Raw genomic sequence first — 144,179 nt, 5'->3', positions numbered from 1 at the left:
TGTAGAAAAGTACCGACCTCAAACCGAAACTAGCGCCTTTTTGTTCGACGTGATGGGTGGGAATGCGAGAGTGCAGTCGCTGCCATCGTTTAAACGTTGGTTGCTGCAACGTGGGACTTACATTTGCGATGACTTCCACTTAAGCAACTCGGCAATCAGAGATATCTACAGACGGCGTGAGTTTCCGAAACCAGTTGACTACAAAACAGCATACGCTTGAGGAAATTGATGGCACTGTACGCGCAAGAGCTTGCTTCGTTTTAAGCATAATATTATGAGTGAATTACTGAAAGGATACGGCTTAAATCTAGTTCTTTGGAACAGCTAGCAATACGTTTCGTAAGACTTTTTATTTCCCTGGCATTGAGAACGAGAGCTTTCTCCAAACAAAATATGACGGGGCGAGATAGCTGCCGTTCAAATATGACGTTGCTTGAGTCTCGGGCAACGTCTCCATGTTTAGCCTTCCCGGACGCTGAGTGAATCCGTCGCAGGTTTTTGCTGTGGGAGCTTTGTCGAAAAATGTTGCACTTTTCACCCATACACAAATGATGCTAGATCTCGCGGCCCCTGTGGTTGTCCTGGGCCTTTCATTACACACTGGTAGGTTTCAGCGCCTGTACGGCTACAAAACGACTCAAATTTCGCAAATAAAAGACGGGCCGTCGATTCCTTTCTTCGTGAAATATCAGAGGCTTACAATTCAAGCTCGCGTTTGAGTTTCTGGCCCGCGGGACACGATTTCGAGCAGAAAACCACCTTTTTCTTTCAGTTCCGCTGTGCGAATGCCTCATCGTAGCAGACGAACTCTCGTCGTCTGCTCTCGCTCCTCGCCTGGGCGAGGCATGACGGGATTGTCGGCGCTAGAGAGCCCAAAGACGACGTACAGCGAGCGGCGTGAACGCTCGCCTCCCCGCGCTATCTCGTGCACTCGTGCACCGCCTAGGGATCGCGGGGGATTTTTCGTCAAAAGTTGCGAAGTTGAGCGCGCGCAGGAAGGAGGAAACCTTGCGGCGTTCTTTTGGTCACTCCCCCCGCTACGTCAAAAAGCGAAGAATGTTTTGCTCCACGAGTTTAGCTACCCAGGTGGCATGGTGCCTATATCCTATACCTTCAGCGTTAATCATGCCCACGTGCTGGAGTTGACAAAGTAGAGACCGCGTGCTGAGCTCCGGGCATTGCTAGAGTTCAGCTATCCTCATCACCGCAGTGGTTGGACACGAGCCACTACCCGAGTGTCCGCCGAGGCATTCATTGTTACGAGCTGAAGTCGAGTGCTCACGCAGTTCTCGTGCCCAATCCATGCATGAGCGGCGCTCGAGTGTCGTTGGTCAAGTGGTTTCAATTCCACAATCACGTCATCCAGCTTTGCAAAGGCAAGACTGAAAGAAGTAGTGCCGTTTTATCTTCGCAATTTCACAATTTCCCCACGACAAAGAAGTTTCTGAATCAGTGGCGGTCTGTGCGAGCATACTTGTGCCAGACTGGGACCAGTACGAACCGGCAAGGTCAGGAACGTTCCAACCCGACAACGTTTCGTGACCCATTCAAAGGGGCCGTGGAATGATTTTAATGTTCAAGGAATCTGGTGCGTGTCACTTTCGCTTAACTTTCGGTTAGTAAAACAAAAACAAAAAAAAAGGAAAGAAAGAAAGCACGTTTTGAGTTTTCTAAATGTCGCGAGTGTGCGGAGAAATCGCGAAGAGAAAAGGGGACTATTTTCCATACTGCAGCCGCTTGTGCCGGCCGAGAAAACTACGCGCGTGACGTGAACTGGTTGAAAGTGTATTGAGTTAGCAAGCTCAGTAAGTGTCTGCTCGATTTGAGGCTAATTTTTTCAAATGTTGTCGTGAAAACGTGAAGAGACGCGTCAAAAGCCTGATAGTCTTGATTTTCTTTACGCAAAGTTCTATGGCGTCATCTACCCGAAGCCAAGAAAAGCGCTCTCCCATATCCATCGACACGAAACTGGGTGTCTTCGTGGGTGCCCCCCTTGAGTCGGTTTTTCGGCCGCAAACCGGAAAACGGTGCGTATTTGAGCGGCGCATCAAACTTAAATCTGTTTCGCTTTTTTTTTTAACTAAAACTAAGGCGCCAATCAAAAATCGTTTACGGATCTTTATTGTGCAACGCCTCTTCGCTACTAGGGATGAGTGGTGAGGGGCCTTTTGTGACCCCTTTGCAATATTAAAGGACCCATGAAACGAATTTTGGGCTGGAGTAAATCAATTTATATTGGGATTTTACTAATAGCACATCGTTCAGTGGGCCAAAAGAACAAAGGTAGAAAGTCAGAAGCCTGACTTTCGCTACAAATATTTGCAAAACATAGCGGACTATTTCGTACCTCCTTCCCTTCGTAAACTCTCCGCCTTTTCACTGTGATACATCCGCGGACCCCGCAGCGCGTCACCGGGCTACTAGCCACCATAACCGGGCCCCCGCAGCGCGTCACCAGGGCCCAAGCGCACGTCACACGACACCGGACCTCACTTCATCCCTTTACCCCTAAGCTGACATTGCGGTGGAAGCTACGCGCTTGCCGGACCAATCAGCCGCCTCCCTTTCATCACCTGACCTCATTCTCTGCGGGTCGGTATGCGCGAGAGGGCGTGATCACGTGGAAAATGTGTGGCTGGCCCAACGAGCACGTAGCTTCCACAGCACTGTCAGCTTCGGGGTGAACGGGGTGGGGAAAGCAACTAGTCGGAATTTTGAGCGACGGGCTAATCTTCTAGGGGGACAATGGCTGTGTCCGGGCTACACAAGCGAGATTCCGAGCAAGAGGGGACTCCCTTCTTTTCGACTTCTTGAACTGTTTGGTACAATGCGCGATTTATGAGTTGAGGAGGAAAGCTAAACAGAAAAAAGTTGAAAAAGCGTTTCATGACTCCTTTAAAGGCCGGCGTACACTTCGCGCTTTCTACTTTTGCCCCCCTCCCCCTTTCCCCATATCCTCTCCACTTCTACCCTCGCCCCAACTTGGCTCCCCTCGCAGCTTAGGAGAGTGGAGCGCTAAGAGGATTATCTTCCCTGCAGAAAACCGAGGTTGTACGTCGGCCTTTAAGCGGCAGTTCTCGAGTACTTGTAGCTCTCGACATACAATGGATCTCTCGACTCGTGTCTGCCGAGTTAAGTGATCCAACGCGTAAAGATTCATTATTGGACCTTCTGACTCGTTGGACCTTTTGACTGGTTGGACCTCTTGACTCGTCGTGGATCTTTTGACTCGTTGGATCTCTTGGCTCGTTGGATCTCTTGACCCACATTGGATCTTTTGACTCGGGTCTGGCGAGTCAAAAGATCCAACGAGTCAAGAGATCCATTATTGGACCTTTTGACACGTTGGATCTTTTGACTCGTTGGATCTCTTGACCAGAAGCGGGGCCGGGGCGCTTCTGGTCAAGAGATCCAACGAGTCAAAAGATCCAACGAGTCAAAAGGTCCAATAATGGATCTTATGACTCGTTGGATCTTTTGACTCGCCAGACCAGAGTCAAAAGATCCAATCTGGGTCAAGAGATCCAACGAGCCAAGAGATCCAACGAGTCAAAAGATCCACGAAGAGTCAAGAGGTCCAACGAGTCAAAAGGTCCAACGAGTCAGAAGGTCCAATAGTGAATCTTTTCACGCGTTGGATCTCTTGACTCGGCAGACACGAGTCAAAGGATCCATTGTGGGTCGAGAGCTACAATTACTCGAGAACTGCCGCTTCATGTTGCAAAGGGTCGCAAAAAGCCCCTCAACACTTATCCCCTAGTAGCGCGGAGGCGTTGCACAATAAAGATCTATAAACGATTTTTGACTTGGCGCCTTAGTTTTTGGTTAAAAAAAAAAAAAAAAAAAGCGAAACAGATTTAAGTTTGATGCGTCGCTCAACCACGCACCGTTTTCCGGTTTGCGGCCTAAAAAACCGACTCAAGGGAGGCACCCGCGGAGACATCCAGTTTCCTGTCGGTGGCTATATGGGCATTGGGGAGGGAGCGTTTTTCTTCGCTTCGGGTACATGGTGCCACTAAAACTTTGCGTAAAAAATTTTAATACTATCAGGCTTTTGACGCGTCTGTTCACGTTTTCACGACAACATGTGAAGAAATTAGCCTCAAATCGAACTGACACTTCCCTACCTGCTACTTTCAACCAGTTCACGTCACGCGCGTAGTTTTCTCGACCGGCACAAGCGGCTGCAGGACGGAAAATAGCCCCCTTCCCTCTTCGCGATTTCTCCGCACACTCGCGACATTTAGAAAACTCAACGCGTGCTATCTTTCTTTTTCCTTTTTTTTTTTTACTAAGCGAAAGTTAAGCGAAAGTGACACGCGCCAGATTCTTCGAACATTAAAATCCTTACACGGCCCCTTTAAAGGGGTCGTGAAGCGTTATCGGGTTGGAACGTTCATGACCTTGCCGGTTCGTACTGGTCCCCAGCCTGGCACAAGTATGCTCGCACAGACCGCCACTGATTCAGAAACTTCTTTGTCGCGGGGAACTACTTCTTTCAGTCTTGCCTTTGCAAAGCTAGATGACGTGATTGTGAAATCGAAACCACTTGACTGACGACACTCGAGCGCGGCTCATGCATGGATCAGACAAGAGAACTACATGAGCACTTGACTTCAGCTCGTAACAATCAATGCCTCGGCGGACACTCGGGTTGTGGCTCGTGTCCAACCACTGCGCTGATGAGAATAGCTGAACTCTAACAATGCCTGGAGCTCAGCACGCGTTCTCTACTTTGTCAAACCCAGCACGCTTGTAAGATTAACGTTGAAGGTATAGGATAGGCCCCATGCCACGTGGCCGCTTGTTTTTCTGGCTCCGATTTGAGGGGATAAATGATGCTCATATTTCTCGAATTTTATTTGGGACTGCCGCATTTGCTAGAAAGAACAACTAAGGCAAGTTTATTCAGTTATTAACGTTAGGGAGCGATTCTAAGTAGTATTTAGCGAAAGTAGAAAAATTGTTAGATTTTTCTACTTCGAAGAGCAACACCTCTTCGAAGTGCCCTTAGATGGCCACTTTGAAGAGAGCAACTCCCGATAATTCACCGGTTCTTTTCGTGCAGGTAAGATATCGAACTTGGCCCATGGGAAGGCGGTATAACAAAAAAAAAATTAAATAATAATAATAATAATATATATATATATATATATATGAACGAATATGTGCAGATGAATGAACCGTACTTAATTTAATGAATCAAAGAATCGAAGTTTCCAGGAACCCGCCGAAAGCCAAAAATTGGCGGAGCCAGGATTTGAACTCTGGGCCTCCCAATGTCCGGTCGGGTGTGCTAACCACTACACCACTCCACCTTGGCTTTCTGGCGTTTCCTACCTGTCTTATTAATGCACAAGAAACGAAATGTATCCAATCGGAGGTGTTCTGGAAACACACGCCGCCGCGTGGAACGCGGTACGACGCTTAGTGTCACGTGGTACGTGCTCGTTTGTGCTCCAGAAATCCTCCCACTGTTTGTCTCGCCCCGTGTACATGTAGTATTCTTTGTTTATGAGCTTTTAGAGACACGGTATCATCATCATCTGCGAGAATCAAGAGCCACGTTATTGAATATACAACACGGGCACTTCACGTCATCGTACGTGGTCTCCGAGGAGGATATGAACGAATATGTGCAGATGAATGAACCGTACTTAATTTAATGAATCAAAGAATCGAAGTTTCCAGGAACCCGCCGAAAGCCAAAAATTGGCGGAGCCAGGATTTGAACTCTGGGCCTCCCAATGTCCGGTCGGGTGTGCTAACCACTACAACACTCCACCTTGGCTTTCTGGCGTTTCCTACCTGTCTTATTAATGCACAAGAAACGAAATGTATCCAATCGGAGGTGTTCTGGAAACACACGCCGCCGCGTGGAACGCGGTACGACGCTTAGTGTCACGTGGTACGTGCTCGTTTGTGCTCCAGAAATCCTCCCACTGTTTGTCTCGCCCCGTGTACATGTAGTATTCTTTGTTTATGAGCTTTTAGAGACACGGTATCATCATCATCTGCGAGAATCAAGAGCCACGTTATTGAATATACAACACGGGCACTTCACGTCATCGTACGTGGTCTCCGAGGAGGATATGAACGAATATGTGCAGATGAATGAACCGTACTTAATTTAATGAATCAAAGAATCGAAGTTTCCAGGAACCCGCCGAAAGCCAAAAATTGGCGGAGCCAGGATTTGAACTCTGGGCCTCCCAATGTCCGGTCGGGTGTGCTAACCACTACACCACTCCATATATATATATATTATATATATATTAATATATATATAATATATATATATATATATTAATATATATATTAATATATATATATATATATATATATATATATATATTTTTTTTTTAAGGCGGGTTGATAGTATGGTGAACTTTTCTCTTCTATTAAACTTTCAGGTTCGATATAAGATATATCGAAATTTAAGTTAGCATTTGATAAGCGGTTGCAGTAATGGATCATGGGATGCAAGGTTCCAAATATGTCGAGAAAATATGGAAGGTACTATGCTGTTTTTTCCTCGGCATTATTACGTGCGAATAAAATAATTCAGTTTGCACGTACAAAATTGACTAGGTGCCGTATATGAAAAGGAGAAGTAATATATGATTTACGTGCTTATGCAAACCAAAAAAATAAAATAATACATATACACGTACTATCGCGATACATCGAAAGACGAATAAAAGTGTACATTTCTTTTGATCAATGCTGCTCAACTTGGACACGAGCCAGTGAAGCGTGTTCATGCATAGCAAGACAAGGGGTACTTGAATTCTTCTATTTTAAAATGCCTCAAACGCAAAGCTGTTCAAGGCGTCGCGCGGAGCGAGATCTCCCATGACGCTCTCGGCTTCTAGCATAGGCTGCGGTGAATCCTTAGGTGAAACGGAGTATAGCCTGGAGTCTTCAGGTGCACCACGCAGTAGTGGTTATACGAACGCACGCCGATGCTGGTTCTTCGTACAGCGTGAAGCCAGTCAGCAGTCATGCTGCACTGGCTGGCAAGATGCTGCGACCATGGGCGTCCACAGAACTTTTTTCCAGGGGGGGGGCGGGGGGGGGGGGGGGCACCCGTGCACATAAAGGGCCGGGGAAAGGGGGGGGGGGGGGGTTAAGGGAAAAGAACTTGCCAAAGATGCGCGATTTCCGGTGTAAACTTCAAGGATAAAAAAAAAATATTAGAAACGGCAAGGTAAACTGCCAAGCTTAAAAAAGAGACTGGATTTTGTTATTGAACAAAGCGTTAAGTTTAATTATTCAACAGTAAGAAAGCACACAACAAACAGAGGGACAAAAACAGACATGTACAAGCTTTCAGTGAAAGCTTGTACATGTCTGTTTTTGTCCCTCTGTTTGTTGTGTGCTTTCTTACTGTTACATCTGTCCCAACACGCTCGTCAAAGTCTTAATTATTCAAATTGCAGAAAAATTATTAAAAATACTCTGTGAACGTGAGTTCGCGGCTCACGCGAACTGATGACCAGCACACAACACAAAATGTTCACCAACATGCGACTGTAGTTAGTCTTCCTTGAATAACAGCTGCAGACGCCTTGGATTTTTCTGGGCAAATTGCGTGATTACACGGGTGATAAAGTCGTCCTTGTGTTTCATTACACGCTCCCGGTGTACGCTCATCATACAAAGGCCGTCCAGCCTATCGTTCCTCATAGTTGAACGTAGCCACGTCTTCACTCTCCTTAGTGTACTGAACGAGCGTTCGACAGTGCAGGTGGTAACTGGTAAGGCAAGTGCCACCTCGATGGCGTTTGCGACAGCGGGGAAGAACGTCTTTGCCTGAAGCAGAAGTTCGGGATAAGATATTTCTGAGCAGTCCTCAGTTCTGTTGAGCCACATCTCATACCAGGAGATGCCCTCTTCCTTGAAGTTTTCGATGCCGTAAAAGCCTTGGAGTTCATCGGCGAGAAGAGCAAACTCAACGCGACTCAAGTGCTTCATTCTTGCTGGATGCAGCTGGAGAAGTCTGTAGCTCTTCTTGTTGCTTTCAGAAAAGCGGCGAGCCAAAGAAGCATTGAGAGAGTCCAATTACGGCACATATATTGCCACGCGGTAATACTCTTCCGGCAACTGTATCCCGTAGTTGTCTCGGTGGGCCTGCCGTGAGGCTTGTCTGGGTACAGATATCAACACGCTTAGATGATTGGCCGCTTGACTTGCTGTCTTCATGATATCCGAGAACTGCTCTTCAGCGTTGGTCCGGTGGCCGCGAAAAATATTCTGCAGCTCAGTGATATGGTTGTGTACAGAATGGAAATTCATGGATACACTCTGCAAAATGTTCGTAACGGGTTCCAGCCGTGCGCTGTACTTCGCGACAATGTGCAAACAGACGATGAAAGATGAGCTCGTTGTTGCGCAGTGGAGGATATGAGCGCGTTCCCTTGTTGCAGCATTCGAGCTTGATTCCATTGATGCCAGGTCCTGGAGCGCTTCGACTATGGCCACGTAATGCTCAGAGAAGATCCGAATTGACTTGTATTTTGCAGACCACCTTGTTTCACACAGCATCGGAATGTTGGGCACCAATTTCCTTCGGAGCACGCTCTCACGGAAGAAGTTTTGGTTTGTTTGATGACCCCAATCATGTTTCAAATTTCAGAGACCTCGTTCAGATCGTTGATCACGAGATTGAGTTTGTGGCTTGCGCAGTGGAAGAATAGTGCCTTAGGAAGCTCTTTCTGTATTATTCTGTTTACTCCAGCTTCTTTTCCAGCCATTGTAGAGCATCCATCGCATCCCTGTCCAACGAGGTTGGACAGAATCAGCCCGGCATCCTTCAAAAACTTCAAGATTGTAGCGGCGATGCAAGCGGAGTTCAGTTGTTCCAGCTCTAAAAATCCCATAAACTGCTCCCGAACGAATGCCTCGGTTCCCGCCTTGTCAATAAAGCGAATCCCTATAGACAGCTGTTCTGTTCCTCCAATGTCCGCCGTTTCGTTCGCAAGGACGGAGAAAGCCAACGCTGTGTTAGCTTCGGACACAATTTGCTCTCTCAGGATGTCGCCACAGATTGTGATGATCTCGTTCTGGATCCGGACAGAAGTGTACTTTGCGTTGCCAGCACAAGAAGCGAAGTGTTCCTGAAGTCGAGCATCTCCAGCTTCCACCCGAAAATCAAGGAGATCATTGAAGACTCCACTGTCAGACTGCTTCCCGGGAATAGGCAAGTCATGCATTGCGCAAAAGATGATGGTGGAAACTATAGGAAATAGTTTCTCGCGGTTCTTTTCAACTTGGTGATGCAGTGCTCTGTTCAGCTGCTGTGCAACGGGTAGCTGCTTGCTCATCATTACATTCATAAAGCCTTGTGAGGCTGCCATTGCTTCCTGGTGCCATTGGGACTTTACGTGATCCCTGCACGCCTCATGCATCTCTTTGTAGTTCATGAAAGCACGCACGATAAAGCTACCTTGAGTGCCGCGGTGAACATTCGGGGGAAAAGTGACGCAGTAACGGCAAAGGGCGCCTTTTGCTGTCGCTGAGTACGCAAGCCAAGGGGAGTAATCTGCCAGCCATTGGTAGCGGAAACTTCTTTTGACAGATGTTACATCTTTCTTAAAGTCGTACTTAACATCTGGCGTCCATGGGTCTTTAAGAAGGCGTAACTTCAAAGAGTCCGGGATGCTCGGGTGTTTAGCTTTGTCTAGAAACTCTCCCAAGTCATAATTATTAAAGACCCGAGTTGCTTCCTTGCTGGTGTCACCTTGGTTTAAACCCAAACAAGGGGAAGGGGAATCATCGTAGCTTACTACGTCGTGGGAGCTCACCGTTGGTGCAGTCCCTCCCGTAGACTCGACGATGTCAGCTGCTGTCTGCTGATGAAAGCTTGCTTCACTTTGGTCAGATGTGGCAACGTTGAAACATGTCACACCAGGATCTTCAGCAGGACAACTTGATAACACTTCGTCACACATCCGCTGACGCTTGAAGAAGTGTCGAATGTCCATTGTTTCGGATCGCGCAAGGCAAAGGTGACTAGAGAGTGCCTCGTGGGAGATGGCGAACAGGCGAAATGGACGGATTGATTGTAACGGACACAGTGAACAGTCATAGCGGGCAGTAGCTTACGTCTTTGGAATCGTTGTTTGTTCAATTCTTCACTCCACGCCAGCAAATCCCAGCATGGCGTACAGAACACCGAAGCCCGCGCAGTACCGGCAGATCGCAGTCGTGTCGATGACTATGCGGCTACCCTGGTGTTTTTGTTGCTTTCATTCGTCTGAAGTGTCTGACACTCGCTCTTATACACAGAAAACAAGGCAAGGTATATTATGTCACGTATTAAAGACTTTCAGCAATAAAAACAGCGTATATAATTAATTAACCTTACTATTAAGATAGATAACAATTCATCAAATTTGGTTTCGGTTTGATTTAACTGGAATCTAAAAATGATGGCGTAGCAACTTAGTTTCGTTGAAACGGTTCGTATTAAAAGGTACTACTCCCTCAAACTTGAATGCAGTACAAGTTTTTCCAGGGGCGGATTTATGGTTCAGGTTTTGAGGGTTTGGGATGGGGGGGGGGGGGATACAAAGAGATGTGAAGCCACGTGCGAATGGTACTTTGTTCCCCCGAAATGTTGTGGGCAATTTGATACAAAAACTCTACTGTACGATGCAAAATCCATGAAATTCATAAGAAAAAAATAGCATCGAACTTTCAGCTTAGAATTGTCCTCTATCATAAATATCTTCAATAGCCAGCCAGTGTTTCCTTCACCACCGGGACCTGACGGGCTAGATCAGTCATAATATGTGACATGTAAAGTCGGCTCGCAATCCTAAAGGGCGTTTTGTACGGATAGGGCGGACTTCTTGTCATATGGAGAACTCCAGTGTGTTGGAAAAAGTTGAGTAGCTTTTTACCAATGCATACTCAAACTAAAAAAAAAAAAAAATGCTCCAAAGTTGTAGGGGGGGGGGGGGGGCAACCGCCCCCCCTTGCCCCCCCTTCCGGACGCCCATGGCTGCGACATGTTGACCCTCTGGATGGCTGCCAAACATTATGCTGTCCAAATGATTCACATAATTTTCCTCCCAGTTGAGCTCATGCTGCGTGTAGACCAATGCGCTGTTTCCATACAAGCCCCCACGAGGTATGGCAAAAGGCGCAGTTTCCACACGAGGTGTGGGTACTGCACGTGCGCAGGGAGCGCGTCAAGTGGACCGTTTGTGCGTGCGCAATGCCTATAGCAGCACCACCTGAGGGGCGGGACGTCAGCACCGCGTGTTGGTCTATACGTGGCTCGTCATTCAGTCACCGATTAACAGTTCGTTGATTTCTAAATTCGAGAAACATTCTATGTCCCTGTGACCGTGCAGCGTGCACAATTCTCGGGAAATTCCTGAGCTAGTCAAGCATACCGCACGAATAAATGGCGTTGGTCACCAGCCGACTGAAATGTAAAATGCACAACGCCGTGACACAGCCAGCCATTCAGGATCCCGAAACCTTTCATCCCCGAGGCCACTGTATCCTCTTCTCTCATCTGCCTTTTCTGCTGCTGCTTTATCAGTCGCGGGATCCCACCCCGCTGCAGTGCAGTGACCGTCACACCTCTCCTTGCCATTCGAAAGTCGTCATACATCGAAGTTTTGCTTTTCTTTCTTTCGTGCTCTTCTTCAAAGTCCTTCCTCCCCCTTCCCGGTGATCGGGCAGGGAGTCAAGAGGTCCAACGAGTCAAAAGGTCCAATAATGGATCTTTTGACTCGTTGGATCTTTTGACTCACCAAACACGAGTCAAGAGATCCAATGTGGGTCGAGAGGTCCAACGAGTCAAGAGATACAACGAGTCAAAAGATCCACGGCGAGTCAAGAGGTCCAACGAGTCAAAAGGTCCAACGAGTCAGAAGGTCCAATAATGGATCTTTTGACGCGTTGGATCTTTTGACTCGTTGGACCTCTTGACTCGGAATCGGGCCGGGGGGGGGGGGGGGGGGGGGGGTTGGGGTTGAGCAAATTTATTAACACACACCACGAACCGAGGCTTTGTTAATACATTTAACATCACGTGCTGTTTATACACCTGCTAATTGTATTGCAGCAATTAAGCTCAATTAATTTTTACTAAAAGTAATATATCTCTTATGGTAAATGTGTTATTAAATGTGTCAAAGTTGAAAACATAAATATCGACTGTAGCGTAACTCAATGCATCAGATAAAAATAAGAAACATTAAATCTTTTTCGGGTTATTGTTTCCTGTCAACGCTTACTTTTATCAACATAGTCAAACACAAAGTTTTAACATTATGTTCTCTTTCGACCGTTCCGAGTTGCAGGCTCTGCCTTCTGTGGCTGTGTTAACTAAAACAAAGATCCACAGCAACCCTTTTGCATTGACAGAGCGATTTGAAAATGATTACAATATTTTATATTGAAACTTTTGGCAAGCAATCTTTCTTAGAATAATTTGCCACCAACGGGAGAGGCACAACGGAGCATGCGCGCCAGTTCTCCTTCAAAAACGACGGTCACTTCCCGGAATGCTTGGATAGAAAATGGCGTACCATTGCTATTCATAAGATTACCAGCGACCTCCGGGCTTCCCCGTGCCCCATTGTTCGGCACCGCCATAAGTTGCAGAGTGAATTTTACGACAGTATGAAATGCGGGACATTTTGAAGATTTGGGAATTCGCTTGCGGGACGCGGGACACAAGCCCTCAATGCGGGACAGTCCCGCGAGCCGCGGGACGGGTGGTCACCCTATCCCTGCCCGATCACCGGGAAAGGGAAGGAAGGACTTTGAAGAAAAGCAGGAAAGAAAGAAAAGCAGAACTACGATGAATGACGACTTTCGAATGGCAAAGAGGGGCGTGACGGTCACTGCACTGCAGCGGGGTCAGATCCCGCGACTAATAACAAAGCAACAAAAAAAGGGGAGATAAGAGAAGAGGATACAGGGGCCTCGGGGATGAAAAGTGTCGGGATCCTGAATGGCTGGCTGTGTCACGGCGTTGTGCATTTTCCATTTCGATCGGCTGGTGGCCAACGCCATTTATTCGTGCGGTATGCTTGACTAACTCAGGAATTTCCCGAGAGTTATGCACGTTACACGGTCGTAGGGACGCAAATTGTTTCTTGAATTTAGAAATCAACGAACTGTTAATCGGTGACTGAATTACAAGGCACGTATAGACCAACACGCGGTGCTGACGTCCCGCCCCTGCGGTGCGGCTGCTATCGGTATTGCGCACATACAAACGGTCCACTTGACGCGCTTCCTGTGCACGTGCAGTACCCACATCTCGTGCAGAAACTGCGCATTTCCCCACAGCTCGCGAGGGCTTGTATGGAAACAGCGCATTGGTCTTATACGCAGCATGAGCTCAACTGGGAGGAAGAGTTATGTGAATCATTTGGACAGCATAATGTTTGGCAGCCATCCAGAGGGTCAACATGTAGCAGTATCTTGCTGGTCAGTGCAGCATGACTGCTGACTGGCACCACGCTGTACGGAGAACCAGCATCGGCGTGCGATCGTATAACCACTACGGCGTGGTGCACCTAAAGACCCCAGGCTATACACCTTTTCACCTAAGGATTCACCGCAGCCTTGCTAGAAGCCGAGAGCGTCATGGGACATCTCGCTCCGCGCGACGCCTTGAACACCTTTGTGTTCGAGGCATTTTAGAGTAGTAGAAAAACCGTAGTACCCCTTGTCTTGCTGTGCATGCACACGCTTCACTGGCTCGTGTCCAGGTTGAGCAGCATTGATCAAAAAAAAAATGCACACTTTTATTTGTCTTTCGATGTATCGCGATAGTACGTGTTATATATTATTTTATTTTTTTGGTTTGCATAAAAACGTAAATCATATATTACTTCTTCTTTTCATATACGGCACGTAGTCAGTTTTGTCCGTGCAAATTGAATTATTTTATTCGCACGTAATAAAGCCGAGGAAAAAACCACATTGTACCTTCCATATTTTCGCGATATATTTGGAACTTTGCATTCCATGAACCATTACTGCAACCGCTTATCAAATGCTAATTTAAATTTCAATATATTTTATATCGAACCTGAAAGTTCATTAGAAGGGAAAAGTTAACCATAATATTGTCACGAATTAAGGCGACGAGAAAGAAAAGAGTAAACTGAAAATAAAGGTTTAATGGGCGAACTTGTGCCAAACAAAAAGAAGTAACGGAAGAGCGTCGAGGCAGCAGAAAAGCGGGCGGCGATTCGGCGGCACTACAGAGCGCTAGCGAGACTGAGACTGACTCGGCAAGGTCGCGCGCAGTTGCTTATCTACCGTGCGTCACTATCTCGAAAGTTCGGCAAGGAAGGTTCGAGCGTCGCGCTCTCGGGGTGAGGATGAACTGGCACTTTCGAGAATAACAAAGCAGAGGGAAAGTTACGTCTGCTGCGAGAATGACCGGGAATCTTCTAGAAGACCGTGACCGAGCGTTGACTTCTCGGCTCTGCGGGTGGCATTATCCCCCCTTTAAAAGTGCATCGCCCCGATGCAAAACGAAAGGAAAACGGAAATGGCTAAAACAATTACGGCGAAACAAAACAAACATGCAGTTTCACAATCCTAACGCGCGTAGAACGGCTTGAGTCGAACTACGTGGACGACTTCGGGTCGTGGCTGGCGGCGTCTTGATGGGCGAGTTCCGTCGGGGAGCACCTCGTAGTTTAAGTCCCCAAGGCGGCGGATGACCTTGTAGGGTCCGAAGTAGCGTTTTAACAGTTTCTCGCTGAGGCCGCGGCGGCGAATGGGCGTCCACACCCATACCCTGTCTCCGGGCTGGAACTCCACGTCGCGGCGGCGAAGGTTGTACCGGCCAGAGTCCACACGTTGCTGGTCCTTAATTCGAAGACGGGCTAGCTGGCGTACTTCTTCTGCTCGTTGGGTGACCAGCTGGGCGTCGTCAGTGCCGTCGTCCGTCGGGTCGTGGGGCAGCATGGCGTCGAGCATCGTCGTCACCTTTCTGCCGTGCACCAGCTGAAAGGGTGTAATCCCGGTAGTTTCTTGAATCGCCGTGTTGTACGCAAACGTGACGTAGGGCAACACTTCATCCCACGTCTTGTGTTCCACGTCCACGTACATTGAAATCATGTCGGCGATGGTCTTGTTTAGTCGCTCCGTCAGCCCGTTTGTCTGCGGGTGGTATGCCGTGGTCCGGCGGTGGTCGGTGTGGCTCAGGCGGAGTATCTCTTGTGTCAGTTGCGCCATGAACGAGGATCCTCGGTCCGTAATCAGGACTTGGGGAGCGCCGTGTCGGAGGACGATAGACTCCACGAAGAACTTGGCTACTTCCACGGCGGTCGTCGACGGGAGTGCTTTTGTCTCGGCGTACCTGGTGAGATAATCAGTTGCCACGATTATCCACCGGTTTCCCTGCGTCGACGGTGGGAAAGGTCCGAGAAGATCCATTCCAACCTGCTGGAATGGTGCAGTCGGGGGCGCGATCGGTTGCAGGAGACCTGCCGGCTTCGTCGGTGGTTTCTGCTGCTTCTTGGCATTCTTGGCCCTCGCCAACTCACGCTGGTTCTCACGCGTCATGCTGGGGGCTAGGTTCTACGGCGTATCCGGGAGACCACGGGACGCAGAAGCACTGGAGACTCTCCCCAACCGAGGGTAGGTAGTTTTTGGGGTTACGAGGCTTCCACCCCGGGGGAAACTCCCAAAAACTACCTACCCTCGGTTGGGGAGAGTCTCCAGTGCTTCTGCGTCCCGTGGTCTCCCGGATACGCCGTAGAACCTAGCCCCCAGCATGACGCGTGGGAACCAGCGTGAGTTGGCGAGGGCCAAGAATGCCAAGAAGCAGCAGAAAAGCGGGCGGCGATTCGGCGGCACTACAGAGCGCTAGCGAGACTGAGACTGACTCGGCAAGGTCGCGGGCAGTTGCTTATCTACCGTGCGTCACTATCTCGAAAGTTCGGCAAGGAAGGTTCGAGCGTCGCGCTCTCGGGGCGAGGATGAACTGGCACTTTCGAGAATAACAAAGCAGAGGGAAAGTTACGTCTGCTGCGAGAATGACCGGGAATCTTCTAGAAGACCGTGACCGAGCGTTGCCTTCTCGGCTCTGCGGGTGGCAATATCAACCCGCCTTAAAAAAAAACAAAAAACACACACACATATTTTTTTTAATTATTCTTTAAATTATTTTTTGTCATATTGCCTTCCCATTAGCCAAGTTCGATATCTTGCTTGCACGAAAAGAACTGGTGAATCATCGGGAGTTACTTTCTCCGAAGTGGCCATCTAAGGTCACTTTGAAGAGGCGTTTCTCTTCGAAGTAGAAAAATCTAACAATTTTTCTACTTTTGCTTAATACCACTTAGAATCGCTCCCTCAGGTTAATAACTGAATAAACTTGCCTTAGTAGTTTTTCCTAGGCCATGGCACTCGCCAATAAAACTGCTAGAAATATGAGCATCGTTTATCCCCTCAACTCGGAGCTACAACAAGCGGCCAGGTGGCATGGTGCCTATATCCTATTCCTTCAACGTTAATCATGCCCACGTGCTGGGGTTGATAAAGTAGAAAACGCGTGCTGAGCTCCGGACATTGTTAGCGTTCAGCTATCCTCATCACCACAGTGGTTGGACACGAGTCACTACCCGAGTGTCCACCGAGGCATTCATTGTTACGGGCTGAAGTCGAGTGCTCACGCAGTTCTCGTGCCCAATCCATGCATGAGCAGCGCTCGAGTGTCGTCAGTCAAGTGGTTTCGATTCCACAATCACGTCATCCAGCTTTGCAAAGGCAAGACTGAAAGTAGTGCCCTTTTATTTTCGCAATTTCACAATTTCCCCACGACAAAGAAGTTTCTGAATCAGTGGCGGTCTGTGCGAGCATACTTGTGCCAGGCTGGGACCAGTACGAACCGACAAGGTCAGGAACGTTCCAACACAATTTCGGTTAGTAAAACAAAAAAAAACAAAAAAAGAAAGAAAGAAAAAGGAAAGAAAGAAAGCACGTTTTGAGTTTTCTAAATGTCACGAGTGTACGGAGAAATCGCGAAGAGGAAAGGGTACTATTTTCCATCCTGCTGCCGCTTGTGCCGGCCGAGAAAACTACGCGCGTGACGTGAACTGGTTGAAAGTATATTGAGTTCGCTTCTGGTCAAGAGATCCAACGAGTCAAAAGGTCCAATAATGGATCTTTTGACTCGTTGGATCTTTTGACTCGCCAGACACGGGTCAAAAGATCCAATGTGGGTCAAGAGGTCCAACGAGTCAAGAGATCCATCGAGTCAAAAGATCCACGGCGAGTCAAAAGGTCCAACGAGTCAGAAGGTCCAATAATGGATCTTTTGACGCGTTGGATCTTTTGACTCGTTGGACGCGAGTCAAAAGATCCAATGTAGGTCGAGAGGGCCAATTACCGTTTTCCGGTTTGCAGCCGGAAAACGGGCTTGAAGGGGTTTCCCAGAGACTAGTTTTGTGTCGCTGGCTTTGTGAAGTGGGGAGGGAGCGCTTTTCTTCGCTTGGGGTACATGCGCCACTAAAACTTTGCGTGGCAAAAGTCAAGATTATGTGTCTTTGGACGCGTCTGTTCACGTTTTCACTACAACATTTAAAAAAAAAAAGAGTAAGTAGCTTCAAATCGAGCAGGTACTTATTGAGCTTGCTAACTTTTTCACCCAATTCACGTCACGCGCGTATTTCCTTGGCCGGCACAAGCGGCTGAAGGAGGAAAGGAGAATAGTCCCCTTTCTTCTTCGCGATTCCTCCGCGGCTAGGGGAGGGAACTCTCCTCACTTTGTTGCGGTGTTTTTGAACCGTTACTTTTTTTCCGTAAAGAAATATTGTCCGCGAAGACGAAGCAGAACAAGCATACAACCGCGGCGAGAGGACCTACTTTCAAAGCGCGTCACCCTTGTCTTTAAGTGACTTCGATTTTCCTGCAGTTACGAATAATTAGCGGGCCAGCAAGCAGACTATAGACAAATTGCAAACATTTAAATGAAAAAGGCAGGCGAAAAAACGATCTGAGTGGCGATGTGTAAACAAAGTTATCCAGTCGCCCAACTTACTACACTTCTGCAAAGTTATCCAGGATCTAAAAATCGGTGAGCTTATGTCCGGAGAGACTGCGTACGGCGAGCTTCTTACAGCGGAACTGTTTATGGCTAGGCTTCTGTGTATTTTTCGTGTGCGTGCCCAAAAACTTTACGCTTGCACCGCCGCACGCGTCGCACGCGCACGCCTTCCCCGTATAAAAGATTCGAAGTAAATAACCAAACTAAAGCGTTGAGAAACGCGCGTGCAAGATACCATTTGTTTTAGGTTTTTGCTTTAGAACAGTTACTGCTGCAGACGCCGGCACGTGCGGCGCGTGGAACACCATTCCCTGCATTCTCCTTGATGCTTGGGTAATTCAGCAATAGGTCTATTCAGTACAGGGTGATTAAATCGACCGGAAAATTCGGTTTCTTAACCTATCGCGCTACGACTTTGTGCAGCGTTGCCCACAGATGGTGCATTGTTTTGTAAAATTTGCAAAGAGCGAACTTACTTGAGGAAAATAAAAAGGCTTAGCGCCTTTGGAAACGCAGCGACGCACCCGGTCTGCAAACAGCACGGCACCGTTTCGCACGGGAGACAAGAGAAGGCGCAAGCGGTCGCGACGCCAACTGCCACCAACGAACGAGCAGACGACGCCGAGAGCCGGCCCTTTAGCAGACAAGGAACTGCAGTTCCTTGCTGTTACCGCGCCTGTCTTTTTTGTTTCTGCGACTGTCGCCGCCTGGGGAACGCGCGCCGCTTTTGAGTCGAAAAGATCGTCTGTTAAAAAGGCCTGCTCTCGGCGCCGTATGCTCGTTTGTTGGCGGCGTTTGATCTGCCATCTCTTGTGTCCCGTGCGAAACGGCGCCGTGTTGTTTGCAGACCGGTGGCTTCGCTCTGTTTCCATAGGAGCTAAGCCTTTTTCTTTCTTTACTTTTTCCTTAGGTAAGTTCGTTCTTTGCAAAATTTCCAAAAAGAAAAAAAATGTACCGTCTGTGGGCAGTGCTGCTCAAAGTCGTAGCGCGATAGGTTAAGAAACCGAATTTCCCGGTCGATTTAAAGTGCCTCGCGTCTCCGTGTTTCACCCTGTAGATTAGTTATCAATAGGCACCATTTTCAAGATCAGTAGACTCTCAGGTAGGTTATAACGGTCTATCAAAGATGTGCCGCTGTGCGACCTGCGGGGCGGCGGAGAAAACCTCACCGGAGAAAAGCTCATCGAAGAAAAGCTCACCGCCGAAGTGTCCGATGCTGAGAAAAGCTCACCTACGAATCTAAGAATCGAGCGTCGACTCAAGTGAAATACGCTCACTCAACTGAAGCATGCTGTGATGGCTTATGCACATACAGTCATTCTGCCCTTCACTAGCGGAATATATTTTTAAAACAGTAAAACAGAGTGTAATACGTTAGGCGTTGCCCGACGAAAATAAAATAAATATTGCTGATAAAAAGAACATATAAAAAATGTCTATACAACGCTAATTGAGAAAAGTTCATATTTCCTCTATCTCTGCTACGTCAGAATAAAGTATGGTGACACACAAAGACGCTGTTGCATTACACGCAATCACAAAAAAAAATACATTTAAAGTTTGTATTTATTCAGTGTCAGATCTTTTGTCTTGTCGGACATTCCGCCTCGCCTGTCACGCGACCGAATGGACATTCAGGCTCTTTGGACATTCAATCTCGTTGGACATTCAGGCCATAAGCGGTTGCAGTGCAGTGACCGTCACCCCTCCTCGCCACCCGAAAGCCGCCATTCATCGTTGTTTGGCTTTTCTTCCTTTTCCTGCTGTTTTTGTTCCAAGTTTCTTCGAAGCCCTTCAACCGCCCCCCCCTCCCCCTTTCCCCGTTATCGGACAGGGAGTCAAGAGGTCCAACGAGTCGAAAGATCCAATAATGGATCTTTTGACTCGATGGATCTTTTGACTCGATGGATCTTTTGACTCGCCCGACACGAGTCAAAAGATCCAATGTGGGTCAAGAGGTCCAACGAGTCAAGTGATCCAACGAGTCAAAAGATCCACGGCGAGTCAAGAGGTCCAACGAGTCAAAAGATCCAACGAGTCAGAAGGTCCAATAATGGATCTTTTGACGCGTTGGATCTTTTGACTCGTTGGACCTCTTGACTCGGAATCTATTGAGTTAGCAAGCTCAGTAAGTGTCTGCTCGATTTGAGGCTAATTTTTTTTCGAATGTTGTCGTGAAAACGTGAAGAGACGCGTCAAAAGCCTGATAGTCTTGATTTTTTTTACGCAGAGTTTTTTGGCGTCATCTACCCGAAGCGAAGAAAAGCGCTCCCTCCCTAGTTCCCATAGCCAGCGACACGAAACTGGATTTCTCCGTGGGTGCCCCCTTGAGTTGGTTTTTCGGCCGCAAACCGGAAAACGGTGCGTATTTGAGAGGCGCATCAAACTTAATTCTGTTTCGCTTTTTTTTAACTAAAACTAAGGCGCCAAGTCAAAAATCGTTTACGGATCTTTATTGTGCAACGCCTCCCCGCTACTGAGGATGAGTGGTGAGGGGCTTTTTGTGACCCCTTTGCAATATTAAGCGGCACTTCTCGAGTAATTGTAGCTCTCGACATACTATGGACCTCTTGACTCGTGTCTGCCGAGTTAAGTGATCCAACGCGTAAAGATTCATTATTGGACCTTCTGACTCGTTGGACCTTTTGACTCGTTGGACCTCTTGACTCGCCGTGGATCTTTTGAGACTCGTTGGATCTTTTGGCTCGTTGGATCTCTTGACCCACATTGGATCTTTTGACTCGGGTCTGGCGAGTCAAAAGATCCAACGAGTCAAGAGATCCATTATTGCACCTTTTGACTCGTTGGATCTTTTGACTTGTTGGATCTCTTGACCAGGGAGGGTACATTCCCCGTGTTTTCCTGAAGGCACCACCCCATTTCGCAACGATTCCGAGTCAAGAGGTCCAACGAGTCAAAAGATCCAACGAGTCAAAAGATCCATTATTGGACCTTCTGACTCGTTGGACCTTTTGACTCGTTGGACCTCTTGACTCGCCGTGGATCTTTTGACTCGTTGGACCTCTTGACTCGTTGGACCTCTTGACCCACATTGGATCTTTTGACTCGTGCCGGGCGAGTCAAAAGGTCCAACGAGTCAAAAGATCCATTATTGGACCTTTTGACTCGTTGGACCTCTTGACTCCCTGTCCGATAACGGGGAAAGGGGGAGGAAGGGGGGGGGGGTGAAGGGCTTCGAAGAAAGTTGGCACAAAAACAGCAGGAAAAGAAAGAAAAGTCAAAGAACGATGAATGACGGCTTTCGGTTGGCTAGGAGGGGGTGACGGTCACTGCACTGCAACGGGGTGGGATCCCGCAAATAATAATAAGGCAAAAAAAAAAAATGATGATGGGAGAAGATGATGCAGTGGCCTCGGGAACGACAGGTTTCGGGATCCTGAATGGGTGGCAATGTCACGGCGTTGTGCGTTTTTCATTTCAATCGGCTGGTGACCAACGTAATCTCTTCGTGCTGTATGCTTGACTACCGCAGGAATTTCCCAAGAGTTTTGCGCGCTGTAATAGCTTGAAAGTCGCTACACAAATGCACACGCGCACACTAAAAGTGCAAAGCCGTTAGGCAATCTGCGATTGATTGGACTAGCCGGTAATAACATGCACAAAAAAGTCGACGCACGCCATGAATACGTTTTGTTTTCACCATTGCTTATGGGTCCTGTCAGCTCGTAGCGTCGGCTGCACTGTAGCCTTAGTAGAACGTAGTTTAAACGCGGGAAGAAAAAAAAATCTGATAATATGTTTTTATAATTTAGAATTAGCGCAATGGCGGTGCAAGAAAACATATCCACATGATGAATGAGACATCATCATAAACATACAACATATTTGTAGTGGCGTGCTTGCAGTCATGTATGGCTACTGCGTGATGCACGTTAAAGACCTGAGACGAGCAGTGGTACTGCATTGTCAACGTTTCTCGTCTACAGCGTAAACCAGTGTCGCTGCTCCTCAAAGGCAAACCGACCTGACACTGAATAAACAGAAACCTCAAATATATTTTTCGTGATTGCGTGTTATGCAACAGCGTCTTTGTGTGTCACCATATTTAATACTGACGTAGCGAGGGTAGAGAAAATACGACCTACTTTTTTCAATTAGCGTTCTGTCGATATTTGTTCTGTCATTTTTTTAAAAAATAGCCTTCTATCGGAATTATTTATTTTATTTTCGTCGGGCAACGCCTACCGTGTCACACGATGTTATAATATTATAAAATATGTTCTAGTGAAGGGCAGAATGACTGCATGTGCATAAGCCATCGCAGCATACTTCAGTTGAGTGAGCGTATTTCACTTGAGTCGAAGCTCGATTCTTAGATTCATAGGTGAGCTTTTCTCCGCATCGGACAGTTTGGCGGTGAGCCTTTCTCCGATGAGCTTTCCTCCGGTGAGCTTATCTCCGGTGAGCTTTTCTCCGGTGAGGTTTGCTCCACCGCCCTGGAGGCCGCACAGCGGCGCATCTCTGATAAACCGTTATTATCTACCTGAGAGTCTACTGATCTTGAAAATGATGCCTATTGATAACTAATCTACTGAACAGACCTATAGGGAGTATTTGCTGCACGCCATAATTGTGGGGGCTGTTTAGAGTGCATGCTCAGAACGAGCTCATTTCAATAGGCTGCTAAGACCGGCACTCTTGATGGTGCGGAACGCACGTTGCAAAAAAACTGTGGAAGCTCGCCATCAGCACGCGCTCAGCGTTCGCGCACACAGCTATGGCCGCCAGTGAATACTCCCTATTGTTAAATTACCCAAGCATCAAGGAGAATGCACGAAATGATGTTTCAGGCGTCGCACGTGCCGTCGTCCGCAGCAGTGACTGTTCTAAAGCAAAAAAAAAACCTAAAACAAATGGTGTCTTGCACGCGCGTTCGTAAACGATTTTTTTTGGTTATTTACTTCGAATCTTTTATACGGGGAAGGCGTGCGCGTGCGGCCGTTGCGAGCGTAAAGTTTTTGGTCACGCACACGAAAAATCCACAGAACCCTATAGCCATAAAAAGCTTCGCTCATATACTATCGTTCCGGACATAAGCTCACCGATTTTTAGATCCTGGATAACCTTGTTTACACACATCGCCACTCAGATCGTTTTTTCGCCTGCCTTTTTCGTTTAGATGTTGGCAATTTGTCTATTGTCTGCTTGCTAGCCCGCTAATTAAACGTGACTCCAGGAAAATCGAAGTCACCTAAAGACAAAGGTGACGCGTTTTGAAAGCAGATCCTCTCGCTGCGGTTGTATGCTCATTCTGCTTCGTCTTCGCGGACAATATTGCTTTACGGAAAAAAATTCACGGTTCAGCGACACCGCTACAAAATGAGGAGAATCCCCTCCGGCCCTCCCCTAGCCGCGGAGAAATCGCGAAGAAGGAAAGGAACTATTCCCCTTTCCTCCTGCAGCCGCTCGTGCTGGCCAAGAAAATACGCGCGTGACGTGAACTGGGTGAAAGAGTTAGCAAGTTCAATAAGTACCTGCTCAATTTGAGGCTACATATTGTTTTAATGTTGCCGTGACAACGTGAACAGACGCGTCAAAAGACTCATATTCTTGACTTTTGTCACGCGAATTGGCCCTCTTGACCCGCATTGGATCTTTTGACTCGCGTCTGCCGAGTCAAGAAATACAACGCGTCAAAAGGTTCATTATTGGACCTTCTGACTCGTTGGACCTCTTGACTCGCCGTGGATCTTTTGACTCGTTGGACCTTTTGACTCGTTGGATCTCTTGACTCGCCGTGGATCTTTTGACTCGATGGATCTCTTGACTCGTTGGACCTCTTGACCCACATTGGATCTTTTGACTAGCGTCTGGCGAGTCAAAAGATCCAACGAGTCAAAAGATCCATTATTGGACCTTTTGACTTGTTGGATCTTTTGACTCGTTGGATCTCTTGACCATAAGCGTTTCGCAACGACTCCTCGATTCTCTATGCCCCCCCCCCCTCCCCTCTAAAGTTTAGACACCTACCCTAATTTCAATTCCTGGGAAACCCCTGAGTCCAAGCCTGGCCAGTAGCCAGTAAAGGTGTTTTTCTTATCTTTTGCCTTCCCTATCTTTCAGAAGTGTGAGCAGTACGACAGATGCCCACAATAACTATATATATATAGTCTTCCTGACGAAGGCCGGACTCCGTCCGAAACGTCGAAGAATAAATCGTCCGTTGTTTCTGTTTTCACCAAGGGTTTGTTTCTTCTCAATTTTACACCCTCGCCTTCGGCCTCTCGCCACCATGCCGTTATATATATATATATATATATATATATATATATATATATATTATTCGACGTTTCGACCTGAGGCAGGTATCGTCAAGAATAGGGTTACAAGAAAAATGTGGTTCTATTTATACAGTTCTTAAAGGGGAGAGAGTTCGTATATAAAGAATCTACGTAGGGAGAACAGATAAGGGTATACACCACCCAGAATCTCCCACTAAAGAAGGAACGAACCCTAAGTCGGGGGCTGCCGCACACGGAGGTCGCAAAGTACATAGGTGACACATAATTAAAAAAAAAAATGTACCGTGTACCGGAGGGGTCGTATCTCGTCACCCCAGATGTATCATCACTCTACACCAATATCTCACATGACGACGGAATAGCCTCTCACATTGAAATGTACGGAAGTTAGTCTGCCTAAGTGGGCGTCTGGTGTCTCAGGTGTAGATGAGCGATTTAGCCAGTGCGGTAGAACCGCTAGCTTGGGGTTTTTTAACGCGCACCACAGAGTAGCGATGCAGGACCGCACGCCGGTATTTTATTATTTATTCATAAAAAACCCGCAGCGCCTTTACAGAATTATTGCAGGGGGGCACAATGAATTAAAAAAAAAAAGATCCACAGTCTTGAGGCACAAATGAATTCCATTCATTACCGGCAAAAGTGCCAGCAGCCGAGAACAGGCGAGAAACGAGCCCAGCGAGCCGCGCTCCTTTTTGCCAAGTGAGAGCACACAGGACGCGCTTCTTCTCGTTCGATGTTTTTTATATACAGTAAACAGTCTCCAAGCAGCGGACGTAGCTAAGTTCAAACGTACGTACGTGCGTCGGCGGCGACAATAGCCACGACGGGACTCCTAGACGGATTAACGAATGCCGAACTTCATAGAATCGATAAATGACCCGAGGATGCGAAATATTAGAATCGGGAGACGACTCGCGCCACCTAGTCGTAGCCACGCTGAGCAGCTACAACGTAACTGCTAGACAGAAAAATGAATACCAAACTTACATAAATAAATAACTCGAGCAAAATAGTTGGAATAGGGCGTTAACTTGCGCCACCTAGTGAGATTTATAGCAGCATATAAAAAAAAGAAACGTTTGTTACTACGCTGCGAACGATCACGAGCAGACAGCAACCGTACGTACACCGCAGACAACACGAGCATCACATATTACACAGCACCGACATATACGCAAACACTACAACCGACACTGGGCCCGACACTTCCTACTCGATATTCATTTCTCCCCGCGGCGCATATAAGCTTGACATGTGCGGCTGAGCTCTTTGGTCGCTGACCGTTACAAATTTATAGGAGAAGGTACGAAACACGGCGCAATGGTCAGCCGTGTGTAAGAACTGTTTGCATTTCAAAAATATGGAGGCAAAATCTATAAATTCAGTTCGTTGCGACAAATACCGATGTATTAATAAATCTTAAACCGTTCATGAAAAATTTCTATTTTTTTTTGCTCGACCAGTGTTATGAGCACTCCGACTAGCGTGAATCAGATAGAAAAAACAAATTAGTGTTATTGTATCAAAATACCAGTGGTATACACCCACCCCCCGAATGAACTATAGGCTAAGATCCTTTAGGTACACTCTATTATCCTTACTAAACACGTTTCATCATAAGGGATATTTTTCTCACCATTTTTCATTTGAAGTATTTATGCATATTCTATCTACCCCGTGAATGTTAGTTATTTGCTATTGCTTTTCAAGTCTGCATTGTTAACTGGTGTACTAAATAACAATATTTCTTATTTTATTATGTTAATTTTTTGTTTTGTTTTTGTTTTGTACTTTGAGCTAAAAGTACGCCTCTGTGTATATATTTATTTTGCCTGTACTGTTGTGCATTAGTGCATGTTTGACTGTTATCGAATGCAAGCTGCCATCTTGGAGCTGGGGCCTCGTCAAGCTGCACTTGATGCAGCTTTTTGTCCCACCTGCCATCTTTCTTGTGAAAGCAATAAATTATTGATTGATTGATTGATTATGTATTCAAAAGTAAATGGAACTGATCCTTGCGCAAAGCATGTTTTATATATTCTCTTGAGGGACATCCGCCCAACACTTTACTTCCGTTAGTTGCAGGACGCGTACGGGAGCAGACGCCTTCACTTTTGGGGCGTTTTGATGCAGTTAGTTGTCGTATGTCGCGTCGGTGTCGAGTGGAGCAGTGGGGCTTTGGATTTTGTGACCGGTGTTATTTGTGATCCCTGGTGTGGCGCTGGTGCATTTTTGCTTATACCGCCACCACCCCGAACTTTGAAAATTCACGTGCCCGTGGCACTGAATTATGCTGAATCGTGAGCCCCTTCTCTGTTGACGTCGTTTTCCTGGTACCACTCGTGGATACTGCAAGCGTTTAAACAGTGCGCACCGTCTAACCTACATCTCCGGTGACGTACTCGACCTGTTGAAGCTTATTGCTTCCGTCAATTTGCGTGCGCAAGGCAGTTATTTTGCTGCTGTGGATTCGTTTACGAAAGCAAAGCAAAACCCTCGTAGTTGCCACCCTCAGTACACGTTGGACATCTTCTATACTTTGACAGCGGATACCTGGATGAACTAGGATTTACATTTACCTCAGAGGTCACTCAACCCGCTTCCTCACCGTCGAGTGGCAGGATCAGCTGGCGACAACCCGCGGATGAAAGACTTCAGCATCAACAGCCCAAGTGCACTCGGTGCCGATGCGGGCGATGCGGGTTTCTGTCAACCGGTAGGCCAGCACAAACCATGACCGTTCCAGCTCTTCGTCATGACACGGTGTTGCACAGAGCAGGGTAATATAGAACTACGCGGATTACCGAAGCAAACACGCTGTTACCGTAAATCTTGGCTTGTGATTACGCCTTTAGAAATTATCTTTTTCGTTTTGCTGGAGAGACACAAACGACGGGCAAAACAAAATCGTTTGCAAATTCCGCGTACCTCGCAAAAGCACTTTTTTGTTGTTGTTAGAGCTGTGAATGACTCGACAATGGTGGTGATCATGACATATCGGCTGGAAGCGCTCGAATGTTTCGAGTTACACGAGGGGCTGGCACGGGTCTTGACGTCCCGTTTTCTCTAGGCGTTATTTTTTAGGGAAGACAATCTTAGGGAGGTCTAGCTCTGTTTTATTCTTGACTCTTGCGAGGACGGTTAATGATCTCAGTATAAGTTTTCTTTGAGTATGTGTGATTGCGTTGGTTGCGGTACATGGCAAACAACAGTTGGATTTGGTAACGGGGCACGGTGCCTTGGATTGCTTCCGTCGATGATAGAATTTTATTTTGCAGCAGTAGCGGCCTTCCTTCGCGGACACCCAGAATAAGTGGGTGAGTGGTTGACGCTGCATTTGGCATATTCCAGTACTTTTCTGCAGCTACATTCCTTGGGACTTTAGCGGTCTTGCACGTAATTTGCAGTGACGTTCACCTATACAGTCCTTGATGATATGTCCATATCGTTTGAAGTTGAAGTATTGAACTGCTTAACCAAAGTATTCTTCAACAGGATGGCCTGTGCATCTCAGGTTGACTACCTGAGGCATAGCTTGGTACGTCCTAAACGTGAGATCTGTTGGCAGGGTAATGGACCGTCACGAGATGGCGCCACGTACCTAATAATAATGCCGTGCAGTTGTTCTTTTTTTATTTTTTGCATTTCCCCCGTCATACATAATAAACAAGATGGCAGCTTGTCAGCTGTGTGTTGTTTCTCGGCTCACGCCAATCCACTCAATCCGAGCCCCTAGAAATGTGGTCACCGGGTGTTCTTAACAAAACCGACAAGTTATGAGCCCAAGACGACGAATCAATCATTATTTCGGACGAAAAGAAGAGGGATCACGTTAAAGAGATGGTGAACCGAAATTTGGATTTAAAAAAAAACTATGCTGGAGATGTAGGCGGGACGCTACAATCCCTACAACTCTACTAGTAAGGCAATATTTCAAATGTACGACCGTATTTTTGGAAAAAGAAGTTGACATTGAACCATGCCGACGAGGCGCGTGACGTCAAGATACCTAGTTTTGTCCTCTTTTCGCTTCACTCCCTCAAGGCCGCGAGGCGGAGAAGACGCGAGGCCGTTCCCTCTCCTTCTCGGAGAACATCGGACACCTGCGGACGCTACGAGTCACCCCAGGCAATCCAGCACCGTGAGCTTAGTAATATCACTGCTTTCTTCGGGAATCCATTATTTTTTTTGCAATTTTCTATGCGTTTGATAACGTCAGCTTTGAACTGCTTATGCCCGCAACATTACAAGGTTGGGCAGTATGGTATTTCAGCAATACATTTCGTATCTGTATTTCTCTATCGCAATACATTTGTTGACCAGTATCGATCTATACTGCTGTATCAAATACATGTGGAATGTTTCTTTTTGTCGCAATATAATCCGGATGAAATATATTTTGTTACATTTCTTGAGAAATACTCCCCCCCCCCCCCCCCTGAAGAACAAAATACAAGTCCCAATGCCTTTTTTTTGCTTTTTTTTATTTCTGAGGGCATTAGGGTCAAGGAGATAATTGTGCATTTTAGTATGCTGAGCAAGGTTCCTTCCAATTTCGCAAATCATTTTTCTCTTCTGAGAAATGTTGCGTAGTCGGGACTCGAAACAGGTAGCGTAACAGGAGTTGAATTGGAGCATCTTCTACCTCAGGTCCCTAGGTACGGATTTCATAAGTCATTGTTTACTGGCATTCAATGCCCGCTTCTAGTTAGTTAGAGTCTTGAGAAATAGGAAATCAAAGGAAGTGTTGCTTGGCCTGTGGCCGAGTAGCTGAGTCACAGTCCGCTGGAACACGAGTCTGGCGGTGGTTGACTTGAAATAATAAGATGACTGAAGCAGTGAAATTAACACATATCCGAATGCGTCTGCGGCTGTAATATTGCACTGCTCAAGGGTACGTCATCAGCCGACGTGAACGCGACCCGCTGCTCTGGTGATCCGATAATTAGGAAGGAGGCCAGACTTGGCCTCGCTGTGGCGACCCAGACTTCGTACACCAGCGACTCGTCTCGAGCGCGCTGTTTCTCAGAGACCTCGCACCTCGGTCGGCCATCTCAGGTCGCAATCCACAAGGTCTCTGTTTGGATGATGCTAGGCAAAACTTGAGGAGTGCTACTCCTGCGTTGGGAGGCAGAGAGTCGACAGGAAGGACCGTCACAACAAGGATGCCACCGTATCGATTTTTAAACCGTAACAAAATATAAGACATTTACTCCAGGATGCTTCAAGTGGTATGCTATTCCCGAAAATTCCAAATGCAACTGCCTACATGATCTTCAACGAGGTCACGTACAACGAAAGTACGTATTGTCCTTTCATACAGCAGCGTGGGAAAAGTTTCATGTTCAAGGCAACACCTACAGATACAAGAATACTAGTTCATTCCAACGTGACGTCATGTGATCAGTGTTGACAGGGGTGCCCTTATTGGACAGGGGAGTGGTGATGTCATGATGGACTGTATTTAGAAGTTGTATTGTTTTCGCATCACTCGTCAGAGAGACAAAATGCCAGGCAAGGGACCGTGGTCTAACCTTGGGAACGTTTTTTTTTTGAACCTATTGAAGACTCCTCTTCGTCCGGAACCACTACCTTCAAGGCGAAGTGCCAATCCTGCGGGATAGTAATTTTGGGATAAAAAAACTTCCGCTTTATACTTAAAGCCTCATCTCACATGGCGTCTCAAAGAAATTTGAAAATTGTATTGAATTATCAGTATTCGTATATCTTCCCTCCCTAAAATGTATTCATGTACCTGTATTTCCAGAAAGTTTTTGCCTCTTTTTAAAATGTATTTGCGATACGTATCGCGATGCATTTTTACATATATGTTAGCGCATCAGTATTTTAGGTACTATTTTCATCTGTCCCAGTATTTGTATTTCCAAATGCATTTTTTTTTGTGTATTTCTGCTCAACTCTGCAACACAATTTAGCTGTCAAGTGCCTTTTTTACGTTTAGGAATTAGAGGAATGAAATGGAACGGATCCAACCAGTCCAGGTGTGGGAATGGGCCCAGGGTCACCATTCCCGGGAGTTGTAAGGAATGAAATTATCGAAAACTCTAAACCCGCGGAATGGAATTGGAATGAAAGGGGGGTGCCCATTCCGCAACACTAGTCCACAGTCAACCATCGGCGTCGATACATACTTACACCAGCATACTTAGTCCTCAGGCAACCGTTGGCGGTGGTCGTAGTTAGTACCGGGTACTTAGTAAGCAGGCGACACTCGAAAGCATTTTGCTTAGTTTAGTATAGTTAGTCCGCAGAATACCGTCGGCGGCGAGTTAAACTTTGTCGAGCATACTTTGTGGTCAACCGTTGGTAGCGATTCATACTTATTCCGGAGACTACCGTCGATATTGAGGCATACATAGTTCAACCTAACTCTGCTTAAATTCGATCGCAGACGACGCTACAGTTCGATGGAGTCAGTTATCTAGAGCAAAAAGTTCATTGTCACGGCAATAATTGTTTTTTCTTGGTTTGCTATCGCCGTCTGAAACAATCACAAGAAAAACACGGCAGGATTACGGAGTCTGCATTGTGCCTGATTAGTTAAATTGTTGATAGCAAACATAAACAGGCGATGAGCGCCGGGACGATGCACTTCTGACAAAGCCTGCTTGAGTTCATCTAAGTGTAGCGTCGACTGCGATCGGACTTAAAGTAAAACGGAGCGTAATCTAAAGGCGACCTTCGGCGCGCGCAGCTGATTCCCGACAAAGCGTAGCTCCCCACGTGCATTCGCGACATCACGGAATGAATTACAACGTACCAAGGGCTATCGCAGCGGGCGTATGACATTAAAATACAAACAAAAGTCAATCGTTAGTGGAAACTGCGCGATAAATCTTCTCCCCCCCCCCCCCCCCCCCCCTGGTTACTTCACTTACAACGTGGGACTTTATATAATCTAAGTGTTTTAAGAATTCAAGGCCCTGAACCGCAGGTATTTCTTGTTGACGTCTTCGAGCTCATTAATGTTCGTTTGTGATCATGAATGCATCCTACGTCTGCGTACTCCAGCACGGAGAGAATAAGGCTTTTATAACACATTAAATGAGTCGAAGGGGTGCAGTAACGTAGGCTTCTTCTCAAAAGCAAGCTTTTTGTTGCTTTCTTAACAAAATCGCTGATATGCGAATTTCATGATACTTTTTACGTTAGTGTGACGCCGAGGCATTTGTATTCTGTGACTGTTTCTAAACAGGCATCGCTGATAGTCTAGGTGAAAGGAAGCGTTTGTTTTTCATTTATGACAGCCGTGTGGACGGACTTGGAAGCGTTGAGCTCCATTTGCCATTTCGGACACCATATTGATTTGGTTGGTGTGGCATAGCACGGCTTGCGATAAGCAATAGTTGAGGTTGATTTGGTTGGAGTGACATATGTCTTCTAAAACTAGGACGCAGTCGACCGCGTAGAAACGATATTGCATCAAGGTGAGACTTAAATTAAGATCGTTAACAAACTCCAAGGGCAGGAAAGGCCCAATCACCAACTCCTGCAGTAGACCAGAGATGACGTGAGCCATTTGTGATTTGCAAGCGTTGACAGGTAACGAATTGTATACAATTAGTTATATAAAAAAGAGCCAGGCCATTGGACTATGTAGTCGTTTTTAACAATATGCATGAACTTGAGCAAGAGCTTGGTGCGGGAGACACACCAAACTCTTGCTTGGGGTGACTCCCAATCTGGCTGAGCTGGCGATTTGCAGGAAGCGAAAGACGGCCTTGAACTTGACGTACACTCTCAATCTGGCGCCGTCAAACGTCACGGCCATAGCCGTGACGTTCAAAGTTTTCAGGACTTAGCCGCGAACTGATCCGGCCCCGTCAAAATAGCCGTGTACAACGTCACGGCTGCAGTTGGCCCTTCCCCTCTTTGATGGTGCGAATGGCTATGTAGGTGGCTCCGTAGGCGGCCCTGTAATTTTTGGCGGCTCGTTTGTGCAGGGCCGGCAAATGTCACCTATGCGCTATGCGCTATGGCTATGCGCATAATAGCGGGAAAAAACACTCTGCTCTACGCTAGATGGCGGCAGTAGAGGCCGCCCAGTGTTCTCCGCGGGCGCAGCCAGCGTACAACAAGGACGATGAATTTCGAACGTACGAAATACGAATCCAATCGAAAGCATCTGCGGGTGACTTTTGTTTCCTTATCATGGTGATGTAAGCCTATGTTAGAGAATGCGCCGAGGCCGCGGGACAGTGAGTTAGTTCTTCAGGATGCTCACGTCGAAAGATACCAAAGGAATTCAACGCGGGCGGTGTAACCATGAGCAAACATGTGAATGCGATGGGTTCACACGGCCCGCTGATCTGGCGGCACGACCAGCACGACCACCCCTACTGAGCCAACTTGGCTGGTGCCGTTACTGCGGGCACAGTCCTCTTCAACATAACCGACTGGGTAATTATGTAGCTCACTGTCTAATAACGAATTAGAGTTCATTGCTGAAAGAGTTCCTAACTAGTAACTTGTGTTCTCGCCAACAGAGGACAAGTAGGACCCTGTCCTGGACGATACAGGTATCTATACACAATATTTTTGTATTCTAAAAAGCAAGTTTGGAATCGCCTCTTTTCATATTATTCAGATACCGGCTGGCGTAGCCGGTGAAAAGCGGAAAACAGGTTTACTTCGTTTCACCTTAGCATGGACTTACCATAACGGCTACAAGCGCGGACTTTTCGCGTTTGACGCGGGCTAGGCTGTGCACAAGCACTCGTGGTGGGTGACAATTTTTATCGGGTCACAGTCGCAGCTTTTACGATTTGCCTATGCTAAGGTGAGGCAAAGAAAGCTAGCTGGCTATCCCTCGACGATGGCCACCAGCATTTTACAGCGACAAGGTGTAAATAGTTTATAGGGGTGTACTTTTCTCTTGCCGAAGTGTCCGCCGATAGAGCACGGCGTATACGGCGCACTCATCAGCTTGCTCCGTCCGAAGTATATAGTCCCGCGTCTCGGCCGGCGTCGACAATCGCGTTGAGCAAAGGAGGATGGCCGCGCAAGGAACATTTATACTAAAATTTATGATGAATGAAACATCTAGAATACACTAAGTTTGCCCTTGTGCGTCCACCCTCGTTTGCTCACGCGGCCGTCGGCGTCGGCCGAAACGTTCTTTTTCTGTGAATGAGTTTATAAGCTTTTAGGGTAACTGAATTTAAGAAATGTATTGTATTAAACAATATTTTTGAAAATAAAACGTCAAACTATTTGTTTTAGAATATTTGACGCAGTTTAGCAAGGTCTTTACCATAACCTGACCATGCTTTTAAATTTAGTAATTACAGGAAGTTACTTTGTTCAAAATTTTTGACACCATGCATAATTATTTGAACATCAAACTTTAAGAATTTTCATATTAAACTAACCTAGCTTTTTATGTGCAACGTGTAGTTTTTGAGCAACGATTTAGCCAGCGTTTCATGACGCAGCCTAGCTGTATGATTCAGCCATAGACCTGTAGATCCTGGCAAGTGGACAGCCTCAGCTCCCCTGCCTGCAGGTGGCGTCAAAATTTACTGTTTTGTTCCCACTCTTCAAACTTCCATCAAAGCTATAGGGTGTATCCATATGACGTCAGACTGCTTTTTAATGTCGAGTAACTACAAGCAAGCATGGCCGCCGAAAGCAAAGCGGTTATCTTATTGGCAAATTTCTTTTGCTTTCTTTTCCGTAGAAAATATAAATAAACGTTATGTTAGCGGCCATGTTTTTGGCCGATGACTCAGCATCTGAATGGACTCTAACGTCCAGCAAGCTACTTTCTAAAAAAAAACAAAAACAAAACCAGCTGTTTGATAGATTTTAGAACGTAATTAATATACAAGACATGTTCTCTCTCCCTTATTCTCTTATAATAAGATGCTAAAAATTCTTTAGCGCAGCAGAATCATGCCTTGACGACAGAGGCAACTGGCCTTCGGACGTGCCGCGGAGACCCGTCTTGTGGCACGAAGCTCCAGCTGACTGCAACACACTTGGCTCGGATAGCGCACCTTCAACTGCGGCGAGTGCTAGTTCGCCAAGTGTGTCAAGTGAAAGCAACGACCATGCTTCCACCAATGTTTCAGCAAGTGACACAAGTTTTCATATACTTCTCTATTTTATTGTTCGAATGTAGTATTTATTACAACAAAGCACCACCTGTATCTTTAGCTGTGCATCTAATTTAAAAAATTAATTGTTTACCTGCGGACCCACTGTTCTTTTAAATGTTTAGAAACCATCGGCCTTGCCCTTGAGACAATTCCTGTATATTCACTTTCCCCTAGAGCACTCGGGAAGTCAATCTCTAAAGTGTACAAGTTGAGCTTGACAATGCTTTTCCAATATATTTTGCGACTCAAAAATAAAGTTGCGACGTGACTATGTGCATGACGTCTCACAAAAAGACGCCAGGCTCAGTGGTACGTCACAGCTTTATTTTTACGGTGAATATTTGCTGTACTTCTCAATCCCCGGGCTTTGTTCGTGGATCACAGTCTTGGACCCTCCGAGATACTCTGCGGGGGAGTGAACGACGGGGCATTTTTATAGCCAGCAGAAAACGGGCCACCTAAAAGACGGGCCAGCTAGAAGACGAGCGAGCTAGAAAACGGGCCAGCTAAAAAAACGGCCAGCTAGAGAACGGGCCAGCTAGAAGACGGGCCAGCTAGAGAACGGGCCAGCTAAAAAACGGGCCGGCAAGATCCAACTTGTCACGGCAAATTTTGGGGCCACCTAAAAAGGGACGGCAAACGGGCTGGCAATTTTAGGTGGCCCCAAAATTTGCCATGACAAGTTGGATCTCATTTGTCACGGTTATAGGTGGCTCCCTAGGTGGCCCCAGATTAAGAGTGTACGCGGGTATATACGCAGTGAAGTATTTTAAGTACTCTTGAGGGAGCTGAATGAAACTTTACGCTGAGATTAAGCAGCGCGCAAGAGAACGCTTGCTCTGTCCGGGCATATAGTTTTCCTTTATTTTCAAACGAGGTCCGTTGTGGATTCCGGGGATTTTTCTGCAACCAACAAGTTCGTTATGTGTGCAAAGGGGACGAAGAAATAGACCGTCATGGAGATTATGTTAGAGAGCATTGTCTTCTAAATGGGTCGAGAGACAGAGAACAGTCTGCATGGATCCACCAAGCGTTCCGTTGAACGAGTAGAAAGAAGTACGTAAGGATACTTTTCAAATGACGCGAATGTCTGGGATAGCTTTTAATATAAATCACTTTTGATATTCTAGAAGATCTCCGCACCCCTTGTCTGCAGCTCAAAGTAGTCCACGAATCCGGAGTTCAAGGCGCTCAAAAAGGCTTGTGAATATTACAAACCTCAAATAGTTGTAGGATTCATAAACCACCGGCCTCAAATGAAATGAGAACAGTAAAAGAACTTTGAGCTCACTACCGGCGCAGCTCCCTACGTAAGACCGAGGCGCAGCGACGCCGCCGTTTGCGCGGGACCACCAACACCCGGGAGGTAGGATTGGTTCTTTAAAGAGAACAGTATGCGGACCGTAGATCGATTCAGGGAAGCTGTGGTGGGGAAGCTGTGGTGGCTGCATTCAAGAACGCCGAAGCTTGGGAGAACAGACCGGCTTTCCAAACACGATAGTGTGCGACCATTCCGTGGTTTGAGGTTCCTATTCTTTCACTGAGTCGGAGCACCTACGCTAAGTGTTAAAGCATTTCCCCGAGAATCAGCGTAGAGACTTCAGCGATTTTAGTATCAATTGTTTGTCATCATTAATTAAAAATTGTGCTCAAATATAATATGAAGCAAAATTTAACCAAGCGCAAGCACTGAGAACAAAATATTGTTCACGAATGAATTTATTGTGTAGTATATTTATTTTGTTGCTTTAATTTATCAAACAACAGACGCCCATAAAAAGGCTGTCGGTACAGTAGGTGAAGGAGTTTGCGCGACCAGCTTAATATTTTCTCGATATCATATCAATTAAATCTATATCGGCACAATCTGGCCCTTCTAACCTCAATATCGTCACGTGTTCCCTGGAGACCTGCAAATAAAACTCCTAAACAACCACGCCATATTTTCTGTTGAATCAGGTATTACACTTTGCGTGTGGTTTTTGAAGGTCCGCCGCTCCTCAAGTCACACTGGTTAATGTTGCAAATTATCATGCGGTTGAGCCTCTCTGGTTCAATAGACCCTTTCCGGAATTCAGTGCCGTCTCGTGGCTCAAACGGCAGTTTATCTTTTACTATACTAATGGCGGCAATGAACCTATGGTCTGCAGTATTTAATGGGGCGAAGTCACTTACAGGTCAACGGTAAACGAGAATGTGCACTTCACTACAAATATTTTTCAATCTCTTTTAGTGTCGATGGCGAAACAAATGCAGCCAGTCGGAACGAAGCGCCAACGCACATAGACGCCTTGATAGAGTTCTATACATCAAGGGGCTTTGAAGCCGAGTGAGTCCTACTAACAGATTGACTGGGACAGAGTTAGAAATGAACGCTTACGCAGCTCTTGCGTCCAATTCCTGCTTCACGCCGCGCTAACATCTAGAATGTATAGGCCTCGAATCATCTGCTTAGGAGCATCTTCAACTTCTTCCTTCATCAGTAAACAGAAGGCCGCCATTAGTATAGCCCATATATCATTTTCAGATGATGATGATAGTTATCAAAGTGGTCAGACTGAATTCCGGAAAGGGACTATTTGTGATAAGGATTAGAGAAGCGTCTTCAATATGCAAAACCTACAAAAATTGAACGAACCTGACACGTGTAGCCGTGGAACGATGCTAACATCACCACTGTAGTAAAGCTCATTCGCAAAATATAACGCAGCTTCCGAGACCGTAGTTTCTGGTTTTGCCGCAAATCCCGCAAATCAACTTTTTGTATCAAATATCTAAACATTGTGCACGAAATGTAAGGAATGTTGAACTAGGCAATTCAAGGGCTATTATTTTTCTATGAAAATTCAGTAGCGCTGCGCTTTCGGTAGAAAGAAAGCCCAAAAGCTCGGGATTATGATCAATCAAGAGTTTTAGTAGATCGTGTTTTCGGGCAACGTTGTGTGTAGCGGGAGCTCGCTCTACCTCTTCGATGCATGCTCCGAAGCGAGCGCTTGTAGCGGTACCGGGCTTTTGAAAACGATCTACTAAAACTCTTTAATGTTTATCATGCTTGATAGACACTTTGCAGTAATTTTATGTCATTTTTATATGTCCGCGAGAATTCTCATGGTGTTACAAATTAAGCGAACTCCTTACAGGGGGCAAAGTAACTAAAAACAACATTCACATTTACTTCAACCGTGACACCCGCGATTGCGGCCTTCACGAGTGAAACCTGTTCAGCATTTTGCTGAGAGCGCGTGACTCTGTTCGAAAAGGGAGAAAACGAGAAAAAAAAATCTCCGCGACGCGAAAAGCAAGCCAGAAAGAAGAGGATTGAGGACTGACAGTGATGGTGAACTGGCGGAAAACCAAGCTGATCGCATAGAGATCATACATACTAACTCTAGAGGAAAAGGTCCGCCATTTTCCCATACATTCTGGCTGCCGCAAGCGGCGGATCATGCAGGCAGACCTTCTGGGTCCCAAACACGGTTACATCATCAGAGCAGTTTCGTGAACTTCAACAATTCACGAACTTACCGGTGGAAAGATATTCACGTTCCTTTCGAAGCTTTCTTTTTGAAAAGCGCGCAGATGTACAGCCTCGCGTTAACGCTAAACTAAACCATATACCCGGCTTCGCCAGTGGGGCGCGGCTGGGCGCGGTTGAGGAATACGAAACTGCGCAACCACCAGATTTCCGAGATTTCGACAGAAGGGAAGTTAATGCAGCGTAATGAGTTTATTGCTTTTTATAAGCGTTAGAATAGCTCATAGTTTAGTTTACAACGTTAAATTATCACTGTTTATATTGCTAAGAATTTTCACTCTTCGCGTTACCATGGCAACGTTGCTTTCTTTCTCTCGTGTTCTGTCGCTCTCTTTTGCGTTCGTTCACTCGGGACCCAGGATGTCGGCGCACGGGATTTGCCACTCCTCCTCACCCACCTTTACCCCCCTGGCTGATCGTGAACGGAACGGGGGGGGGAACGCCAGAGTGACAGTGTACGGAACGCCAGCTGGAGGCCAAACAGTGGACGGAGCGAACGGAACTGCTGCTGAACGTCAGTCAGTGAACGGAACGAGCTGAACGCCAGCGGAAGGCAAGCAATCGGATCGAACAGGACGGATCGAACGAGACGAACTCCATGAAGTGACTGAGAATCTCTAAGTGTAAATATTTGTACGTTTATTTTATCAGTGTAAATACACTTTTTGTTTTCTTCTAAAGTTATCGGCCATTATAATAACGATGACATCCACTCGCTCTTCGATTCTGAAACACGTGCTGTTCAAGATTATATATCTGATCATTATAATCTTATTGTTGCAACTTGTTATACAATTGTTACGAGGCCCTATTGGAAAAACCAGCATGAAAATCAAACTGGCCAAGCTGGTAACTAAGCTGGTCAATCTGGTCAATGTTGTAGTCAAACTGGTTTAACTCGCAATCAAACTGGTTTAAGCTGGACAAGGTAGAATTTAAGCTGGTCAGTCTGGTTTAAGTAAAAACCAGCATAGCCTCCCTAGAATCTCGTTTTAGATTCAATCTGGTGTAGCTGGGAGCCAGTCTGGTCTTAACTGGTCAACTGGTTTTCTATGGAGCCAATGTAGTCAAGCTGGGAGACAAGCTGGTCATCCTGGGAGACAAGCTGGTGAATCTGGTCGAACTAATAATTGTGGTGGTCAAGTTGGTCATGCTGGGAGCGCGCACGCCAAGGTCGGCTAGAGATAGCCGAAGTGGCATTGCTGGGAGCCCACGCGCCAAGGTCGGCTTAGGCTGAAAGAGGCTACGTCCTGTTCTTTGTCCTCTCGTTTTTGGTAGACGACTGGGCGCGTCAGGCGCGCTGCAAGCTACCTTTGTGTGTGAGAAAAGAGAGAGAGAGAGAGAGTGGCAGGAACGAAGAATTTGCGACTCGTTTGGCTATCTTGGAGAGATTTTTGAAGCGATAGCTGTGTGCGCGTTGTTTGAAGACTACTTGAACGACGGTGCAAGCGAAGCGGGTTTTGACGAGACAGCGAGCAGCAGTCCGTTCAGTGCGGGAAGATGTCGGACGTCCCGACTGAGGCGTCGCTTCGTGCCTTCGAACGTGCGTGTGCTCAAGAATTACGGTGGTGCCGAGGAGTATCTCCAATGCCATCCAAGCCGCACGAATTTCCTTGCCTCTGCCGACCACGCAAGTTGCCGCTTCGCCCCCATCACTGGCGGGACCCAGGTTCGCTTCTGTCATCCGTGTAGTATTTTCGTTTGCTATTGCCTGTTTTTGGCGTGTGTCTAGTATTTTTCGTGTTGAAAGATAAGCAATCTGGTTTTATCAACATTGTAGGGTTATCACCGAGAACCACTATCTGTGCGTCGGTTAGTACTGTGTCAGCGCCAAGGATGTGTAGCATCTGAGTTCTTGTGAGGCGGCCGCAAGTTCGAAAATAATAAATTGGATGCCGAGTTGGCTTTTCTGAAGAGCTTGGCTTGTTTATCCTGTGTATTAATTTAAACAGGTTAAACTGGTTAGTAAGTTCACCAGCATGACCCGTTTAACCAGCATGACCAGCATGCCAAACTGGGCATGCTGGGCAATAACCCAGCTTGAAGCTGGGACCAGATCAACCGGCATGACCAGTATAACCAGATCAACCAGCATGACCAGTATGACCAGATCAACCATCATGACCAGCATGCCAAGCTGGGCATGCTGGGGCAATAACCCAGCTTGAAGCTGGGACCAGCTTAAGCTGGTTTTTTCAATAGGGAGGCTCAAGGTTTTTATTATAGTTTCGTAATGTGAATAAAATAATTTATTCTTCGGTCCTACAGACTCTTCATTGCTCACTGTATTTGTACACGATGTGTTGCGTAGTAGCGCTTTATTAATTATTATATTATTATTTATTATTATTATTATTATTATTATTTCCTTTATGGTCCCTATTGAAAAAACCAGCTTAAGCTGGTCCCAGCTTCAAGCTGGGTTATTGCCCCAGCATGCCCAGCTTGGCATGCTGGTCATGATGGTTGATCTGGTCATACTGGTCATGCTGGTTGATCTGGTTATACTGGTCATGCTGGTTAATCTGGTCCCAGCTTCAAGCTGGGTTATTGCCCAGCATGCCCAGTTTGGCATGCTGGTCATGCTGGTTAAACGGGCCATGCTGGTGAACTTACCAACCAGTTTAACCTGTTTAAATTAATACACAGGATAAACAAGCCAAGCTCTTCAGAAAAGCCAACTCGGCATCCAATTTATTATTTTCGAACTTGCGGCCGCCTCACAAGAACTCAGATGCTACACATCCTTGGCGCTGACACAGTACTAACCGACGCACAGATAGTGGTTCTCGGTGCTAACCCTACAATGTTGATAAAACCAGATTGCTTATCTTTCAACACGAAAAATACTAGACACACGCCAAAAACAGGCAATAGCAAACGAAAATACTACACGGATGACAGAAGCGAACCTGGGTCCCGCCAGTGATGGGGGCGAAGCGGCAACTTGCGTGGTCGGCAGAGGCAAGGAAATTCGTGCGGCTTGGATGGCATTGGCGATACTCCTCGGCACCACCGTAATTCTTGAGCACACACACGTTCGGAGACACGAAGCGACGCCTCAGTCGGGACGTCCGACATCTTCCCGCACTGAACGGACTGCTGCTCGCTGTCTCGTCAAAACCCGCTTCGCTTGCACCGTCGTTCAAGTAGTCTTCAAACAACGCGCACACAGCTATCGCATCAAAAATCTCTCCAAGATAGCCAAACGAGTCGCAAATTCTCCGTTCCTGCCACTCTCTCTCTCTCTCTCTCTCTTTTCTCACACACAAAGGTAGCTTGCAGCGCGCCTGACGCGCCCAGTCGTCTACCAAAAACGAGAGGACAAAGAACAGGTAGCCTCTTTCAGCCTAAGCCGACCTTGGCGCGCGGGCTCCCAGCAATGCCACTTCGGCTATCTCTAGCCGACCTTGGCGTGCGCGCTCCCAGCATGACCAACTTGACCACCACAATTATTAGTTTGACCAGATTCACCAGCTTGTCTCCCAGCATGACCAGCTTGTCTCCCAGCTTGACTACATTGGCTCCATGGAAAACCAGTTGACCAGTTAAGACCAGACTGGCTCCCAGCTACACCAGATTGAATCTAAAACCAGATTCTAGGGAGACTATGCTGGTTTTTACTTAAACCAGACTGACCAGCTTAAATTCTAGCTTGTCCAGCTTAAACCAGTTTGATTGCGAGTTAAACCAGTTTGACTACAACATTGACCAGATTGACCAGCTTAGTTACCAGCTTGGCCAGTTTGATTTTCATGCTGGTTTTTCCAATAGGGGGTGTTTTATTTTTATTGTACCTACCCGAAGGAAAAATCCATCAATCTAACCCTGTTTGGCAGTCAATATTTTCTAGTGGACCGCTGACTGTGCCTGACTGTACGTCAAGCATGTCTGATTGGCCAACAAGTTACTCTGACCGACAGTCAAACTCCAGCCAGACTCCACTTGTCGGCTCTTTGATGGTTTCCTGGTCGCAGTCGGCCGCCGTGAAATGCCATCAAGATGTCTTGGTGGCGATTCTGATTGTGCATCGATTGTCTCTGAATGTACGTCAAAAAGCTTTGACGTGCAGACAGACGTACGGTCAAAGGACGTAAAGTTCGTTCGGATACCACTATTTCGTCAAAACTATGAATACGAAAAATAATCTATGCACAAGAAAACGATTCCGGGACGTGAGCCCATAAAACCGCTGATGCTAGAGATATGAGACGCAGCCGACCGACAACCTTGATCAGAAGCCCGCCGAAACGCCGAAGACGCCACTTCGCACTTCGCTTCGCCCATAGAGGCTTCGCCGAGCTTTCATGAACGATCGCTCTCGACTTGTTTTGTTTGTACGCTTACTCCAACCTGTCGATCCTGCCCGGGCTCTACAATGTCTTATGTTTTAGTAGAATTTCTACTCGACAAGACCCAGCCTGTTGTGAGTTCTGACGATGTAGTTGAAGACGACAAGGTGTACCAGGTCTACTGGGCCGGAGACGCGCGAACAAAAGGATCGTTCTACGACGCGAAAGTACACTGCATGGCAGGTGAGTTGAACTAAAGTACGGCGAGTGATGTACAGCTGCAACGGAAAAAGAGTGGCACAAGTGATCGATAACCGGAGCAGACGAATGGCGAAACGCGGCGCTATTGTTCCGGAGCGCTCCGATAATAACGAGAGTACCAGGCGCGTTCAATATCTCAATGCGGGGGTGGCCTGCAGAAAATTGAGGGATAACATAGCTTTCGAGATACGGGCTTTAGGATAGGCTGCTTTCTGTCGGCCACCCCCGCGTTGGCCGACATGGAACGTGACTGGCAATCTCGCTATCGGCAAGCTCGGGAACAATAGCGCCTTGTGTCGTGATTTTGCCGCTCCGGGCGTCAGCCACTTGTGCTACTCTTTTTCCGTTGCAGCTGTACGAGTGCTTTGCATAACATGCTGAAGGCTTAACTGCATCTGCAGCCGAAGCATCTCGTATAAAATGAATGGTCAAATCGAGTTTCCCAAGCGATGGCATAGAGTAGGGGTTTAGGTGTCCGATTTGTACGCAAGTGGTCGCGGATTCAATCCGCGGTGGTCCTGCTTTTTTTTTTTTTTTTCCTTCTTTTTTTTTTCTCGAACATTTTGTTTTATCGAGGCATTTGGCGATATGTATGAGTGCGTATAGCTTTACTTTTATATAAATGCTGCCCTTGTTGATGAAAATCCCTTGGCAGTGGCAGTCAGACGTCATGTGATGGTCCATCAGGTTCCACCAAGGCTGCTGACTGGCAGTCAGTGTCCCAAATTAAGTATCTTGATAGGATTTTGAATAGGGTATATTGGCGACTAAACTGAGATTTAATTGGTTTATAATACTCAGGTTTTAGATTGAATCACCACTTATTTTTTATACTAATTTGCTTTACGTTGAACTATACTGTGACCATTGATTTCTGTATAATTCATGCTTGGCTACTTCGTGTACATTGCTTAGGCTTTGCAACTTTATGTATGGTCGGTATGTTATCTTATTATTTCAAATTTTGTCTGCCTGTTGCCTGCTGGAAACCAAGAGGGGGCTTGTTAGGTATCTACGCCGTTTGCCTTTGGCCCGCTCTGCGGTATCATACCGCCGGTTTAAATAAATAAAAAAAATAGGCCCAATAAAATCGGGAAAACTTTTTTTCCGTAAAGACAGTGAGTAAAAAAGTTCGACTCATTAATTTTTTCAATTTGTGGCACCCCTGAAAAAACCCTCTGCGAACAATTACGCATGTAGACAAACACTTTTAATTGAGGCCTGATTTTGGGTCCTGCAATCTCAGGATGTTTAGTCGCTTATTTTTGTCATGATAAGGAGTCATGACTTCGCTTCTTTGGAAGTAGAATTACATTGTAGTTTCGAGCAGCTTTTTCTTTTCTTCTGGAGTTCCGTAACATATAGTTCCACGCTGCCTGAAAGTGTGAATATTATATGCATTAGTGATTTATAAGTTTATCACTGTCATATAGTGTGAAACAATTGGGAAGTAATGTTAAATTGGTGTATTATTTCTGTAAACTAAAACTAAAACACTGACTTCCCACTGATTTCCTAAAACAGTAACTTCCAATTAACTTTCTCTTTCACTGCCATTTCGTTTGTCATTTTAAAGACAAGAAAACTGTTGTTTCGGACCTTTTTTTCACTACTCTTACGTATGACTTAAATGCAGCCACTGGGAATTGTGTTTGACGTCTTTTATAATCCATCTGAAAACTTCAGTTGCCATTTGGTCACATTTTTATAAAACAAATTAAGTAGTAGACCGATGTAGTGCAAAAGCTTGTTTTTATGAGTTATTCTTTTTATGTCAGTAAGCCTGCAAAATGTAGCGTCGTTCATTTATACTAGCTTTTTAATTGTAGCTATTGTAAAGCAGTGCTAAGATTTAAATCTATCGAAGCTTTTGCAGCTTTGACGAGTCTAACTGAAGTGTCGTATAGAGGTTACGGTTACATTTATCTAACATAGCTTGAGCCCGACCAAATTAAATAAGGGCGCTTTAAGGCCGCTGTTCTCATGTTTTACTCAAAAGTGCTCTATACAGAAGCACAAAGATGCACGTCACCAAACTCTATTCACCAGTGACCTAAACACGGAACGCCAAGTTTGTAACATTTGATCAACATATTTCTAATTATTTACGCTAAGCCCAAACAGGGTTAGTTTGAAAATTAACGAAAATAACCCAAAACTACACGCCGACGATTCCGTCGAGCTTGCTGCAAAGTCCAGCTATGCGCATCCTACTTGAGTGGAAAGAGGTTCCTCGAACGTTTTGTCCAAAGTGAACTCGTTAATAACTATGTATATTTTGGAAGAACTCAGGTGTGCACCAGTTAGGAAATCCAAAAGAAAACTGGGACAACGTGTTAAACTTCAAATGAGACTTGTGCCCACTAATTAAAATAGGAAGTCGATTACAATAAGGAAATTATCCTTACTAATTGCTTTCATAAAAGTAACTGATTACTTTTCTCCTTACGTTACAAACTGTTGTCACGTTGTTTTGCACGGATGCTTCCCAAGTAATGCATAAATCAAATGTCTTTGTTTCCACTCATTTTGTTTCCATGCTACTTCCGATTTTTCTCATTGCTACTTTATTCTGTTCCCTGTAAAATAAACTAAAGGCACTATTTTTTATCTTAATAATTGCGTGTAGCAGTAGAAAAAACACAGTCGCGAAAGCGAAGGGTGCTTTAGTTGAGCTGGTGCTTGTGCATGTCAAAAAGTTTTAATATTTACTTTGCTCGAGCACAAGCTATTTCACCAACTGCACGCACCTTTTCTGGAAGTGTATCAATGAATATGCACGAAGAAAAAGCTTGCAGTGCAACGTGTTTAAGCCACATCGTAAGCGTAGTCTAACAAAACAGAGCAACATCTGTGTCTCAAACCTACGAACCCACATAACTCCATAGTTGTAAACAAGACTTCTCGCTTGCACCATGTCGCTGCGGGTATGAAAATGCACTTCGAATTGCAAGCCTATCAAAGTTACCCTCACGCACATACTGCAGGAGTTTGCACAGATTAGACACTACTGTAGACATCATACTCACAAATGTATATAAGTTGTTTAACTGTATAAAGTTTAACGACTACAGATAGTATATCTGTAGTCGTTAAACTTTATGTTAAACGCAAGTAATGAAATCTTGTGAGGATTTAATCTACGTCATCTGACCTCATTTCGCCTGCTTCCTTTAAAATAAACAAATAAAAGTTACATCATTGCGTACCAAAAAATTCACAAGCGCACGACACCATCGATGAAATCAAAATCAATTTTCTGTGCCATATTCCACTTTTATAGATGATATTATTTATTTATTTTGTAATTCTGAGCTTCTTTGTGTGGTGGAATCGAGTGAATGCACTAGGTCCAGTATTAATTTCATACTACTTTATAAACGCTACGAGTAGACATGAAGCAAGTTTTACAAAGCTTCTGTAATCATATTACATTACAAATGACAGCCCATAGATATGACGTGGTAATTGCAACATTACAAAATAATAAGTTATAACTACACTCTGAATCAGCCCGTGCGTCTACCTTCCCGCACATTACTCGGAGAGCCAATCACCGCAACGTACGGAGGTAGCTCAGCGAGTGACGATGCCGAAACATAAGTTTAGGCTAAAAAACGCAGTCTGAGTTGTGACATTAGGCAATGCAAGCGTTTGAATTGCTTAATGTCACAACTCAGACCGCGTTTTTTAGTCTACACATATGCTTCGGCATCGTCGGTCGCTGAGCTGCCTCCCTAACCTGCGGTGATTGGCGCTCCGAGTGCTCTCCGGGAAAGTAGACGCACGGGCTTTTTTCAGAGTATACGGCGTCGATTGTAATAAATTCCTTTCAAAGTCTGCTTGAATGCGAGTCTTATTTAGAGGTAAAAAGTACACAGCCTATCCCTTGCTGCCCGTGATCCCCTCATTTGGTCCAGGCGGGTACAAGAGGACACCTCAGTCTCACAACTGTTCATCGGGTATAAACTAGCGTTATACACCAAGCGAAACGATGTTCTAGAAATGATGTTCTGTATCACTGAATAAACGTAATCTAAAGGAAACTTACCTTAGACCCATTACGGCCTGGTATGGAGTACATTCAGATAAGTTGAAGCTTTTCTGATAATCTTTCCATTCGCCCATGAGAAATCCATCCTTAGGGTCACACTCCTGTGCACCGTCACTTCCGATCACGAACTCAGACCCCGGAGGACTCTCGCCGTCATACACAGCACCCATGCTTAAAAATAGACACAAGTGTAAGTGTTTCCCGCAAAAATCCTAAATTGCCAGAGTAAACAAAAATCTCAAGACGCAGTTTCAATCATCCGAAATAAGAACTGCGTAAATATCCCTATTCCTTAGGCACGTCAAAGACATCCAGCCCGATTGTCTATGTAGAATTGATGAACTAGCGCCTGTCATGTTGGACGCACAGAATGAAATCACGAGCTGAATCGCCAATTTTGTGAAAGATTTTGATTGTGCCTTTGAAAATGTCTGCGAAGCAGGGGTATTGCATAGTTAAAAGTTGTCTTGTTATGTTTTCAACTATACAATTATAAATTGGAGGTTTTCGAATTTTTAATGACTTAAGCATATATTCCTTAACGAAACGGTGCCTAACTAGCAAACGGTACAGCCGTAACACTAAAAAAAACGATGGAAACGCCTTCAAGAGTTTGCACACTTCAAGAACACACTAATTATATACTACTTGTTCGGACTACGTAGATATTAAAAAATAGCATTCCAAATTCAACAAAAACGCATCAGTGTTACAGGTTACCTTAGAGCATGGAGCCCATCCCTAGGACTTAGGTATAGGTAGCTCACTGAAGGGTCGAGAAAACACGCCGCCGTTCACCTGTGCTAAGCTGCTTAGCATTTTTAATGAGTCCTGTGTCCCAAGGCAGGTTGTGTTTCGGAATCAGTACTCTTTTGCCGGGAACGGGGAAAGTCATAGGAGTCGTAATGGTAACATTTTCAGCTAGGCCTGCAATGCTGTTCATTGCCTGTTCGAGTGTTTTATTGGGAATGGGCAGTAATGGCGAAAGGAGAGCATGGTTAATCGAATCATGGGCGTCAGAATCGGTGAGCCTGAGAAAATGAATGAACGAAAATATAATTATTGTGAGCAAAATACAATGATATTCTTGTTAATTAACATCGAGCACATGGGTCTGGCTAAATGTTAATACCAGCGGTGTTTTAAACATAGTTAAAGATTGAGAAGCTGACAGAATACCGAACAAGAATGTAGCGTTATAAATTCAGTTTGGGCTAGATGGTTCCTACTACTTAAGAGGTGTAAGAGCGCGAAAAAAGCGAGGACAAAGGTACAAAGACAACACGACAGGCGCTGACACCTCTCCTGTCGTCTTTGTGTCTTCTTTTTCCTCGATATTTTCGCGGTTTTAAACCTTTAAACAAGAGTACCATTGACTAACGTAGAAGATTGGGCTATATGGTAGTTCATGGTTAAAAATTAAAACAGCGCAAGGACACGGACAGGAACAAGAAGGTAGACGAACAAGACTTCTCTCTTTGTTTTTAGGGGCAAAGCTCCTTAAGGGGTATTCACACGAGGGAAAAATCCCGGGGATTTCTCCCCGGCACGCGCGCATCACGAGACGAAAACGCGAGGCTTTTGCACATCGCAAAGCCTGACGTTTTCGTCGTGGGATGCGCGCACCGTGGAGAAATCCCCGTGATTTCTCCTTCGTGTGGATACCCCTTTAGGGGCTAGCCATGTCCGTATGTCCGCCCGCCGTCCGGTGCACGTGCTCCTGCTCGTGAGCTCACCCGCTCACGAGCACGTGAGCACGTGCTCCCGTGCTCGTGTAGGGCAAAGAAAAAAACAACCGCATCTCCACGTGGTGACTGATGTTGATTGGGGCGAAGCTCTGGTGGTGCTCTTCTGCGTAGACGGTGAGCCGCAGCATGCCGAGCCTTTCGTTCGTTTTCATCCATGTCAGAAAGAGAATGTGTGGTATGGAGCGTGGTTATATACGTATTTGAGTATTTCACCGCAGCGTGACATGGATGAAAACGAACGAAAGGCTCGGCATGCTGCGGCTCAGCGACTACGCAGACAAGCACCACCAGAGCTTCTCCCAAATCAACATCATTCACCACGTGGAGATGCGTTTTTTTTTCTTTGTTTGATTGTTATAACGTTACAGTGGTAATACTCGATGTTAGCACGAACAAACATCACTTGTAAGTCAGCGCCTTGTTCGTCGACCTTCTGTTTCTTGTCCATGACCTTGCGCTGTTTTCGTTTTTAATCAAGAGTACCGGATTTTTCGGGCTTTCAGTTCACAGACTATACATTTTTAAAGCTTATACGTGCACACTATAATACGGTTTGTCTTTTTACTTTCTAGGTCGTTCACTGTGACAAGACGTGAAATATTTTAAGAATAACAGGGTGCACTAATGTTAATTTATGTTTGATACGAGCTTTTTTGTGACCTAATACAGCAGGCCTTTCTCAAGGAGTGCTGTGTATGATGAATTTTACGTTCGAATTAGGCACGAATGGCGAACTACACACGGGGTGCGGACTATGCGTTGGGCGCGGACTATAGCAAGGAAAATACGTATATAAAACGTGAGGCGTATTTAATTACACCGGGGCACGTCTGTAATATTTGAGCGTTGTTTAGCTTTAGTTTTTCTTGGAGCAGCGCACAACGTTGGTCTTTTCTTGCGAAATAAAAATAAAACCGGCTAAGTCCCAACCTTGAACCTCATCTTTTTCTATTTTGTGTATACATTAAAGCATCACCGGCAATCTGGGCCCATCGGTATCACAAACGTACGCCTCTACACTCAAAGAACTATCTGCGCGTCTACTTATACGCAAAGCGCTCAAAGAGCGAATCCCTGCGATCTACAAAATCAGCTCAGCGAAGGATGTGGAACATTTGTTTAGACCTCATAATTAAGTCTGTGCTGTGGCATAAACGCAACTTAAAGCGTCATTTTTCCATTGAGTAATGCCACAGCGCACATTTAATTTGTAGGTTGAAACAGTTCCTCAACATTTGCTGAGCTGATTTCGTAGATGGCAGAGATTGGCTCTTTGCGTGTTTTTCGGATATGTAGACCCGCAGGCATTTCTTAGAGTGTATGTTCCACCGTTTGAAAGCAACGCCAATGCATGGAAAGGTTGCAGATCATTCTTCACAATATTTTATATAAACTCTAAAGTTGGCAAGCAAGTGAACCAGAAATTTTAACGCGAAGTATGTTGTAGGGCATGTTTGTACGTTACGAAAATCAAGTTATTCGCAGACTGAATGTAGTGAGAAACTTCCACGCTAGATTTAATGACCGTTTTACTGATATCGAAACCGCATTCCGCGTAATTCTGATTTTCGGGCAGGATCAAGATGTTGATAATTTAGTTTTTTTATATAATCCTTGGTGTTATGACATCAACTTCAAAGCCTACGTATTCACTTGTTAAGTTAGGTTATATAATGTAAGTGTTTTCCTTTGAACGCTATTGTCCTGTGCGTAATTAATGAACTTACAGAACCGATAGCTGAATAGCAGCGTCCCTAACGCCGGTGAAGTTGCCGTCATCTGTCACTGCAGCTATTTTCTCTCCCACCAGACAAATTCCTCCGATTCTTCCATTGATGCCTGGAACAATTTTGTTCACAGTTCAGGTACGCATATGCCCGAGATAAATGAGAGAAGTCGCCAAAATATAAGGTGTGTCCTAAACATATTTTAAATTAACCACAAAAAAAAAACATTTAGATAATTGGTTAATTAGTGTAAACGCAGAAGCAGCAAAATGTGTGAAACTGGGCCATCATAAATAATAGCTGATGTTATGCAATCGAATTGTGTAGGCATGGTTGTGAAATACGTAACTACCTGAAAATCGGTAACTATAAGGCACTTTTCGGGCATCCAATATACTGGAATTTTTCACAAACTGAAAGCCCAAATCGACCAGGGAGTTTATCCGTTGGAGCGTTTTTCAGAGGCATTGTATTTTAAGAGACAATTGATTAAAGGGTCTTTTTTTCTTTTTCACCCAAGCCAAGGGCGTGAGTCCTAGACGAGTCCTTCATAACCTTCTTAAGCTGCCTCGTCAAAGGTGTATTTTATACTGTTGAAGACTCTACAGCTTAAGTATATATCTTTTTGTAACGTTTCAGTTTTTTGTAACGAACTTGTCTAGATGTTTACAAACATAGAGGTTTTATGCAATGCAAAGTAGAATTAGAGCAAAATAAATACATTTCGTCGAACATATCTGACGAGAGGCGCACTTCCGTGAAGCACCTTCGGACTGTGAGAAAGTGCTTTACATGGAGGCTGGGAACTAACACATTCAAAATGAGAATTTATAAAAAAAATATTTTGGGTACAATCTTATAAAATACAATCGGCAGAACTATGGACATATTGCTCCAGAGGTTTGATATTCTAAAATGAAATACTAATTTCGTGTAATATAGGTTTTAATTTTGATAATATTCAAATGAGTAAACTGTGCAGGGCACTTCAGTGTTCCCTGAAAGTATCCACAGCTAAAATGTTTCTATGAATTCTGCGCTACACTAGCTCTCATGATATTGCTGTTTTATTTTTATAATTTGCGTTTGGTGGAACAGTAGCTTTCAAGTGGCGTTTTTTGAAGTTATTTTTTTGTTTACATAACTGCATGCCGGGTGTTTCTGCGAAGACTCACACATTTTTAAAAATATGGTGTTTGAGAGAATATAGCTTATTTTCAACAAAAAAAAATTCCAGCAACGGCGGACGTCAGCGCAATTAAAAACAAAACAAAAAAACTAATGAGCAAAAGAAGTTCATAAGATTTACTGAATATTGTATCTATATTATTTCAATTATAAATTTGCAGAAAGTCATTGAAGACCCCTACATTAGTACATTTTATGACAACTTGAAGCACGTGGGAAGCACATCGGTGTGCTAAAGTTACCACTCATGCAGCGGGCGCAAGACTGGAAAAACGAAAACGTAGATTAAATTCTTATTCGGGCTTTTGCATCGCTGGCCGTGGGACTGCTGCACGTGTGCTAACTTGACCACTCCTACTTTTGCTGCACGAGCGTAACAGATAGAGGTTGACCGATAGGAAAGCTTAAGAATTGTTTGCGGTTTAAAACATAGGGATTCACTTAGGAGTTGTGCACCCGCTTCCTTTGTGAACGGAGAACGATTTTATTAAAAAAAGGCACGGTTGGTGCCACTTGGTCTAAATAGTATATACATATCGATTTTAGAAAAGGATGGCGTCAAGTTCGTGAAGCATAGTTACTGTGCAACAACACTTGTACCAAGAACATATGCGAGCCTGCATATATGTTGCGACTTGAAAGGGATGCTGACCCGACATCCGGATTCCACGAAACACGGCGGAAAAAGCGTGCAACGGGATGCTACAAACACCAATACATCACTCATACAGCGATATCTCGAACGGATGACTGTATTTTTTTCAAAAAAAGAAGGCGTATTTCACAGATATGTTTACGTCTTTTTTTTCCGAGAAGAAGAGGGAACGGCCTCGCGTCTTCTCCACCTCGCCGCCTTGAGGGCGAAGCGAAAAGAGGAGGAAACGAGATATCTCTACGTCACGCACCTCGTCGGCCTGGTTCAATCTCGACCTCTTTTTTCCAAAAAATACAACCGTCCATTCTAGAATCGCCTTACCAGTAGTGTTATAGGGACTGTAGCGTCCCGCCTACACCTCCTGCATTGCTTTTTTTAAAATCCAAATTTCGGTTTACCATCCCTTTATGACCAACATCAGCCGTTTGCTTTACTGGCCGTTATTTACTTCCATATATGATTTGACTTTTTAGCTACTGCTTATACTGTATTGTGTTTCACACAACGCATTAGCCGCGGGTCGCTATAGAAACGATGAAGTAAGGAGTGAAGGAACGAAGTGCTTATGCGATTCAACCAATGTAATTTTTAACAAAAAAATTTTTTTTTCTAATAAAGGATTAAGAGGAGAAGCTCTTTATACCACGTGTTCGATACGGTACAGGGTGTTCGTTTTGGATTCAAACCGACTTCTCATCAAAAAAAAAAACAAACGTGAGAGCTAGACCGCCTTTACAATGTATCTATATATAAGGCTCGGTGGACATTATATCAGAAGATAATTGTTTAGCTGAATTAACAAATTAACAAAACCTCATTAACAAATAATAATATTTGGCGTTAGGGGTTAGATTGCAATTGCAGTATAGACGACAATTAGTATTAGAGGCCTGATAAATGGAAAACACTTCCGAAGATATAATAGTTTCTCAGACATTAATCGACTAAATTCGACGTTTTTTAGTTCGATTTAAAAATTGCTCTCAAAAAGAACGCCGCCAGACTTGCCCTCAATGACGCTTCAAAGGGTGACGCGATTGTTTCAGTCACGCGGTCAGTTGTGTCGTCGGCGCACTAACCAAGGACCAACGTTACTAGAATACCTCAGTTGTGGAACTCCCGCGGAAGGGGGTACCCCCCTCACTCAATTCAGTCCGCCTTCCATCATTCAAAGCGCCATCTAGGTTTTCGTTCACGAACTGTGTGTTCCATAGGGTACGATGGAGCGCCATCTAGACGCCGTGCTTCGAAACGTGCGTACTCCATAGAATACACTGCAGTTACTACTGTAGCCGTCCGGCGCGTCGAACGACGGGAGGCGAGTCGTGGTGAGTGACGCGGGTGCTGCTGGTGCATGCAGCGTCTATGAACAGCTCTCTAACTGAGCTGATCTAATATCGATGCCAAGGACTTGCTGCCGAGAGAGTGACCTCATTCGTGAAACGACAACGTTGCTGTGGGCAGGGCTTGCGGCAATCTTTTTGAGCGTAAATATTTAAATCAGGCTAAAAAGGTAAAAATTAAAAAAATTATTTAGTACATAAAGTTCTATTAAATTTTCACATACTGTTTTTATTGCTCAGGCTTCTGATAGTAATTGCCGTCAATGCTGCGATTAAAACATTACCCGTAAAACTAATATTTTCTAAGTTAATTGATATATTCCAGTTCATTAGACAACGTACCGCGACTATCATGTGCGCGCTTAATCTTCGCCGTGCCTGATAAATACATTTTAAAGACTGCACTCATCTAACACTCACCGTTTTCTTCTCTTTTTTTGTATAAAAGCCGGCTTGAATAAACGCCCAACACCCTGAATTTACTATCCAAGGAAAAAGTAATAAAATAAAGGGAACGATTTTGTAATTTTAACACAACTAACTGCCTAGCGGTGCACGTGCGTGCGTGCGACCGTGGGTATGTCAGTTTATGTTTCAAAAACAAAGCTGAGTTTCAACGCAAGCGCAACCAAGAACAGCCTCAAAGTTTGTTGCTTACCGGGTTGAGAACGTCCTGTTTCGTTCATTATTGGCTCCCTGAGGAAAAAGGTAAGTATTATTTTATTTCAAACGATCTTCTAGCTTCTGGAGCTTTGTGCGCAGGCAAATAAAATGTATATTATTTATTTTATATCTACCCCTTAATTAAAAAGGTAACGCAACCTTAGCGGAAAATGGGACCATTGAAAAATATTTACACTAACGCAGGGGTTTGTCCTCTACTCAGCTCTCCGAGAAATCAGTGAGCTTCGTTTTATCATAAAATTCGACGAGGACAAAAAAAAATACAAAAAAAACCTCCGCTTAATTGCACTTAAATAAATCGCATTCAAACGATCTGTTTTTAGCGAAATATATAGTTCAGGATCATGATATGGGATTTTGTCACATAAACACAACTGGAGAGAATTCATCGATCTTTCTCTTACAATAACAACCAAACCTTCGCTCCTGAAATAGAAAGGTGAAATCTAAGCACCCTAACGTGCCTGTCGTTTATAAAAATGCTGCTCAGAGCTTTTATGAATTGCAGCACGAAATGTATCTCTATTAAGCGCAGGTATGCCGCGTTAGAAGACTATCAAATTATTTTTACTCCTAGATTTACCTTCAGGGCAAGGATTAGCTCCGTGATCGGTAGACATTTGCATCTCAGTACTTGCCTGACCGGAAGAGAAAGGGCGGTGACGCGCTCGCCGCCATTAAATTGCTTCAACTTCGTTGGCTTCGGTTTCAACGTGCGAGGGGCCGTGTTGCGATATTAAGTAGTTTTTGCTTAATTTTTGAGATACAGATATTTTCCTTCTAGAACTCCACCAATAAAACCGCGGTACAAAGCCAGTTTGAGGACTACGAGGTTGTTTTAAGTCTAACTGGCAGTTTTCTTTTTATTTTCGTTTTTTACGAACATTTTTCAGTATTTTATTGTGGTCGGTGGTCAAACGACTGAAGTGATGTACGGCGAAGATTGCCGTCGTCTACGGCCGTACCCGACAATACAAATTTTCAAAAAATAAACTAATGAGGAGACTAATACATGAATGTGAAGGTACTGGTCGACAACTTGATTAGCAGTGTGCTGAATAGGGCAGAACAGATGAACTCGCGAGTTTACTACTGTTTGGTTTTCTTGAACACCTAACCTTTAGTTACCTTCGCACACTAAACTGTTTGTATAATGACGCAGATGATTTATATATAAAAGAAACAAGTGTTATTGTCTCATGATGTTCTATTAAGAGAAAACCAAACTATTGGAAAACTACTTTGACAGTTCGACCTAGGCCAAGCCGAAAATTTTTTTAATTGTCAACCCTGCTAAAGTATTAATAAATGGCATTTCACAATATTGGCCCTAGGAAATAAACTTTTTATACAAACATTTTCCTACTCAAGACAGGGTATAGTGACAGGCCCTTTAAATAAGTGACATTTTTTTTTCGAAAATATGACCAAATAATATTAAAGGGCGCGGGAGAATTACCTTGGAACGTTTGGCTGAATTATAACGCTAGGCGCCACTTCATGAGCCAGTCTGAACAAATCATTATTTGTATGAACAGACGCGCTTTGTAAATTTCGGCGTCATCAGCCACTGAAAGTACACTGATGTTCGCCATCGACAACGCTGGAGTTGGGTGATACTTACGCAGGCTGCTTTTTTTTTTTTTTCGGCGTTATATATTACATACCCCAAGCAATGGCAAGAGTTAAAGCAGCTTATGCAGAATTGTTGCGTCCCCCCCCCCCCAAACAAAAACCACATAAAAGCGTCGTCATTACTGCACATGCGCCGAGCACAATACGCTTTCTGGATTGGCTAATAGAGACGACGCCATTTATTCAATATTCTATTCTAAAACTTGCTACTCATAAGCTGTGTGTGGCAGTTTCTTACGCGGGAAGTCCAAACCTTTGTGTTAAAATAAATGATTTGACTGAACTGGTTATCTACATACAATAAATAAATCACTTGAAAGACTGGCGAAATGGGATCGATCATAGTGTACAATTTCTGAAACTTCATAATTAAACTAACTTTTGTACCGCCTTTTCTGTGGCTCTTTAGAATCTTCAGAAATGCCCGTCGACTGTAAATTCACAAAGGTGTAACAGTAAGAAAGCACAAAACAAACAGAGGGACAGAGGGCTTTTTTACTGTTAGATCTGTCCCAACACGCTCGTCAAAGTCTTCACAAAGGTTATTGCTATTTTTAAATCGGGTGATTCCAATAACCCGTCCAACTATAGGCCGATTTCTCATACAAGTATTCTTTGCAAAATAATGGAACACGTCATCTACTCTCAGTTTATAGACTATCTAAACGATAACAGCTATCTTTCTGCCAATCAGCATGGCTTTCGTTAAACCCTTTCATGCGAAACTTAGCTATTCGAATTTGTGACGCACTTGCATGACAGTTTTAACGCCTCCTCTAACACCGATGCAATCTTCGTTAATTTCGCTAAGGCCTCCGACACTGTCCCTCATGAACAATGATTACACAAACTTTGAATTCTAAACGTTAGCGACGACGTTGTCAATTGTACTTTAGAGCGCAGCTCTTAGGCGCCCGTTTCCGGCTCGAGCAGCGTTGCCGCCGCCGTTGGCGTCACCGTCGGCGTCGGCGTAACCGCGCAGAGCATTATGGCAAATGTCCCATATTCCACCGCGCGGAGAGGAGGAGGGCGAGGAGGACGAGGGAGAGGGAAGGAGACTGGGGAGGAGGAAGGGGGAGGAGGAGGAGGCGGGGGAGGAGGTGGAGAGGGTGGATGAGGACGACGAGGGGAGGGAGGAGGAAGAAGGGGAGGATGAGGATAGGGGGAGGAGGAGGGAAGAAGGGAGGAGGGATGACGAGAAGGAGAGGAGGGAAGGGGAGGGGGATGACGTGGAGAGAAGGGGAGCAGCTTGAGGGATGAGGGGAGCGAGAGGTGATGGAGAAGGGGAGGAGGAGGGGAGGAGCGGTATCAGGGAGGATGAGGGAGGAGAAGGTGAAGGAGAAGGGGAGGAGGAGTGGAGGAGGACGAAGGGGAGGAAGCGGAGGGAGGAGGGTAGGAGGAGTATCAGGGAGGATGAGGAGGAGAGAGGAGGGGTATACCCTCCCCTCAGCACCCTTCCCTCCTCCTCCCCAAAAGCTGCTCTCTAATTCGGCATTACAGGGTGTGGTAAACGTCTTTCATTTTTAGAGCGCAGCTCTTAGGGGCCCGTTCCCGGCTTGAGCGGCGTCGGCGTCGCCGTCGGCGTCGGCGTAACCAAGGTCACCCCAAGGCCACGTGACCCCTCCCCAAGGGTCATCGGGGGTCACGTGACTCCCCAAGGTCACCCCAAGGTCACGTGACACCCAAAGTCACGTGGCTCCCCAAGTCACGTGACCCCCGGGGTCACGTGACCCCCGATGACGTCATTAGTGACGTCACTGATGACGTCACCGGCATCCGTATCGTCATTGTCATCATCACTGATGACGTCATTAGTGACGTCACTGATGACCTCACCGACATCCCCATCGTCATCGTCATCATCACTGATGACGTCACCGGCATCCGCATCGTCATCGTCATCATCGCTGATGGCGTCATCAGTGACGTCACTGATGACGTCACCGGCATCCGCATCGTCATCGTCATCATCACTGATGACGTCACCGGCATCCGCATCGTCATTGTCACCATCACTGATGATGTCATCGGTATCCGCATCGTCATCGTTACTGATGACGTCATCGGCATCGCCATCGTCACGTGACCCCCCTAGGTCACGTGACCCCCCTAGGTCACGTGACCCCCATCCAAGGTCACTTGACTACCCCAGTACCCTTCCCTCCTCCTCCTCAAGAGCTGCGCTCTAATTCGGCGTTACAGGGAGTTGTAAACGGCTTTCACTTTTTTCTCTTCTTTTCAAGCTAATCGCGAGCTGTCTGTGTCAATAGACGATACCTCATTTCATCAATATCAGTAAAATATGGTGTACCACAGGGCAGCGTCCTAGTACCCTGGTTTTTTCTGGCTTACATTAATGACCTACCTCCGCTGATTTCGCCATCCGTAAGATTTTGTGTCGTGTTATACCGGCGCATTTTCTATCCCAGTGACTCGGAAATCCTTCAACGAGACAGATATTCTGAAGGAATGGTGCCTAACATTGTAAACGATTATTAATATCGCGTAAACAAATATTCCGTATTGAAAATCGCTCTGATGGGACTTAAGGACTCTTTTAAAGGGTGTGAAAGGGACTTAAGGAATTTTTGAGATGTTTGAAGGGGGCACCGATATTTCCTGGTGGGCTCACTGGCCCCGTCAGAGGCTCTCCTGAAATATCTAAAGTGCCCTTTAGAATGCCTTGAAATGTCTGAAAGCCTGTCAACAACTTTCCTAATGGGGTCGGGAAAACCTTTAGGCTTCTTGAGGTGTCTGTGGGCAACGGCCTAGGGGGAGAAAACACATTTCGCAGAATTAATGAACATAGCTGCTTATTGTACGCTACGAGGGAAAAATAAGTATTTGGAGTATGCCGATCGTGTGTGTGTATGGTCAGATTTTTATTATTGCTCTTCTATCAAATACGAGTGGGCTCCTGAACCCGTCTGTCACTGCCCGGGTGTTCGGTCGCCAAAGAGGCCACTGAGGGCGACCGCCCCATGTGGAGAATTGACGAGCCGCGGGCCGAGTGGTGTTGGCCGAGTTGTGTTGGCCGAGCGGCGTTTTGAGCCGAACGGATACCTGTCCGCTAGAGACGAAATCCGTGCAACCATGCATAAAAAGAAAAAAAAAAGCCGAGAGCACTGCGCGCTATCCAGGAACAGGGACGCACACGGGAGCGACTCGTTCCGGGAACCGGTCCCTCCACGGGGGACTGTCCCCAAAAAGCAACCCACACTGCGCCTCCCTCCGCCCGGCGATGTGGAGAGGGTGCAGGGCTGCCAGGCCAGCGGTCGGTGGGAGAGGGTGGTGTGTGCAAGCGGGGGAGGCCAGCCGGCAGCTCGTGTGCGGTTCCGGTTATCCCACGAGCCGGGATGTTTGGAGCGGACCAATTTCCTCCAGGAAGGTGAGCGTGCATGGTTTTGAGGGCTCGCCCCTTGGTCTGTTTTGATCCGTGCAGTTTCTTTCATGGTACCGCAGGCAAACCATAGTTCGGCGCAGGCCGCCTTTCAGCACCGGTCGAGCGCCATCGTGTTCAGCGCATTCCAGGAGATGGTGGCCGGTGTCGGCTTACTCGCTGCAAAGCCTGGCAGTCGGGGTCAGCGTCCCAGCGCATGTTGTGCCTGCGCACCAGGATTATGGCACTGTGGGTGTTGAGACGGTAGATGACGGCCGCTATCCGGACTTGTTCCTTGCGCCTCTTCGTCCGTCCAACTTCAGACCAGCGAGCCAAAAATACGCCGAAGACGCCGGTGCGATGTCATCATGGACGAAACCGCGACTGTGCTCGGGATTTCTCAATGGCGGCGGGTGCTGCTTATGAGTTCATGGTTTTCGCTAAGCGTGCTTACTGAGACTGCGTATGTGTCCGTGAGGTGCACCTGCTCGGTTTTATTAGCTGAACTACCGTACATCAGGAATATACCCAGCGGCATTGTGAGTGCTTTGAAAGGTATTTTTCTTCGTGATAAAGAAGTCAGTTGTCCCTGTTTGATGTGATCTCTTTCGTCTACAGCTCCTTGCGCCGGGTTTGAAGAATTATTGCTTTTTATCACCTTTTTGAGTTATAATATGCATGTAAAACTGAATGTCGGCAATAAATTTTCACTAATGTTTTGAACTGCATTTTTGTCTATGGTTCACAGTCATTTGGGCGTCTCATGGGTTGATGGGCTAAAGGGTCTGACGGGTTAAAGGGCTGTGGGGCTAAAGGGTTTTTCTATGGGGTATCCTTGAAGGGTTTTCCTGTAGGGTATTTATGAAGGGGTTTGAAGGCCTGTGAGGTCCCATAATCCTTCAAGGCTGACGGGCCCTTTAGAAACATTTTCAATAGGGTTGCCTCTTTCAATCGCTCAAAAACATATATTCCACCCTACTCTTTCAAATCTGTTCCTATTTCACCTGTCCCCTGTTACAAACACCTCGGTATCGCTTTCACGGTGAATCTATCTGAGAATACTCACACTGATAGCATAATTAACAATCATATAGAACTCTCGGTTTTCTTCTGAGGCACCTTTGCCAAGCCCGACAGGATGTAAAGCTATTGTGGCATACAAAACTCTCGTATGAACTAAACTTAAATATGCCAGCACGATAAGGAACCTTCACCAGTCTTACCTGATCAACATACTAGAATCAGTTAAAAACAGGGCACATCGATTCATTCATCGTAACTATTCTTTCAGAAGCAGCGTGTTCAAACTTAAGGAACTTTCAAGCCTAACTTCCCTCGCTGCACGCCGCAAACTCTTTTGTCTTCCTCTTTTTATAAGATATAATATAATATGCCACCTTTCATGCTGATGCACCGCAAGCCTTCTTTATACACTTCTCTACATCATGATCATTCCCTAAAGGTTGAGCCAATATTCGGTCTGACTAATAAATTTATATCTATTAGGGTTTCTTCATGGCACATCGAACGAGGTACGTGTCCGTTTGACCTCAGGGGCCTGGTGCGCTTTCTTGCACCCTCTGTGGGAGATTCGAGAAGAATCTGCAAAATTCGAAGGTCGGAGTACTGGCACCAGGCTCGGTTCTTTTAAGGACTATTTGTGGGCTGAGTGTGGTGTCACAGGGGACACCCTGCAGAGCCAGCGTAGACTTTATTTTTTCTTTCAGAAGAGCAAGTCCCTGAATAACCTCACTGAGTTTTTTTGGCAACAAGTCAGACCACCTCTTCCAAAAAAGGCGAAGGTTAATCCCACTAATGGTCGATATACGACATGTGGCGAGGTGGAGATTCGACCTGACATTGGCAAAATGTAAGTCTTCGACCGAAGTTCAGCGTCGAACCTTCACTGCTCCCTCGAGAGCTGCTTACCTTGTCTCGGAGGGTGGCGGACAGAACCAACCAAGATGTTAAACCCCGTTGTATGTCAGAAATTGTGGATTGCCTTGTAGGAATGCGCCGCCCGCAGGTTAATGATCAGATCCCGCTGGTCAACTATCTAACTGATAACCGAATGCGTGTTCTTCAGGCAGATAAACAAGGAAGCTTTCTGCTTATGCCGGAAGGTATTACAGTGAAAGAGCGTGCGCTGCTGTGAAAAAGAACTTTTGCCTTCAACAGGCTGTTCCAAACAACGTACGCAGGGCAGCATGCGGTTATGAAAAAGGCTGTAGTTGAACCAGCTCGCTGGGAAGATTCAAAAAGCGGAAGGTTTGCATCTTTAAGTATTCTTCAGTGCAAAGGCGCACAAGAACACCTGCCTTTTCCGTGCCATGGTCACCGAGCGAGGTACCTGGCAGCGACAAGTATCAGCGTATCTACAGAAACACCTGTCAGATCTGCGACTCCAAGACCCTTTCTTGGTTTGAAATTCGGAGGAAGTTGTGGAAACTTTGAAGGCAAATCAGTATGGAAGCTATAGTGTCTTTAGTATAGGCGTTCAAGACCTTTTTATTCACTCTCCAATGATGTCTTACTTGGTTCTGTAAAATTATGCATTGAGGGCAACGATGAACTATTTTTCCAAACCTCGAGTGGTGTTTCTACTGAGTGCTTTCTAGAACTACTTCAATTTTATCTCAATTCTACGTTCATATAATGGCATAAGGAAGTTTTTCTAAAAATCTCTGGATTATGCATAGGGTCGTCAGTAGTCCGTGTCCTCAGTGATATTTTTCTTGCCAGATTTGATTGTGCCATTGAACATGCCCTTCGACCTCATGTGAAAAACGTGTTCCGGTAGGTTGATGACTTACTACTTTTGCTTGACAGTCGCCTGGGTAAAGATTTAGTCACCTATGTTATGGACATTTTTTATAAGTGTAGCTTTGGTTTTAGATTCACGTATGGAGAGCCCAAGCTAAGTGTCTTGCAATTTCTGGACCTATCGCTTTCATTTTGCACCAACCATTTATCCCCACGTTCAAAAACAGGTATTACATTACTCGTCAGCACACTCAAAAATTGTTAAAAAGGGTATAGCTCTTTCATGTCTAGGATGAGCCCTAAAGAGTCTTGTCGTAACATAAATGACAGCTTCAAGGCTCAGCTCAAAAGACTCCGGTCTTCCGGGTTCCGTTGGCAGGTGTTAAAAGAAGTTGTGCGAATCTTGGTTAAAAAATTAAAGGAAGAGAAAGGTAGTAAGCGTAATGATGAGAAGAATCGGGTGGTAGTTGTCCCATGCTCTCACAAGGTATCGCACAACTTAAAACAAGTCACTCAAAGCTATCAAGTTCCAGTTGTTTCTTTGGTGCCTCAATTGGCGCGGATTTGTTCAAAGGTGCACTTGAATTTGGACAAAGTATCTCGAATGAAATGTAAAAAGAAACACGCTCTACAGTTGTGCCCTGTACCTCGCGCGTGCTATACAGCATTCCCTTAACATGTGGTAGAAGGAACGTGGGACAGACAGGGCGATGTATTAATTATAGTCTACGTGAACATAAGCTGTCAATGAAGTCGACGGGGGGGGGGGGGGGGGCACTTGCCTCTGCACGGTCATTCCTGTGCATATACTCCAGATCTGGCCGGCACCGCTACCATAGGTTGATGTAAGGAAAAAATTCTCCCGAGAAATTTACGAGGCGTATATTATACAAGGTCTGGGGAAAAACTGCGTAAACTATCCTTCTGTTACTCGATCTCTAAAGAAAATTTCGTTTTTAAACGCTTCGATACACTAAAACAGTTGCCCCACGCCCTAGAGTTCTCGTGCCATGAGCACGTGCCTCTTGGTTATATGTCATCTTCTTTCTTTTTCTCTTCTGGATGAAATATTCACTTGTGAGTTCAGCGTCCTTTTTATCGCCTGTATTCTTCTACAGTTTCCTCACGTTTTTCGCTGACTTTAATCACGTATATTGCTTGCCAAGTAGCCCAGCTCACCACCCTTCTACTGAACAGCAGAAGTTGTGCATGTTATTATGTAATGCAGTTGGGTTGAAGATATAAGTACCGGACTACACTTTATGGAGTGAAGCAATGAACTGCGGTGAAATCCGACAGAAAACACGAATACGAAGTATTCACCAGGGTGCGGAGGGGAGAGCAGAGCAACGAGTTGGCCCGTACGAAAATGTCAGACCGGAGCGGTTCCAGTTCGGGTCCGCGGGGCTCTAAACTTGTGGACAGTTCCGATCCGCGCGATTCTGGGTGTAACCAGTCGGATTCTGTGAGACGCAACGCGCTGGAATCGCACGGTGATCGGTGAATCCGATCCGCTCCCCTTGTTCCAGTTGGGTCTGCTTTAACGAGGTCTGCTCCCAGCCAGCGGGCGCGCATATGCGTGACTGGAGGAGGGCGAGGAGGGGAGGGAGGGGTGGCGGGGGTGGCGGCGGAGAACTTCCGCGGTCTCTCGCATGTCACGTGTTAGAGACACGCGCATCCGCTACGCCTGCGCTGCGAGCGGGCGTTCTCCGCGCGTGCTCCTGGCTTTGTCAGGGGAACGCAGCTATCGGCGTTCGGAGAAATACCGTAGAGGCCAGCACCGTCGTGCATATGATTATGGGAACAGTACCCCTACAAACGCGTGGCGTTGGTGGCGTCGTGGCGTTTTGTCGCGTGGGGAGCAACGGGAGCAACGGTTATTATCTCGTCCGTTTCTGATGCGCCGGACTCGAAGGAGTTCTGTGGCTCTACGGTGACGGCGGTGACAGCGAAGATGGCGAAGACGGGTCGGCAGGGAGCCACGGTGATTGTCTCGTCGGTTTCGGATGCGCCGGACTCGCCGGAGTCCTGCTGGTCGTGTGATTGTACGGTGGCGGCGGTGACGGCAAAGACGGGTCGGCAGGGAGCAACGGTCACTGACTCGTCGGTTTCGGATGCGCCGGACTCGCCGGGGTTCTATTGGTTTTACGGTGACGGCAGAGACGGGTCGGCAGTGTCGGTCGGCTAGTTTTGGTTTGTGTGAAGAAAGTCACGGTGGCGCGTCTGGTCACAGACGGAGTGTGAATCATGCCTGGCAGGTACTGCTCTGCGAGATGGTGCGGCTATTCTAAGAAGACGCCAAATGTTTCTCTGACGCTGTTCGCCACAGATCACAGGTATGGTTTCGAATCGGAAGTTCTTCACTTTGCTACTGCGAAGTCTGGTGAACGTAAGTTCTTAGTATATGTTATTATTATTAATTTAAGGTACGAGAGACTGGCATCGCACACCGATTAGCCAAAAGATCACAAGAGAACAAAAGAGAGCTATCTCTGTTTAGCTAATTTTTCGGCGGACGTATTTATAAACACAACGCGCTTAAAAAACAGCGCCGTGCCTTAACTTTACCGTTTAACATTTTGACATTTGGCTGAGCAAAACTAGAGCTTGAGATAAGACTGTTTCCAACTTTTCTTCCTTTCTGTTTTTTTGTTTTTTTTTTAAAGAAATGGTTGAGAACAGCCATGTCTTAAAAAAACGTGTTTTTTTTCAACGGAAGAAAAAAAAAGCTTTTTTGGTTAGCAAAAAGTGTCGTCCTTGTATGTAACTTTTAATTGAGTTGGCAGTTTTAACATTTGCAAACAAATGCACCGCCTAATTACCCCCATCGTGTTTTTTTTAAAGATTTATTTGAAAGGGTCTGCAATATCGTGCTATATAAATAAGTGTAATAATCTGTGAATTTGTGTTTATTTGCTGTACCTTGTGGTATGTACATAATTCAGAGCAATCATTTCTGTGTTACCATGATCACGAAAAAAAAATGAAATACACGTGAATAAAAACCTGCTTCTGTTTCTTTATGCACAAAAAAAAATTACACACACACACATATATATAAATATAAACGGATACAAGGGGAAAAAGTGGAGAAAGGGAAGCGAACGGGCGCAAATCATCAGGGCCACTCTTTCGCCACAGAACACTGGCTAGGTGGCGCGAGTCAACGCCCGATTCAAAGAAGCCAGCTGTATAAGTCTATCCCCCCATCCTCCGCATTTCTTTGACTACTTGCGCGCCTAGCGGCAGGCGTGGTGCTTACATTAAGTTAGCCCCTGCAAAACTCTCTCCTTCCGTCCACCTTCTAGCGTGGCGCACCCTCTCTAGTTTACTCTCCTTTCTTTCTTCTTCCTCTCTCCCTTGCTCCTCGAGCGCGTTTCAAGGGCCAAGGCTGCACGAGCCTGGCTTTGTCTCCGAGTCAGTTTAGTTTGTTCCATCGCTCTCGTCGCACATTCGGTCGGCGCTCGACCGGCTGCGACGTTCGCGCTGCGGGCGCACGGGTACTGACGCGCCCATCGTTGCCATGGATGGATATCCACTGACCTCGGCTTTGAATCTTTATTTAGTGTGAAGCTGCCGGCCCATTGCACTTTGGCTCGGCATCTGGATGCGCTTGGCGCTGGAGTGCTTGGTGACAATACTTGAACAACTCGGATACCGCTTGCCCGCCGGAACTTCCCGATGCACTCCAACACTGGATACTGTGCTGGTGCGTGCTGTGTGTGTGTGTTACGTGCACCGTGTTTGGTGACGACGCGCGCCTTGCATTGTCTGTTGCAGTCAGCGGCAGCGCTTTGAGAGTTTCGGTTCTTCTCCGCTCCCGCCGGACTGCCGGCCGGCGGTGACGTTCGCGCTGCGGGCGCACGGATACTGACACGCCCATCGTTCCCTGGATGGATACCCGCTGACCTCGGCTTTGAATCTGTATATAGTGTGAAGCTGCCGACCCATTGCAGTTTAGCTCGGCATCTGGATGCGCCGTTGTGCTTGGTGACAATACTTGGACAACTCGGATACCGCTTGCCCGCCGGAACTTCCCGATGCACTCCAACACTGGATAATCCCTAGTGAAAAATACACCAGCTCGAGGGCTGGTGTGACTTGATGTTACACCAGACTTTTTCACAGATGTGATTTGGGACATTTTCTGGTGTAACACCAGAAATCTGGTGTTCTCATGTGACACCAGAAATCTGATGTGAGGGTATGACACCAGAAATCTGGTGTTCGATGTTACACCAGAAATCTGGTGTTCTGGCGGTACATCAGGTTTTGTTGTAATGTGATACCTGACCACCTGTTGACTGGGTGTTGCTTTACTCACAAAAAAAAGGTACGATAATAAGTTTGACAACAACGCTGCTGCCATAATTACTTTATTAAAAACAGCAAGAAAAGCACAACAGTAAAGCTTCGCAAGCTTTACTGTTGTAGGGAGTTGGCCGTGATCAACTGGAGTTTGTCCGGAGCCACTGCCCTGCGTCGAAGAACCGGACGCCCTGTCGTTCCGATATTCTTGGCCTCTCAGCTTGCGGTTGACTCTTGTCTTAGTTACGCTGATCCGTTCCGCGTAACCCTCCGCACCAGATATTTCCTCTTCTAAGGCATCATATTCCACAGATGGCTCGATTTCCTTGTCTAGCTCTTTCAGGGAAGCCTCCTTAAGTAGAAGAATATCAAATATTTCTTTGAGCTCACCGGTGTCGGTCGGATCCGTGGCCAGCAGGCGCCAATCTCGTTGATGATCTTTGTTGTGGCGGCTCGCAGGGTAATCCTCTTTCAATTCAGGCGGTCGACGTCCTCGTCGCTCGTAGTAGGCATTTCGGCCCCCAAAACTGTAATAATTACTAGCTTCCTTTGTTGCTTTGCTACCAAACCAAGCTCGTCGGAAGTAAGGAAAGCGCACCAACACCTCTTTTCGGCTTCGACTCACAAAGAAGACTTCTGTACTTTCTCAAACTTAAACAAGAATACCGGCGGAAAGGGAAAGAGAAACCCTCGAAGAGGCGAGCCGACGAGCGCCCCAAGCTGCTTGAGGCCGCCCGGGAAAGTGCTCGGGACGAGGGGGCACTTCTTGAGCACAAAGAAGCCCGCGGAGTCTCCGGCGACCACCAAAACGGAAGGAAACAAGGCACCCCGTCGGGGGACGGAGCGGCACGCAAACTAATAGAAAACACGCGCGCGGACCGGGGAGAAAAGTCAACAAAAACACAACTCTGGTGTCACTTCAAACTGCGTGGTGTGCGCACCAGGCTCCCTGGTCGGCGCATGAGTCCTTGTGGCGTGACACCAGACTCTTTGGTGCACCCATCAGGATGATGTGCGGGTACACCAGCATTTCTGGTGGGCACAATGGCTGGTGTGCTACACCAGTATTTTTGGTGGGCACAATGGCTGGTGTGCTCGATACATAAGCATCGCTGGTGGGCACACCAGATATTCTGGTGTCACACCAGGATAATCTGATGTCACAGCAGGATTGCCTGGTGTATTCTTTATTAGGGCTGTGCTGGTGCGTGCTGTGTGTGTGTGTTACGTGCACCGTGTTTGGTGACGACGCGCGCCTTGCATTGTCTGTTGCAGTCAGCGGCAGCGCTTCGAGAGTTTCGGTTCTTCTCCGCTCCCGCCGGACTTCCGTCCGGCGGTGACGTTCGCGTTGCGGGCGCACGGATACTGACACGCCCATCGTTCCCTGGATGGATACCCGCTGACCTCGGCTTTGAATCTTTATATAGTGTGAAGCTGCCGACCCATTGCAGTTTGGCTCGGCATCTGGATGCGCTGGTGTGCTTGGTGACACTACTTTGACAACTCGGATACCGCTTGCCCGCCGGAACTTCCCGATGCACTCAACACTGGATACTGTGCTTGTGCGTGCTGTGTGTGTGTTCCGTGCACTGTTTTTAATGACGACGCGACGACACCTGGACGACCGTGTGCGCCGCATTAATTACCACTGCGCCCACCACTGGACTCTACAAAAGTCTTTCGTGCGGTGCCCTTAGCCGTTACAAGCGAGAGATCGTCGCAATTTCAGACACAGACCGCCTGCGTCTGAAATCGCGACGATCTCTCGGATGTAAGGGCTAAGGGCATAACACGAAATTCTTTTTTAGAGTCCAGTGGTGAGCGCAGCGGGAATTGCGGTGGTGCACCGCCTGGGTTTAAATTTAGGGCTCGAAATGCGCGGTTCCAGGCTGGATACAAACTGGTTCCCCAAGTTTTGGTCTAGGCGGAACCGGCATTTTTCATTCCGGCCTGAATCTGACATTTTCGTACGGGGGGGGGGGGGGGGCAACCTAAAGGCGGCCGCGTCACGTGATTCCAAGTTGGCAGCGTTCATGCGACGGAGGATGAAAACTTCTTAAAAGGTTTAATGAAGAATAAAAAAATTTAAGCTGCCGCTTTTTTTTTTAGGGAAACTAGTTTAGCATCATCTTAGTACCTTGTGTTTTATATAAAGTAAACCAATGTTGAGAAACTCACGTCGTAAGATAGAGAACAGCACTAAGGGGCACACCGGGGTGTCTTTTGCCCCATTCAGTGTCTAAAGTCGTCGAATATTTCTTCAGTTCTTTTTTCAGCAACTCGGCTTCCAGGGGTTTGGTGCTTGGCTGCAGAAATCGGACACTTGAAACAGGAAGGTAATACTCAAGCAGAACACACTTACATCCCATAGGTCAGCCTCGGCAAGTGTGAAGATTACATCGAGTATGTCTCTCTGAGTGCTAAATATTTCATTGATCTAAAAGAAAAAAGAACAAGAATATTTTATGTTACTTTCTTTCTCATTGTTTTTTTTTATAGATACGCCCAGCGTGAACATATAAAACCATAATTACAGCTGCCGTCCCACGGCGGTTGAGATTGTGATGGTATGTAGGTGCAAGTCATTATTTTAATACATATAAATTGTCCCACAAACCTGGACCTGGTAAATATCAGTTCTATAATTAATTTCTGAGAGCCTTGTAACTGAGTCTCATAGTACTGCTTAATTTAATAAATGACACGGGAAGAAATCGAAACCTTAAAGTGCCTTGTAGGTTTTCTTGGTTAATGCAATATGGCTGGTAAGGAAGTCTGTATTAAATATTCTTACCTAATATCTCTTTAGGCATAAAACCGCTTCATATAATTATCAATTGTAAGAGACAAACACAAAGAGCACACGAATTGTTTTGGTTGTCCTGTAATATTTTGAGTAACGTCTTAAGCATAAAAGCGGCTAGTCGCAACCACTTCTCAAACACTTTGGAACAGCAGTCGAGCTTTTCTTGCGGTTGTTAAATATTTATTTATTTGCGTGACACGTTTTTCCGACATGCCCAGAAATGTAACGTTATTTAAAATATTGGCAGAGGCGTCATTATCACTTCAAAAATAAATAAATACAAGCTTTCCAACACAGAGGAACCAGATCTTTGTATTCGACAAGAATTTCAAAATATTATTAATCGTAGAGTGACAAGAAAAGGTACTTCATTCCGTTCAGCATTCAGATGGTTACAAATGCTATCCGTCTTTTTCAAAACCGTGTACAGAGCATACACGCAATCCCGGTCGAGCACTGGTTTGCAGTGTGTCGTATAAATCAAATTTGTCCTTTTTCCAATCTGGCGCGGGAGAGCCTCACTTGGCGAAACCATTTAAAACGTTGCAACCAAACGCGAGCCTTGAAGCTGAGTCGAAGTCTAGACATCGAACTTAGAGTTGCCGGCATCTTGAGCACCGCGGTGAACTGCGTCGGTTTGGCTGGCTGGACGGGCCTTTTTCGCTAAAGCACCCCATTTTCAGCAAATGTTCGGCACTATTTATCTTCAAATCAGTCGAGGTTTTCATAGCCTTCTGAGACGCTTTAACCACCTAATACCTCTCTATTGTTGTTGAGAACAAAGGCGGAAAAAAAATCACGGCCTGGTGCAATATTGAAGCGCTGGATTGACCCCTCTCCACACTTTTTCTCATAACCGAAAGCGTCAACAAAGTCATGAACAGACGCGTCTCCTACAACTACGCATGCGTGTAAAGTCAAAAGGCCTGTTGCTATTTGAGCGCCCCAAGATTGGGGAAGCTTTTTTTAAAACTTTAAAAAGCAAAGTTTTTTTTTTCATTTTTTGAGACGGCGAACATATTTTTAGGCAGCAGCGAGATAGTGCCCGTTTGCAGATTGCACCATATATGGTCTTGGGAAAAGTTTGCACCTTCTGGGGGAGGTTCCACCCAGTAGTCCGTTTCAAATGCGAAATAGATTTTTTTTTTATTCCTTAGCATCGAAACTCGAAAGCCCTAATATGCACCGAATTAACACAAAGAGAAAAATAGATTGGTTATGCGGTCAATGACGAGTGACATCTGTCAAAGCTATAGACCTTTGCAAAACGAGCTACGTGGCCGCCACAATCTTGCGACTAAAACGTGCTGTATCAGCCAGAAATTTCTGCCACCCGCCTGAGCTGTGGGAACCCGGTCACCTCGAATTCCCAACTGCATTGTGCATTCAGAATTCGCAGGCTCTTCCTAAAAGTTTTCGCCTTGTTTACCTGTTCAAGATGCCTACCCCTTTTCTGTTATTTTCGACTCTGAGACCCGCGGAATACAAGGGCACGTGGCCTGCTCGCCCTTCGCAGGAAACGAACGAAGACAACCAACGTCAAGCAGCCCGCGACGCGGGCCGTTCGAAGTTCTTTGAGGGTCATTTCCGTAGAGATAAACTCCGGAAAGCTTTCCCGGCTATGTTCCCGATCTTTGCGAAAAATAGCTGATATTATCGGGTCTGGTGTATGGGGACGGAATAGACAGTTTCGTTCATTTGCTTTGGCGTTGTGCAAGAAAGCTGATCTCTTCAAAACGTGCTCCAAAACAAGCCGGATTGCATCCGATTGCCATGAAGTGACTCTCGTCGACACTGTATATTGCATGTGCTGTGATATTCGGGACGTTTCTCCAATAAATCCTGTTCAAATAACGCGGCACAGTGGGGTACGTACAATATGCTGTTCCATTCATTTGATTCGTTGAATTTTATGTGTGAGCGTTGACTACCCATGCATTTTGCCTATTGTGTGAGCTCAAATATTTTCGACAGTTAAGACCTTAGCAGAATGACACGGCTGGGTGTATGGCGTCGTAAAAATGTTCCATAAAATGAAACAAATATTGCAGTTGCATTTGTTCTGTCGCACACGGACTCACCAAAAATAGATTTAATTTGTTTGTTTTTGTTTTTGAAAATAGTACAATGTTTTTTTAAAGCCTTTGAAAATATTATTTACCATAAAACACAAAAAAACGCGGAAGTTACACGTTACTCGTGTCCGGAATGGTGCCTTAAAACGCTACCACAGCCCACTGACGAGAAAACCCACTGCCCAGCGCGGTCGGGAAACACTGATTTACACTCTGAAAATGAGGGACGCGCGCTGTAATTTGCTTCGCCTGAGGCTGCCTCTGGAAAGGTCTATAAGATCTCGCACGGTTGTCTCCCTTAGCTTTAACTAAAAGTATGTACGCGCAACCATCGCTTCTGGAACACTTTCACATAAAAAAAAGCTCTGTTTTATATTTTTCTTTTTTACCTTACGATGGACAGTAGAGCCCATTTCGTAACGTGTTAGTGTGGAGTAGCCTTCGAAAACGGCCCAGCGAGGCACGGATGAGCGGTCACGTGACAAGTTTGCAGCGCTGTATTGGCTGGAATGGCACGCGGCAACGCTTGCCCAATTTTGCCATTCCCTATTTTTCATAAAAAAGTGCACGATGTCTACTTGCAAATATCAGTTGCACTTCAGCTCGCGTCTTCACATCAAGATGAGCTAGCGTCTCAGGAGGTGTTAGCACAGTAGTAGTAAAAGTGTACACGATCAGCCCAATAATTAATCGCTACAAAAACATGTGTTTCCGATGAGAACACATGTTTCTGATGTCGACATATGTTTCCGATATCCGGGTATCTAGTTTCTGATATCGATCCCATTTATTCGGAAATCTAACTGCCAAGTGTGACGTGGGACCGCGCGACCAGTTACAAAGTCGTATCCTATTCTAACCTGTTCATATATCAGAAACAAGAGTGAGCACGGAATCAGCCAGGCGATCCGGACCATTCTTGTTGTCACCATGCTTGCACAGGTTTTGACCCTCCAACTCGTTGCACCAGAGATAATACCCGGGGTTCGTTCCGGTGACCGTTGACTTGCTTCATCGTGTTAAAGAGCCCCATCATCGGCAACCCGTGGCCTATCCGTCAAATGATCAGCAGCCAAAAGCTCATTGTTTCCTCAACTTGACCTGAATATTGTCAGCAACAGTATCATCGAGCGCAACCGCGCCACCTACTGACGCCCATAAAATTTACAGGTTCTCTTATGTCATCCCTAAGACCACTTGAAGGGAAAAACCCAAGCGCCGATGCAAACGTGATAGCGAACCCCCAAAGACAGCGCTCCCTGACGACGGACTTTGGCGCCATTTCATTGGCTCACTCGGATCGTGGCGTCGGCTGCAGGGGTCCCGGTGATAGCGAACCTCCGAAGTCAGTGCGGTCTCTGACGACGCACTTTTCGCGCCGTTTCATTGGCACTTTAGTTTCGGTAACTTTCGTGTCGCCAACGTGTTTTTGTACTTTTCGTGTCGCCGACCTGTTTTCGCTTAAGGCATTTGAAGGTCGACTGAAGAATGAGACATATAGGGCTTTCGCCTTAAAATAGAGCTGCAAAGACCTATCTATGCCCCTTGAATGAGCACGGGATCAGTCAGCGATGAGAACCACTCATGTTATCATCTTGCTTGTACAGGTTTTGATCTTCCAGTTCGGGGCACCAGAGTTCATTCCGGGATACACCGCGTTCGTTCCGGTGAGTGGTGACTTGCTTCATCACGTTAGAGCGCAGTCATCGGCAAGCCGCGGCTTATCCGTCGAACAATCAGCAGTCAAAAGTTTGATTTCATCGACTTGACCTGGATATCGTCAGCGACACTATCATCGAGCGCAACCACGCCCCCTACTAACGCCCATATATATAGCTTTAAAGACCTACGCCCCTAGGTGAGCACGGGATCAGCCAGGCAATGCAGACCACTCATTGTGTCATCTTGCTTGTACAGGATGCCTAGGTTCCACATTGTACATGTTTCTTCGAAAAGTACACGGAAGTGACATTTTCACGTCTGATTGATTGGAGGCAAAAGTATTGTAATTTCCTTACAAAAATGAGGGCAGAGTTGGTTAAAGCGGGTGGATTTGTCTTATAGCTAATTCACACGACAGACCGAATCTCGATTTTCGCCCGCCGAGCGTGCACCTTTCTCGTCACCGACCTTTCACGACACCCATTCCTGCAATCCGCGCCTTATCTGCGGATACGCGGACTTTTAAAGCCGAGCGCCTTTTCACTCGCGGATTTTTGGCGGGAGATTGACTTGAAAAACGTACAGTCGGGCAACGGTACAAAATTTTATTAATCTTTTTTTTATTTTTTTTTGGGGGGGAGGGGGGGGGGGGCGAGTAAAACAAAAGTGGCGCATCATTGTGTTTTGTACGTTCGCTGGTTCATTCTGTCGCCAGTGTCTTGGTTCCAGGTGTGAAAGAAACTGCATAAACTTTGTCCGTGTGACCTGACGCAGGATCCGGGACTCCTTCGGGTCTTTGTGAAGAAGCTTCCGTCGAAACTCGTCTTGCACGCCGCGATAATTCCTGCACGTCCAATCAGTCTTTCACCGTGCAAGACCTCTCGTGTGACAGTGCTGTACGTAAGTGTTGTGCATGAGAACAAAGTTCGTGAAGGCGTCTCCAAACGCCCCTCCGCCAGCCCAGAACTTCGTCGCTTCTGCATCGAAGCCTCCTCGAGCAGGATGCATACCTGTGTCACTGTCATGCTTTGGGTTAATAAAGCCAGTCGTGCTTCGCGCGAAGCCTGTCACAGTGTTCTGTCTCGATCTGTAAGTAACAGCGGCAAACGATTTTTTGTCGCAGCAGAAAACTTCGATTTCTCCCTCGGACAATGGTGCTACGGTGCGATGTTCGAACTTCACGGCACTGTGGGGTGGCGAACATGTTCGGTCTGTCGTCGCTGGCATCTGCTCGTCGTCTCCCTCGTGTGGATGTGCTTGGGAGACGGAAGAACCACGGATACGTCGTCACGTGATCAATCCGTCCACGGATCAGTCCGCCATGTGAATCGGCTATTACCAGACGTTACATAATTGTGAGAATTCGTTTTCTACTGACTACGCTTGAAAATGTACTAGCTCCAACGTAGGTGTCATTCGTTAGTCATATTTTCCGAACCGCGTCGTCGCCGGCTTATTATGCCACTTTTCAACTAATTTGGTCAATGTTTTCGCCGGGAAGATTTACCGGCAGCACGGCGCCGCATTTGAGCTCCCGGAGGATTGCAAGCGTGCGACGCAGCGCGAGACAACGTTGGCACGAGGAACCGGAGGTGAAGAGACTGCAAAACGAAGCACGTCGACGTTCACGACTGCGGAGCTTCAAGAGTTGTTTGCACTTTGTTTCTGCGCCATGAGGCACTTCCAAAGCTTGGTGGCGAGCGCCAAACACGTAGCCTGGGACTGAAGACAGTCGGCATTTCTGTCCGCGTCATGTTCGTCGCTATACTGCGTCGTCTGAGGGTCCAGCGCGGCTGGGGCCACTTCCCAGAGACGCCGAGTGAAAGGTACGAGACGGAGAGGTTTCTTAGGTTGCTCTGCAGGATAACTGGCGTCATCGGTTGCGTGAACGAGACGATGATCGCCATTGTCGGCCAGTCTAAGAACGATCTCGTCGCCACGACGGCTGTGTAAAGTGCCGCAAGCATATCTACGCCCTCAACGTGATGGAGGTAACTACGCTCTTATTACGTACTCAAAATCACTTTCTTATCTGTTAAAGTGAATACAACGTAACATAGGTACGGTGTTCATATCAGTACCAAGAAACCCAGTATAACTTTCCGCTATCTAGATTATGGAACTGGAAATCTATCTGGATTCTGTCTAGACTTAATCTGGATTTTAGATTTTCAGAAATTTTTTCTTTGCCTGCAATTGGGATTTCGGGTTTCTAGAAACAAATTTCCAGTTCCATAATCCAGATAGGGAAAAGTTTACTGTGTTTCTCGGTAGGAATGCCATTTTAAAATTTAAAGGTGTGGGCTTGAGTGATCTAACTGCACGAGCGTGTGCTCGACGTAGTATGTGAGGACTTTTAAAACGTGCATCCTTCCAACCGCTGCATTACTTTTGTTTGAAGGTAGTAGTTGATAGTCATCATATCTTGCGTCCATGAGGGTGTGTTGCAATCGCGTTAATAGTGTCAAACAAAAGAACTTGAACGGTTCTGGAATTCCGACTGCTTTGTGAACCATGAGTGCAACATTCAGGTAAAATCATGTCGGTATTTCTCACACTTCTAGACGCGTGACGCCTAATGCCGAGTAATGTGCATGGAACCACTGTGCCCTGGGTCGGTGCATGACTAGTTTGTGTGGTGCTTCTCTTGGTTCCGCGGCAACATCAAGCAAGGGCGGCTTTTAGACGACGGCCGGCTCTTCCTCGGTGAGCATACTCGATTCATTCATTCCTGTTGCATATGGTGGCTGCGTACCACTTGAAAACCACAACCACAGAAAATGTGCTATACCAAACATTAACGACTGTGCAGGCCCCGTATCTATACCTCTGGCACGTCTTTCTAAATATTGTACGAAGGAGCATAGTATCAGCGAAACGCAAAGTTGCAAACGGCTCTTTTCGCTGCTTTCCTGCCTTCAATTTTAATAAGAACAGATAATAGTTTCCGCCGTCTAAATGTGCAGGCGACTACGGCTACGGCTTGGACTAATGGTTCATCACCCCTGTTCTTGAGATCCACGTGACCTCCATTGCTTGCTGCAGGTCTAGTAAGGCGCATTCCTCGGTCATGTTTTTTTTATTGAGCGCTGCGGTGGGCTGTTGAAAAACAAATTCTGGTGTCTGCAAAGGCACCGCAATTGATATTACCATCCATGAACAGCAACCACCACAATTATAATGGCACGTGCACTGCTGCACAACGCCTGCCTTGCATTGAGCGAGCCAAAACCGGAGTCAGGTTCCGACCCTGAAAAGTCCGCCTTAGAGTCTGAGCTGAGCTTAGATGTTTCTGAGCCGAGCTCCGGGGGGGCGGGGGGGGGGGGGGGGGGAGAGGGAGGGTCAGCGTCGGAGGCGAGAGGCTGACTCCTGCCAAGCTTCCGGTCAGCCTCTCGGACAGGACTTTGATGCAACGGCTTGTCGCCTGGTTCGGGACCCGTCGCAGCCGTGCCCCTGCGCAGCGCCGCACACGCCAGGATGGCAGTCCCACCCATGATGGACGCACCCGGCATCAAGGAGTCCGTCGCCACAGCGGTGATCCCACCCACCAAGGACACCATGGGGGAGCCCCTACCGCCCTCGCCACTGTGATGCCCAGCATAGACGCCACTAGTGACAGGGAGCCTCTCGCCACCACGACTGAGCTCGCGACCACCAAGGACCCGACTGTTCCCTTGCCGTCAGTGAAGCCCTCCTCGTGAAAGCCGCCAAGAGCACACTTTGCTTCCTACTCCACAGTCATGACCGTTCTTAAGCAATGCAGTCTCTTCAGCTCCTCCAACACCTTGCACGGTCAATCACACAACCGCCGTAGCTAGGGCCAGCTTGAACTTGAGAGACAAATGTGAAAGCCCAGAGATACAAAAAGAGACATATCGCTGGACTACCAACTATAGTTTAATACTTCTCCCTCTGCATGTACCCTACCTATCTATTTCTTTTTCTTCTTTATTCTGAGAGCTATACAAATTAGCTTGAAACGACCCGCATTTCAGCGGGACGTAGAACACCCCTAACATTCTTGCTTTTCTTGAGGAGTTTGATGGAAAACACTCTGAGGCATGCTGCTTTATTTCCTTCGATGGGCCATAGTTTGAAACATTTTTGATCCATACGGGCTTTTGTTTCTTGCAAGAATGGTGATGCTGCTGAACACGACACTGCATTTACAGGAGCGGCAATGACCTGTTGTAGCTGCATGCTTTCTTGTCCTGCCCTTTACGCAACTGCTAGCTTGATCGATGTGACACTTGCGACGTGATAGCAAAATGTGATAAACAACTCTGTGGCCACACTAACGTCGGCTGGCCACCTTTCGGCACAATGTCGGGATTGCAAATGTGCTCCCGACTTCTCAAACGTCACCGTCGTCGCACGACACCGAAAACAGCTTGGGAGGGAGATCCTCTAGTCACTGGCCATTGAGGATATCGGTGAAGAATGCGTAAGTGCTGCCTCCATTGAGCTTTTTTCTTAAAGAAAATGTATATGTGCGCGGAGCGACCCCTCGGAGCAACCGAGTCGGGTCCGTTAATGAAGAAGTTACCTTTACGGAAAGTGTCGAGGAAAAGGAAGTTTTTCATTAAAAGGTAGATAGTCCAGCAGTGTATCACTTTGTTTTCTCCTCTCCTTCGCTTTTTCCTCTACGTTCAGCTGGTATTCAAGGCAGCATGTCTCTGGAGATTCTTTGCAGAGTTTCTTGAAGCGGCTGAAGAAGTTCTGACACAAAACGTCGGTATATCGGATGGAGTGAGCTGCTTTTAGCGTATGCTTTTTTAACAAAACGATGTCCAAATGTTGAGATAGTCAGCGCAGAACACTCGCTTTAAGCTGTACGATTCAGCCATCGAAACACGGGGAGCCGCTAGGCGTGTTCAATACTCACGGACGATGCTCACGAAACGTCCGCCTTATGGTCCACGAGAAAGGCAAGTGAAAGTGAACGTTTTCTCTGGGGCCCATATCACTGCTATCACTTTGAAACAACCGGCACGCTCTTCTCCAGTGTTTGCCTTCCCTTCGCGTTTCGCAGTTCACCGCGGCGGCGGCTCAAATGCAATAAGAGGCGCGACGGTTTTTGCCACGCCATGTCATGTTACCGCAAAGCAAAAGGCAGTGATAAACATGTGTTAAGTGGAGCCGTCGTCCTATACATGGCGTACACAGAGACCCTACACGCCGGCTATTGAAAACAGGCCCTGCGAGGCATGCGGTATGCGAGTGCCCCTGGATGGCTCCGAACCGCGCGCATTTTCTGCGTACCTTATACATAAACGCACTAATAATTCTCACTTTAAAACCACCGTCCGCCTATGTGCCGTCAATTTGTTTCTTTCTTACCCCCCTCGAACATTTTTATACTTCGTAAAAATAATCAATTTGCCATTTATGGGTATCTACGCGCCCGACTCACGGTGCTCCGGTAGCCTCAACTTGGTAATATTTCTAGATTCATAACTTCAGATACACACTCATAATGCAGCATGTTTCTGCATATTCTGTTAGTATCTATCATTGGCCTTAACGTGAGGGAGTTTTTTTGTTTTTTTTTTAAATCGAAGGTGGCCTTTTTTTGATATAGTTTCAAATTAACTCCCAATTATAAAATGGTCCCATCTGAGCATTTTTTATAAATTTGTTCCGCTACCCACGACAATATTTAGCGCCAATATTAACAAGATACAGGACAACACGGTGGCAATGTTTGAAAGTTCTGGTATTTAAAGATGCGGAGAAAAAAATGCAATATATAAGAATTTTTGCAGAATGCGCCATGTTTGCGATTTTTTCTAGAAATAAACAACGCCGATACCTAATGATAAATATTTTGCGTCAATCCCCCTTATACATAGTTTGTGCGTATATATTTCTAGACCAGTAGCCATGGCAGCTTTTGTGGAAGAGTGCCCGTAATGCCAACTTCGCGAAATTAGCGGAAGGTGCTTCGGACTGAGTGGGCGCTTCTAATTTTTTTTCCGCAAAAACAAAACCAATTTTGCAAAACAAGTTTCAGTTTTGTTCTGATGGGACGTTCTGATGAATGAATTTAGAAAACATAATTTTTTCGTAAAAATTAAAATATTCACCGTACATGGCCGTCTGAACTTATCTGAAAACACCCTACTGCAATTTTTGGCTGAGTTCTTGTCTTCTCTCTTCGATCTGTGTCAGCTGATTTATGTTACAGTTTGGTGCAGACGTTTTCAGATACGCATACCAGGAGCTCAATCGGATACCCACAATCATGTAGGCAGAAAAATTGCTTTTCATAACTTTGCCAATTATTCTGGTGACAGTATTTCTTTAAGGTCGATAGAAGAGCAATGTAGGAAACATTTCGTTGTACAGTTTTTAAATGTCCAGACGCAAACGGAAGAAATACTTTGCACGACCTTGGTTCATACTTCCAACATATGTGTATATCTATGATTTCTAGTATGAGGCCGAAGAGCATAAACTACCTGTTCAGAGGTAGTTCATGTGCTATGTTTAGAGACAGACGGTACTGCCCCGGATATGTGTTGAGTGCATCGCGATGATATCGATACCCTTTCCATTCTGTGAGCGTCAGGAATGAAATGCGTGGGACAATGACACAGAAGGCTTCCGGGTTGCCAAACCTACAAAGGGCACCTGGCTCGCTCCTTCAAAAAGCCGAGAAATACTTTACACCATCTGTAAACCTGTAAAGACCTATTTATTGGTCTTCACAGGTTTACAACCATGGATATTTCCATTTTGCGTATTATTACCCGAAATGTTATTACCTCCTGCTTATTAAAACAAAGCATGCCGAAAATGCATGCATTGTTTTAACTATGTAAGCAACCTGTTGGACGCCAGCTCCCGCAGGCAAGCATAACCATGCTTTTACGGGCCTGTCTATGTACTCTGTTGAAATCGAGACAATGAGATAATATTATTTTTTTTCTTCTTCTGTATTATGACTGTACATCTATCAAGTGTGTCTCTTGATGTTAGCATAGGAAATTGTGTCAGTTGGGATCTCTCAATACGTTGCAAAGCTTGTCTTGATCTCTCTCTCTCTCTCTCTGGCTCTTCTACCTTTGGTCACGGTGTCTATTTATTCACTCTTTGCAAAATAAAAATTTCAGCTCTGTTTGAGATCTTTCGGTGTCTGTGCCGTTTTTTTACGTAGATTATTGGGGTTTTTGATATATTGCACAGCTAGTTTATTTTTAAAAGTGCTTTATTTTTAGAATGCAAAACCGTAACTTGAAAAAGTAAAATTATATGAAAACATGGGTTGCAATATTTCATTCTCAAATCTAAAAATGAACACTGACTAACATAGCACAACGTAAACACTTGTAAATTCTTAAATCACATGTTATGTCAGATATTGGTCTGTTATTTGAACGTTTTGCAGCACACTACCTCTAGAATGCATTTACTAACGTGTCAATTAATGTAAACAAAAACCTGCCATATTCGGGACAAAATTAAATGCAGCAAGAAAATGATATATATATATATATATATATATATATATATATATATATATATATATATATATATTAAAAAAACGCAGTGGCAATGTTTTCTACTGAGGTATACCAGTCAAGATGACAGTAGTTGTTGTTGCAAGTTATGACTACACTGTAAGTCTGAAACAAAGGTGAGCGCACAGGCGAGCTCGTGAAAAGTGGACATACCTTGACCTGAGACAGGGAAGGAAAAGAAAAGCACGTATTTGAACACAGCTCTTTTTCGAGACGCTGTGTGTTAACCCTTCCTTTTTCGTATCTTGTTTCTTCCCTGTCTCAAGTTACGGTAAAATACAGCGGAAGCGCCCACTTCTTTCAAACGCCCACTATTACCACTTCCCAAACTTTGGAATTCTACACATTCTACGTTAAGTGCCAAACCTCACCGAACAAGCACCCATGTCTAGATCAACCCGGTTTTCAGTGAGGGTTGTTTGGGCGCTCTTCCGGTATTTTCCATAAGGCATACCAACCGGATGTTTCTTGGGTTCAACAGAGCAAGCAGGCGTCCTTGTCCAGGCCTTCATTGCGCACCGGGACCGTAAAACGCTGGTAACGGGAGCTCTGTATGAGCAGTCGTCAGCCGCGCGATTCTTGCTTGGTCCGACATGTCGCTTTAAAGAAGGTGCGTTGCGCGCATCCCCCATTCCTTGTAATATTGAAACAACTTTCTCTCCAATTAACTCTTACATGTATTAAAAAATTACTCAAAAACTCGGTTTGTTTTAACAACCCCCATTAGGTTTTTAATATTTGTCAAAACGTTTACCTGTACCAGAACAGATGCGACGGCCAACGACACAAAGGATTGGTTGCCGTCGCTTCACTAAATGCAGAATCTGCTGGCTGCATTCTAGTAAACTGTAGTATTCTCAGTTTAGCCAAGTTTAGCGGTCGTACGGTACGTTTGAACGAGAGGAGCGCGTGCCGCACTCGCAGTGGCGCGTGCTCAGCTCGAGCATGCTAGTATCGCTTTTGGAACACTTGACCCTGAGATTTGGAGTAAACAAGTAGACAGTCACCGGTGTCCTTCCTCGCCCTCAACTGGGCCCGCGAGGACGCGGGCCCCCGCCGTTAGCGGGTCACCTTCGCTGATGAACCCAACGTCAATTCCCCGGACCCGACGACGGCTGCAGCAGTGGCTGCCACTCCTTTCTCAACATTGGCAAGGCAAGACAGCGCCACCACCGGCATTCAAGGCCATCCACGCAGACATGCGCCGGTACACGACAGCACCTTTTGAACCACCACCTCACTACCGACATCGGCCACCTCCGATAATACAATATGGCGATGAGGATGGGATTCCAAAATGGCAACGACAGTTTCAAGGCAAGCTCTGCGTCCCGGTCATTGGCGAGAACCGGCGCATCTCGAACGTTTTTTTTTAGAGCGCAGCTCTTAGGGGCCCGTTTCCGGCTTGAGCGGCGTCGCCGTCGCCGTCGCCGTCGGCGTAACCGCGCGGTGCATCATGGGAAATGTCCCATACTGCACCGCGCGAGCCCCCACCGGGGTCACGTGACCTCGTGGGGGGGCACGTGACCCCCCCGAGGTCACGTGACCCCCCGAGGTCACGTGACCCCCGCCGATGTCGCGTGACCCCCCGATGACGTCATCGTCACTGATGACGTCACCTGCATCCACATCGTCATCGTCATCATTACTGATGACGTCATCATCACTGATGACGTCATCATCACTGATGATGTCACCGGCATCCACATCGTCATCGTCATCATCACTGATGACGTCACCGGCATCCACGTCGTCATCGTCATCATCACTGATGACGTCACCGGCATGCACATCGTCATCGTCATCATCACTGATGACGTCACCGGCATCCACATCGTCATCGTCATCATTACTGATGTCGTCACCGGCATCCGCATCGCCATCGTCATCAGCACTGATAACGTTACCGACATCCGCATCGTCATCGTCATCATCACTGATGACGTCATCAGTGACGTCATTGATGTCGTCACCGGCATCCGCATCGTCATCGTCATCATCACTGATGACGTCACCGGCATCCACATCGTCATCGTCATCATCACTGATGACGTCACCGGCATCCACATCGTCATCGTCATCATCACTGATGACGTCATCAGTGACGTCACTGATGTCGTCACCGGCATCCACATCGTCATCGTCATCATCACTGATGACGTCACCGGCATCCACATCGTCATCGTCATCATCACTGATGACGTCACCGGCATCCACATCGTCATCGTCATCATCACTGATGACATCACCGGCATCCACATCGTCATCGTCATCATCACTGATGACGTTACCGGCATCCGCATTGTCATCGTCATCATCACTGATGACGTCATTAGCGACGTCACTGATGACGTCACCGACATTCGCATCGTCATCGTCATCATCACTGGTGAAGTCATCAGTGACGTCACTAATGACGTCATCGGTACCCGCATCGTCATCGTCACTGATGACGTCATCAGTGACGTCAGTGATGACATCATCGGCATTGGGGGTAACGTGACCCCCAAGGTCACGTGACCCCCCCCTGGTTAGTTTAACCCCCCCCCAGTGCCCTTCCCTCCTCCTCCTCAAGAGCTGCGCTCTAATCGGCGTTACAGGGAGTTGTAAGCGGCTTTCACTTTTTTTGTTTTTGTTTTTTTCTTCTAAGCCTTGCGGCGTTTCGGTAAGACTATGTCGGGCCAGTCGAGCTAGCGTTTGGTTTTCTCCTTTTCTCTGTTTCTTTTTGTGCAGCCTACTTCGAGCGAGGTAGTACTCGTTTCTCCGAACCAGAGCGTCTCGGAACTCCTGTACGCCCAACGTTTGAAACGCCGAGTTCATTTTTTTTTTTGTAGTTTTGCTTGTTTTTTTCGAACGCAGCGCGTCCCTGAATCAATTGTTCCAGGCAAGATATAAGCCCTGAATGAGTTAGCTGGTCTTGCGAGACACCATTTTCTTTTTGGTTCCGTCCGCCCTGCGATGACGTGAACATTGTTCCAGGCGGGAAATAAGCCTTGGCCATGGCAGCTGGCCTTCAAAGACAGCAATTTTTTTCAACCCGTCCGCCTTGCGATGACGTAGACTTTCTTCAATTCGAGTTTTGTTTTTGTGTTGTACGTTCAGGCTGAGGTCCGGAGAATTCAGTGGTGTAGCGTAGCTACGCTCAAGCTGTTTTCTCTATTATCGTCGTGATGCTTCGACGCCGATTCAAGTTAGTGCCCAAGATGGCCGCAAGCTCCTGCGTCCCGACATGACTGTTTGAAAGATGGCCGCCCGTCTTCATCGGCACCCCGCCGAGATGTAAGAGCGCAGCGCCTGGTTTTCCTGTGAGGCTCGGTTTTCAACTGCGTCTGATGTTCCTGCAGCACCTGGTTCACCCGCAAAGCCTGGGTATTCTGCTGCATAGGACTTTCCCGACACAATTTCACAGAAATAGCGCGCCCGCACGTGCCAAGTTATTTCAGCCAAAGCCACCTTGTGTTGTGCTTCGCTTTCGATGGTTAGCAGCTGTTTCTTGGCACCGTCGTATGCGGAAGAATGAGCACCTCTTGCGTTCAAGACGAGTAGTGCCAGGAATATGCTTAGCTTTCGAAAAGAGTTTTTCGTTCGACAATCAAAGTACCAAAGTTTTCAGAACAATAACGCTCAAAGATTCTCAACGAAATTTCATGCACAAGCATGAGTCGGCGTTTTCACCGAATTTGAGTGAACCTATGGAAATTACACTAACTTTTTACCGGACTTGACCTTTTCTTTATTTTGGGGTCTTCATTAAGAACCCCGAGAGTCGTGTTTTTGTAGAACTTATCTTTCCCTTTAGCAAATTTTTAAAAATTAAGAAGGGGAAAATAGGGGCGTGTGTGAGAGTGGTTTTGTGTTCTTTGTTTGGCTTTTTATTGGGTAGGAGATCGTACTATAGGGGGCGCTTTATCGAGCTTGTTGCCCCCACCAGCGCGGTGTTCACTAACACAGCAAAACAAAGAAATTGAACTTTCCTAGCATGGTCTGGGCACGAGCGCTACGCTTTGACCAGTGCTTTGGACGCACGAGGAGCGGCCTTCAAATCGTCATCTTCGATTTTTCTGATCAGCAACAGACAATAAAATTAGGTTTGTTGTCCACACAGCTGCAGCATGCCGCTAGTGGCGTGACTGTTCGATCTCCTCCCTAATTCTCCCATTATGTTTGTGTAAAAAGAATATTAGGAGAGGGAGAATGTAGTATTCTCAGTTTAGCCAAGTTTATCGGTCGTACGGGCACGTTTGAACGAGAGAAGCGCGTGCCGCACTCACAGTGACGCGTGCTCAGCTCGAGCATGCTAGTATCGCTTTCGGAACACTTGACCCTGAGATTTGGAATAAACAAGTAGACAGTCACCGGTGTCCTTCCTCGCACTCGGCTGGGCCCGCGAGGACGCGGGCCCCCGCCGTAAGCGGGTCGCCTTCGCGGATGAACCCAACGCCTACTCCCCGGCCTCGGCGACGGCTGCAGCAGCAGCTGCCACTCCTTTCTCAACATTAGCAAGGCAAGACATTGCCACCACCGGCATTCAAGGGCATCCACGCAGCCATGCGCCGGTACACGACAGCACCTCTTGAACCACCACCTCACTACCAACATCGGCCACCTCCGATAATACAATATAAACCCTACCTCATATTCCGGGCGTAGGGACGCATCGGGCACTGCGTAGCTCCTCCCGCTCGCCGGGGGTTGGCTCCGAACTTCGCTCAAGCGGGTGACAGGCGTCAAGTTTGCGATGACGTAGGGGCGACAAAAAGGGCAGAGCCGCGGCGCGTGAGTTGTTAGGATACGTTCCTCCCTTCCTTTAAGTCACTTCCCTGTACTTTTTCTCGAATGTCCAACCTATCTATCCATGTTGGTCCTTGTCCCTCGTTATTCGCTAAAACAAACAAGCGACATCTGGATATCTGTGTTCCCGTGCTCACCAGTGGTTAAAGAAACTGTGTTTGACCCGTTTCAAGATAGCTTTCCTTCTTCTCAAAAATTTCCGGAGACATCGATTCTAGAGCCACCCTATATGGCAGCGAAGCAGCCAGAGTAGCGCCACGCTTTTTCCGATGCCGCCTCACCACGATTGGCCACACGCGGTACGATAGCAACGAGCTGAGCTGGCTCGGTTTCCATAGCAACCGAGTGACTACTCGTCATGTGACCTCGCAAGAGCCGTGATGTCACCTATAAGATGGCCGCGCCCAGAGCTGGTGGATTCGAGTTTGTTCGGTGAGCGGAGTCGTGATGTGCCACTGCTTTCCGACAATTTCGGGCATCTTTATGCTCTCTGACGTAGTTATAACGTGAAGATCTGAAAGAAAGGGACTTTATACCTTTTCTGTTCAAGATCGCTCTTGACATTAGCACCTGTGCGACAGCATCAGTCATATCGCCGTGGCGGTGCTCGGATTCCCAGATGTGTACGAGGATCAATATGTCTTTTAGCATGCAATTTTCGCATGCTCTTAGCTTTGTTTCAACGTTTCAGTGTCTGAGAATCGATGCAAAATGTATGCGTCGCATGTTGGGTCTTGGGGAAGTTGTTTTAGCCTCAGGTAACCGCGTAAACACAGAAACTCGTATCGAGGAGGCTCCTGTGAACGTTACGTTTTGTACTAATCAACGATGTTACGAAATGCCTGCTAGGATAAAATGTTCGTATTTTTCTAGCTTCCTTTGAAAGTTTAATGTCTGAAAATCGAAACGAAATGTATACGCCGCGTGTAGGGCCTAGGGGAAGTTGTTTCAGCCCTGGGTCACCGAATAATCACAGCAACTTTTAGCGAGGAAGCTCCTGCGATATTCAACCTTTTGTACTAATCGACGATTTTACGAATTGGCAGTCCTCTAAGATTTAGTATAACGTGCTTTAGTTGCAATAGCTTCCATTTGATCGCAGTGGTTTTTGGTTTGTTTCTTCATGTGACAAGCTGGCGTTTGCTCAAGTGACATATAGGAAATGTTCTGCTATATGACAGTGCATCAACACATACTACTAAGCTTAGCTGCTTAGAGTTGTGTTCGTCATTGTAATTAACAAGTTACATAATTATTTTCTACGTGTGTAATATTTATTTTCTGTAGCTGGGCACGTTTTCTGCTCATTAATGTCAGTGTGCTATGTTGTTATCATCATGTGTTTATGGTTCTAAATATCCTGTTTGCAATGCCTACAAAGGCCAAAATGACGTCAGCGAACCCCAACTCACACATTGGACACGAGAACTGCGTGACTCGGACGTATGCGCTCGTCAACAATGAATTTGTCGACGAATATTTGAATTCGCATTCGTGGCCCATGATTGCCCTGACGGAACTTATCATCACTTGCGAATGCCAAGTTCTATGGTGTTTTTAAAAAGCATAGTGGATGCTTGGGGCCATCGCACCGGTGCCCTAGCATTTCACGACCGCGCGATTTCACAGTTCACTTTTGAGTTGGGGATTAAAGCTAATGAAGAAGAACTTCAAAAGTCATTTCATGGCCCCTTTAACACGGATATCTGTGCTACACCAGATAAAAATATTGACTTTTTGCATGCCGGTAGACTTCCGAACGACCACTTGACCTGTCGACAAGAACACCTAATATCCGACGTCCGTCTCTTTTGATGGCATTAACAATCCTCTGGAGACCCCCATGCTGTCCTTCTTGGTTGAACCCCGTCGGCTGTTCACCGACCAAACGATTGTGAGACCGTTGTCGACGTCGCTCCTCGCCAGTCGGTGAGAAAATCTCATCTTGGATGGATGATTGGGTCTTCAAGAATTATGATGCATTAAAAGCCTGCACTCGCTTACTATGGGCAGTCGAGCAGCAGTCATGTCCCGAGGCAATCGTATTTTGTTACATCGGAGCGAAGTCCGAAAGTACAGGGACGGTACGTACGTCCCAAAAAGCGGCCGCCATCCTGGCGGCGCGGAAAACCACTTGCCGTGTCTGTGCAGATACGATACCTAGCAGCTCTCGTCGCCCGACAATTCCCGGGCTGTAAATGGTCTCACTTCACAGAAGAAACAGGTACCGTTCCTCCAGAGGCCCGTGCCATACCGCCATGACAAGCTCCTTTTACCACTTTTCAATGAACGAATGGAGATATTAATTAGACTAAAAAAGTTGCCACCCGGTGTCGCTAGCGGTACGGTTACCATGACAACCTCCCAGGCCCAAAATGGAGATCCCGATGGGCGCCTCTTACGCCGTGCATGTAAATAATTTTGAGTCGTGTCGCTACTCTGCCAGCTACGCTGCCACATACAGTGGCTCTGGTCGAGTCTAATCCAGACCCCTTGTGTGAAGCCGAACTCATATTATTTAATGAAATGCACCAAATGATAAGAGACGTTAACGAGTGTTCACTGAGGACGGACCGGGCTCAAATAGCTATAAATGCTGTGCTGAACGAAGTTAAAGAAAACCAGGAAGCTTTAAGGGAGCACTAACAGATTTAAGAAAGAGACTGAATAAGGTTGAAAAATAAAATTGCTTCTGTAACCGACCTTCAGCAAGAAGTTGTTGTGGCGCAAAATTTGGCAAAAAGAAGACGAAGTTTGCCAGCGCTTCTATATGACTCGGAAGACCCATCTCGCCGAGATAATCTAGTATTCTTCACAATTGCTGACGCTCTATCTAAAACTTGGGCTCAAACAGAAGCAAGAGCTTTGAATATCTTTAGACAGTCGCTTAACCTACAAATATCTGAAGGAGCTATTGTGCGGACCCATAGAATCGACAGGTTTTGTCAATGTAATGCCGCCTAGTCATTGTGAAATTCGCATCTTACAAAATAAAAGAGAAATTCTTGCTTTACGAGAATTTACTCACATATAACCGCACAATATAACAGCACCACTCAAACGGGACGCGTATCGCACGATAAAAACTAATAGATTTCACGAATAAAAAAAAAAAAACATTCTTAGGACACTGTCATACTCGAACCAGACGCCATGCAAGTCCAAGTGCAACTGCCTGCAGCCCGCGCCGCCAGCACGTATACTTCTTATTTCACAACACTTCTTCCCCTCTAACGAGGAATAGTAAAATATATAATAGTAAAAAAAAAAAAAAAAATTGCAGAAAACATGCACGGCAAAATGTTTGTTAGAACACAACAAAAAAAAATATACAGAGATGATGGACAGCACAATGTTCATCCACTGCTTAGGGCTGGAATGCAACAATTTGCGCGTAATAATATGCCCTAAATACTCCACGCGCTCCTTCATGAACTCGCACTTGGCTAGCTTCAAGCGAAGGCCTGCCTCCTGAAGGCGCCCGAGGACCCGGCACACATTCTTCCAGTGATCTTCGTCACTTACGCCGGTCACAAGAATGTCATCGAAATAGACCGCAACGTGTGGCAGATCGCCCGGGAGATTGTCCATTTCTCGCTAGAACAAGGCAGGGCCAGACACCACGCCAAACGGAAGCCTTGTAAACGTGAACAGGCCTTTCAGAGTGTTGATCGTGACCAATTTTTGTGACTGTGCATCCAGCTATACTTGTTGATACGCGTCCTTTAAGTCGAGCTTGGTGAACTTCACACCGTTGGTCAGTTTCGCGAGCAGCTCTTCAATCCTAGGAATTGTATAGCTTTCGCTGACCGTCGCTGGATTGATGGTGATCTTGAAGTCGCTACAAAGGCGTACGCGGCCATCTTGCTTGACCACAGGAACTACCGGTGTAGCCCACTGCGACGTCTTGACATGGCGTATTATGCCTTCGCGCTGCATACGCTGAAGTTCCTCTACTACTCTGTCTCGGAGTGCAAATGGCACTGGTCGTGCTTTAAAAAATTCCGGTCTTGACCCTTCCTTCAGGATGATCTTTGCCGACACACCCTGCATTCTTCCAACCGTATCTGAAAAAAACTTCGCTGAATTGTTCGAGTAGGCTTGTGACCGAACGGACCGCATTCATTCCCTCAGGCTTCGAATTAGTAATATTGAATGCTTCCATCCAGTCTCTGCCCAGCAGTGTCGGACATGTCTCCTTCACCACAAACAACGGCAGTGTCGACTCACGTGTTCCCACCTTGGCTGCTGCAGTGATCTTCCCCAGAACCGATGAGGGCTCTCCCGAATAGCTCTTCAGTCTCACTTCGGAGTGCTCTAACGGCGTTTTAAAAAACAGTGCATTGAACTTTTTCTCACCGATGATGGAAACGCTGGCGCCGGTGTCCAGCCCCATGACTAGTGGCACGTCGTTCACGATGGCTTTAATCTGCATGGGCCCGGGTCCCGCTGTTTGCAGCGACCACATGGCGCACTCGTCTACCTCAGGTTGTGTGTCCTGAAGTTCATCCATTTGGTGCATATAGCGAGAGTCCATTCGATTTTTTGAGCCAGTCGGTGCCACTCTGCAGGCCTTTGCAATATGCCCCTGACGTCCACACTTGAAACAGGTGCTTGTCCGGTGGCGACACCGGGACGCTTGATGTTTATCTCCCCACCGATCACAGCCACGCTCGACTGCGTTAGCCGCATTCCGTCTGTGAGGTTCCACAAAGTTGGTGGGCTCCACTGCGCCCGCTGACTCAGACTGACGACAGAGGGTGTGTGCGTCTTTCCTTGCGGCTTCCATTGATGACTAGTTGCTTGGCAGACTCAGGGTTGTGGTTTGACGATTCCAATAACCGTGTCTGCATTCCCGTGTCGTTGATACCGGACACTATCTGGTCCCTCATCATCCGGTCGCTCGTGGTGCCGAAGTTGCAGTCATCTACCTACTTGTTTAACGCCGCAACATAGTCACTGACAGCCTCGCCTTCGTGCTGTCGCCTTGAGAAGAATTTGAAGCTTGCAACAACTTCCGATACACTGGGCTTGAAATGGGCATTGAGGGCTGCGAAGATTTCGGTGAGCGTCGCCTCCTCTGGTTTCGTTGGCGCGAGCAGACTTCGTAAAAGTGAGTATGTTGCTATCCCGGAGCTTGTCAGAAGTACGGCCGATTTCTTTTCCTCGGCAACATCGTTGGCCAGGAAGTACAGGAGAACACGCTCTTGGTATTCCGCAAACTCAGTTGTACTTGAATCAAACGCTTCCAGCTTCCCAAGGGCCGGCATCTTGTCAGGTACCTCTCCTCGGTATCTTCGTCGCGGCACTGCGTCGATATATTACAGTTTATGTCTCGTCACCAGTTGTCATAATCGAACCAGACGCCATGCAAGTCCCAGTGCAAATGCGTGCAGCCCGCGCCGCAGCACGTTTACTTCTTCCTTCACAACAGACACCTAAGCACTTCTTATGAGCTGTGAATGCGAAAGCATGAATGTCGTTCTTCTGCTCCCTTAGATCGTCTGCAGAGTACTGGCGTGGACGGGCACGCTTCGCTACTGCCGAAGTAACGGCCGACGTCCGAACACGCGCTCTCGTGAAGTGGCCGCGCCGCGCTGAGCTCGGCCGTGCAGCCTTTCCGAAGTTTGACCTCGCGGGCTCTCCGGCTCTTACCGGCGGCCGGGCCGCTTCGTGCGCTGCGTCGCCACAGAGAGGGCTTCTCTGATGGCGTTCCTCGGAACTACGCAGCGCGAGAGCCAATGGGAGCATCGTTCCTTGTAACTATGACGCGCTCCAGCCAATGCGAGCCTATCCATCAGATCGCCGCTCAGTCGGCAGGCTTCGCTCCATTGAGACAGGGGAGTTTAGGTGCCTTTTGGCGCGGCTTCCCTAATGGAACAGGAAACCAGGGATGACGTTTACATTAAAAATAGCGCCTACAGTAGCCTATAAAAACTTTTGGTAAAATTCAAAAACTGCTATGATACAGCTTTCCCTCTGAAGGAAATAGAAGTGAGAAATAAAAAAATAAAAAAAATAAAACCATGGGTGACCGCTGACCTGCTAAAAAGAATAAGAGATAAAGATAAGAAGTTCACGCTTTTATCAAGCATCGTGACCTAAGCATGCAAGCTGAGTTTAAAAGAGATAAGAAATAACTTAAACTCAGGCTTAAAAAGGACGAAGTATGAATATTATCTAAATAAATTTGGACGTAATCACGACGATTATAGATAAATATGGGACACAGTAAACGATCTGTCTAATAGAAAGCAAGCAAACGACAACGTGGAACATATCGTAATAGATAATCGAGGTGTGCCCGGTAAAGCACCTGCCGGCAAAATAAATCAGCAATTTGTTAGTGTCGGCAAGTACACTGAGCAACATGATTACACGGATGAAAACACAACGACCGCTAATCCGTCTGCATCTACATGCTAGCTACGACGACGCCGAGGGAAGCTAATAAAATGATTGCCAGCTTAAAAAATAATGTTGCCGCCGGTGACGACGAAATAAATGCACTGCCGATTAAATATACTTCAGCTCTGCTAGGTCCATCACTATCCGACATTATAAACAAGATCCTTGTAAGGGGTGACTTCCTGAGGAACAAAATTTGGCAAATATTATTCCTGTATACAAGGGAAGTGAAGCAACAGATATTCATAATTGCAGACCGATTTCTCTTCTGCCAATATTTTCAAATATTTATGAACGCGTGATCAATGATAGGTTAACTAGCTTTTTCAGAAGTATGACATAATAACGAAAAGCGATAAAGCTTTCAGAAACATAAATCAACAGAGCAAGCACTCCTAGACATTAAGGACGAAATTGTTGAAACTTTAAAAACCAACAGCTCACGCTTGGTTTGTGTTTAGATAAAAAAAAAAAGCCTTCGATATTGTTCAACATGCCCTACTAACAAAAACTTGAGAGTTGCAGTATAAGAGGAATAGCACTAATACTAATCCAAAACTATCTATATAATCGTCACCTGTATGTCTCTATTTAAAACATGACATCTAGCAAATTGAGAATACAGCACGGTGTTCCTCAAGGCTCCATTCTAGGTTATTTAATATTTCGAGTTTACGTGAACGACATAACGATAATACCAGGCTCCCTCGAGTTAGTAATCTATGCGGATGACGAAAATGTATTTTTTAGTGGTGTGACAAAAGAGTACTAAAAAATGCTTGCAATGCCTACCTCATTAATTTATCAAATTGGTTACCAGTAAATAGATTAAAGCTAAACACCAGTAAGACAAAATACATAATCTTTAAACCTGTTAGTAAGAGAGACGACAGCTCTATTAACGTTATATTTGAAGACACCGTTATAGAACAAATTGCACACCAAACGTTCTTGGGCGTCTGGTAAAGCGAAGAGCACCTATGTCAATAAACTGAAGGAGCTATCTCAAGTTTTTTGTATGATATACAAAATGCAAAATTTGATACCAACTTGGCTTAAAATGACGTTATATTATTCTTTCTTTTACTGTAAGACCAGTTATGGTATGTTGGTGAGGGGAACGAACACTGCCTCTAAATATAACAAACTAATCGTCCTTCGGAAAACATTCTTCGTATTTGCAAAAATTATAGAGGTAATGTAAACAAATTTGAGCACTCAACTACTCTTTGTTAAATATAATATATTGAGGGCAGACGAGATACATAACTTTAAATTATTTTAATGGATCCACTAAAACAATCTCTGTTTTACAGTGATACCCCATCCTAGTGCTTATACATTACGAGAGAGGAAACGTAGAATCCCATGCATAGGAACAAAGTATGGCAGGCAAAGTTTATTTGGGGGGGGGGGGGGGGGGGGGGGTTCTTGAGTACTAAATTATTAAATTCCCCCGCTATTGATGTTAATTTAAGTACCCGTTTTCCGAGGTTCAAAAAAGACTGCAGACAAGCTCTGGTTTGCGGTGATGTATTTTCATCTATTCAAAGCATGTATATATTTTTTTTTCATTTTCAAAGAGACATAACGTATATGAAACGTTTGTAGCCTTATTTTTGGTTTTATAGCCTCAATTATGGTGTTTGTTTAGCTTGTTTCTCTTTGTTTTATAAATCCTTGTTTATAACTTCTTGTAGATATGTGATAATTGGTGTATATTTTTATTTTTATTTCTATTTTATTTTTTCTTCTCGGTTATGAAAAGCATATCGCCCCAGGTTATTTACGTCTGCCGCTTCAGTAGTTGTTTGAGTTGCGTCATTATATTCCATGTGTTTTTCAGATATTTTTATAATGACTGCTTCTATTTGTTTTTTTCATGAAAATGGCAGTCTTTTTATTTATTCTCACTGTGAATTTTTCAAAAGTTATTTCCACTGAATTAACCGCAGAGGGCGGAGCCGCTTTCAGGCGTCATACCTTTATCTCTGCCCCCTCTTTGGATTACTTAAATCCGCAATACAAATAAAGAGAAAAAAAAAATAGATGACGTCGGTTCCCGCTATACGGCAGTCAAGGGGTACGGAAACAAAAATTGAAATATTCAAATTTCGTTCGTAAATGTGTCGAGCATGACGGATAATAACCATAAATGATAATCGCACGTTTGTATTTTGAACGACTGGCTATATTTTTCGTCCCAAACGGTGCAGCTAGCGCTCAAAGAGAAGCGAACGGAGAGCGCGATGCGTCATGATATATCCGGCGCAAACAAAAACAGAAAGAAAAGATTCCCCGCATTCGTGACGTAGCATTGCTGGCGTGGTTATGATCTTTGCCCTTGGTGGCGTTGTTAGCGTTGTGGTGGTGTCAATAGCGTCAGCCCGTTACAACCAAACCGTTGGAAGTCCCCTTGGGGTGACGAGCGTGTGGCTAGCCCAAGGAGCACATAGCTTCGACAACACTGTCATCTTAGGGCTGAACGGGATGGGGAAAGCAACTGTTGTTCGAGTTTTGAGCGACGGGTTAATCTTTTAGGGGGAGAATGACTGTGTCCGGTTGCACGAACGAGGGTCCGAGAAAGAGGGGAGTCTGTAGTCTTGTCAGAGTCTGGCAATGAACTGCTTTATTAGGTGCGGAGCATGAGCTTATATACTGGGCGCGCTAGTAGATACAGCACCGGCTGCCGAGATTATGACTGGCCCATGATATCTTCCTCCTCTTTAGGTCGCTTGCGTTCCGAGTTTGGGTATCACTGAGGTTTCCTCCGTAGTCGCGTACTTCTGCGCTCTGGGGTAGCCGATTGAACGTTAGTAGCTCCGGCCGTCGCGTCTTCATCTGCAGGTGACGGTGCGTGACCAACCTGGTCGCCCCGGGAGGTGTCTGTTAACTCGAAGTATCGGCTGTTCCGTCCCCGTGGACCGACGGGGCATTTCCAACTGTAGTAGTAGTCGGCAGAAGTCGCAAATCCTCCCTAGTATGTTTTGTGCTCTGACCATCTTCAGTGGTGACTACGTAAGACCTGGGTGCATATGTTGTGGCTTCGATGACCGCGGGAGTCCAGGTTCTATGCAAACTGTCATAAACGGTTACGGGGAAACCTGGTCGCAAATCAGGAAGTTGGCGCGCTGTTCGGTCGTATAAAGCCTCCTGCTTGTCTGGAATTTCCTTCCACTTGTCTCTACCTCTGTTGGTACGGTTTCGGGTTTCATATGACTTGGGGTAACGGGCAACAGTGTTCTTGTTTGGCGCCCCATAAACTACTGTACCGGCGACTTGAGATGGGCATCTCTAGGCGTGTTGCGCCATCCTAGCACTGCTAAACAGAAGCTTACTTTGTCTCGGGAGCACTTGATTAAAAGTTTCTTTGATCCTTGGACTGCGCGTTCAGCCATTCCATTGGAACGGGGATGGTAAGGACTTGAAAATACTTGTTGGATCTGCAGCCTCGCCAAAACGTCTTTAAACGCCTTGCTGCTGAACGGCGGCCCGTTGTCGCTGCATATCTGGACGGGCAGTCCATGAGTGGCAAATATTTCGGTGCAGGCAGAAATCACTGTGGCCGCTGTTGCTTGGCGAAGTTCCTTGGTTTCAAAAAAAAAAGGAGTAGTAGTCGACCACAATGAGAAACTCATGACCGTCATGATGAAAAAGGTCGACTCCTATCATTTGCCAATGGAGGTTCGGTACTTCGTGGCTAAGCATTGGCAGCTTCACGTTTCTGGGTTTGTATTTTTCACACAGTGTGCACGAGTGTGCTAGTGATGTGATGTCACTCGTAATGTTTGGCCAATATATGACTTCCCTTGCTCTGTTTTTCATTTTTCCCTCCCCACAGTGCGCCGCGTGCAAAAGCTTCAAAACTTGATTTTTTTTTTTTTTTTTTGCTTTCGGGACGATTATCTTGTTGCTTCGCAATACCAGGCCACCTTCTACGTGAATTTCATTGCGATAGTTCCAGTATACTTTAAATAATTAAAAGCGCCGAAAAAGACAAGGACAAAGAAGTGGAACGACACAAGGCGCACTCGCAAATGTTTTTTTATAGGCCCTAAAACCCTGTTAATCATCAGCGTGTCCCTCGCAATGCTTCTTTTCTCTCAAATATTCAAACTCATTCTTTGACAGGGCGAGTGCCGCTTCACTTATACACTCAACGCCCTTATCCCTAATTGCATACGCCTCGTGCACCTCTCTGCTTGTTCGGTCGCGATAGCGAGCCAAAATCTTAATGTCATATAGCACTGGCGTACACGGGCATCTATTACAATGAATGGCGAGATGGCCAGACAGGCTGGATCGCGTGGCAGCCGCATGCTCGCGGGCGCGGTCATTCACGCATCTGCCCGTCTGGCCAATGTACACACCGCCGCATGACAGCGGGATTTCATATACAACTCCTGAGGCACACTCGGCAAATTTTGTTTTGTGGTTTTTGCTGCAAAGATCAGTCTGTTGACCGGGACAATTGATTTTATGGCAAAGTCGGATCATCTGATTGGGCACTGGGAAAACAGGTACGTTGAAACGCTGGGCCACAATCGCTCTAAAAGGGTTCCCACTTTTGTGCGTTTGCAGCGATTGTAACGGAAAGGCGCTCCTGGCAGGCACACTTGTCTAGCTTCCTCAGCAAGCACTTCTCAACATTGAAGCTGTACGATCCTTTTTTGGTGCGAAACTCGGAGAGTGTTGTTAAATTCCTGGAGGAAGGAGCGTGGGGATTTCAAAGTGATTTTTCGGTGGATGCTGAGGATCTTTTTTATTCTGTACCGCATGAGCCACCCTTTTGTGCGGTTAGGAAATGTATCGGGAAAAAAAACGGAGAGGTGACGTTTTGTTTTTCCAGTGGCGTTAGCGTGGATAGTTTTCTTGAACTTCTATCTTTTTAATTTATGCAGACGTATGTTTCGTTTAAAGGGGACATGTACGTTTAGAAGAAGGGCATCTGCATTGGGTCGCGTGTGGCGCCGGTTTGTGTGACATATTTTTTAAGCAACTGCGACAACGCCATCCTAGAGATGCTAAGATGCGATGGCAAAAACAGGATTTCTAGATACGTAGATGATTTTCTTATTTTTAGTGAGGCACCTGAGGCATCCTTGGCAGATGATGTATCTGCGATTATGCGTATCTTCGGTGCTTGCGCAGGCGGTTTGACTTTTACCTTTGAGACACCCACTGAGGGGAAGTTGAAATTTTTAGACATTAAACTAAGTTTTTTAGAAGACCACATATGTTGGACTTATGAGCCAATGTCCAAGAAAATGGTCCTGCCATTTGAGTCGGCTCACTCTAAGTTAGTAAAAAGGGGCATCGCCAAAGCGTGCTTGGAGTCTTGCGAGCATTCCGTTTAGGAAAGTTTCGCGCGACAGATCACAAAACTGCAAGAGGACGGCTTTCCGGAAAGGTGCTTAACTGAGGTTGCTGAAGGCCTGGTAAAAAAGATAAAAGGAACAGGCAAACCTGCCCTCCAGAGACCCAATATGAGGCCAGCGGTTATTTCATACCTACACTTAGTGTCACATAATATAAAGAAAGTGGCCCAGCGTTTCAACGTACCTTTGGTTTCCTCAGCGCCCAATGGGATGGTCCGACTTTGCCATAAAATCAATTATCCCGATCAACAGACTGATCTTTGCAGCAAAAGGCATAAAACAAAATTTGCCGTGTTTGCCTCAGGAGTTGTATATGAAATCCCGCTGGTCATGCGGCGGTGTGTACATTGGCCAGACAGGCAGATGCTTGAATGACCGCGCCCGCCAGCATGCGGCTGCCACGCGAGCCAGCCTGTCTGGCCATCTCACCATTCATTGTATTAGATGCCCGTGTACGCCAGTGCTACATGACATTAAGATTTTGACTTGTTATCGCGACCGAACAAGCAGAGAGGTGCACGAGGCGTATGCAATTAGAGATAAGGGCGTTGAGTGTATAAGTGAAGCGTCACTCGCCCTGTCAAAGAGTGAGATTTATTATTTGAGAGAAGCATTGCAAGGGACACGCTGACGACTAACATGGTTCTGGGGCCTATAAATGCATGTACTTTTCAAAATAAAAAAACAGTTGCGAGTGCGTCTTGTGTCGTTCCACTTCTTTGTCCTTGTCGTTTTCTGCGCTTTTAATTATTTAAAGAACCATGAACCAACTGGCCCTGCTTTCCACTTTGTTCCAGTATAGTTTTAGCTCATCCGGTAATAACCCTTCGAGTCGGGCCATGATGTGCTGGCGTAGTCGCGAAGTTGCAGCATCACCGGGTCCCTTTTTGTTGCGTCTGACATGCTTTTCAGCTTGGCGTCTGAAATAGGAAGTACGTCAATGCATTCACGTGGAAGTGTTCTTCTTCGTCTTTCAAGACGGTCTTGCTTGGAAAGCGCGAAACCGCGTCTGTAATTAGCAAAGTTTTTGCTGCCTTGAACTTCGCGGTTATCGGGTATCTTTGTAGAATGAGACGCATTCTTCGCAGTCTGGGGGGGCAGTCGGAAAGGGGCTTTTGAATAGAAATTCAAAGGGTCTGTGGTCGGATTCAACAGTGACTTCAGGTTGTCCTACGATGTAGTCATGAAACTTCGTGCAGCCGTGAACTATAGCTAAAGTTTCCTTTTCAATTTGCGCGTAGTTGCGTTGTGAATCCGTGGGGGATCTTGAAGAGTACGCAACCGGGTGTCCGTCTTGAAGGAGGACAGCTCCAACGCCGTGTTGGTTTGCGTCGACAGACAAAGTATCAGGCTTGCCTGGTCTGAAGTACGCCAAGACTGGTGCTTCCATCAGCCTCTGTCGCAGGACTTCGAAATTGTTCTGGTGTCGGTCCGCCCAATCCCACGCGACCTCTTTACCCAGCAGTTCTCGCAGCGGGGCTGCAATCAAAGACATATCTGGTATGAAACGAGACACGAAGTTAACCATGACGTGGAATGTTTGCAGGGACTTGCAGTTAGTCGGGGCAGGAACTGCTAGAATGTCCTGCACGCGTTGGGGGTCAACTTGAAGACCTTCCGTGGTTATGACGTGTTAAAGGTAGCGAACCTCTTTCTGAAGAAAACGGGATTTCTTTTTGTTGAGCTTCAGGTTGGCCACTCTGCAGCGTTGTAGCAGCCTCTGCAGGTTTGCATCATGCTCTTGCTTGGTTGCTCCCCAGAACAAAATGGCATCCATGACAACGGCTACTCCTGTAAGGTCTTCTAGAACAGTGTGCATTGCCCGCTGAAAAATTTCCGGAGCTGATGAAATGCCGAATGGCATCCTCAAGAGCCTGTACCGTCCAAATGGTATGCCCATAGTGCACAAGTAGGAGCTCTCGTGGTCTAAAGCAATCTGCCAGAACCCAGAGGAGGCGTCAACAGTGGAAAAGTAATTCGCACCGTGCAGACCCGGAGAATTCAAGACAACTGACAATACTGGCATCGGGTAATGTTCGCGCAATAAGGTGCTGTTTAACTCAGAGGGGTCCAGACAGATGCGGATCTTGTTGGGTTTTGTAACAACGACCATGTCACTACTCCAATATGTAGGTTCTGTTCCGTTTTAACCTCATCTCTCGAAGCAATGGGCACTTTCCTCGGCGGTTTAACGATAGCGTGTGCTCCAGGTTTCAGTTTCATCTTGTACGAGATACTTTTTAGTCTTCCGAGTCACTGGAACACACCATCAAAAGGCTTGGCTGCTTCGTACAGGTCGCTGCTCATAGTTGTTGCCATTCGCTTGATTAATCCGAGCTCTTCTGCGACCGATCCGCTAAGTGTAAGGGGTATGTTTTGATCCATCACAAAGAACTGCGCTGTAGTTGTGTGGGTGCCACATCGGAGCGTTAGTGCAACGCGCTCTCTTGCATATTTCATGTGACAAAAAAAAACCATTCAGAGCCATGTTGCATTTCCGCGCTAGCTTATTTGTCAGTCGCCGGAGCGTCTGTTTTGACATGACGCAGCAATCCGCTCCGGTATCAAGCTTACAGTCGAGCGGCTCGTCTTCAACGTGAACCTGGGCTGACTAAAGGTTTCTTTTGGAGACACTTGCCATTCGCAAAGTCTGCAGGAAATATTCTTCTTCGCTATCGTTATCTGCATGAATCTCCCGTACTTTGTTTTGGTCGTGCTGTTTCGGGTGCTTTTTTTTCGGTTTTCCGCATACTTTTGCGAAATGGTTGTAGGCACTGCAGTTCTGGAAGCGTTTTCCTATTGCTGGGCGTTTTTGGTCTCGGTGCGCGGAAAATCCGAACTTCGGGCATGATGCTTCCATACGATTAACAACGGCTACATGCTATTGTTCCGCGTAGCTTTGTACTTTTTCGAACTGTTCCTGACCTTGTTCTTGGGCTCGACATATTTTGACGGCCTTTGCGTATGGCTGGTTTTCTGAGATCAGCTTCTGTTGCAGTTTTTTTTTCTCTTATCCCGAGGACGATTCGGCTTCGAAACATACGCTCTTCTAACACGCCAAACTCGCAGCGACTTGCTAAAAAACACAGCTCTGTTAGCCACTCGTTAAAGGTTTCTCCTTCTCGCTGATCTCGGGTGCCGAAACGAAACTCATTGCATGTCAGGTTCCTGGCAGGTCGGTAGAAGCTCTCGAACCTTTCCATGAGTACGTTAACGTCGTCTCGTTCCTCTTCCGCTTCAAAAACGAACGTCGCGTATGCTCTCCGTGCCTCTTCACCTGTCGTCCTAAGGTGGCTGCTTGTACTTCCTTAGGTTTCGTTGTGAGCATCGTTGCAGTCGAGAAAAACTCAAACTCACTTTTCCAGATCCACTAGGACTGCCACAGGTCGCCCGTTGTATCCAACGGTTTCGACGGTGGGAGCAGCGACGACGCCATGCTATCTTCTTTGTTCTCTTCATCTCGCTTCTGACACCATGTACTCTAGTCAGAGTCTGGCACAGAGCTGCTTTATTAGGTGCAGAGCATAAGCTTATATACTTGGCGCGCTAATAGATACAGCGCCGACTGCCGGGATTATGACTGGCCCATGGCAGTCCTTCCTTTCCATATTCTTGGACCATTTGGTATAATGCGCGATTTGTGAGTTGAGTTAGGAGGAAAGCTAAGAAGGAAAATGTTGAAATTCCAAAGAGCGGCGCTGCTCCGAATGAATCAGCTATGTCACGACTACGTAGCAAGTTCCCCAACGTTGCTAGATTACCTCCCAAATAGGCTCCTCATGCATCCACCGGGTTCACAATGAAAGATCGTTTATTTAGCTTTAAAATTAGTTTTCTTGTGCCTTTCAACGTAAGACTGGTGTTTTTGAGGTTAGGGTGCAAAATGAAATGAAATTTTTGCTCACTGGATCGTAAGCGTAGCATAAGTTTTTAGTGGGAATTCTGTTATGTCGCAGTCTCAAAGCGCCGCTTTCTAATGCGAAAGCATTAAAGGGGTAGGGAAACGAAATTTCAGCGCTCGTTTTCTAGCTTGAATGCGTTGCGCATTCAAGCTAGAAAACGAGCGCTGAAATTTCGTTTCCCTACCGCTTTAATGTTATCTAGGTTAGAAAAGAGGTCATGTGTAAAGTGTAAGAGCTGGGTTTCACAGGAAAAAGTTTTTCGGAACCCATGCTGGTTCCAACCTAGCAAGTTATTAGATTCGAAGTGGTTGATTACGTTTCAATATATGATGTGCTCGAGGAGCTCGCAAGGAACACTGGTTATTGATATGGGGCGATAATTGGCTATTTGGTTCCGGTCCCCCGTTTTGTGAATTGGCAGTATTTTTCATACATTCCAGTCACCTGGTAGCCTCCCCGAACTTCATGATTGGCTAAATATTTGGCACAAGTAATGAGCCACTGTTTGCTATGTATTTTTTCAAAATCTTTGAGTTTGTCATATCATCGCCAGCGCTAGAAGAAATTTTAAGATTTTCAATTGCTTTCACAATGCCGGGATATGAACTATCGATCGGGTTTATTGGCGCATGGTCCAACGCGTTCAGGTCAGGTATCGTGTCAAGATCCTCTTGCGTGAATACTGAATTAAAAAAAAAGATGTTTTAAACATTTGTGCGCTCCCTTCATCCTCAAATTTCACGCCGAAGTCATCTACGAACGTCAATGCGGTCGCAGGGGTCGGGTTTATAATATTCTAAAATTTGTGTGGGTTGTTTGTAAGAATATTTTTCCAGTCATGTTCGAAAAACATTAATTTTGCTTTGCCGACGGCATTTTTAGATACCTTTGCGTGACTTATATATTTATCTCAAAGGCTGTTATTCGAAGGCGATGATTTTGCTTTCTTAAATAGACGTTTTTTCATGTTGTTCATACGACTAATTACCTTAGTTAACCATGGATTGACGTTATCTGATTGAATTCTTATTCGTGGTACGTATGAATTCCAGAGTGAAGACATCATAGTTTTAAAGCGGCCCGAGTACTCATTAATTGAACTCTAGTCAAAGGTGGACATAAACGAACAGTAAAACAATTCTTAGCCCACGTTTATTGCCTGATAGTTAGCTTTGTTATAATCCATGATATTTGAATGGTGTGCAGATTTTCGGGATGTTGGAAGTTCCAGCGAAAAATTGATTACTAAGCTATCACTCTGCACCCGAAGGTAGGAAATGCTGTTGATGTTGCTGGGATGAGACGATAGGCATAGATCAAGGGTGCTGCAAGAAGAACCTAGAATTCTGGTTGGTTGATTTATCATTTGAACTAAGTTGAAGGTTAAACATGTGTCAATGAATGCACGTGAGGTAGCACATCATGACGACAAAGAAGGCTAGTCAATTTGCGGATAATTGAAATCACAAAGTAGTGTCATACTGGCTCTCGGAAACTTTTTGGAAAGAAAAAAAAGTGCGTCATGAAGTTCCGTAACAAAATTATGCAAATAATCTCCTTGTAAGGCTTGATGAAATCGTGATGATGCAATCACCCAAACCATTTCCAACGATGACGGTACTGCTACCCGATTACAAGATACTGTGTTTTTGGCGGCGATAAGAACGCCACCACCCCTTCTTTCGTCTCTATCACACCTAAACAATGCGAAATTCAAGTTTTTTTCTGGAACACTTCTAGATCTGTTATTTCTGGCCGTATCCAGGTCTTCATTAGAAACAATATGTCAGTGTTTCTATGCGTATGCGTATGAAGTTGGTCGCTCCGCAACCCCGGTGGCTACTGCTATTGTGACTCGTGACTCTCAAACTGCTGGTGGTGCTTCCCGGCCGACTACATCACATAAGCAGGCCGCGAGGGGCTTGTCATTATAATTTCTGTTCGTAATGAGATAGACGTTTTGTCGTCAGCCATTGTTTCTTCAAACGCTGATTTGATAGTTTTAACGGAGACTTGGCTCTCTGCGGAGGTGTGCGACAGTAAACTTTTGCCTGGACTGAAAAATATTTAACATCTACAGGAACGATAAACAGGGTAGATGCTGCGAAGTTGTTTTAATTGCGTTTGCAAGTTATATTGATTCTTTTTGTATAAATATAATTAGGGATTTGGAAATTATTTGGGTGTGTATTGGTGCTAACCACAAGAAGTGGATCATGGGAGTTTATTATAGCCTACCCTCAAGTACATATTTCGTCAATGCCTTGCAGGACTCAGTAAATGCAATTGTCATATGCTTCCCCAGTTCGCCGAGTTTTCTATTAGGTGATTTTCATTATCCTGCTATAGCGTACAATGACAGTACCCCAATTACGAGTACGGCTTCATCTGAATGCCATAGTTTTGTAAGCCTTTGTCTAGATTTTAACTTTACATAATTAATCGAGAGTCCCGCCAGAGTGACCCCTTTGACAGCAAATATGTTGTATCTTATTTTGTTAACTCATCATGAACATTTTTCACCCATATCTTATCGTCCCGGAATTCGTGACCATGTATTGCATTTTATTATAAAAGCAGAAGTGCCTAAACCATCAATGCTTGCGAAACAAATTCGTGACTACGCTTGAGCTGACTTCGAAAATATTAATCATTATCTGGCAATTTCTCTTGATGAATATTTATTACGCTTCACGAGTGGAAAAAGGTGAATGAGGTGGAAAAACTGTATACGAACCGCTCAGGTGCGCCTTTTAGTTGTTTTTTTTTCATTTTACGCACAATACATTCGAATTAAGCATGATGACCTAAGCATCTTTTAGAAGGCTTCAAATTTTTTTTTTTTTATGTAATTATGTTGACTGAAACGTGGGCTGACGCGAAAACTGATGTTCCAATTTTAGAACCATACAAAACGTACTCCGTGAACCGCTCCTCACAGCGAGGAGGCGGTGTTTGTATGTATGTAAAAACTAATCTTAACTGCTCCGAAATTAGCGACTTCATGACAGTGCAACGCGATTATGAAGTTTTAACGGAAACATTCGAAGTGCGCATACTGCGTAATATATCGCCCTCCGAATGGTGATATTTCTTGTTTCCTAAAGTTCATTGCCGATTTGTTTGTGTTTATTGGTGAAAATAATCTCACTTTGTTCTTGGGTGGAGACTTAAATCTCGATATGCTCTCTTCATCACCGAGGCAGCTAGAGTTTTTCTCCTTATATCAGTCGTACGGATACTTTAACCCAATATCTAAGCCCACGCGAAAAACTCCTTTGAAAGGTGCATTACTTGATTTGTTTCTAACAAATTCCGACGAATCTCACGTGTCCGGAGGTGTCATTGGAACCACAATAAGTGACCACCTGCCAATTTATATGCTTGTCAACTCGAAGGTTGGGATACAGAGGGATGGAGATGACTGCCCAGTTTATTATCGAAATATCACTGAAGAAAATCTAGATGCATTTTAAGCTGAGATCTGCCGTACTGATTGGAGCACTGTGTTTTCCAGTGTTTCAGCTGACGAGGCATGTGATTACTTTATTGTGATTTTTACAAAGATATATGAAAAGAGTTTCTCGTACAAAAAACAACTTGCCCACAGGAAGGCTCGGAAGCCTTGGGTATCAAAGGAGGTAATCAAAATGATGAGGAAAAAGACGCTCTCTACAACAAATTTATTAAATTCAGAAAACCAGGTGTGCTGGCGTTATTTAGAAAAAACAGCGAAATTCCTTTACACGTGCTTGACGTAAGGCTAAGCGTATATATATTTATGCTGATTTTGAAAATGAGCGACGAATAGATACTATATGGAAGTAGCTTAACTCATTTCTGCGGCGTGGCCCTTTCAAATCTACATCCATGAAGCTTAACATCGGGGGTGGGGAGACGAGAGGTGGTTTGGCGTTGGCGGAAATATTTAATGACTATTTCGTAAACACTGTAAAGAATGGTACGGATGCCGATGAATTTCCATTTGTGAAAAGTGTCTCTGACACAGTTTTTCTAGCCCCCACCGACACGGAGGAAGTGGCATCAGTTTTTATGAACCTTGGAAATAGCAAAAATACTGAAATAAATGGTGTTGAAATCGGACCTCTGAAACATGTAATTAAATCGATTGCTCCTTTTTTAACGCATATTTTCACTTTGGCACTTCAAAATGGCCATTTTTTTAAGAAAATGCAAGTTGCAAAGGTTACTGTTATTTTCAAGTCTGGAGATAAAAAACATCTGAAAAATTATAGACCTGTTTCTGTGTTCCCAGTGTTTTCAAATGGGCTAGAGAAAATAATACATGCCAACTTATACACCTTCTGCGAAAAACGCTCTATCCTAACATCTTGCCAGTTTGGTTTTAGAAAGGGGCATTCGACGGAACTCGCGCTATTACAACAGAAGGAACTAATTTTAAACAATATAGAAATAAGAGTGATTACCTTGGGGGTCTTCATTGATTTTTCAAAGGCCAAACCCTCTAAATCATAAAACTCTGCTTCAAAAATTAAATGCACACGAGGTGCGAGGAGTAGCCATAACGATGATCGAGAGTTTTTTGAAATATCGGCATCAGTGTGTCGTGATCAATAGTCAGCGCTCTAGCCTAAAGAAACTGACGTCAGGGGTGCCACAGGGGAGCATCCTTGGACCCCTTGTGTTTAACTTATACATCAACGATGTAGTAAATATAGACGACAGTCCAGATTTTGTAATTTACGCCAGACGACACCAGTTTATTCTTTTCGGGGAAAGTTGTCCACCACGTTTTATGTACGGCAAATAGCGTTTTGGAGAAGAAAAGTGACTGGACAATCTCAAACTCTTTAGTAATTAATACAGATAAGACGAATGCAATACTTTTTCGATAAAAAAATACAGTGTTTTCGTCTACTCAAGGGCTCTCTCTTCAAGGAAGAAATATTGACTTTGTACAGAATGTGAAGGTTCTTGGTGTGATATTTAATGAGTACATGAGCAGGGACGCCGAAGTACAATGCATAGCTGGCAGACTTTCAAAGTTGTGGGCATTATTTATAAATCCCGTCATATATTACCTCTTTCGGTCTTAATTCTTCTATATAACTCCCTCTTGTACCTTTGCTATAATTACTGCTTCCTTGTTTGGGGTAGCACAACGGCTACAAATGTGCATCACTTGCATGTTCTCCAGAAGAGAATAATTTGAATTATGTGCGATGCGGAGTTCAACGCTCACACATTACCACTTTTCAGAAACCTTCGTATAGTTCCCATTACAGAGCATTATAATTATAAACTTTTTGTAACATATCAAACGTCTGCAAGGCAAAATTAACTTGTTTTCCTTTCAATCGCGAATATGAACCGGAGAGTGCCTGCATGCATATACAGGCCGCTGTGTTGACAGATGGTCAACGCCTCGCTCGAGAACAGACCATGGCCTCCAGATGGTGCAGTACTCGTTGCCTAATGTTATAAATAGTACACATAGAGTGGGCACGGACTTGATGAGTTTGAGCAGAAAGGATATTCGTTCATTCGTTTCTCTAGTGTTATTTGTTCCTATTCTTGATGGAACCTCAGACCTGCAAAAAGTGTTCGTAATGCACGTCAGATTCTTTATTTGTTTAATGCTGTGTGTGTTGATCCTATGTAAACCTTGTTCTACGGGTCACTGGTATGTAAAATAGTTTCTCTCGTTGCTGGTGGGGAAGAGAAACTTTGTCAAGCGACAACAGTCTGCTTTCTTTTCTTCCTCCCCCTCTCTCCTGGAGAAAAACAATAAAGTGAAAGTTGAAGTTGATTCAACAGGAGCTCAAAAGTTTACAAGTTCTCATGCAAGAAAAGCAGCTGTGTTACGTGATCAGGGGTCAATTTCTTCCTCCGGGCCGTAACAATATTGCCAGCCGTCGAAAACAACTTTTCTCTTGGTACACTCGTTGCTGAAATGCCCGTGTACTTCATGGCCATCTTGCACAGCCCTGAGAAGTGTTGCTTGCCTGTTTCTTTCCAGAATGTAAGCTGGTCTTGCTCCTTACTGCAAGTGGGCTCTCAAAGGTACCGCTGAAACTCCTCAATGTTGGCTGTTTGGGAGAAGTGTCTTCTTTCTGATGACGTTGCCAGCTTCTCAATGGTGTCGCGAAAACGGCTGATGCGCTTCTTGTGCATCAGCAGTATCCGCTACATCTGTAGACGTTGACGGTTCAGTACAGTCACTTGATGCTGCTCCTGGAGAGCTCTGCAACTCAGCTCTTGCAACCACCAAGAGCCTTGTTTCCTCGAACGTTTGAGCACAAAAGAGGTTTTTAAAACTTGATCAAAGACGGTTTCCAACGCATACCCTTCTTGCTTGTTCTGCCCTGCCAACCTTGTCCTCAAGCACTTCAGCAAGTTTCTCGCAAACTCTGAGGTGTCATCATCTGCTGGAATGCAGTCATTCAGGACCATTTGTGTTCCATGGAGAAATGGTACTACTCACAACAAAGTTGCATACGTCTGGCCACTGAGGTCTCTGGTCGCAGCCGCAATTGGTTCAGGGGCTTTGACGAGCCCGGCCACTGCTTTCCACCCCTGTGGTGTTCGGATGGGCATAGTTGTCTCAGGGGTGCGAACTCTAAACGGACGGCTTCTTTCAACTGCAGAAGACGCGAGATCATGTCATGCTCACTGCTCCACCTTGTTTCGACATCTTGAATTATACCTTCTAAAACGGATAGCTCCATCCGTCGTTGGCAATCCTGCAGTCTTGCCGAAGCTTCGGCACTGTGTTTGTGATGACCAACAACAGCGCGGCACTTTTTAAAAACGGTGGGAACTCCTGCTGTTTCTTTCTTGGCATCTTGTATGGCTAGTTGCAGTGTAAGGCCCATACACCGCTTAGGGAGCCAAGAAATACCTCTAAGGGCTGCACGAAAATTTCGTGCATTGTCCGTCACCACAGAGACTGGAACTTTCTGCATAGGCAGCTCCCAGTTATCTATCATTACTTGCAGGTTCCCCAGAATGTTGCAAGCAGTGTGACTCTTGATCACATGCCGGTTGTCCGACGCAAAGCTTCTCATCGAAGTTGCAAGTTAAGTAGTGACAGGTGTGGCTGGTGTAGCTTTGTTTAGGCGTCGATGTCCACAGGTCACTTGTAAAAGAGATCGAGTCTGCCTACCTGGAAGTCCGCATGTATTCTCTCCTTGACAGCCTCGACTGTGTCTCTGTACAACTCTGGGATGATTGTCCTCGAAAATGTTGTGCGGCTAGGTATCTGGTACAACGGCTCCATGTGGTTCATCAGCTCTTCGAAACCTCGATTTTCGACAGAGCTGCATGGCTGAACGTCGAGCGCCAGCATTTGGGCAATCCTGGTGGTTGTCGCCGTTCTCTCGCGCTGCGATAGGCCCTTGCCCGAATTCAGCGCACTTTTGATGAGCGGATGCGCAACTTCTGGTCTTCCTTGCTTCCCGCTGTCTCTCAAAAACACACTGTGCAAAGAAAAATGATTCTTCTTGAGATGGTTCGCAAGTGGCGTCGTCGTACTCGATGGCGTTCGAAGTTTCGTTTCTCAGGTCTTGTACGTCGCCTCTTGGGTCGTGCTCCTTACAAAATGTTTCTAAATGGCACTCTTCTTGTCGCCCCTGACCTTTCTCATGTCGTCCCTGACCAAAAGCAGGTCCGGCGGACCACGTTTTCCGACAGATAACGCAGATGAAATTTGGGAGCAGAAAACGTCGGCTTGGTTTCCGATTGCGAGGGACTTGGTCAACTTGACGCCTTCATGTTTTAAAAGTGGCGCAAGGTGCGTCGATACATGGGGCGCGTGCAACGTGCAACCCTTGGGAAGATCATGGCGGCACAGCGCAACACTGAGCTAGATTTCAGGCGCCATGCTCTTCCCAGAAGTGGCGCGCGGCATGTGTCTCGAGCATTTCCACAACAATTAATGGCGCCACTTTTCCCAGGAAAGAGAAACTTAGGTCAACTTGGTTTCGGATCGCCTGGTAAACGACGCGGATAGCGTGCATACATGTCTGTCTGTCTCAGGGTGAAGACATCTATTGTTGCCATGAATCTGCTAGCGCGTGACGCTCTGTCTTAATCGGTGCGTGACTTGGGTAGTAAAATGGTGTCTATGCGCTAGCCAAAGCTACGCGCTCGAGATGAGTGACACCGGATTTCACCCACTTCAAAATGCATAAAAAAACGATCGGGCGGAAAAATGGCTGAGCTGTAACAACTCAAGCACAAGCGCCCCGCGTGTGTATGAAATCACTACATACGCGGACAAAGGCGTGGACGCGGAGCGCGCGGGGCGCCACCTCCATTCCACGGCAAAAGGAGGTGAGAAATTGGTTGGTTGTACGGTCGAGAGGTGGCGCGAGTGCCGCTCGCGCCGACTAGCCACTCCGCCAGGCCGGCACAGCCGTAGCCTTGGCGTCCGAGCGAGTGAAGAAGCGAGAAAAGAGCGGACCGATGAGCGAGAAACAAAAAGAAAGACAAAAGTAGGCTCACGTCACGACAGCGTCAAATATGTTAATAACCCACTCCGGCCGCCTAGGACGCGACATAAAGTCCCTCGATGAAATATACAGGGACGTTAACGCGACAGTACAACTTGCGCCATCTAGGGGCAAATAGGGGCAGCCCGGCAGCAGTAGAGACTGCAATTATAACGCCATGTTTTGAGGCGGTGGAAACAAGAACGCTACACTTGAGAGCAGAAAGAGCGCCCCAAAGTAACATGCATGCTAACTGCTGTACCCGTCCTAATGGCCGGAGTGGGTTATTAACATATTTTACGTCATTCTGACGTCACCCTGACTTTTGGCGGTCGTGGCGCTGTTGCGACCAACCTCCGGGCAAAACGCGAGTTGCGCGGCCGGAATACGCATGGCGCCACCATCTTTGTGCACAGAAGCACTCGCGTGGTCGGCGGCGCTCATTACTAAAAACAAAACAAAACAATAATGAATCAAACTTCATTTAGCTCTAGTTATGACTGCATATTATTTCACAAAATACAGATTACGTATTCTTAAAAATATAACATTTTTTTTTTTTTTTTTTAAAGTTTGTGTCGACACCACACTCTCGAAATGTTTTCTTTTTCTGTTTTTCCGCGCTTCTAAAACGAAACCGCTTCCTGTGCGCATGCGCGCTTGCGCTCTGCGCGTTCTGAAACCGGTGGACCGTTGTGGAAGCGTCCGTGGGTCTGCTCGGTGCTTTCGCGCTTTCGCTTGCCTTCGGTGCGTCAAGCGTCGGTGCCTCGATCATCGCACTGCGCGAGCCTGGCACTTTCGGGCGAGTGGAAAGCTTTTCGTGTCTTTGAACTACCTCATTGCTGCGGTTACGCAAAGTGGTGCCCAAGCAGCGTCCAGGACGAGAAGCACCCGTTCGTTCGTATCCCAACTGATGACGGTGAGTTTGAAAGTTTTGAACCCAACTGAAACTATTCCTAAGCTGATCTTCCATCCACAAATTGCACCATTTGAGGGTTTTGTACTCTTTTAGGTAATTCAATATATCGCTTTATTTTTGAAATTCACAAAATGCCTCCGTGATTTCATTGCGATGCACACATTTCGGCGAGCGTTTTTACCACGTGCTTTTGTGGATAAAGACCGTACTGAAAACATTTTATGATATGTAGACGGCGAAATCTCCCCGCCTCTACCTCTCGTCGATTTCGTGCACAACAGTGTAGATTCCCGTCGAATAAATTGTAGTCTCTATAGAAATATTATTATGCCACTTTTATATTTCACAGAGTTCACATATTATAATATGTGCCTGTTTTTATTAATGTATATCGTGTAGATGCTTTGATAGCCCTGCGACTAGTTACCCATGTTTTATTTCTTTCAGAAGTGTGAATAAATATGCGGCAGGGCTGCATATTTGCTTCTCACAGTTTTTGCTTCTACTCAACACATATCAGAAATTATAATTATTGTATTTTCATGCCACGGAAACAAACATAGCAAAATAATTTTGTTTCAAAAGACAATTTTAAGATCTTTAAAGATTTACGCATAAAAGGGTAGAGTACAAACAGCACAGCTTGATCGCGAGATATGCTATCCGTCCTCCTATGTGTAATTCTTTAGCAAGTTTTCACACTTACCAACGCACTCCCCTCAAAACAATAAAAATTCAAGTTAGCCATGTTTTTCTCCTTTGTTGCACATAAAATAGCAACATTTGCATTATGTTTTTTTTTCTTGGGAATCCATACAAATTCTTAAGGCTGCGGTACCACGGCGGCCATCTTGAACAAAACATTAGTTGAACCACCAGGGCGGCGTTGGCTGTCCGTATGAGCAAATGCTGCAAAACCTGCGCGCCAATTTCGAAACCCTTTTTCCCGTCGCTTGCGACCTTGAGTTTCCTTCTCCACTCTTACGCCCCTCCTTTCACGTGTTCACCCTCTGGCGCGTCGCGCCCACGTTCATTGTTGGGAGGACAGTGTACCGGATAATCCCCAACTTGAGGCCCCCTGCCAAAATTGTCCGGCTGCCAAGTGATTTGAGCGAGATGGGGTTTTGAAGCGGTATGGAAAAGTGGGACCGTCAATTTTGAACTATGCCTTTTCGATACTGCATTAGTTGTGTACGGGGCTGGCCAAGGCACGGGCGCGAGGACGTAACTGTATACAATGCTTGGGTTGCAGGAGCACTCGTGCGTAGAAATGGTAGGACGCGCTTTCTGAAATCACACGCCTACATTCCGCAGCGTTGCAATCCTACGAGTAAAACGGAGTACATCTTCGGACAGTGCGTGAGTTGATGCCGGCCGTACGAAAGACACACCTCGCGCTTCCTGTCACTACTGCCTCTGCTTGCACGCGCTGCCTATTGGCGGTCCTTTCTTTATTTTGTTTCGTCGCTCTTTTGAAAATACTGAAACTAATATTTTCTCAGACCCTGCTCATCGTACCTCTGCACTACAGTTGTGTAAACACGTTGTGATGTAATTTGAGATATGGGACGGAGTGTCTACATTCTTATTTCGTGTGTAATGCCGGCATAATATTCCTTTGCTGCCAGAGGGTCAAAATAATGGTAGGGTCGGCAGCAAAAACTATTTCAATGACCGAATTATGATCAAACACCAGTAAGAACATAAAAAAGAAATCACATGGGTACAATAAAAATATCGCTACAAGAGGATGGTGCGTGGGGCACAAAAAATATTCGGAGTGACGTTCAGGGCACGCGACAAGCCAGATCTTTCCTGATGGCAGCCGTAAAAGTTGATCTGGTGCCTCGTTTTGATCGGCTTTGCACGGAAACTCGTAAACTACCAACTATCTTGTCAGTGGTGAACATAGTGAGCATGAACTGGATGATTTTTTTGTTGTTGTTTTTGTTTCTGTAGTGAGAGTATGGAAATATGAGACGTCCGCTAACGCTTGCGTCGGTTAGCGGAACCTCAATCGCCGATCGCGGCCGATGTCATGGGCGTATACAAATACATCAAGTCGTCTGGGCGGGAGCAGTTGAAGCGCCGCACTTTTTTGGCCGGTCAGTAGAGACTCCGCGAATTCTGACTCGAGGCTACTCTGTGCGGAGGGAGCCGCTACTGAGCGCGACCAATCGGAAACCAAGGATGGCTGAAATTTCCTAATTGCCATGAGATTTGCAAATTCGTTCTTCCCGCCGTAGTAAATTCGTCCGAATCGCTATTCGATTTACTAATCGATTATTTGGATGAAAAGATATATCTCAAAATTCGTACGTGGCTCACCAAATGGCAATAAAATTGGTATAGGATTTCAAACCTATATAGTGTCGCCCTAATTTACAAACTTGTTTCACTTGAAATTAGAGTTCACGCGCAAGCGAGCTGGTGGAAGCCTATACTAAAAAGGCCAGAAACAAGAGAAACAAAAAATAAATAAATAAGAGCGGGATAAGCGCAACAGTCTCAAATCACAGCTGAAAATGGTTACTTGGTAAGTGTAAATGTCCAGACATTGTATTAGTAAAATGTATATATATATATATATATATATATATATATATATATAAAGTCAAAAATGCGTACTGTCGGAGTTATTAATTCGAAGTTTATTCCGACGTTTCGAGCGGGGACCGTTCTTCATTAGGTGATGAAGAGTGGTCCCCGCTCGAAACGTCGTAGTAAAGTTCGAATTAGTAACTCTGACAGTACGCATTTTTGCCTTTGTATATATATATATATATATATATATATATATATATATATATATAGAGAGAGAGAGAGAGAGAGAGATAGATAGATATTTTTCACTATTTGCTGAGGCCTGACGGCCGAAACTAACTATGCAACACAACAAGTAAAACCACAGAGCTGCCCCGCCTCATATCACCCTCAGTTGGAGCTCGACTGACACATTGCGCCGATCAAGCATCACCAACAGCTCAACACCTAAACGCCACGGCGTTCACTATCTTTGTTTGGGTGATTCCACCCACTAATGTAACAACTCATACAATGCGCCGTGATAAAGTGCTTTTTGTCTTTGTGTATGTGTTTTTGTGACATCTAACCTCTGTTTGCGCTCTGACTAAGAATGAAACCATGTATACTAAAACATCGATAGTGGTCTCTATTTTTAGCGACGCTCGCACACGTCTTGCCTTTGACGCAGTGGCATTCTCATCTCCCATACACGGACATTTGGACAAAATAGGTTGGTCGGCCTTCACTCATTAGCTGCGGAACGTTTTGACCGTGACGTATGTATAATTCAAAGAAGCACCGACAGGCGGGTGCCCCTTTGAAAACAAATCATGTTCGCGTAGAGATATTTAGCGGCTATAGTATAGCCCGTGGGTATTTATTTCTAGGCCAACTCGTCGGCGTCAGTCGGTACAGGCGCTGGAGGCGTGATGAAAATGCTGGCAGATGTCGGCTTGACGAGCCCCACACTCTCCCCTTACAGCAGATGGCAAATAAACCAACAACAATATTTGTCGACGGGCAATTGATTGAAGAGGCCAATCGGTAGTAGGATGACTCGACAAAGGGTAATTCATCAAAAATTCCAACTCGTTGACAATTGTTTGTGAGGCCATTCAGTTTCCACATTGCACTCATCTTCTGTATTAGAACACATACACATGTTAGACATTTTAATATAAGCAAGTTTCGGGCACCGGATATTTTTTTGAAAAGCTGTTTCACCGAATTTCGCATCTCCCGGTTCGTCGAATTTTGATATAAAATCATAATATAATTATTATACTTGTCACTTCTTCAATTAGAAATGGTTACAGATAATTATAAAATAAAAGTAGGCTTTCGTAAAAATTATGTCGATTATAGGCTATGCCAACGTAGTCGAACAGTAAAAAAAAATGTTATGAGGGTGTTTTTGTTAGGGTTCAAAAAAGACAAAGGCGATTCTTCAAATGAGCACTGGTCACACAGGCCGACTGGTAACATAATTAAAATAAAAGCACCGACTTCACAGAACAGGAAAAAACAATTTCACTAGACGTTTCGCCTCCATGAATAAACGCCTCCATGAATAATGAATAACCAACTCGCCCAAGCTGAAGTTCTGACCAGTTTCGCCTCCCTTGCGGGAGGCATCTTCAGTAGTCACACAACAATGCCTGTGTAAGCTTCGTGGAGAGGGCCGCGTTTTTTGTTACACACGGATGTGTGTGTCCCTGCGAACAAACCACGATTCTAGGATTTTCGGGACCCCCATCTGTCCTCCCTCGCCAAGGTCGTCGCGGCCGGAAAGTCAAAATAATGCCCTATTGTCTACACATAGTACACCAGTTCAGACTTCAGTCGGGTCGCGTGGGATGCGCACGTGACGTCACGCTTGTCTTTACAAAGCAAATGAAAAGTTCAACCTCAAGTCAACGCTATTTATCAAATATGTCCGTACTTCGTGGAGAGGGCCGCGGTTTTTCTTACACACGGATGTGTCTCTGAGAACAAACACGATTTTAGGAGATTTTCGGGACCCCCATCTTTGTCATAGGGTGACTCGTTTATCGGACTGTTCGTCGCAGCGAGAGTACAGGGAAGGATAATAATTCATACCCTATATCGTGCAGAAGAGAAGAATATAAAAAAAAAAGAAAACGAAGCGAAAATTTCGATTTCCTTTCTTGTGGACAGGGCATTGTAGGTGAACGTGGCTTCCTTGTTTGATTCGCCAAAGTAGCAACAAAGCGACATTTTACGATCGAGCGAGCACCGTCGGAAACACTGCCCAAAATAATTTTATAGGGAGTTTCACGGCTTTCCACTGCGACATAAGCACGTGGATAGAAAAACAAATATTGACAACAATAATTGTCGAATATTTTTGGCACGCTCACACCTGGTTTTTCTTCATAATTTGATGACTCATATGTTGATTTTGTTTGCGGAACCGTACTTCTGACCGGCAATTTTATTGCGTACGCGAAGCTTTTGCGTGCGATCCACTACAGTTAATTATTTTGAGGTGTCCAAGTTGAAGCGGTGCGTGTTATTTTTCGATCTCTGTCCGAATGATACAAAGTTTCACGTTTTCACCCTGTGAGTGAAGCGAGTTGGTCAGTGCTAGCATCGAAGGCTAACTTCGAACTCTAATTTGGAAATAATGTCTCTGTTGCCGCATCGCAGACAAAGATATATATGCTCTTATCACTGTAGCAATATAACGTGGCAGGATTTGTGCTCTTGTTATGATCGTGTACCATTGTAGTCGACGTCATCCCAGCACGGCGTAATTCGGTTCAGCCCTGCAAACCACACTTGGGAAAAAAATGAAAGTTTGCACCTTGTTTGTTCAATTTTTTGTTATACTGCAGAAACATATTGCGCCCCGTGTTTTTGAAGGCACGGTAGACGGTGGTGACGGTGAGGTGACCGACCCCCATGTCAGCCGGCGTCTCGCTCGACCTCCTCGGAGGACAGGTCGTTTTTACTGGTGACTGGTGCATACGTGGAGCAACTCCGCGCGCATTGCGTTCTTCATCTCAGAGAATGCAATACATGACTCAGCTCTATCTCGTCATCGCTCCAAAATGACAAGTGGAATTCGCAACTGTAGTCGGTGACAGGTCAAGAACGAAGTGGGAGCTCCTCCCACCCTGTTCCACTTCAGCGGAGCGAACGGGGGAGAGGAGGTCGCCCCCTCTCCAGCGTTCGCAAATGGTAAATATTAGTTTATTAGGCCACTGACTGTCAATTTACGCTCGTTCCTTTACGTCCGCCGCAGCCGATAATGTTATCCCCGGGAATACCAAAAGTATAATTTCTTTCAGCAAAAAAAAAAAAAAAAAAAAAAAAAAAAAAAAACAGAATAATAAAACGCCCGGTATATCACAGCTTTGACAACGCTTCACGTGTGTGAGGTTCGATGACCGAAAGAAAACCACCGCTGGCCGTGCTCCCGAAGCGGGGAAGTGCAATCTATGGAGACCGATCATATTATCAGAAAGGTGCAGACTAGGGAGCCTTCATGTGCGCGAAGCGCACATGGAGGCACTCTAATGCGGACAATCCAGGAAAAGTATTCTTGCAACTATGAGGTTCCAGTTGTACTTACACATGCATTGTCGTCAAATTTGACGGAGTTCCTTCCAACACTAAAGAGTTGTCAAGAGTGAAGATTATAAAGGAGAATATCAGCAGGAATCTATTGTCTGTTTACTGAAAACAAAACAAGCATCAGAAAAACGCATTTGGGCGGCCGGGGAGGCCAGAAGCACGGACTGCGCGCACCCAGCGTGGAACCAGCGAATGAGAGGGCACTCCTAGCAATCTGTTTTCAGAGCCACGGTATGCCGGCTGCCGGCCAAATGTCCACTTTAATTCTATTATGGCTTTCGAAACGTAAATACACGCTCGAGAATTTTCAACAATATCACGCGAGCGCCGACCGGCCTGTAGATCAGCTCATCGTCACGGCGCGAAGTAGCGATATCAATGACAGTACGCGCGTGCGCAGAAGGAACGCGCCGAAGTCGGCGTCGGCTGCTAAGCTGTTTCCCCAATCACGACCCACCCCTGGCGCGACGCCCACCGCTTGCTCCACCCCATAAGCAGGGGACCTAGTAATCAAAGCGACACACACGGTACGCAAACACGAACAGCAGCCAGTAGGAAGGACACCGACACGAGCTTAGTCAGCGAACGAAAAGACAGACACAAACTTCACTCTAGGCAAACAGAACAGGGGTAGTTACAAGGATGAGATGCGTGCGCAGACGGAGGTAAGCAGTGCACAATAAATACGCGAAAACTCGCAGCAACCGAAGAACTGCGCAGTAAACACGTACGTGCACACGCACCAGAAGCACGTGCGTCACGCTGCGTATCTACGCAGAACTGGCGATTTTGGCATTTCGGTAATTTGAAACTTCGATATCGATTCCGTGAACAATTTATTCAGCAAACTGAACCGGTGGAGCCTCGCATAAAAAAAAATCGTTTAACAATATGAAAGCGACTGAAATTCTTCCTAAAAGCTATATTAGCAGAAAGTACCGTGTTATAAAGGACCTCACGAGTTTCGACCAAGTTTTCCAGCACGTTATTTTGCAAGAAACGGAAGAAGCCAAGTGTACAACCAGTTTCCGAAGCTGGCAACCACAGCTGGAATCAGCGCCATCCTCGGCAGTTTCCTGAGCCTCGCGTAGTCACATTTCAGCCACCGCCACATAGAGGGCGCCACCAGACATCCAATTTGTGTTTTCTGTGTGTTTTATGATTCTTTTTAATAAATAAGCTCGATTAGTGAAAATGTGGGCTAATAATCAGGACCTGGAACAGTAATCTCCATTTAATACTAAAAATATCGGCCTAAATGTCTGCCAAAAGGGGTCAAAATACTCGTTTTTGACTATCAACAAATACGTGATTTCACCTATATTCAAACTTTTTTTATGGAAAATCAAAAGTGAAATTTAGAAAAAGGGCCTCGCTTTGCAAAGCGGAATATGTTTTTCTTAGCGGGCCTACAATTTTATTCATGTGTGCCAATCCCTAAGCGCTGTACCACTGTACTACCAAATGAAGTTTGCCAAAATTAACGGTTTTTGTCACTTTTCACGTGAGCATTCCGAAAAAAGTTTAAGCCATATTACAATGAAATTTAGCGTAACTCTTTCGACCATAATTACAAACTGATGTAAAAAGTTTCAAATAAAATGACCGAGTAGGCGCCCAAAACTTCGCGACTGAAGTGCTTCCGCAAAGTCAATTTTTCTAAAGTAAATATCTGTCAAAATAAAATAAAAAACGAAAAAAGGGCCTCCGTTGACAATGAACGCACTCTTCTTCTATAACATTCTAACATTAGAAAGAAATTGCTCCAATAGTGCACCCTGTACCACTGTACTACGAAACCATGTTTTGCCGAAAAGGTCAATGTTCGCGGGTGCCCTCTGAATTAGCTTTTTGCACTAGGAAAACAAATCCTACATCAGATAAAAGATAATGTTGTACACTACAAGATGATATATAACACATAATTTTAGCAAGCTTGAACACGCCACGATCGCATTTCGAAAACGTGCTGAAAGCGTCATATGTCATGGCCACCGTGGGACCGCAGCCTTAAGGCATGAAAATCACTCCAACAAGCCTCAGGGACAGGGAACCCCATTAAACGAAAGGTAATGTCTGAGGTCACTTTTTTGTGAAGTGCGTTCGATTGCTCGCCAATCTATCAAGCTGAATATGTAACCATCAGCATGCCAGGTTCCGTCATAGAGATCTATGCAGTCTTTCACGGTCAACTTCGACAGTTCGAACGGTCATGTGACCGTTTGAACTTGAAGACGCACTGAACGTAGTCCGCAGGTGGTCTGTACAACTTGACGGTTTTCCGGCGTTCATGTTGTAACAAAACAAATAAATCTTACCACTACAAGTATCCGTGAATTCAACCCAAAGTGTTTCCCGCCCAAGCAATCACGGTCCGACGGCGTCTGGTTTTCCCTTTTCACGGCACATATTTACGTTTTCGGACAAACCGAGCACACGAAAGCTGACCTTCGAACCTTTCTCGGCTTTTTTGGTGCAGCCCCAATCGCAGCATTTCAACGAGACGGCAAGGTTTTGTCTGATTACATCATTACTTTCAGAACAATGCAGGAATACACGTCTCACATGGGGACTTCTGCCCACAGCCCCAGGCCGGAAGTGCGTCCGACGCGCCACCACCGCGCCGTGACGTAACAGAGATGACTTCGTGTATAACCTTCTTGTTATTGACTGAGCCAAATTTATATATTGTTGCTTTAACCCTTTCACGTTGCCCTCCCCCGCTGTAATGCCTTCAGGCCTTGAGGGTACAATAAATGAAACGAAATGAACATGCCAGTGGATAGACCTATTGCTAATCGACAATGTCTGTGATGTCAAGTTGCGTTATATCTACGAATATTAATATTCCTCCGAAAAGATTTTTCACTCTTTCGTTCAGTAGACCGACGCGGTACCCTTCCGCCACGGATGCATTATTTTGTCTTTATTATCCACACTCAGCACGTTGCGTATAAAACACAACGTCCCCCGTCTTGAAGGGGGGATCGGTGGCCGATTGGGCTGAAGCGCACACCCAGCTCGACGCGAGTGGAGCAAAAGCTCGCGCTGCAGAATCCAGGGATCCTGGGTTCGATCCCCACCCCTGCCCGTTTCGATCTGGATGAGCATCGTACCGGCGTGCGGTCGTGTGTCACTACTGCGTGGTGCACGTTAAAGCCCCCAGGCTAGCGGTTATACTGCACTGGCTAAATTGCTCATCTACAGCTGGGAGACCCGTCGCCCCTGTGAGGCAGACCAAGTTCTAGGCTGTATAAACATACACACAACCCAATTTTTTTCCCCCGTCTTGGGACCCCGCCATGGGTGCAAGTGAGTCTGTCGTGCTTAGACGTTGTGTGCAATCGTGTGATGTGCGTGGACTCGCCGCTCTGTCACGCTATGTCAAGTTCAGATAATAAATGGTGATACTTGCACGAGGTGGCGCTTGAGAGCTACTCGTGGGAATGTGTTCGGATACGCCGCTGTATGGCGCTATGTGAGATTTTGAATATCTGGTGATATTCCCACAAGGTGTCACCTAAGATGTACTCTTAGGAAAGTGTTGGAAAACTCCGCTGGATGTCGCCATATCCAGTTTGGAATAGTTGGTGATATTCCCCAGATGTCGCGAGTAGCGCGACTAATCGCGTCATTTGTACGGCGCCGCCTCCCTAATCAGCGTAAGTCATTTCTGTCTGTCTCTCTCTTTCTATATATATATATCAGGGTGTCGAACCGGAACCGAACCGGTATTTTTTCCGGAACTGAACCCGAACCCGAACCGTTATATTGTTATCGCGATGAACCCGAACCGGAACTGAACCGGAAAAAAATAACGGTTACCGGCTCATGTCAAAACGGTTCGGCCACGCGCTGTTGACAGTGAATGTGCTATCAATGCCATTTGTTTTTTAAGTGCCGTCAACTGACACACACCTCGCTTAGATATTTTTCTTCTCCACTCAGTCTTAGGAATATAAACGCTGCATCCATGAATCTTGACAAACGCTGCATCTATGAATCTTGACATAGGAACCAGTATTGCGCTAGTCGCGGCTTGCACGAAAAAAAAAAAAAATTAGAAGGCTGTGCAAAAAAAGAAAAAAAAATCGCGTCACGGGATTTCATTTTTCTACAATATTGTAAATCCTAAATGCTGCTGTGTGCTCATTTCATAACACGTTTCTAGAACGCGCGAGTTTTTGAAGCTTGCTTCCATCGGAATGAGAAAAGAAAACGCTGTGGAGTTTGATAATGTTTGAGGGAGAGAAAGAAATTTTATTTACAGTTGAAATGAGCATTCATGAATTATATCTGCTCTTCGCTGCCCCAACCACCGGTGAGAGTATATCGAGCTATAAAGTGTCAAGGTTTACATGCCGTATTTTTTCGTACCGGAAACTCGATAAATGCGGGGAAAAAAAACAGGGATGCAAACCCTAGTCGCTCGCGGAAAAGCGAAGTTGCGCGCACTTTCGAATATGACAAAGGATCTGCCGAGCTTCTGTTGCCTCCGTCGCCTGCCCAGTGTAGTCATGGGACTCAAGCGGGCGCGTGCGCTCAAACCAACGCTCAGCAGACGCTGGAGTTAGCGCCCGTGACAGACAGCCCTGTTATGAGACAGTCGTTGTTTGCCGCTTGCATTGGCTACAGGCTTTTATAAACGTTATGCACTACTAGTTTCGACTACTTTTCATTTGTATTCATCGGTGTCCTGCTGATTTCAGATGTTTTATTTGTAACTTATTTTGATGTTGCAATTTGTCATTTATAATTTCCGAACCGGTTCGCGAACCGGTTCAGCGCCCCGAACCGGTTCGCGGATCGAATTAATCGAACCGGAACTGAACCGGAATAAAATAAATTTACCTGAACCTGAACCGTAACCGAACCCGTATTTTTTTCGGTTCGACACACTGATATATATATATATATATACAACGGGCATGGTGGCGGGAGGCCGAAGGCGTGGGTATAAAACTGAGAAGAAAAAAACCCTTAGTGAAAAACAGCAACAACGGACGATTTAATCTTCGACGTTTCGGCCGGAGTCCGGCCTTCGTCAGGAAGAACTTTTACAGATGAACGCGGGTGGTATTTATACAATGCTACGGTCGAGTCCAAATTTCGGAGGGGTGACGGTTGAAGCTTTCGAGAGAGGGAAGCGTAGGGCAGTTCTTATCCGGGTGAAGAAGCTTGACGGTCGGTGCCAAGTTTCAAGGACGGCGGGATGACGGTTGTAGCTTCTTGAGAGGGGGCGCAGGGTGACTTTGTGTCCGGGCCGGCAGCGGTGACCTATATAGACGATAGCATACAATAGACGAAAGTTACACGCGCAAACTAAAGTGCTGTCTCAAAAAAAAAAAAAAAAAAAAAAAAAGGGCGGCACGGTCACTTGTGTGCATGCCGGCATACATGAGTCAAACCTGGAAGGGAACAATGTTAAACCTAGAAGTAAAAAGAAATACAATAGACATCAGAACCTGGAAATAAAAGAGAAGTTGATGGTCCAGTTCCGGCCCCAAACACAGTACCACTGTTAACAACAAAATCTACAAAAAAAAAAAAAAAAAAAATGTTTTTGGATTGTTGTTGCTATTCGTCTGTTAGCATTTTAATCGATGCCAGAGTACCGGGGCTTTCATTTATTCCTTGTTTAATAGTGTTAAATCGGTAAATTAGGTAGGATTCACGCTGTTCACGTTCGCGATTAGATTTAAATCCAGATTCTAGGAGCGTCACTGACAATTTATCAAAAGAATGTTTTGGGAGAGCGAAATGTTTGGATAAAGGCAGTGCCGGAAGATTTATGGCGTGAGATTTGTGATTATTAAAGCGCAGTCTAAATGCCGTTCTAGTCTGCCCTATGTATTGCATTTTGCATACCGTACACTCCAATAAGTAAATGACATTCGACGAGGCACATGTTAAGTTTCCTTTAATTTTGATCGAGAACTGCGAGTGCGTGCTGCTGGCCGTGCTTGTGTGCTGCATCTGTTTACAGATTAGACATCCTGGGTGCCTGCAAGGCCTACATTCGTTAGGTGGTGGCGATGAATTTATCCGAGAGTTTACTAGCGCGTCTTTGAGGTTACGCGATCGTCTGTGGACTACCCCCGGGGCGGATGGAAACGCGCGTTTAAGGCGCTCGCTTTGTTCGAGAATGTTATAATGTCGTCTCAAGACATTATTTACATTAGGATGGTTTATGCTATAAGTTAGACAGAGATTTGTGCGTTGTGTGGCGCTTTGCGTGGGGCGCGGGCTGATGAGGTCTGCGCGGTTCAGTTGTTTGGCTTTTCTGATTGCATCGTCGATTATACGGGGTGGATACTTTTGTTTCTCTAGCACTGACTTTAAATTTTGACTGCTCGCATCAAAATCTGTCTCTTTTGAACAAATTCGTTTGAAACGATGAGCTTGGCTATAGGGAATGCTGTTCTTGCAATGGTGTGGGTGGTCGCTTTGATAATGAAGGTATTGCTGCCGATCTGTTGGCTTACGGTACAGGCTCGTGGCGAGTTTACTTTCGTCTATCTTAACGTTGACGTCTAGGAAGTTTATTTCGGTTTGAGAGTACGAATGTGTAAAGCGGATGCTCGGATGAGCAGCATTGTATCGACCTATGAAGTCCACCAGCTCCTCCTCAGTGTGCGACCATACAATAAATATATCATCTATAAACATTTTGTATATTAGCGGCTTTACGGGACATTCAGAAAGAAACTGAGATTCTAATTTTCCCATGAATATGTTGGCATAGTTCGGGGCCATTTTGGTGCCCATCGCGGTTCCGCTAACCTGCCTAAAGTATTTATTGTTAAATTCGAACGTGTTTAGTTCTAAGACAAGCCTCGCTAGAGTAGCGACGACGTGTCCATCTGGGGTATCCGGTTGTTTGTGGAGTTCGTACATGTCAATTAAAGAGAGTATTCCATCATCATGTGGAATATTCGTATACAGCGATGACACATCGAGTGTAACGAGATATGATTCTTTTGGTATGCATAAATTTGATATTTCTCTTAAGAAGTGAGTTGTGTCTTTAATGTACGAATCAAGAATTGTAGGTATATGTTTAATTAAACTGTCTACATATCCTGATATGGGTTCGGTTACTGTACCTATTCCGGATATGATTGGACGCCCTGGGTTACCAGGTTTGTGAATCTTAGGGAGCATATAGAAGCGGCCCGGAGAAGGCTGTACCGGTTTCATTAATTTATGTTCGTTAGCAGTTATTCTGCCCTCGTCTAGGAGATCCTTAAGAACCGAGGTCACAATCTGAGTGTGGTGCGCCGTAGGGTCATCCGCGAGAGGTTCATAAAACTTTGAGTCATTTAGTTGGCGGTTTCCTTCTCGGATGTATTCAGAAGTGCTAAGAATCACAATTGCTCCTCCTTTATCGGCTGGTTTTATCGTTATGTCTGTCCTATTGCTTAGGGTTTTTAAGCTAGCCCGTTCGGATTTAGTGAGGTTATCCCGTCTTCCCGCCTGCCTGCGATATTCCCGCATTATGTCTTTTTGCACAGCGGCTATGTATAAGTCAAGACAATCATCACGGTTAGCTTTTGGCGTCCAGTCGCTCGTTGCACGCTGCTGAGAGGTGTTAAAGCTAGAAGTTTTGTCCAAGAAGTATTCCCGCAATCTTAAATTTCGAGCAAAGTTGTCGAGGTCGCGTAGTAATTGAAATTCGTCAACAAAACCTGTGGCGGGACAGAAATTTAATCCCCTCGAAAGGAGTCTTTCCTCTTCTGTTGATATAGTCACGCCAGATAGATTAACAATTGTAGTGCCACAAGGGGCACTAGTGCTTGACCTATCGTCTGTTATGCTAATGGCCGGTTGAGTATGTTCGTTATAGTTAAAAGATGTCGTGAGCTGAGGTAAAACAGGGTTTTACCTCACGACATCTTTTAACTATAACGAACATACTCAACCGGCCATTAGCATAACAGACGATAGGTTAAGCACTAGTGCCCCTTGTGGCACTACAATTGTTAATCTATCTGGCGTGACTATATCAACAGAAGAGGAAAGACTCCTTTCGAGGGGATTTAGTTTTAGTTTGCGCGTGTAACTTTCGTCTATTGTATGCTATCGTCTATATAGGTCACCGCTGCCGGCCCGGACACAAAGTCACCCTGCGCCCCCTCTCAAGAAGCTACAACCGTCATCCCGCCGTCCTTGAAACTTGGCACCGACCGTCAAGCTTCTTCACCCGGATAAGAACTGCCCTACGCTTCCCTCTCTCGAAAGCTTCAACCGTCACCCCTCCGAAATTTGGACTCGACCGTAGCATTGTATAAATACCACCCGCGTTCATCTGTAAAAGTTCTTCCTGACGAAGGCCGGACTCCGGCCGAAACGTCGAAGATTAAATCGTCCGTTGTTGCTGTTTTTCACTAAGGGTTTTTTTCTTCTCAGTTTTATATATATATACATATATATTGTCTGGTGTTCTAAGTGTTCGTTATCCAGAAGTGACATCTTTGGTCTGTGATTGTGGCGAGATTATAGGGAATGCCGATTCCTTCGTTATTAGAAGAGGTATCGATAGGTTCATGAGGCCAACAGATCCACGAACTGGATTTGTTATGATCAGTGTAGCAGCGACGGCCGACTGAATTGGTAGAAGTAAATCATCGTCGGTGTGAAGAGCAGCGAGTGACGCATCAGAATGGGGAGTGGGGTCGTCTGTAGAATTAAAGGTGAATTTCACGATTGACGCAGTCAGTGAAAGCGGCGGTTGAAGATAAAAAATCCCATCCAAGATTGACGTCCGCGATGCACCTCGAGAGCGCGGTGAACACTACCACATATCGATTGCGACCCACCTGCAATGATGCTGTACAATATCCGAGCAGCTGCACCAGTTCGCCATTTGCCATACGGAACAGGTGGCCCCCAGAGGGGGTGAGGACTTTGCGCAAGCGCCTTCGAATATGTTCAGGAATGCAGGATTTTGTAGCTCCAGTGTCCACCAAAGTGTGAAAGTTTTGTCGTCCAATTTCTACAGTTATGTTCGTCGGTCGGAGGATTTTCTATAATTCTTGAAAGTGCAGCTTGACCTCCATTGTCGATGCAGGCTGCGGGGTCTAGTTTGACTGGTTCGAGGTGGAAGGGGTAGGGAAACCGAGAGGCGACGAGCAGGATAGGGTGACGGTGAACGACCACGGTGGGACTGTGCTGGCGCGACGGGGATGTGCGAGCGGCGGTCATGAAAATCTTGTCCGGCGTTAATGTTGTCTGAATAGGATGCGCAAGAAGCAGGGAAGGGCTGGAAAGAGGAGTTATCATTGCGTCGGTGGTCATAGGAAGAGCGGCGGTCTTTGGAGTTATTGCTGGACTGGTGGTTAGGGGCTGGCGGGCTAGTGTCGGCGATGCGGCGACAGCAGTACCGGAGAACGTGACCTGGCGTGTTGCAATAGAAACATACCAGTCGGTTGTCGTCAGTACTCCAGATGTCCGATCGGCGACGTGACGTGTTTGACGAGGTTGCGAGGGTGATGAGGCGGATGGAGGTTGACATGGCTGGTATGCGCACAGCGGTGTTGCGGGGGTGTGGCTGGTGTGTAGACGGAAGGGGCGTTCGGCAGGGGCTCTAAAGCAGCACGGAGCTCATTACGAACCGTGGACTGGATGTAAAGGCGATGACCGCAGGGTTCCGAAGGGAGCGATTGTCCACGCTGTTGTCCCAGAAAAAATCTCAGCTTTTCTTGGATGATGGTGCGAATCATGGTTGAAAGGGTGTTGTCGGGGTATGACCCATGAGACACCTCAAGGAGACGGTCGAAGGTCGTTTTAAATATTCGCGCGTTGTCCAGTTGCTCCTACTTCCGACATTCTGAGACGAGCTGGATTACGGTTTGCAGAGATTTTGAAGCAATGATGGAAAATAATTATTGGGAGAATACTTTGAAGAGATGACGGATCTTGTCATCTTCACACATGTAGGGTTCGATTCGGTGGCAGAGTCGGAGGACATCTTCAATATAAGCTGTTGATGTCTTGGCTGTCGATTGGTAATGGCGGAGCAGTTCCTCTCGTGCTTTCAGTTTATGGTGTTCCGGTTAACCAAAAGCCTCCACAAAATCTGTCTTCCCATAAATTTATGGCTTCTTCATGGTTGTCGAACCACCGAAGGAAAGTGTCCTTGAGGGAAAGCACAACTTTCGCGAGCTTAAATGAGTCATCCCACCCGTTGTGCTGACCCGTTCATAATTCTTTAGCCAGTCCTCCACGTCTGAGTCAGGACCTCCCGTAAATATCGGAGCGTCCCGCTGGCGGTGTTTGACGGTCAGAGTGGGAAACCGAGGCCTGAACGGGTTTACTTCTTCATCAGGCATGGCGAGCGGCGCATGCACCACTGGAGGGCATGCGCCACTCCTGTGGGGCATGGCGTCCGCTACGAAGCTTGAGGTCTTGACGACGACTTCGAGAGGTAAGGAGCCACAGATTTCCGCCAATCTGTCAGGCTCTTGCAGAATTAATGAGTTTAATGCAATGAAGACAGATAGGACTATGATGATGTCGCCAGTACAACCGTTGGAGCAATCGCCAGATCACACCTTGAGCGTTTCCGCTGCTGCCCGAGATGCGCGGGGCGTTTTTGCGGGGCTGTTTGGTTGAGCCACACTTCTTGTTTCTTCATAGTGAAGTGAAAAACGAAGTGAAAACTATTTTTAAACTTTGTAATATATATATATATATATCCAACATGGGCACTTCACACCATCGTACGTGGTCTCCGAGGAGGATATAAACGAATATGTGCAGAAGAATGAACAGAAAAAGGCTCCGCCGTTTTTTGGCTTTCGGCGGGTTCCTGAAAACTTCAATTCTTTGATTCATTGGATAAAGTATGGTTCATTCATCTGCACATATTCGTTATATATATATATATATATATATATATATATATATATACAGGGTGAAACAAGGAGACGGAAAGCTCTTTAAATCGACCGGAAAATTCGGTTTCTTAACCTATCGCGCTACGACTTTGTGCAGCGTTGCCCACAGATGGTGCATTTTTTTTTGTGTAAAATTTGCAAAGAGCGAACTTACCTGAGGAAGAAGTAAAAAAAGAAAAAGGCTTAGCTCCTATGGAAACACAGCGAAGCCACCGGTCTTCAAACAACACGGCGCCGTTTTGCACGGGAGACAAGAGATGGCGCAAGTGGTCGCGACGCCAACTGCCACCAGCGAACGAGCACACGACGCCGAGAGCCGCCGTAGTTAGCAGACAGGGAACTGCAGTTCCTCGTTGTTACCGCGCCTGTTTTTGTTTCTGCGACTGTCGCCCCCTGCGGAACGCGCGTCGCTTGAGTCGAAAAGATTGTCTGCTAAAGACGCTGGCTCTCGGCGCCGTATGCTCGTTCGTTGGCGGCGTTCGTTGCGCCATCTCTTGTGTCCCGTGCGAAACGGCGCCGTGTTGTTTGAAGACCGGTAGCCTCGCTGTGTTTCCATGGGAGCTAAGCCTTTTTCTTGCTTTACTTTTTCCTGAGGTAAGTTCGCTCTTTGCAAATTTTACAAAAAAAAAAAATGCACCATCTGTGGGCAACGCTGCACAAAGTCGTAGCGCGATAGGTTAAGAAACCGAATTTTCTGGTCAATTTAAAGAGCCTACCGTCTCCTTGTGTCACCCTGTATATATATATATATTGTCACGGGTGGTGACCAGAATAACAATAAATAAACAGGAAGAAATAAATGTTTAATGTGGCGAACTTGTGCCCAAAACAAAAAGGGAAGAAAAAATAATAACAAAGCGTCGAGGTCGGCGAGACAGCAGAGTCGAGCGCTGGGGCGAAAAAGTGATCCCGGCTCGCCGCGCGGAGCGCCTTTTGTACCGGCGTGGGTTTCTGGAACATCCGCCCTAGAACGTTCGGGGCGTAGAACATTCTTAATTGGGTGAAACGAGAAAGTTCTCGAACTTGCGAGAATGACAAGTAGAAATAATAAATAAAAGACACTTCTCTCCCAGAAATCGAACCCCCGCTCATCGCGCGGGAAGCACACACGATAACCCTTAGGCCACGGCCGCGCTACCTACTTGGCAGCTGCGCGCGCGGCATTACCCCCCCCCCCCCCCCCCCCTTCAAAAAAGTGCATAGCCCCGATGCAACACAAAACTAGACAAAGCAGGTAAGAAGAACGGCAAGCTAAAGCGTCATTCGGAACACATAAGGTCCGCAGTCCCATCGAGGGTAGTACGGCTTCAGGCGCACGACGTAGACGACTTCAGGTCGCGGTGGGCGGCGTGATGAAGTCCGTGTACCGTCGGGCATCACCTCGTAGTTCAGATCCCCGAGTCGACGAAGTACTCTGTAGGGTTCAAAGTAGCGCGTCAAGAGTTTTTCGCTGAGACAACGGCGGCGAATCGGTGTCCACACTCACACCCTGTGTCCAGGCTGGAAGTGGACGTCCCGACGACGAAGATTGTAGCGGCCAGTGTCGATACGTTGTTGGGCTTGAATCCGGAGTCCGGCGAGCTGACGGACTTCTTCTCATGTCGTATTATACCTGAGACTGCGGTGGAAGAAATCGGAAGAACTTTCAGTAGAAGGAACAGACACAGAGAACGTTTCAAACTCAGCTCTGAGTTTGAGAGCTGAGTTTGATCAGCTCTGAGTTTGAGAGCTGAGTTTGAGACGTTCTCTGTGTCTGCTCCTTCTACTGAAAGTTCTTCCGATTTCTTCCACCGCAGTCTCAGGTGTAATACGACATGATTAGCTACCACCAGCTCGCCTGCACTCTCACCGTCTTTTCACTAATAGGACTTCTTCTGCCCGTTGGGCAACCACATGGGCGTCGTCGCTTCCGTCGACAGCCGGTACGTGGGGTAACATCGCGTCCAGCATTGTCGTCACTTTGCGACCATGAACCAGTTGAAAGGGTGTAATCCCGGTGGTCTCTTGCACGGCCGTGTTGTAGGCAAAAGTGACGTACGGCAGCACCTCGTCCCATGTCTTGTGTTCCACGTCGACGTACATGGAGATCATGTCCGCGATGGTCTTGTTGAGTCTTTCCGTCAGCCCGTTGGTCTCCGGGTGGTACGCCGTGGTGCGACGATGGCTGGTGTGGCTGAGACGAAGGACTTCTTGTGTCAGCTGTGCCATGAACAAGGATCCACGGTCTGAGATCAGGACTTCGGGAGCGCCGTGCCGGAGGATGATGGATTCAATGAAAAACTTGGAAACTTCTACAGCAGTCCCAAATGAAGGGCTTTCGTTTCGGCGTACCGCGTTAGATAATCTGTGGCGACGATGATCCAGGGATTTCCCGACGTCGACGGCGGAAAAGGGCCAAGTAGATCCATTCCGATCTGCTGGAAAGGTGCTGTTGGCGGAGGAATTGGCTGCAGGAGTCCGGCCGGCCTCATCGGAGGTTTCTTGCGTCGCTCGCACTCGTGGCATGATCGTGCGTATAGGTGGACGGTCTTGGGGAGCTTGGGCCAGTAATACTTTTCACGGATACGGGCCAGTGTCCGGCTGTAATCAACGTGTCCGGACGTTGGGTCGTCGTGGCAGGCTTGGAAGATCTCCTCCTGAAGGTCGGTCGGGATTACCAGCAGCCACGGCGAGTTGTTGTTCCCGAAGTTCTCTTTGTAGAGCACACCTTGTCGAATGGCAAAGGTCGGCAGGGCGCGTGAAAAAACACGTGGTATGGCACTTCCGCGCCCTTCCAGGTTCTCTATCAGTGCGCGCAGCTCAGGATCGCCTCGTTGACGTCGGGCCACGTCGTCGGTGTTCACTGCGCCCAGGAAACACTCGTCGTCATCGTCGTCGCTGCTGCCGGACGGCGTTTCGACGGGAGCTCTGGACAGGCAGTCGGCGTCGCTGTGCTTGCGGCCTGATTTGTAGACCACGGTCATCTTGAACTCTTGTAGTCGGAGACTCTATCGAGCGAGGCGTCCTGACGTGTCCTTGTGGTTCGCAAACCAGCAGAGCGAGTGTTGGTCCGTGACTACACGGAACGGGCTCCCGTATAGGTATGGACGACATTTTGTGATTGCCCAGACGACCGCAAGGCATTCTTTCTCAGCCGTGGAGTAATTTCTCTCCGCCTTGGACAATGTCCGACTTGCGTAGGTGATGACTCGCTCGGTTCCTTCTTGTACTTGAACCAGTACCACTCCAAGCCCTGCATTACCAGCGTCCGTGTGAATCTCGGTTTCCGTATCCTGATCGAAGTGTCATAGGACAGGAGGAGTCTGGAGTCTTCGCTTCAACTCGTCGAATGCCTGCTGCTGCTCCTCGGCCCATTCGAACTTCTCGGCGTCCTTCGCGAGGTTCGTGAGCGGTGCGGAAATGCTTGCGAAATCCCGAACGAAGCGTCGATAGTAGGCACAAAGTCCGAGGAATCTTCGCACGGCCTTCTTGTCTTTCGGCGCTGCGAATGCCGCGACGGCGCGAGTCTTCTCAGGGTCTGGGCGGACGCCTTCGTTACTAACCACGTGGCCTAGAAACTTCAGTTCGTCATAGGCGAACCGGCACTTTGACGCCTTGAGGGTGAGCCCGGCGGTCTGTATGGCTTGGAGAACAGCTCGGAGTCGTCGCAAGTGCTTGTCGAAGTCAGTTGAGAACACTACGACGTCGTCAAGGTAGACGAGACAGCTCTTCTATTTCAGGCCGGAAAGAAGTGCGTCCATTACGCGCTGGAACGTCGCCGGTGCTGTGCACAGTCCAAACGGCATCACATTAAATTCGTACAGTTTGTCCGGCGTGACGAAGGCAGTCTTCTCACGATCCCGTTCGTCGACCTCGATCTGCCAGTACCCACTCTTCAGGTCCATCGAAGAAAATATTCGGGCGTGGCGCAGCCGGTTCAGCGTGTCCTTGGTGCGTGGTAGCGGGTAGACGTCCGTGTTTGTTACGGCGTTCAGTCGGCGATAGTCCACGCAGAACCGAAGAGTCCCGTCTTTCTTTTTTACCAGGACTACCGGTGAAGCCCACGGACTGTTTGAGGGCTGGACGATGTCGTCGTCGAGCATTTCTTGGACCTGTTTCTGGATGACTTATCTCTCTTTCACAGAGACACGATACGGTGAACGATGAGCAGGAAGTGCGTCGTCATCAGTAATAATTCGATGTTTCGCAACCGTCGTTTGGCGCACTTTTCACAACGTGGAGAAGCACTCACTGACCTCGGCAAGAAGGTTACTGAGTTGTCGTCCTTGTGGGGTAGGCAAGACTGGATCGATACGTTGTCTCGTGTGGACCCCGAAGAGATGTCTTCTGCTGTTCCGGCTATTGCGGCTGAGTCCACGAGTTCCTCGGCTTGACCCACGGCGGTGCCTTTCGTAAGGTGCCGCACCTCCTGTCGGAAGTTTGTTACGAGTGCAACAGTGTGTCCGTCTTGCAGCTGCGCGATGCCTCTTTCGACGCCGATTCCTCTTCCTAGAAGCAACTGGAGGCTCCCCTCGAGCAGAACGTCACCGCAGAAAGCCCCATCGATTTCGATGGGTACGAAAACACTGGACCGCGGCGGTAAGTTCACGTGATTTGCGAGGACTCGGACCGCGGATGACGTCGCTTTAGGCTCCTCCAGCGCTGGAGCAGGTTTTCGTAGCGTCAGCCGGTTTTCTACGAGGTCGATGACGGCGCATACTCGCAAAGAAAGTCCATTCCTAGGATAACGTCTCTCGAGCAGTCTTGCAGAACGACGAACTTGACAGGGCACGTCTGACCGTGGATCTCGACGCGAGCAGCGCAAACCCCGACTGGTGTGATTAGGTGCCCACCGGCGGTCCGTATCTGTGGGCCATCCCACGGCGTCGTCACTTTCCGAAGGCGTTGGGAGAGCCTCCCACTCAGGACGGAGTAGTCTGCTCCGGTGTCGACGAGGGCCGACGCATCGTGCCCGTCGATAACGACGTGTAGGTTATTTTTCACCGTTGCAGGAGCGTCGCTTCGGTCTCTGGTTGTGTTTGAGTGGGGGCCCTCCGACGTTCGTGCAGGATCTTGGCGTCGGTCGTCTTCGGCAACTTCACCTCCAGGGGTTACCGCGCCTAGTTTCCCCGGCGAGGAGCGAGGGGCGACAGGCTTTCACGTCGGGGTCGGTGCCTCGGCGAAGCTGGACGTCAAGGCGAAGGTGACCGGAACTCTCGGCGATACGCACGCTCGGGGGACTGAGGTCGTCGCAGGTACTCGTTGATCTCCCGAGGTAGTTCACCATAACGGGGGCGTGGGTCGTTGGGGTGGAACCCGCGCAGCCCAAGTCGTCGGTATGGGCGTTGGCGGCAGGTGTGGTTTGCTTCCCCGCAGTGGAAGCACAGAGGGCGTCGGTCGGGCGTTTGCCACACGTCGGTCTTCCGGGGTACGCGGGGCTCCGTGCAGGCGTACTGGACTTGGTCGTCGTGGCGTCGGTCGTGCTGCGGCGCAGGAGACTGACGTCGGGGCGGCGCGACATAGGCGCGAGTAGAAGGCGGTGGCCGTCGGGCCACTGCGGCGTAAGTTAGCGTGGTTCTTCGGGCACTGCCACGCTGATGGGAGCCTCTGGTTGGATGGCTCTCTGCACTTCTTCCCGCACGGCCTCGGCGATGGAGATCGATGCGGGGCGATCAGTGTCGGGTAGAATTTTCCGGAGCTCTTCCCGGACGATGTCCCGGACAATTTCACGAAGGTTGTCAGCGCGGATGCGGCCCTCGTCGATTCGGGACGATGCCAGCGTCGAAGAAACAGGCATGTCAGCGAGTCGGTTGTAGTGGCTGGCTCGGGCTTGCAGGGCACGCTCGATATTCGTTGCCTCGGCGACAAGATCTTCGACAGTTGTCGGAGGGCTGCGGACAAGGACACCAAAGATGTTTTTTCTCACGCCCCGCATGAGGATTCGTAGCTTCTTCTCTTCTGTAGCCCGAACGCCGGCGCGGGCGCTTAGGCGCAGGACGTCCTCTACGAAGCCGGTGACACTCTCGTTGGGCCCCTTGGGTTCTGGTTCGCAGTATGTAATCGGCTCTCTCTCGGCGGTGGTGGTTGATGAATGTAGCCTTGAGATCGGTCTTGAAAATGTCCCACGACGTCAGGGAGGACTCATGATTCTCGTACCAGTGCTTGGCGGTCCCCTCAAGCGAAAAATAGACATTGTGCAGGCGCTGCTCGTCGGTCCAGCAATTGTGGCGGGCAACGCGTTCATACTGGTCAATCCAGTCTTCGACGTCTTCGTACTGCTCGCCGTGGAAGGGAGCAGCCGTCCGCGATACAACGGGCAGGTAAACAACGGCAGGAGCGGCCGGGGTCTCCGACTGGTTGGCCATCGTCGTCCTCCTTGTTTGCTTGGTCTTGGTTGGCAGCAGTCCGTATTCCGGGTCTAGGCCCTTGGATACGGCGACTTACTCGGGTCTCGGTGGTGTCTTCGTTGGGTCCTCGGGAGCTTGGGTTTGGACTCGTACTGCGGGAACTCGGAGGGGTGCGCAGCACGGACATGCGGTGCCCCGCACTTCCACCAGAATGTCACGGGTGGTGACCAGAATAACAATAAATAAACAGGAATAAATAAACGTCTAATGTGGCGAACTTGCGCCCAAAACAAAAAGGGAATAGAAAATAATAAAAATGTGTCGCGAGCGTCGAGGGCGGCGAGACAGCAGAGTCGAGCGCTGGGGCGAAAAACTGATCCCGGCTCGCCACGCCTTTTGTACCGGCGTGGGTTTCTGGAACATCCGGCCTAGAACGATCGGGGCGTAGAACATTCTTAACTGGGTGAAACGAGAAAGTTCTCGAACTTGCGAGAATGACAAGTAGAAAGAATAAATAAAAGACACTTCTCTCCCAGGAATCGAACCCTAGCTCATCGCGTGGGAAGCAAACACGATAACCGTTAGGCCACGGCCGCGCTGCCAACTTAGCAGCTGCGCGCGCGGCAATATACATATATATATATATATATATATATATATATATATATATATATATATATATATATATATATATATATATATATATATATATATATATATATATATATATATATATATATATACATATACCTATTCTCCGTAAAGACTCCGCACATTAGTTAGGAAAGTGACACGACCAATCGTCAGGCATCAAATAGCTGCCATCATGCTTTCTCTTCCAATCATACATTACTGTCGTCGGACTTGCCCCGTCACAACAAAACCCGTACGGCCACTGCACACTCGAGGCAAGCTTAACGGGAGGCATTAAAGTTCATCGATGTTCAGAATCTGTGTGAACATCAATGAACTTCAATCGATGAACTGGTCTTACCAACCTGAGCTTTTGAAAATTCCCAATCTTCTCCGGAAAACAAACAGTTCACTCCTTCAACCAGCTGATCGGTAAGCGCGCACGCTAAGTCTGTTTTTGGGAGGATTTTCTGCTGCCCCTGGACAGATCAATCATGCAGGAAGTGTTGACAGCTTTGCCTGAATGACGTAGACAAAGGCGGACACTAGCTTCACCGTGCCCGACGTTTCCCTCAAGTTTTGAGGCAGCAGGCTTTTCCGTACTACCGTTATTTCGTTAGCCGTGTCCGGTACCGCCTCGGGGCGTACATCGCCGCACGCCAGCTGAACAAACTGGGACTTCGACCTGCCCTTCTCCGAAATCGACCGCCTCACAGCAACGTGAGTGGTTAACGCTCTGTCCGTTTGCCCTTTTGGTTTAAACAAATTTGACAGCTTCTGAGACCCTTACTTACCCGCAGCGCGAAGGCAGAGTTTTGCAATGTGTCATTTCTGCTGACATGCATGGCATCTTACAGTCGCTCGGCCAGAGTTCCCGGGACACTTAAACCCTGAAAAGCGCCGAGTCCCGTACTGTCTGCTGGAACGGACAGCTGCTTCGTGGCGCTCCCTTTCCCTTTTGCCTGCTGATAAGTCTGTAACACCTTCGCCCCCTCAACCGGCTCTAATGAAGTCTCTCCATCGCGAAGGCGAACGTACTCCAGACCATCGGTACTCAGGCTCGCCTTAACTTGATCAGCAACCATGAGCTCAGTTAGGGCTCATTCACACTGGAAGCGGATCCGCGTTCGCAAAGCGGTTGCGAACGCGTTTGCATAAGGATTCAGTACAATTGCACGCGCACACGATGACATCAAATGCGCGTGCAATTGCACTGGATCTTTATACAACCGCTTTCGCAACCGCTTCGCGAACGCGGATCCGCTTCCAGTGTGAATGGGGGGTTACTGTCTCCTTCGTATCCGGAGCTCTTACCTGGAGGTAGCACGTGAAGTAGATCGAACGCGGGAAGTGAACAGAGCCCATATTCCATCGTTTTTTGTTTGTTTTTTTTGGCTGCCCTCTCGAACCTTTCTAGGTACTCAGCTGGCGTTAGTTTGAGTTCTCTCAGCCCTTCCCCCGGGTTTAAACCTGCGTGCCGTTGATTGTCCGTTTCCGACCCAGAGGAGGATAGTCAACCATTCAATTTCTAGCTCTGTTCTGCACAAACCGATCCGCTCCTCGGACTCAATCTGACGTTGCACTCTCCGAAACTCAAATTCTAGTTAGAGCCTCCGAATTCCGACCGCATTCGCTTCTCCTCCTCGCGCACCCTCTGACGCCCCCTGCCCTTGTTCAGCGGCTCCTAGTACCCTAGGAGTTCTCCACATTCAAGATGTTCTCCATGTCAGCTAACATCCGACGCGTCAAAACCATAAGTCCGGCCATCTAACATCCATGCCACCCTCGAATAGACGCATGAAATCCGACTCACCCGGCGCAAATGTTCCAGCAGTTTGACACTTATAGCCGGATGTGGCGCCCTCAGTAGTCGTTCTTGGCCTCGGCATCGGAACTCTCGATCCTTGATGTTCGTGGTTTCAGTACCGGTCCTTCAGCGTCGCTCTTCGACGACCCACGTAGTTTCTCCGTTGATGTGCAGCTTGTGCCGCCTTCCACCGGCCAGGCTACTTCGGTGGAACCGATCTCTGACGCTCATGGTTGATGGTCGTGGCTTCTGTAGATCGCTCCTTTTAAGCAGTTGGCCGGCCAGGAACCTTCAACTTGACAACCTCTGTCACTGTCCTAATTCTCCAATCCTCACCGAGGCTCGCTCATCCTGTCCGCTGCGCCAGTAAAGATGGGTTGGTTTCCACGATGTTGACGTTTGGGTCATACGTGGGTGTTGTTGCGGAACCGCGAGGGTAGATAAGGTGTTCTTCGGTGACCAGGATCAGAGAAGTGCGACAGAGGATTCGTGGTCGTACAGTTCAAAACTGTTTATTTACACAATGTCTTCACGAAAGCTTTTTACAAACAATATACACAGTCTCTTATCTACAGAGTAGGGGATTCCTCGTCCGACCCGTTAAGAGATTCAGATCACTGTTAAAAAAAATTGCGCTCTTTCACCCGGCCGCGGGCTTTTGAGGGATTCGACCTCCTCGCCATCATACAAGTGGTTGACCAATTGTTTTACACCTGGTCAAAGGCACGTGGCGCTCACGGACCAGTGATCGGCACTGCCATTCGTCACCAATGCAACGGACCCTACCCCGGCTACCAGCTCCGACGAGAACTGTAGAGTCCGCTGCATAGTTGGCCGCCGCCACCACGGCACCTCTGCAGAAACCGGATCGGCCTTTGAAGGGGGCTCGGGACGTACCGACCCCCGCCACTATAGGAAGGACATATATGAAATGCACGCAGCCGGAGGGGAAGTTCGCTGGGGAAGACCCTTGTCCGACAAACAAAACAACACAAAAAAACGGGCCACCTTAGAAGCAGCCTACGCACCGCTAAACAAAACGACCGTCGCCCGCAGAGAAACCAGCTGTCTTTGCCAGAGCCCTTACAAATTTCTTGTTCCATAATCCAAGTATCGAAAAGTTATATTGGGTTTTGGGGTAGGGCAATTTTCGAAGCAACTAGGTAATTGCTTTGAAAGTAGACGACAGAGAAAAGAAGACTTAACAAAGCAAAATATACAAGCCTTGGCTCGAAGCAGTTTACGCAGACTGGCAACCCTTCGAATCTTGCTGGTGGCCGCCGCTTCATGATGAAAGTACCTGTTCCTAGCTTTTTTGCTTGCAACGTTGGCAAAAAGGCATTGAGGAGGAAACCGCGTATTAAACGATGCCTCTGCCGACGAAGCAAACTTTCTCCACTGCTGCTGTTGAAGATGCGGTAAGCGACGCAATCGCAGTTGCGGACTTCATGACATCAACGGCGACGGCGCGGCCATCAACTCAATCGTCGATTGCCAACAAAGACGCGACAAGCGACTCCGTCGCCAATGTTGACAGCGTCGCCAACAAAAACGCCGCAACCGACTCAATCACCTGAGAACGAACCAACAAAAAAAAAAGTTGTCAGTTTGCACGAAGATACTTTCCACATATCCATTCCTCACAAACTTGAACTAGCTAGGCCATTAATTCTGGTGGCTCGTCTTGCGGTTGGCGTAGTAGTCATTTAGTTTATCCAAGGGGTACGAATTTCAAATATCAATCAGACTTCTGGTTCACGACAGGGAATTGAGACGCGCAGAGATTCTGCTCGCGATCGCGAGGCCATACATTTTAATGGCAGCTCCTTGCGCGATCATACTACCTAACCGCACTTCGAAGGATCGCCAAGGCAGCGTCGCATGATTGCCAAATGAAATTTCGGAAAGGGCCGAATGGGCAATTAGTTTTGGGGTAGATTTATTTGATTCAATGTTGAAACTATATTATTCGCGAAAATATCAATCTTTCAATCATCCAAATAGTCGCTGTTTATATGTAATTTCACTGATACAAGTGCTATTCGAACAAGGACGCGGGGTTAGATTGGAGACCATATTCCAGCGTTATCTGAAAAATAGTTAATTTCCTTTCTGGCAATCTCATCATATGTACTAACCTTTTTCATAAATTTGCTGAAATACTCAGTTGATTCATCCTTAAGAAGTTTGTTGTGCCCTTCACTATAAAGCAGGTAAAGTACAAGTTGTGCTGAACCTCCAGTATATATTTCACCTGCAAAAGAGAAGGAGTAGTTGACAAAAAGATCATCTTATTGGTTCAATATTTTAGACAACTTTATATGTAAAAATGCTTTCTATCAATGATCGTTCAAACACAGCAAAACCAGGAAGGCAACAACTATTGTGTCTCATTATGTCTTCGCTTTTCTACATTTACACTAAGTGTTGTTCCATTACACTTGTGACTAGTTTTTGTTTTCAACCAGAAAAGGCATCCTTTCAAGCCTGGAATAACAGCTGAAAACTCCCACGTTTAGAACTCGGCGATTAACTATTTCAGGCACTTGAAAAAATATTATTCTTATCTGAAGCGCGGAAGTGTTTTTGAAAAGAACCACCCCAATCATCTCGCTAGAGAACACATAAATAGATTATAGAAGCAAATATAATCACATGAAAGCAATATCGAGGATTACTGCATGTAACTTGGGTTGTTGTTTATCTCAGTGCGACTGCGCATTCAGGTTTTCTTTAAATCAACGCAACCCTTGCAGTTTCGTTGTTCACAGAAATGCAGTGTAATTAGCCAATTGTTTGTCTATTATGAATGTATGCTTCCGATGATACATTCACCAATTTGTTTTGTTATTTTTGTGTTTTACGGCCAGGACCTGAAGGAAAAATAAATGGTGAGATATCGACTGGTGTCTTTCGCGCGGAAACAAGCTTGACTTGGAGCCTTAGAGATGCAAACTTACTTTCCTGATAGCTTGACCTATGTTGATTTATTCCTGGAAACATACGTACGTAAACATCCTTCGTCTGAGTCTTATTATTTGATTTTGCATATTGTAAGCTATGAAATAGTTACACCGTAATATATGTACGCTGGTTTCGCAAAACATTCGCCTAATGAAAATTTTCATTTTAACTCAAAAATATTGGATGGGTCTTCTCCTCTCCAGTACAGGCATCAGGCAAACTTTAGTGATTTGGAAACGCTAGGCACATGACTTGACTAGGATATGTATTAACTGGGACAGAATATCGCGTGGAAAACACGAAATGTTGCGCTTGTCGAATGAAGTATTTCTGCGGAACCACTCAATATCAAAGAGTGTCCGTCCGCGCCAGAGGGCGCATACTATTAGAATAAATTTTTGCTAGAGAAATTTTTCAGCAATAGAGTATGTTCGATTATATCCTTTTCGTCCTTCCTCCTCATGATACAACTCTTAGTAAAGCTGTGGGGCGAGATAACAAAGGTATTAGTGGCATCGGCTAAAATAAAATATTTACACGTCTGTTTCATCTGCAAAAAGGTGTTTTGCTCTTCGCTACCACATTTTATGTCTTAATTACTTCAATCTTTATGTTGCTAAACTTTTTCTTGATTGTAAATTAGACTGCCTAACCATTGTTGTTCGAGTCACAATCACATATAGCATAAGCCCAGTAAATTAAAAAAATAACCTGATATCTTCGTATTCCCGTGAAACAAACGTAACTTAAGCAGGAAGCAAATTCGCATTTAAAGAAAATGCTCACGATGTTCTATTATTTGGGATTCACTATTCATCCTTGCGTTGCCATCGAGGTTTACGTTCAACGACGTTCCTGAAAATAAACGAAATGTGCATTAGTCGAGGAGAAGCAACTTGTTTGGACATGAAATTCACGTTAAAAAACTGAAGTACAAACACACTCTTCAAAATTTCAAACTAGATTGTAATGCGAAGGAAGCTCATTGAGTTATTATTCATCAGATGCCATCAATATATTCAAAAGAATCAGTGCCACATAACGTATGAGCCCTGTTCGCTTCATTGTAGCATAGCCAAGCGCTTAAAACGGTGTTTCTAGACATGTTGCAGTACCGTTTCGCAATATCACAGGTGCCCTGCTCCTTTTAAGTCACTTTTGCGTTTTTATAAACCTCGTCTTCGCACTTGACTGCGCTTCAACTCTCTTCTCCCTGAAGGGGCGTAGAGGAAGAGACGCTAAAGACGTTTCGAAATTTATTATCGCCGGCAACGCTGCACCAAGCCGATTACGGGACTAAAATGTGATTGGCGTAATCGTCAGCTTTAATGAGAAATATCTCAGTTCATTATTTTCGTGTTCTTGTTTTTTTCTTAGAATTTTACGGCACACGCGTTCATTTTTTTTATTATTTTGTTCCCTCTATTTGAAAACAGATTAAATATCTGGGTGTCAAGAAGCGAAGCTATGCTGGCGAGACGGTCGGGAAAGATAAAACACTCTAAAAACAGTGAGTACAAATGGAGGAAACACCGATTTTCCTCCCTGTCGCCAACAAAGGAAAGGATGCTTCTCTCGTCTTTCCATTTCACCATTTCATATGCAGCGCCGCCTGGTGGCGCATGAAAGACGGACGAAAACTTCCCCCCTCATGTTTGCGGCGGCAGTGGTGGTCGAACCGGTGATGGCAGGTCGGAAACTTGAGTGCATGGTCTAACAACACTGTGCGACTGCCGTGACATGGCGGAGCCGCTGAGCTTGCGGGAAGAAGGCTTCAGCTGGTGTCGTTGCACCGGTTTGGTGTCTTTGGCTACGTATCATCGCGTGTACTGCGTAGCATGGCTTATATTAAGCGGAGACAATTGTGGCTTGGAGTCAGCAAGGTACAGGGGCTTAGAGCAATTAACTGGAATTCCGTAGTTAATGTTATTAAAGATGAATAAGGGGTCATTCCACACCAAACGATCCAGCCCCTAAATCGACCATCACGGATTTAATTTTAAAAAAATGTAGGCACTTGTATCGACGTAAAAGTGATCCTCCCAATGTATTTTTGGCAGTAAAAGTTTTTTTGCTCCTTCGGCGACCCTTGATTACCCCGGAAAACTGGCTTCAAGGGCTATATACGGCATTTGTTTTCTGGCAGTTTCGAAAGTAGACTGTAAAATAACACTGTTTTTAGTAACTAAATAGGTCCCTCTAAATGCCCAAATAGTTACTTGCATGTAATTTCAACCTATTCTTGCAATTCCGTGGCACTAAAAATAGCCTAAAATGCCAATATTCACCTTTTTTTCCTCGTAAAAGGGCAAAATTATCAGGCATAAATTTTACTTGTATTTATAGCACTTAGATTGAAGTTCATCATAAAAAATATTTTTTGTATAATATCTGTTGCGGTGTTTCGACGAAAAAATCGCCAATCTTGAAAATAGCGCAAAAAGAGCAACTTTCACTTAAAAATAACGGTATGAGGTGGTCGGTCTAAAAATATATTGTCAACGGCAATACGTCATTTAGAACCCAGACATTAAATAAGCAATGTTAGAAAAAAGTGTTATTTTTTAAACGCGAAAAAATAATTTTTGAAATCCGGGCCAACTCAGCTCGTCGGCCTTAAGGCGGGCACTCAAGCTGATTATGGGTAGGAGGGAGTCTTCGGAATACTTGCTCTATCTAAGCTTCTCAGACGCAGTCAATTTGAGGACGTGACGCCGTCGTGACGTTCACTGTTTTTGAAAGAGAAGTGAAGCCGACGTTAATTTCGGTCAGTGAGGTTGGCTCGAAGTAATGGAGTCTTCTAGTCCCGCGGATAGGTAGAGCGACAATGAACCGGGATAATAACATCTCTCGCCGCACCTGAACATCACTTTCCGGCACCCAGATCGCTCGAATTTGTGTCAGGTTGTCGCGTGCCCAGTTGAAGAGATTTAGTGGTGTTAAAATTTGTCCGCTGAATGGTCTTTGTAGGCTTGACTTCGGAGCCAGTCTCTTCACAGTTCCGCCCACTCCATCGCAGGCAATTTTTCCATGCGATGTAGCAAAAAAGTTCCATGTTGCACTGAGGTTGTAGTCCTCCACGTGACGACAGAGGTTTACAAAGTTCTTTTTGTGAACAAAAAGTTAGGGCGCAAACAAGCTGGTGAAGGTTTAACATTTCGGACAAAACCCCGAGACTGAGGGGAAAAAGGACAACACAATACAGTCTCAAAAGAGACTGTGTTATGTTGTCCTTTTCCCCCCAATCTCGGGGTTTTGTACAAAATTCTTTTTTGTTTTTGTATTGAGACGCCGCACCGTTTGAGAAGTAATGAATGTGTTCTACGTGAGACAGTTGGGCTTTCAAGTTATCCAGAAACATTTTCTCGAAAGTCGACACCGTTGCAGTGGTATGGTCCAAACAGTCCGATATCATTGCGCATGATATGACGTGGAGCTCGTCTTGACGATCTAGTGGACAAAAATAGACGACGACGGGATGAACTGTAGCTTGGGTATTGTCCCAATGATACGATTGTGGAGCGTCCTGAACAAGAAAGCTGTAGTTTTCAGCAAAATCTAGCAGCGCAATTGCTTCTGTTGGCGTAAGACGCATTTTGTCGCGTAGATGACGCGCGTGAACCTTGCTCTCGAAGTGATGCGTCTTTAGTTCTTTCAACCCCTCTAGCAATCGCTCGGACAATTCTTCTGGCGCGAGAACCATCGTTTCGAGTTTGCACCGTGGTTCACTGACCCATTGACACACGGTAACGTTGCTCACTAAGTCGGGGTCAAGGGCTGCGGAGCTCATAAGCAAAGGTGCGACGTGCGTAGTGCCTGGGCATTGGTTACACCCGCCAAGCATGCAGTCTTCATTGCTTAAGTCACACACTGTCATTCCAACCAAAGAATCAACTGTTCCAGACCTGATGAGTGAAGAAGTAACTTCAGGTTCTGGTGATAAAGGCAAACGAAGACTGAGTGCGTTCCTGATGCTCCAGCAAGCAGACAGTTCTTGGGCCGTAAAGCAGAGAACTTTGAGAATCCGCATTCCACTCCGTTATTGCTCTTCTTCCATTCTTCATATGCTTCCTTCAGGTTCATTAAAAGCAATCGTTTTTGGCTTCAACGAACGACGTCTTTTTTGCCTGGAAGGCAGATGGAAACAAGTTTGTCTTAATAAAAGTTTCTGACACAGCTTTTAGTGGATTCGTATAGTGCTCTGTTCACCCTTTTGGTTGAGCAACTCAAGATGCCCTTCTCTCTTTTTATTAACATGGCGAGGCGAACCTGTCTTTCAGAGGCACCAAAATACTGCGCGATCCGTTTTTGCGACCATGAGCTCGGTGCCAGGGTCAAAATCGAAATCTTTTTTGATCGGTCTTTTTCTTCGCCAAAGCGCTTCTTGACGTCTTCCATGATCCGTCTGTAGTCGTCTGTCCAGAACTCATGACTAGGTGTTGGCCTAGATGTCGACGAGACGTTAACGTCCGCAGTGTTGGTCAGGTTTCAGACATTCCGGCTTCGACTGTCCAGCGTCGTTTGCATATCCGTATTTGTTTGTCCATACTTCTGCCCCATGGACAGGGGAATTTCCCCAACTGCTGAAAATTTGAGACTCAACGATGAGGGGAATGCTTCTTCCTGGTCGCTAATTTCAGAAAAGGTCATCTCTTCAGTAAGCGTGTCAGTAGTCTGCTTGAACCTGACGCCCATTTGGAAGCAGCGAACTTTTCACCCGGGGCACAGGCTTTCTCCAGGAACAAGCTTCAATGACGGTAGAGCTATCGCAAGCTCTAGTGATATAACTGCTGTCCCACGCCGGCTCCTGGTGTGTTCAAGAAACGGGTCCATACAGAACTTGGAAGCCAGAAGTGTGGTATATACTTTTTTACGTAATTATGATAATGATGAGCGCATATTGTGTTGAGCGCGTCTTCGTCTTTGTTTGCGCGCAGAGCCAAAAGGCGTTGTTCTCTTTATGTCACAGTTGAAATTCCAACGAGAAACTTCCTGTTGACTTGCGTCGCTTTATGGCACCGTTTTGGCCCTAATGAACACGGCACAAGATGGTCTTCTGAAAAAAAACGCATTGCTTGCTCAGTGCACTCAAATAACTGAATTTCACCTGCTTTTCTGGAATTACTGTAACAAGTACGAGGCGAAAACCTTGCTTTTAGAACGTTTAAAAGCAATAACTAGAAAAAATGATTGCCAAAAACACACCTTGAGATTCTCTGGCATGATCCGTGGAAGCCAGATTACCGGCGTTATTAGGTTCCATGGGAAAGGTTTGTTCACTTTACACCCATTACATGTGAACGCACGCCGCTGGGCGATTAGCAGACGATGTCACAACCACTTTTTAGAATCTGCTGTCTGCTTTGCACGCCTATTTAGCGAAACCGTCTGCTTTGCGCGCTCGCGCAGTGAACCCGAACCCGTATGCTTTGCGCGCTTGCGTAGCGAACCCGTCTGCTTTGCGCGCTTGCGTAGCGAACCCGTC

General features: G+C 46.3%; 2 protein-coding genes across 2 annotated transcripts; both read right to left on the bottom strand.

The window, feature by feature from the left end:
* Nucleotides 1-8,627: 8,627 nt before the first annotated feature.
* LOC120844745 (zinc finger MYM-type protein 1-like) lies at nucleotides 8,628-9,986 on the bottom strand. Its single transcript, XM_040216675.1, has one exon. The coding sequence runs from the start codon at nucleotides 9,984-9,986 to the stop codon at nucleotides 8,628-8,630; it is 1,359 nt and encodes a 452-aa protein (XP_040072609.1).
* A 33,841-nt stretch (nucleotides 9,987-43,827) lies between these two features.
* LOC115320236 lies at nucleotides 43,828-138,733 on the bottom strand. Its single transcript, XM_040216676.1, has 8 exons — nucleotides 138,691-138,733; nucleotides 137,869-137,984; nucleotides 68,365-68,439; nucleotides 68,181-68,308; nucleotides 53,892-53,929; nucleotides 50,048-50,159; nucleotides 46,570-46,743; nucleotides 43,828-43,894 (listed from the first exon to the last, which is right to left on the bottom strand). Exons 1-8 carry the CDS (start codon nucleotides 138,731-138,733, stop codon nucleotides 43,828-43,830), a joined length of 753 nt encoding a protein of 250 aa, XP_040072610.1.
* Between the last annotated feature and the right edge of the window lie 5,446 nt (nucleotides 138,734-144,179).

Source organism: Ixodes scapularis, unplaced genomic scaffold (genome assembly GCF_016920785.2).
Source record: "Ixodes scapularis isolate PalLabHiFi unplaced genomic scaffold, ASM1692078v2 PGA_scaffold4__175_contigs__length_147842914, whole genome shotgun sequence".
In the NCBI taxonomy this organism is placed as follows: domain Eukaryota; kingdom Metazoa; phylum Arthropoda; class Arachnida; order Ixodida; family Ixodidae; genus Ixodes; species Ixodes scapularis.
The sequence above is the reverse complement of the archived record's forward strand: the minus strand, read 5'-3'. Positions and strand labels throughout refer to the sequence as shown.

Coding starts and splice junctions, on each gene's coding strand:
- LOC120844745 (XM_040216675.1), bottom strand. CDS start 9,986: ATGGACATTCGACACTTCTTCAAGCGTCAGCGGATGTGTGACGAAGTG.
- LOC115320236 (XM_040216676.1), bottom strand. CDS start 138,733: ATGTTTCCAGGAATAAATCAACATAGGTCAAGCTATCAGGAAA. Junction 68,440..137,868: donor TCAGCAAATTTATGAAAAAG/GTTAGTACATAT, acceptor TTTTTCTTTTAG/ATCAATGAAATATTTAGCAC. Junction 68,309..68,364: donor CCGAGGCTGACCTATGGGAT/GTAAGTGTGTTC, acceptor CGATTTCTGCAG/CCAAGCACCAAACCCCTGGA.